At 42.4% G+C, this 144,179-nt stretch overlaps 2 protein-coding genes and 1 pseudogene across 3 annotated transcripts; 2 read left to right on the plus strand and 1 right to left on the minus strand.

Annotated features, from left to right (window-relative positions):
- Positions 1-5,233: 5,233 nt before the first annotated feature.
- LOC147609540 (uncharacterized) lies at positions 5,234-66,296 on the minus strand. 2 transcript variants are annotated; one of them, XM_086787411.1, is made up of 15 exons: positions 65,258-66,287; positions 64,825-65,137; positions 58,329-58,475; positions 58,143-58,231; positions 57,964-58,056; positions 32,173-32,299; positions 31,977-32,041; positions 31,508-31,682; positions 31,199-31,396; positions 31,033-31,080; positions 8,095-8,232; positions 6,379-6,461; positions 6,106-6,221; positions 5,824-5,921; positions 5,234-5,484 (listed from the first exon to the last, which is right to left on the minus strand). In XM_086787411.1, the coding sequence occupies exons 1-14, from the start codon at positions 65,854-65,856 to the stop codon at positions 5,830-5,832; spliced, it is 2,283 nt and encodes a 760-aa protein (XP_086643537.1). In that variant the 5' UTR covers positions 65,857-66,287; the 3' UTR covers positions 5,234-5,484; positions 5,824-5,829. The 2 variants fall into 2 exon arrangements, with proteins under 2 accessions (XP_086643537.1, XP_086643536.1); XM_086787410.1 differs by having other exon boundaries at positions 5,234-5,921; positions 65,258-66,296.
- LOC147609541 (uncharacterized) lies at positions 35,327-36,082 on the plus strand (annotated as a pseudogene).
- On the plus strand, positions 35,958-48,688 carry LOC147609542 (uncharacterized; the record flags this gene model as incomplete). Its single annotated transcript, XM_086787652.1, has 2 exons — positions 35,958-36,789; positions 48,549-48,688. Coding segments are annotated over 2 exons (972 nt in total), but the record flags the coding sequence as incomplete, so codon positions are not given.
- Positions 66,297-144,179: the final 77,883 nt, after the last annotated feature.

The raw sequence follows: 144,179 nt of genomic DNA on the forward strand, positions 1-144,179 counted from the left end.
CTACTATTCTTTTAGGTTAAGCACACACCCAAGCTATGTTAATCGAGGTTTTTTTTAAGAACCATTCTGTCAAAATTTAAAATTCTTTATTGACTTGGATGGTAGCTGTTGTTTATATCTTTAAAGTAGTTGAAACTATAAAGTTGTGGGACTATCTAAATAATCTTATAAGTTGTAAACATTTAGTCAATATGAGCAAGCTAATATTCAAGTTCCATTTTTAGAGAGGAAAAAGAAATTTGTGTCAAGATGATGACATGATTCATCAGGTTTTGAGAGGGCAAAATAATTCAAATTACAAAATTGTGTGAATCTAGAAATAGGGTTGCTTTGTTCTTGCCATGAATTTAGAATTTAAGGAAGAAGGAAACAAAAAGTTCTAGATTTTCCAACTATCTAAAAAAATTTATTGGATGTGCTTCCTTAATTATGTTCAAATTTAAAGTTATTCTAGTCAAAAGTGGGTAGCTATGAAAACTTTTGCCTTTTTGAACTAGCAATTTTGGAGGATTTTTTTGAGAAAAGAAAAACTGAAAAGGTAGAATGGAGTAGAGAACCAAAGTTGCAAAACTTCGTTAGTAGAAAAATAATGTTGAAGAGTGCTCTTTAATATTCCTTATAGATTTATAGCTCTCAAATCTTCTAGTAATTTGGCCAAAATTTCAGTGAGTTGTGCAAGCGTTCAGAAAGGAAATTTTTATAAACATGAAACTTTGTATGTAATAAGATATTTTTAAGGTAAGTGCCTATCATTCCAAATTTGAGGTATGTATAAGGTGCTACGAAGATATGACGGGTTGTCTTATCTTGCTTAAACTACACAAAAATATGAGTTCACCTTGTGTTTTATGTTAGCTTGTTAAAAAGTATGTGTGCAAACCTTGATCATATGCTACAAGACATACATAGGTTACATGTTGATGGAACCATACATGTGAAGTTTATGTTTTATGTAAGCTTATTGAAGAGTACGTTGCAAACCTTGATCATATGGTATGAGATACAAAGGTTACATGTTCATGAAACCATACATGTGAAGCAGGAAGCAATTTCAAATAGCCAATTAAGACACCTTAGAAATGGAGTCATTAGAGGGCTTACTTCACTGTGATTTACATCCTATATAAGTAAAGAGTGGGATAAACCATCTTTAAAGTATCTATTATTTTTCTCTAAGGATAGAGCTTTTGAAGTAGGAGTGTATGTGATGCCTCATTTTATCCACTACATTTTTTTTCTTCATCGTTTAATAGTGATCTTGATAGATTATAGTTAGATGGTTGTTTTTTTTCTTATATTGTTGATGTTCTTTTTAATGAAACATAGTATTAATAAAATTCCGTATGTTATAGTTATATTATTGATGTTCTGTTAATGGAGTATTGTGTAATCAAATACCTTAGATTTTCTTTTTCTTTTCTTTTGAGATCAATTTCCAACCCTTGCCATTAAATTTTGATGATAAAGTATAATCGCCCTGTCATAAAGATTGTAGAGCAGACTTGATTTTTGTGTACATAAGTTATAAGCAAGATCAAAACTCTTAGACTTAACTTTTATCTACTACTAGAAAAGAGTGCATGGCATACCAATCAGACAAAGGCTGGTGGCGTACCGATTAAAGAAAGTGTACATGCATACAAATTCAAATGGATCCACATTCTACCAATTCAAAGAGTGATATGTGAGGACTTGTCAAGGAGAAGAGAACATCATTGTGATCCAAAAGCTTGAGTATGTGTATTGATCTAAGAAAGAAAGTATGTCTCAACTGCTAAAGAAAGAGAACATGTATTAACCTATCACCTATCAAAGGAAGGGTGCATCTGGTCAATAAGGGGTACATGACCAAGATGTGTATGTAGGATTGTCTTCATGTTCGTGAACTTGAGTGAATTGATGATCATACCATGGGCGTAACTGAACTATTTTTCATAGGAAGAGGAAAATCAATAATCATGAACTGTGATCATAAAAGTGAATCGACATGTGTTCCCGTCATCTTGGCCAATTTGGAATTTTCACCAAAATCACAAACAAAGAGAAGGTTGGATATTTTAACGTAACATGCATGCAAGTCAAATTAGAACAAAGAACACTAATTTAGGCGTACCACATTGCTTGTTAAGATAGGGGCACTCTTTTGGGTGTGGAAGGTCAATTTATGAATAAAAGAAAGTCAACCAAGTCTTATGCAAAGGCATCGAGTGAGACAAGTCCTCTGTGGAGGCATCTTTAAGCTCAAGGTAGTCGGGTGATTTGAATATCTAACCTACTATGCATGCAACTCAACTTGATTCATTTGAACCACTAATTTGAGTGTACCTAATCTATCTATTCTATTAAGCATAGGTTTAACTCCCCTGTCGCATGTCACTCTTATTAAACACAAGGTATTCTCCTTTCACGTGGCCAAAGGACATGCGATAGAGAGCCAAGGGAGAAAGAGGAGAGACTCACATTGCCCCTTTCTCAAATTTGAAAGAAGAGGAGGGAGAGTGCTAAGGGAGAAAGGGAGAGATTCGCACTCCCCCTTTCTCAAATTTGAATTTTCTTATCTCATCTCATTTCAAAATTTTAAAAGAAAGGTATCCCTTCTTACCTAATGATTTCCTTGAGAGAAAACATAGAGACCTCTTTCTTAAAAGGTGAACTTCATAGAAGGTCATGATGAGAACTTAAACCTTCCTTAAACCTGTAGGTGTCTCTCTTTCTCTCTCATTGTAAAGAAAAGACAAAAGACATAATATGTAAGATGCACTTGTTTAAGAGTGAGCAGAGTGAGCACACTTCACCATGCATCACCACCACTCATTAAAATTTAATCTATGTTAAAATTTACTTAATTAAAATTGTATGTGTGTGTGTGTGTGTGTGTGTGTGTGAGTGTGTGCGTGTCACACACACACACACACACATATATATATATGGATGTATAGGTATATGTGTAAATATATAATGTGTTGTGTGTACATCCATATATATATATGTGTGTGTGTGTGTGTGTGTGTGTGTGTATGTGTGTGTGTCTATTCATGTATGATATCTATTATGCGCAAGTTTTTGGGAGGCTGGCAATTGAAAGAGCACCAAGTGTTGGGGTAGGGGAAAGAGAGAAGGGGGTGTGATGGGGGAGGGGAGGGGAGGCGTACTAGGGCAGAGGGGAGAGGGAGAGGGGGGCACGAGGAGAGAGCGGAGACCACCTATTGGAATAGGGGAGACAGCACGGAGTGTAGGGGTATGCTGAGAGAAGAAAATGTAAATAATATAATATCATACGAATTTAAAGATACATTTAAAAAAAAGTATAAAATATACAGAATACAAATATGTATAATAACAATATGTAAACATATAATACAATGTAATATGCAATAAATAAGTTATATATGTGTGTGTGTGTGTGTGTGTGTGTGTGTGTGTGTGTGAGAGAGAGAGAGAGAGAGAGAGAGAGAGAGAGAGTAAAAGTACATTTCAATAAAATATAAATTAAATTGAATTAAACAAATTAAATATAAATTAAAAATTTAATGAATGTAAATAAATTATATATATATATATATATATATATATATATATATATATATATATATAGAGAGAGAGAGAGAGAGAGAGAGAGAGAGAGATCTAAACTATCTATTATGCGTAAATTTTTGAGAGGGTAGGAGACACACGAGGGCCAAGTGTTGGGGGAGGACCCACGTGTTCGGAGAGAGTGAGGGAGAGAGAGGGGGGGAGGGGAGGCATATATATATATATATATATATATATAATAAATATGATGATTTAACATAAATATATATAAATATACATAATAATATAATATAAATTTATAATTAATAAATAAAAATAAAATTAGTAAATATATACTAATATAATGTAATAATGATATATAAATCAATATACATATACTAAATATATAACAATATTATAGTAATACGATTATATATAAACACATACACAAGGCATGTGTGTGCAGGTGGAGTGTGTGCGTGTGTGTGTGTGTGTGTGGTGGGGGGGGGGGGGGGGGGGGGCGGGAGGGGAGGTTTGGCAATTGTTTGTTAGCTTGGATATGATTGGCCCTACCATTAGAAATCAAAGGCTCAAAACGGCCCTATGGAAAGTGTCCAAAATGATCCACCTTTGATCACTATCCTAACCACATCTTACTGTGTATGCTGCTTCCTCCATGGGCTAGATGGGCATTTACATTAATTTGCACTACATCCCAAGCTGAGGGAGTGCAATTTAGAGCTTGGGAGGGTAAGTTATATGGAAGGCCAGATATTGTACCTCAAGTTAACAGAGATGGAGACGCTCATATTTTGCCTACCCTATCCAATCATCACACGGATTTCTCTAAGCCTTTTCTTAGTGTATACATGACACCCCTTCAATAAGGGACACACTTGATACTCAAGTCAAGCTTGTATTATGGTAAGTAGTGTATGATTGCAAAGCGAACGTTGCTTATGTGTGCACCTTTCCTCTACTTAGTGGGAGTAATTGTTAAGTCCCCTTTGCCAAGAGTAATATGGATAGGCATAAGTAGTAAGATTTTGTTTGATAGAATTAACTTGCATTAGCTTGAAAATATGCCTTTAGCTGAAGTATTCTTCTATGAAGGACTTGTCTCACTCGTGCTCGCACTCATGACCACAGAGAGCCTCAATGTACCTCCATGTTTGAAGTCCATAGAGGATTTAAATAATGCATTTGTAGAAAACTTGGTCAGCTTTCTTTTATTCACAAATTGGCCTCCCACATCCAAAATGGTGTGCATAGCTTAACTAGCAACAAGTAGGTGATCCGCGCATTGCTGCGGCATGAAGTTTTTGCTTGTATGCATATGTGCATACGTGTATGCAAGTGTGCGTGTGTGTATACATCTATTCATGTGTATGTGTGTGTGAGCGCACGTGAGTGTGTGTGCGTGTGTTTGTATATGCCTAAAAGTATTTTTGTGTACCTGTATGCGTGTGCGCATGTGTCTACGTGCGACTCTCTCACATAGACGCATATCTGTGTGTCTCTCACATGCATTCTCTCCATGTCTTTGTTGTGTGCACAGACACAACCCTCTCGCTCACACATACATGTGCACATGCACTCTCTCTCCTCGCACCCGTCTCGCATACGCTCTCTCTCTCACACACACACACAATCTCTCTCTCTCTCTCTCTCTCTCTCCCTCAATCTGCAAAACTAGGTACACAATGAGTACAGGGATACAGAAGCAAACTGCCAAGATCACTTCATTTGCGATCACATTCAACAGAAATCGCACCTTTTTGACTTATTACAGAACAATATCATTTCAATCATGTCCTGCTAGTCCGAGTCATCTGGATACATAAATTTTACTCAACTGCATGTCAGAGGTGTTGGCCCCCACAAGCTGTTGATGTAGATGTATTGTTGCCAACAAAGAACAAGACACAACTAGCACCACCCGACGGCCAGCCTGCATGCACCCTTCTTTGCCTACAAGATATTAATGTTACCAGCTACAGGTTTCTGAGGTTAGGCTTCTTATAGTTTGAATGGCATCAAGAGAGAAGGATGGAACATTTCCTTTGCAAGTATGGAATTCAAATAGTAATCGCAAGAAAAGCAGACAGCACAATGGCCAATTTGTGCAGCTTGTACTAGACAAAAAATTATATATAGGACTTTCAGAAATGTTGACAGCAAGCAAAGCTGTCAGTCTGCAGGCATCTTGTAAAAATGATGCATTGTTTGACTGCTCGTGAACATGATTCAAAGAACTAAACCATCTGCACAACAAAGATAGATGCAACATCAAAGAGATCGCTCACAGACTCGTTGCTATTGATGTTGACCTTGCCTGTCTTCCACCGTGTCATCTGGATCTATGGTAGTCCCTAATTTCACAATATCCTCTACAAGAATTTTTCCATCTGCAATCAACAAAAGCTTTAACTGGTTGAATAAGGAACCTACATTCTGCTGAGGAGGTACATTCCTGTCAAGAGCGAAGGAAGAACATGCCTTTCTCTAAAGGCATAGAAAAGAAAGAACATACTTGAAAAGTAGACAAGCAAACGTCATTCAAGGAGATAATAGTGACGCAAACAAGCATACCTTTGTCTTTTGCTAGGCTGCTGATGAGTTCCTCAACAGGTCTCTGACCTAAACTATCTTTGAGGAACATAGCTGCAGCAGCTACCTCCTCGGGGGTAACCTTCCCGTCAGAGTCTCTGAACACATAAGACACTCATCACAATCAAATGCACTCAATGGTGCAGGTAATGAAATGCAAACTGACAGCTGCAAATGCATGAACTTGAGAACAAGAAACACTTTTCATTACGTTTGTCCGTGGCCACAGACGACTTTCCAATAAGTTTCCAATACCTGTCAAGAAGCTTCCAACGATCTCCAATCATAGCATCAACATCATCAAGCTCCTTTTCCAGATCTTGCAGCATCCCATCAATCTATATAATAATCAACCACATGAATCAGCCCAGAGAATGCACGTACAAATTTAGCCAAGCTCTGGGATCCCCATAATGTGAAGCCCCCGCAGAATAGCCAGTTTCTTGATCACGTGAAAACTGAGCATTTATTTATATGAACTACTTCCCCAGAGTACATGTTTTAAAGAAAGAGAGCAGCTTCTTGAAATGGACTCTGATAAATAGACATCGTCCTGGATTACATTGGATATGCCACTCAAGTGAAGCACAACTTTAAGAATCTGTGGTCTCAAATAAAACATGCCAAGAAAAAAAGGGGTGTTTTGCTGTATTGAGTACTTGACACATGCCAAGAAAAAGAGAGGTGTTTTGCTGTATTGGGTACTTGACACAGCTCTATCCGAACTCTAAAATGCTCTGCAATCTTGCATCTCCCCCCCAATATTTCCAGGTTTTGAGGCATGCTTTTTATCCCTGAATTGAATAGACACCTCCTGGAACACCTCTAACCATTAAGGCGTGGGTATATATGGGTATGTGTCAGATATCATACTCATATACTTATTTACTTTCTTTCAAGGCCCAGAATACAGTGCATCAAAAAAACAAAGCAGAGACTACACGTATATCAACTGATCAACCAAAGTCGAAACTCCTCAAATACTAAAAATTTGGTCAAACCTAGATGGTTAAAAGAGTCAAGGATAGCCAATCTGGTTGAAACTGCTTAAGCTCACAAGCCCATAAAAAGTCAGTTGGTGTAAAGATAACGCTTTGATTGTCTTCATGCTTTTACCACGTTTCCCCTGCTGGGTTCTAAACTATGCACGTTGAGGACACACATGAAAACCAACCGGAAAAATTGTGTCAAAAAGTCCTATGCTTTGAATCTGATATTTCAGAGACTTTGCCAATTTCATTCAATCATACGCAGTTCACATATTGTGAGTGATATCAATCCACCATAAAAAAGCAAGCAATATGTTTCAAAAGCATGGCTCCTGACCCTGCCCAACAAGTTTGAAGAGTACAATAAGGCCACCTAGGGTTCCAAAGTGTAATTGAGACCGTTCCAATAGTTAGCAATCGAGTCAAAACCCATGAAACACCACATCTTGAGCACACCAAGTCTCTCATGAGAGGATTACATACAGCCCCACTGCCAGGCAGCCTTAGAAGCAAGATACCCCAGCCCTACACCAGCACACTGTAAGTTTCCCGTATTTCCTAACTCTAAAGTCTAAAATATAATACACATCCCATACAAAAAATAAATTAAAAAATCATAACTTTCTAATGAGAAGCTCCAGAGAGGTTGATGAGGTTTTGAACACCATACAGAGGTCAAGAGACCCTAATCAAAAAATAATTGGATAAAATGGATCACAAGAACTCATAAGGGATCTTTTGGGCAGCACGTGCTAAATGCAAATTTATAGTATTTTTTGGGAGCAACTAAACAGCTAAGGGCTAAGTTGTCAACACCAATCGACAGCACAAGAACCCACATTCCAGGTAAAAACAGCTCCTAAAACGTTCAACTATTGAAAACCATCTTCATGAGATTTAAAAGAGCTCTATGTCCGATTGGGTTGAGTTCTGTCATGTCATAAATAATTTGCCAACAATCAAATTCTAAGCATAAAATTACCTTTTCTTTCAGGGCCGTTGATATTTTCGTCTCTGGTGCAGAAACTTCTCTATCTTCATAGGCCGCTTGATAGGCTTTTCGTGCCTCTAATGCACCTTCAACTCCCTCTTTATCCACCATTTCATTGTATAGTGCAATCTATCACATTTAACAACAAATAAGGCCAAGAACTTAACAATAAAATATCAAAACACAATATACCAATAACTACCCTAACCAACCAATGATTAATTTAAAAAGCTATATATCCACAAAAGAATGTACCTGTTTGTGTGCATATACTTATTTGTCTACTTGCACCATGTAGGCTTGAACCACGGTCTCTAGGAGAGTGTAAGCCAAGCTCTAGTATGAGAGCGCCTATTTGTGTGTGGTCTCGGAACAATAGTTTCACGTTCACTCCCCTCTAGGTGTATGAGATTGGTGGCTAGGCTACTTTGACTCATTCGGCGAGTCCAACATCGACAATCTACCCCAACACACTTTTGTTTGGGTAATTTGTCTTCATATTTGCATTGCATTGGATTATCTGGCAGGCAAGCCGTTGGAATTTTGTACATATTAAAATATTCCAATAATATACTTCAGTATTGAGGGGGGTTGGCCCATTCGAGGCCCCAGTGGTGGTGTATTGTGCAGTGCTTGTCTCTTGCAGATTATCTTGTGCAATGGTGTATCTTTCAGTTGTTTTGTGCATTGTGGCTATTACATTTTAAGTGTTGATGCGCGTATTGTTCACAAGACGGTGCCCAAAGGACGTTCACACCTAGCTAGTGTAGTCTGGAGTTGGACACGGGCCTATGGGATTGCGCTCAAAGCCCTAGTCTTAGCTCGGGGGAGATTGGTGGATGTGGATCGCGGTTGGGAGGTGAGCTAGCTTGCTACCTCATGATTTGTTTTAGAACTAATGTTGGTTTTCAGCCGTGTCTAGCGCAGATTTTAGGAAGGACTTTACATAGTACCAAATGTTGGTTATTTGATACTTTGGTCTGCTCGGCAATGATGTATGAGGCGTCTTATTGGGGGCCAGACCAGGGAGAGAAGAATTGGCAGAGTGGAGAGACTGTAGGTTATGATGCTCACACATGATCAGGAGTAAGCCATCAGTGCCACATGCCATAGTATTGGCCAAGTTCGGATCAGCCCCTCTCGTTATAGATGCCTTGTTCCAGGCTGTCACATACATACAGCACATCTACACATTGCATAGAGATCGCCTCCCACAATTGGCCTTGGAGTTCTCTAGACAGCTGGCACATGAGAGTCAGCAGTTACTGGTATGCACACATCACCACTTGGTTTGAATCACGTGGCTTTGGGATGAACCGCCTCCCCCTCTTTGAGTACTGCTTCAACTCCCCCCTTCCTTGATCTCTCAAGGCAGAAGATCAACCGCATCATCCGTTTATATCTGATTAGACTTCATACACACTAGACATGGATATTATCCCTGACCAATCTTTCACCGAAGCTTCAGTCCTACAGAGCATTTCTTGAGGGACGTTGAGGATGGTTTTATTGAGAGGCCGAGTTATCTCCAAAGACACGTCCCACTACATGAGGATTGCCATTGGTCAGCTGAGGATGTCATCACACTGCCTTCAGATTGAGAGACAAGGAGAGCCGAGGGCATCGCACGACATAGTTATCTCCGTACGACAGCATATCAGACGGAATACCGTACGGACTTGTATGGATTTTTTCGAGAAAATTTTTTTTTGGGGATTTTTTATTCTTTTAAAAAAATCCCTTTTTTTTGGGAGTAATGGTCTTGTTTTTGCTTGTCTATGGCTGTTTGAGATTTCCTCTGTATTATGATGCTTTCCTCCTTTTTAAAATACTCCATATCTCGAAATTGGAAATACCTAAGTTTATAAGTAATTTTTTAAAACACACGATGAGGTCTAGCAGTTCTTCCTCCACTCTTGCAAATGAGGACGCTCCGATTGCCTTGTCACAGGAGCTTAGAGAGCCCGAGTTTGATGACGAGGGCAACATCCTTAGCGAGGGTGACTTCTGCAAGCCCTCCGATAGGCACTCTTCTGATGGAGATGATCCTAGCGAGAGCTCTGATTTTGATAGTGATCACTTCTCCATCTAGATTCTAGCGCCAACCCTCTAGCCTCCCTTTTTTGTGCACCACTTTTTGTACTTACTACTACGGCTACATGCGCCTAGAGCGCCATGAATTGTATGACTTAGGCTTTAGCCTAACATCTATGTATGTTTTCAACTTGGTTTTAATGGAATTTTGGTTTGAGTCATGTGACAACTTGTCTTCTCTTTGAAATTGAAAATACTAAAGTTTGTAAGTTTTTTTTTAAAAGACCGTACGATAAGAAATTTTTTTATATCACACCATATTTTCCCATACGGTATCGTATCGTACGAACCATACGGTATTGTACCTGACAACTATGTCGCACGAGACGGACAGGTATGCAGGCTATGGAGTACTAGTGGAGAGATTGAGTTGAGTCTGAGGAGCATTACAAACTTAGATACCCAGTTTACTGGGACATACACAGGCACTACCAGTCGGTAGACTAGCAGTCACCCTTCCACTTGTAGTCCAGATATAAAAACAAATTTAATTGGAGCTAGAGTGCCCCAAAACTGAAATGAGAACGACACCTGTTGGCCCCAAAGCTTGGCGCCCCTTTCGGTATTTCTTTATTCAAATTCAAAAAGATGTAAAGCTGAGTACAACAAAACCAGCCAGGAGAATACACCTGTATGTCCAATCTAGCAGCCCACAAGACCTCTTAGCACAGAGGATTCACACACACAGATCTGTGTCCCACAAAAGCAACACTCTGTGCTTCCCTCTGACAGCCAAGACAATTCAGCCGGGCAGCCTTGAGCACACATCTCGCATATCTCATGTACATGGTTCCACAACTTAGTTCACATATACATCCACTGTCCAATCTCTGTTTCCACCCTTTCAATCTGCCATACCCCTCCTCTCACAAGGGGCCAGATAACACTACTCTGCAGCAGACATAAGCCAATGGAAAGAAAGAAAGATGGACAAGTTCAGAGCTTACCAAATCAGCACGTGGTTCTACACCCGTGGGACAGTTCGTACCAGTCTGTACTTGACAACGACTGTCTGTACTCTTCCCCCTACAACCACCTGACTGTTGCACCAAATAAACTCTAATAAAATCTCTGAGAATTGAACAGATCTGAAATCGGCTGTACCTGTCCGTACAGGTCAGTAAAACCCTACTGTACCTGTCCGTACAGGCTCTACAGCCACCTGTACCGTACAGGACAGCACTTGCACAGCAGCCGCCTGTTGTCTATTCCTGCCAGCGCAGACCGTACCAGCGCCGCCAGACCCTGCACCTGTCCGTACACCTGTACCAGCAGTACAGCTGTCGCCAAAATCTGCAGCGCAGACTGTACTTGTTTTCAGTTTCTGTCAGTGCCGCCTGTACCTGCAACAGCCGTACCCTGTACTTGCAGCAACTGACTGTACGGGCAGCCTCCACGTGGACTGTACAGACTGTCTGTACGGGCACTTCTGTACGGAAAACAGCAATCAGCACTCTTCTATGCAGTCGACCAGCTTCTCCTCTCTTCCACGCATGAAAACTTCCACGCTTCCCCAAAAACGAGAGAGAGAGAGAGAGAGAGAGAGAGAGAGAGAGAGAGAGAGATGAGAAACGTGTAACTCCAAAAGTGGAGTTCTCTCTCTCCAAAAATATCCAAAAATGTTAATGTTCTTGGTCCCCTTCACACCTGAGGATGTCCACACATCATTTCCTTTGTCCGGGCACCCCAAATATGAATCATTTAATATTTATTTTGCTCTGCAACCACCATGCCCACACTTGTGCTGTTCCATTTTCACAGGGTCATGACATACCCCCCTCTTGAAAAATGGCAAGCGTCCTCAATTGCATTCTGGTGATACAGCAAAATATTCAAAGTGAAATATACAATATGGCAAGATCAGCGTCTCAATCTCTCTAAGCCATGCATATGTAACATCATTCACTGCAAATCAATGGTGTAGTAGTAGTCCAAGTTGTATACCACTGTGAACCATACACAACCACAACATCCAATGTGACTAGTACACATATATCATAGAAGTCCCATAAACAGATGTACTGTCAGCCATCAGTACCTTCGGGTGAGACAAAAACTGCACCAAGTGACCTCTAGATGTCATCTGAGCCTGTCTGTATCAAGGGAGTGGAGGTGCTACCCCCCTCTTGAACATCAGGCAATGCTCCAGACACATGCTCTACTGAACCTGAATGAGCCAAAACAAGAGTCGGCTCCAACTCAAAGGCATCGAGATAAAGCTGCAAAACCTGAGGTGAATCTGTTAAGTCACCTTCCTCCATCCACTTCGCATCCATCGGTGAATAGTTCTTGAACTTCACAAGATAGCGACGGGAAACTTTACCTCGTACCTTTCTTTCCTTATGTGCCAGTATCTGCTCTCGAATAAGAACCTCATCAAGTTCCTCAGCTGAGCCTCATCTGATACATCCTCAGGCACATCCCCACGGAAAGGTCTAAGGAGACTCGCGTGAAATGCATTGTGAATCCTCCAGTGATAGGTAGCTTCAAGCGATAGGCCACCTCACCAATCTTTTCCAATACCTGAAAAGGCCCATATTAACGCATGCTCAACTTAGGGAATAAGCGCTCTTTACCCTTCATCTTCTTGAGTCTAGCCTTTTCAAATCGCAAAAGAACCCAATCACCCAATGCAAACTCTAAAGCACGTCTGTGACGGAATGCGGCTTTCTTTTGCTTCTGCTGAGTTTTCTGGATTGCCAACTTAACTCTCCGATAAGCTTCATCCATATTCTCCACATACTGATCAGCCTCAAAAATCTTATCCTTTGTGTGCAAAATGGGTGGTACCTTCTTCCCCCCTTCCACAATCCCAAAAGGCGCCTTGCCCGTCGAGGTATGGACAGTGTTGTTATATGCAAACTCTACCAAAGGAAGATACTTTTCCCATTGTTGCTTGTGCTCTGACACATAACACTTGAGAAGATCTAACACTGTAGAGTTAGCCTCTTCCGATTGACCATCTATTTGTGGATGAAATGAAGATGAAAACTTGAGAGTTGTACCCATGTTGTCAAACAACCCTCTCCAGAATAAACTCGTCATCCGTGGATCACGGTCACTAATGATAGACGTAGGCAAGCCATGATACTTGAAGATGTTCGCCATGAACAACTTCACCATATGATCAACTTTGATCGTCTTACGCACGGGAATGAAATGAGCCTGCTTACTGAACCTGCATATGATAGTCCAAATGCCATCATTGCCCGTTTGTGTCCGTGGAAGATCAAATATAAAATCCATGGCAATGCTCTCCCAAGGTCTATCTGGAATAGGTAAAGGCTGTAATAACCCTGGTGTCTTTTGACGGTCAAACTTTACCTTCTGACAAACAATGCATTGCCTAACAAAGGCATCAACATCTCTTCTCAAGGTTTGCCAATAAAAGAAAGTCTCCACTGCTTTTACCGTGGCGTCAATACCTCTATGACCTGCATACGGTGGAGCATGACTTTCAATCATAACCTTGAGTCGCAATGGCCTGGTAACACACAGTCTGCCATGCATTAACAAAAACCCATCCCTCAGAGTATAGTGCTCATGCCGCTGACCCTCAGACATCTGATCATACAACCTTTCAAAATCCTCATCATGGGCATACTGCTCTTTCATTTCATCAAGCTCATGATGATAAGCAAGTGAAACTGCAGAGACCTCTGGCTTGCGTGACAAAGCATTTGCCACAACATTCTTTTTGCCTTCCACATGCACAATCTGGAAGTGAAACATAGACAAAAAGTTTGCCCATCGCATATGCTTCTCTGAAAGCTTAGTTTGCGTGAGGAAATAACGCAAGGTCTGATGATCTGTCTACATAGTGAAATCAGCCCCAAGCAAGTAGTGTTTCCATGTAGAAAGAGCGTGAATTACAGCCAACATCTCTTTCTCATAAACCTGTAAATGCTTCTCGGCATCTTGCAATATTCTACTCTCATAGGCTATCACATGTTCCTCCTGCATGAGAACTGCTCCAATGCTACTTCCACATGCATCACACTGGACAACAAAAGCCTTTCGGAGGTCCGGTAATACCAATACTGGGTCCGAAGTAAGCTTTTCTTTAAGCTTTTTGAAGGCTGTAATTTCCTGATCAGCCCATCTAAACGGAGTTGCCTTCCTTGTTAAGGCATGAAGGGGGGAAGCAATTTCAGCAAAATACCGTATGTACCGCCTGTAATAGGAACACAATCCCAAAAAGCTGCGTACATCATGCATGGTTCTTAAATCTGGCCAATTAAGAATTGCTTCCACCTTCGATGGATCCATACGGACTCCATGCTTAGACACAATATGTCCCAAGAAGTGTATCTCTTGCAAGAAAAACTCACTCTTCTTGCCATTAATAACCAGCCTATGGTTCCGGAGTTCTGCAAACACAATGGCTAAATGCCTTCTATGCTTCTCCTCAGTTTGTGAATGCACAATCATATCATCAAAGAATGTGCCCACAAACACTCTATGAGGCCGGAAAATCCTGTCCATCATTCTATTAAATGTGGCAGGTGCATTTGTCAAACCAAAGGGCATAACCAAGAACTCATACAACCCAAAAGTGGTTCGGAATGCTGTCTTATGCACATCCTCGGGTCTAATACGTATCTGATGATACCCGCTTTTCAAGTCAATCCGACTAAAAACTGTGGAGCCCTGTAAGCGGTCCAAAATGTCATCGATCCTCGGAATGGGGAATCGATTCTTGATGGTATTCTTGTTCAGCGCCCTGTAGTCAATACACATGCGCCAAGAACCATCCTTCTTTTGCACTAAGAGTACAGGTGAGCAAAAGGGTGATAAGCTAGGCTGTATCAACCCTTTATTCAAGAGTTCCTGTACCTGACTCATAATTTCTTCTTGTTGGGCTGCACTAACACGATACGGCGGTCTATTTGGTGGAGTACGACCAGGAATTAGATCAATGGCATGATCTTCTGGCCTTTCAGGAGGAAGTTCCCCTGGCAATGACTCGGAAAAACAATCTTGGAACCCACATAAGAAATCAGTCCTGTCCTTATCTAACATAGACAAATTAGACATAGACTCATCATCCTTTGCATCCTTTACATAAATCAAGTACGCGGAAAGATGCTTTTTCATTACTGATGAAATTGCCGAAGCTGATACAATAGGAACATACTCCCCTTTAAGTTTTACATCCAAAACATGTTCTTTCCCTCTATGAGTCAAAGTGATCTTCCTATTGTATGTATCCACCACCGCATGTACTCTGTGGCACCGTGGCATACCCAACAAAACATCACATCCATCAAGTGGCATGATGAAAAACTCTTCGCTGTCCACATAACCCTGCAAATGAAGCCTGAACTTCCCAATAATAGGAGTGACGGGTTCAGCATACCCTGGACAAGCCATATTAGCCTCATGTAACGGCCCCATCTCCTCTGCGCGGATCCCCAATCGGCCAGCCAAATCTGGTGAAATAAAGTTGGCTCTAGCACATGTGTCAAAGAATATCAAGGCATTTTGATCTCTCACTTTGCCCTATGCCCTGCACAACTCAGACTCTTCACCACCTGGCTGTTCCCCCACAAGATCAGGAACTAACCCTGCAGAAGATTTTGGTTTCTTTGACTTGGGCTCTCCTTTATTGTCAGAGTCCTTTTGGGACTTTCTCTTGGGACAATTAAAAGACATATGTCCCTCTTCTGTACAGTAAAAACATTTCCGAGCGTCCCTCAAAGCCTGTCTCTCCTCAGGAGTTCTCTTGGGCATTGGCAACTTCTTATACCGCGTCTCAGTAGACCCTTTTGCATCACGCGAAGCATGCCCTAACTTTTCAGCTTTCTTGCTCGAGTTCTTACTGCCTTTAAATCCAGATGAGACTCCAATGAGTAACGCATTAGCTATCATAGCATTCTCTATCATCTGTGACATGTTTGTTACTTGAGTCTTTATGCACAAGTCACGCACTTCCTTGGGCAGCCCACAACAATACTTCTCTACCTACTCTGACAAAGGCACTGCACGGTAAGAAGTAACTGGGAGTAAAGCTTCCCAAAACTTCTTGTTATAATCTTCAAGATTTTCACATTTTGATGCATCCAACTTGTGCCATGCTTGGTGCTATGCCCTGCAAAAGAAGAGTAGACCACCACTACAATGCATTGCCTTTGAGAAAAGTCGCAGCTTTTCTCACCTTTGAGGACTCTGTGTAATTTCCACCAGAAAAAGCAACATCAAACTGCTGTAAAAAGGTAAGTGCCTTTAACTTATCTTTGGCCCCACTGAATGTATCAAATTTCACAGCAGCTCCCCCTTCCTTATAATCCTTCGCCTTACCCATAGGCGTTAGATTATCGTAAGGAAGTGGCTTCACAAGATTGCTACCCCCAGCATTCATGCCCATCATAGGGTCAACATTACCAATTCCCACACCTGGCATGCCATACATTCCAGCCATGTTTCCAAACATACCATTATGCATACCGGGCTGCATGCCCCCATACATATTTGCTTGCATTCCAGGTTGCATGCCCCCAAACATGTTTCCTTGCATTCCAGACTGCATACCACCATACATATTCCCCTGCATTCCAGGCTGAAAATTTTCTCCAAAAGTCCCTGGCATACCCATGCCTCCCTGAGGATAACCCCCGGTCATGGATTGGAACACAGAGCCACCACCAAAATAACCTGGATGCATAGTCTGCTGCGGAATAGATGGCTGCCCGAAGAAAGAACTCTGTGAGTTAGCACCAAAAGCATGTTGCATGTTCGGAAAGTGTCCAAAAGATGGATCCTGTGGGAAGGCACCACTATGACCCTGAGGAAGGTTCTTAGAACGCACCTTCTTCTTCTTCTTTTCGGCTCAGTACGGGATCTCATAAATTCAGCAAACTTCTCACTTTGTGTGAGCTTCATAAACACATCCATAACACCGGCCAAACGATTTTTAAACTAAGCATCATCTTCCTCTTTACTAGGCATATCTTCTAGCTGGGTTACATTCTCATATTGCTCATCATCTGCAGCCTGTTCTCCTGCAAGAATATCTTCAGATTCATTTCTTTCAGGAGAGGTCTCTTGCTCTTCCTCTTCATGATAAAAAATATTCGTCTTCTGTATCAGACATGTTGCTGAATTTTTTAGCGATGACTTTCCTCGAGTCAACCACGAGCTCACCCCCTTAAGAAAGTTGATGATGGGTCCCGGCAAACGGAACCTTGAAACCGGCCTCTAGTAGAAACCAAAGTGCGATAGACTAGCAGGCACCCTTCCACTTGTAGTCCAGATATAAAAACAAATTTAATTGGAGCTAGAGTGCCCCAAAACTGAAATGAGAACGACACCTGTTGGCCCCAAAGCTTGGCGCCCCTTTCGGTATTTCTTTATTCAAATTCAAAAAGATGTAAAGCTGAGTACAACAAAACCAGCCAGGAGAATACACCTGTATGTCCAATCTGGCAGCCCACAAGACCTCTTAGCACAAAGGATTCACACACACAGATCTGTGTCCCACAAAAGCAACACTGTGCTTCCCTCTGATCAGCCAAGACAATTCAACCAGGCAGCCTTGAGCACACATCTCGCATATCTCATGTACATGGTTCCACAACTTAGTTCACATATACATCCACTGTCCAATCTCTGTTTCCACCCTTTCAATCTACCATACCCCTCCTCTCACAAGGGGCCAGATAACACTACTCTGCAGCAGACATAAGCCAATGGAAAGAAAGCAAGATGGACAAGTTCAGAGCTTACCAAATCAGCACGTGGTTCTGCACCCGTGGGACAGTTCGTACCAGTCTGTACTTGACAACGACTGTCTGTACTCTTCCCCCTGCAACCACCTGACTGTTGCACCAAATAAACTCTGATAAAATCTCTCCCTGCAACTGGAGATACACTGCCTGCTACTGCTCAGAATTGAACAAATCTGAAATCGGCTGTACATGTTCGTACAGGTCAGTAAAACCCTACTGTACCTGTCCGTACAGCCTCTGCAGCCACCTGTACCGTACAGGACAGCACTTGCACAACAGCCGCCTGCTGTTTATTCCTGCCAACGTAGACTGTACCAGCGCCGCCAGACCCTCCACCTGTCCGTACACCTGTACCAGCAGTACAGCTGTCGCCAAAATCTGCAGCGCAGACTGTATCTATTTTCAGTTTCTGTCAGTGCCGCCTGTACCTGCAACAGCCGTACCCTGTACTTGCAACAACTAACTGTACGGGCAGCCTCCACGTGGACTGTACAAACTATCTGTACGGGCACTTCTGTACGGAAAATAGCAGTCAGCACTCTTCTATGCAGTCGACCAGCTTCTCCTCTCTTCCATGCATGAAAACTTCCACGCTTCCCCAAAAGCAAGAGAGAGAGAGAGAGAGAGAGATGAGAAATGTGTAACTCCAAAAGTGGAGTTCTCTCTCTCCAAAAATATCCTAGGGCCCCAACTTTAATATTTATTAAAGTTCCCTAGGGACCACTAAGGCCTAGGGGCCACCCCAAGGTTAGAACATTAAAAATGTTAATGTTCTTGGTCCCCCTTCACACCTGAGGATGTCCACACATCATTTCCTTTGTCCGGGCACCCCAAACATGAATCATTTAATATTTATTTTGCTCTGCAACCACCATGCCCACACTTGTGCTGTTCCATTTTCATAGGGTCATGACAGTGTCTCTTTAGGGAGGGGTTTGGGCCCCTATCACAAGTGATGCATTACTTAGATGCCCAGTTTACTATGACATACACAGCCGCTACCACTGTCTCTTTAGGGACGGGTTCGGGCCGACGCATTACATAGATTAGAGAGTTGAGGCACCAAAGAGAAAGACTATTAAGGCACCAGCCTGAGATGCAGGATATTGCACAGACATCGGATAGACATACAGCTATTCTATCCTTTTGTATGAATGTTTTAGTTTCTTTTAGTCTTTTCCATGGCTCAGTATCACATGGGATCCTCTTACTACTTTTGGTCTCATAGACCACATGTCACATGCTGTGTGTATTGTGATTGGCCTGCAATTGGCCAGCTCGGGTGGCAGAGCCGAGGAAATCACACAGGAGGAGAGAATATGCAGAGTACGCACCACAGGAGCGGTAAGAGGATGAGGCCCATTATATGTTTAGCTATTGGCAGAGAGAGAGGGGGGGGGGGGCAAGCAGGCTCTATGATACCATGTTGGAAATTGAGTGGGGAGCCAAGTCCCAAGAGGTCACTCATCCTAGTTGTGTTCATGCCAATGCGCACTTAACTCGAAGTTTCCATAAATTGATCTAGCCATCCAGACCACAAAACCTTAAGGTGATGGATGACCTCCGATCTAGCCATTTTGTGGAAATCTCCTCCCGCCTTGCCCCCCCCCTCTCTCCACAGTTGCATAGAAACGCGTTTCATACAGGTTCGAAACATTTCGTCCTATATGAAACGCGTTTTTTTCATCATCCCATTTTTTTTTATTTTTATTTTTTTGTACAATGTAGAGACGGATTGCATTGAGAGTTCTCTTCCAGGATTGCAGTTTAGGGCCTTGTGAGAGAAACTGGAGTACATGGGCTCTTTTTCACACGAAAAAGAGAAATAGACTCTCCTCAGCACAATTGGAGAGGCTTGTCTTTTGTCATTGCAATCTCTGATTGCTAGAACAAAAGGGTCATCCCATTGAGCCTCGCCAAGTGAATCCAGATAAGATTGATATCATGAAGTGCAAGGAGATTCTCGACATTCCTCAGGAGGAGAGAGACATCTATTCTATGCTCTATGAGGAGATCATGGCTCCGGCTCGCACTACACGATCTTCTCGAGAGGCTAGTACTAGTGGTGCACCTGCACCTCTAGAGGATGAGGCATTTGAGGACTCGGCTACCGGCAGTGACCTTGAGAGTGAGGCTGCAAAGGCAGAAGATGCAGATGAGGATGAGCATGAGGATGCAGATGAGGATGCAGATAGTAGCTAGCAGCTGCTGCCAGTATCATTTTATTTGGACATGTTATTTAGTTTGAACTTTGGACATGCTATTTATTTTGATCTTGGATTTTGAGTCATGACTCATCACCCACGTGGTGATCCTTTTGATTTCTGTTTAGTCATCAGTGATCACCCACGTGATTTGTGATATCATCATATCTTACATGTATTTTGTTTTTATTGAAATGAATTCAATGTGGTCTCTTATAAGTTATGTCAACAGCTTTTTCTTTTCCATATTTCAAGTAAAAAATATACATGTTTTTTCTATTTTGTATGAAACCTTTTTGTACCCGTTTCTTACCTTTTATGAAACGTTTCAAAACGTATGAAACCCGTTTCATACCTGCCGTTTCTGAAACGCCTGGCAACTATGCCTCTCTCTCTCTCACGCTACCCCCTCCAGCGCCACTCTCTCTGCCTGCGCCCTCTCTCCTCCCTACGCTCCACCCCTACCTCCGCTCCCCCTCTTTCGCTCGCTCTAGCTCGCCGTACCCCCCCCCCCAACCTTGCCCCTCCCTCGCTTCCCTCCTCCTCTCCCCCGCGGCCTCTCCAGTCCCTCCCCCCTTTCTCCCTTGGGCTCCAACTCTCCAATCTGGTTCGCTCGTCCCCTCCGTTTTCATCCGGCAATTTCTCTAGTTCTTGGGCATTTTATCCTTCCGCAAGCTTCGGCCTATTTTGGTCTTCACCCCTCAAGAGGACTACATGGCAACCGCTCCGTCATCCCCAACCGAGGCCGCCGTCCCTTGCCTATCCTTCTCAGAAGTGGACCTCTAGCTCCTCACTTCAACAGTTGCATCCCTAGATGCCTCCACTCTGGTGTGCAAGATTGTTGGTAGCCGCTCAGCAGGCAAACAACTTAAGGATCTTCCACAGGCTAGCCTCCTTGGAGTGCCTGTAAAGGTCACCGATATTCATCCTTTGGGGCACGACTACTACCAAGTTGAGTTTGACTCACCAACGTGTCAGATAGAGTCATGCAGGTGAGCCCCATCGCACTGCGTAGTACGGCCCAAGCCTTCTTTGCAAGGTGGTAGACCCCGCATCCGACCCACTGGCTGGTGTTTCAGGCTTTCCCGTGACAGTCTGCTTCCCATGCCTTAGGAAGGAATACCTTCCTCTTCTCCCGGTGATTGGTGGAGCCATTGGAAGAGTGATAGAATCCCCCCTATTGCCCCTTTGACCCTCGTACGGGCGGCCAAGATTCCATCCCTTCGAATCTGTATTGCCTCACCGAACACGGTGCCTCACGTCATATCCCTTCCTTGCCTCCCGGTAGACCCCATCCTGCAGAGAGTAGAGTACTCAGGCCTCCCAGGCCAATGCTTCAAATGGGACATCTCGCCAGAGCTTGTCCTCATCGCCAGTCCAGGAGACCACCCCCCCCCCCAACTCAGATCATCCTCACGGGGCCAGGAGAGATGCAAGCCCTCAGGCACCAAAGCACTAGAACCCGACCGCGAACGACTATGCTATCGGAGAGTGGCAAACCGTTGGCCCGCGCCAAGACTGCAGGCCAACTTCCAAAGCTGATCGGCATCACCGTGCGTGCTAGGCTGGCAAAGTACAGGAGGATTCGGTTGTGTCAGAGAACCGTTTCAAGCATTTATCGCAACAACACCCCATCCCCCCACCCCCCGCCCCCTACCGGGGTGACTTTGAGGGTCCCACCTCCGGCCCCTCAGGTCTCAAGGCCGTAGCCCCACTAAGCCCCCAGCAAGCCCCTCCTCACACTCTCCCTCTCCGGTGGATCACTCCCAATCGCTTCCATCTCCCTCTTCCCAGACTCCCCATGCCCCTCCACCTCCTCCCACCCCCCCCCCCGTCATCCTCAACCCTCACCTCCGACTCTTTCCACAGCAGCCCCCCGTCCATTGCTTTTGAGCCCCCACTCCCCCCTCCCTCCGCCTCTCCTAAGCATTCCCGCCACCCTCCGAAAGCACCTGATCAGGAGTGGAGGCAATTGGCGAGTTCTGCCCGTCAATTGATTCATCATTTCTCGAAGCCAGTAGAGATGACCATCGCCACTACCCAATGAGGGCTCTCCCCCTAGAGTCGCCAGGTGGCCCCCCCAGGATCTTGGGGCTGCCAGTGGATTACAGTTTCTTCCGATGTTTCCCTGTCGAAGAAACTAATCCCATTCAGATTTGTGTGGTGTTCCATCATTCTAGGCCATCCACACCAGAGAGTGGCGCAATGATCTTCTCCTTTCCCTTGAGTGCAACTCCAGGGACGGAGTGGGATTCGGAGTCGGTGGCTGCTGCCATCCAGGTGTAGGCAGTAGAGCCTTCACACCATCTTCATGATCTGCGCATCACCGACGTGCTCACCCATCTCTAGCCCCTGGCTCGGATGGGAGGCTCAGGCCATAGAGATCAGGACAGGGAGGTGGTGTCCTCTAGCCTGGAGGTGCTACTCTTTGTGTTCCTTCATATCTCAGTTGTAGTACCCTTTTCCCCCTCTTATAGATAACTTCATTGTGACCGATGGAGTTCAGAGTATGCCTACTCTCGAGCTCGGAAAGAGTGGCGACACATGGAGGACAGGATCCACGCCCACCTCGCGCGCCTTTGTCCCAGGATTTGACTGTAACTACTCCCCATCAAAACCCACTCTTCGAGTTTAGGGCAGTTCCGATGTTCCACCTCCCACAGAGATTGATATGTGGATTGCATCATGGAACATCCAGGGTTTGGGGGGGACTAAGTGCTTTTAGAGGCGAGGCGTCCTTAGAGGAGAGCTCCATAGAGCAACAGTTCAAGGACCCATCAACATTCTTTTCCTCCAGGAGCACCATCTTTCCGAGGGGCGTACCCGTTGCTGCTGGAAGATTTTACCAAGCAGGAGCGCACTTTTTGGTCTCCCTCTTTTGGCCCCTCCGGGACACAAGGGAGAGTTTGTATTTCTATTAGTGAGCAGCTCTTGCCGGCAGTGGCTGGCTCATGTGTCATAGTCACTAGGCGAGCTAAGTGGGTTACCATCAGGATTGGAGAGGACTGTGTGGGCTTCCTCAATGTTTATGCCCCGAACGTTGCAGCAGCAGGTAGAGCCACGTTCTGGAGTACAGTCTGTCAATCCCTCCCCGAGGCTGACTTTTGGTGCATGGGTGGAGACTTCACCATGATCGAGTCAGCAAAGGACAGACTCAGAGGAGGCACCGCTACAGTCTCAGGTTCATAGTACTCTGCTTGGGAGGAGTTGATCCTGGCACTTAGGGGACAGGACCCTTGGCACTTGCTAGAGTTTGGGCACAACCTCGGGAGTCTGTGCTCCTCGTGGTCTGACAGGAGGAGCACCGGCCCCAATCTCTCTCGACTTGATAATTTCTATGTAGATGAGTGGGGCTTGCGGTTGTGGGGGCATGATTGGTATCATGGTGGGCACTACTTTCTATGATCATGCTCTCGTTATTCTGTCCTTGGAGGACCCCTGGAGGCAAGACAACTAGAATTCCGGACAGCCTCATATGGGACTTTGAGATCTGCAGTAGGATAGAGCAAATATGGGAGGGACTGGATTTTATCTCAAGTTCTGCCGCATGCACCTTCGATGCGGGCCTCGACGAGATCAGCAGTTCTTTTGCAGCAAGAGGTAGCACAGAGCCGATTGGCGGGATTCCGTGAGCAAGAGAGGAGTATTCCGCGGGGTCTTGCTTCTCTCCCACTGTCTCCAGGAGAGTTCCCCCGATAGCCCGTGGATTGAGAGTCATCTTGCTACCGCCTGTACAGAGATCAGATCCATAGAGGAGAGGAGGGTGGAGTACAGATACCATGCCAAAGCTTCCTTCTGGACCTAGGCTGGAGATATGGTCACTGGGGATTTCATTGAGATTGCAAGCCCTCACAAGCAGAGAGATGGTATTGGCAAGTTGCGAGGCTAGGATGGAGCTATCATTTTTGATCCCTCCTCCATCCTCCCCCCCCCCCCCCCCCCCCCCCGCCCCCCCTCCCATGTGAGGGCCATTGCCACATAATTTTTTAGATCCATCCTCACAGTTGGTGGATGCACGAGAGAGGGTCTGGCGGCACACGAGGGAGGTGGTTCCCCCCGCTCTCCGGAGCTCCTTATTGACTCCCTTCACAACAAAGGAGCTAGCGGGGGCCCTGACAGCCCTTCCTAGAGGCAAATGCTCGGGGGCAGACGAGCTTCCACTTTCCTTCTTTCTTCGCCACTGGGATCTCATGGAAAGCGACCTTTGAGCAACCTTCAATGAGATTATCACTAGAGGCGCCATGCCAGAGAGGCTCTCCGAGGGTCTGATTCACTTGACTCCTAAGGAGGGTAGTGACAAATTCGAGATTCGGCAGTGGAGACCCATCACCCTCCTTGGGACCACCTACAAGATATTGGCCAAGGCCATCAGCCAAAGACTTCAGCCTTTCCTCCCCGACCTTATCTACGACACTCAGGTAGGTTTTGTTCAGGATCGGAGCATTTTGGACAGCATCTCCACTTTCTGGGAGGCGACAACTTCGGCCAGGATCTCATTGTGCTCCTTCTGGATTTTGAGAAAGCTTATGATAGAGTTGACTGGGGGCTTTCTGGAGGGCATGATGTACCGAATGGGGTTCCCAGTGGAGTGGATACACGGTGTTTGAGGCCTCTACTCAACCTCTCATAGTCAGGTTCTCATTCAAGACGCCCAAGGTGACAGATTTCACCTTTCTCGCTCGGTCCGGCAAGGCTGTCCACTGGCACCATACCTCTTTCTATTTATCGCCAAGGCTATAAGCAATTTTCTCTCAACTTAGGAGACAGGGCTCCAGGGATTGTGTCTCCCCATCCGTACTCAGGAGGAGCTGCTTGACTCACAATTTGCAAATGACACAGCAGCATACTTATCCGGAGATGTGGGGAATCTCTAGAGATTCGCAGGGGCGATAGAGATCTTTTGTCATGCATCAGGAGCGCATATCAACTAGCACAAGTCGTGTGGTTTTTGGGTAGGCTCTACACCTACCCCGACTTGGCATCCAGTTGAGGCTTTCTAGCAGATCTCGAGGGGCACTCTAGTCCACTATCTTGGATGCCAGGTGGGCATCGATATCTCCCCGAAGCAATAGCTAGCCCCTCTTCTTCTGAGCATTCAAAAGAAGCTTGTGTCCTCAAGGCTTTCCTTAGCCGGCCGAGTGGTGGTGGCTAACAAGGTCCTTGCTAGCATGTGCCGAGCCTGCATTGGTCAGGTACAGCGGTTGATCCGCAACTTTTTGTGGGCTGACAGCGATGGGAGGCTTGCCCGGGCCAAGGTAACCTAGAGAGTGATCATTCAGCCCGCGAGACACAGAGCGGGCCTAGGCATCATTGAACCCACCATTCAAAGTCGTGCCCTGCTAGGCAAGTTGATTGTTAGAGGACTTCTCCCAGGTGGTGAGGACTTCCTGTTGGCCAAGATTTCAACCCATACTCTAAGCTTGGGGGGCCCTTGGCCACAAAGCACCACATGTATCTTCACAGAGATGCGGGCCCACGGTTTTAGCCCACCCTTTGAGGACAGATTTGCCACCAACCTACTCCAAGCTTGGGATCACCTCGGGGCGGCCCTTCAGCAGTCAGTTCGACAGCCTCGGAGGAGTGTCTTCACCAGCCCCTGATATGGAACCCCCTAATACGTTTAGCCAGTGGCCACGTGCTATCGGCCTTATCTTGGGGTGCATTGAGCACAGGACCTGCCAGATCCATTGGAGATTGGCTTGCATTCAGACAACTTTCCCCTAAGGCTCAGGAGAGAGGCTTGGCTACAATCCGAGGTAGAAATAGACTTAGTTTCGACATCGACTCTGCTATTCCTCAGGAGTGGTTGACCCCTATAACCGACCCCCCCCCCTCCCCCCCCGCGCAGCGGCTAGGCGTGTTTACTAGGCATGTTATTCTCTTAGCAGTTCATGGAATGGATGAGAGCTGTGCTTTGCTCACTTTTTTGATTGGACCCCATGGCAGATTAGAGAGATCAAAGCCCCCTTTGGATGACTTCAGTGGATGCACCTTACAGAGGGTGAGGGTGATGGGATTTCAAGCACATAAGTGGCACATTGAACCCCCCTCCGCCCAAGGTGGCCAGGGAGAGACTAGCGTTTACAAAGTTGGGAAAGCCGGCCCCTCACATACCTCCGATGGGACCCAGGGGAGTGAACTTGGCGTGATCTTACTGACAGGGAGGAGACTCTAGGTGCCCCATTCTTCGCATGCACCGCATGGCTAGGCTGCAGGATCTAGATGCCTGAGGTCGAGGGAACCCCATGCAATGGCAGTCATAGGGCCTCTCACAATGGTTTCTCTCATATTTGCTCTAGGACAATTTTCGGCCTCGAAAGATCACCCTCTTTCTTTTGCTGCTGGCACACAGGAGTTAACAGGGGGCACATGGTTGGCCATTGGTGATCAACCAGCAGCTTGTCTGAGGTGCGGCCACCTCAAGAGTCTCAGCGACATTGTCTTTGGGATTGCCTGAAGACTCAGCAGGTTTGGTAGCGGATTCTCCGCGCTTTCACGATGGTGGACAAGACCTCGACTTGTATCATTTCATGGGGCACTGTCACTCGGGCCACTGAGGCTGAGTTTGTCATGGCTTATGAGGTGGAAGGTGGAGGGCCAGCCCTTCAAGTCTCTCACCTTCGCAATTTGGCAGTAACAGTCCCAGCCCTGTCTACTGATCATTGGACTCTGGGTTTGTGCCAGAGATGGGAGATTTGTAGGAGCATTGCAGCCTAGCACGTTTGGAGAGCTAGATGCAGCAAAGCGATCGAAGGCACCCACACTCCACCTACGGCGTCCATCAAGAGCATTTGACTTGACATCATTCGTACCCTCCGCAACCAGTGGGAGAAGTTGCAAGGTGGCTCTGACCGCATGCGGAAGCGGGTGGGAAGCCTTCTTGAGGCTCTGGCGGCCTGTCCCTTTTCTCACAAATAGAGGTGGTGAGCCCACTTTGGCACTGCAGACCACCTATGTGGTTATTCCCTCCCCCTCCCCCTGTATGAGAAAGCCTTCTCCTCATAAAATGGCCAGTCGTCGGAGGACTGAATCTTTCTCCACCCCTTGATTCTTTGATCCTCTCCTCGTACATGGAGGTGAGCCCTTCGTAGTTGTATTTAGTCCTTTGTGGCTTTTTTTTGTTAACTAATAGAAGGATCTTTTTCTCGGAAACAAAAAAAAAAAAGAAAAAGAAAAAGTGGACAAGTTGGCACCAGGGGGGGGGCCGCAGGGGGTTAGCACTAGGAGATTTCCACAAAATGGATAGACCGGAGGTCCTCCATCACCTTAAGGTTTTGGGGTCTAGATGGCATACCCTGGTGATATGGACGCAAGGACCTACCCCATGTGCGGTTTTACTAGCCCTTGATGAAGCGAATGCTTTAGCCTTCAATGTGGCAGATGACCAAGACAGTGTGGTAATGTGTTGATTGGTGGGGATTATACTAGCTACAAAAGTCTTGAAGCAGTTTTGAGCAACTCTTCTCCATGACGTCCATGATGTCATCACTAGCGATCATCGGGGTGTGAACTCAACGTTGGAGAAGATAGAGAGGCAATTCTTTTGGGCCAGAATGAGGCAGGGCGTGTTCACTTATGTGCACATTGTCTGATTTGTCGAAAAATGAAAGCACCACCTGGGAGGAAAGCCGGTTTGTTACAACCATTGCCAATTCTCGGAGGACCTTTCCGGAGGACCTTTCCAAGATAGATCTATGGATTTTATGACGAATTTGCCTGCCATTCTGGGTAAGCGTAACACGCAATGTTTGACATTTGTTGATTGTTTGAGCAAATTTGTTATGCTTATTCCTTGCAAGGCTAATGTTACTACCGAAGCAAAACTGTTTATCCAGCATTGGTACCAAATTGGTTACCTAGGACCATTGTATCAAATCGCAATGCCAACATCAGATCCATATGTCAAATGCCATGCATATTGTGATTGGTCAGCTCAGGGTGTCTTCTTTTTGGCCACATGAGATTGTGCTAGTAGAGTTTGCAACTGCTCCTTTGGTCATAGATGCCCCTTTTCAGACCATTACTTATATTCATCATGTATACACACTTGAAAGTGAGCTTCTTTCGAGATTGGCCCAATCGTCAATGCAATTACATCGGGATGAACGTGACAAATTGTGGTACTCTTAAGCGGTTGATTGGTTCGATGCACACGGCCTCCGGATGGACCACCTCTCCCCTTTTCAATATAGTCTAGACTCTCCATTCTTGGACCTCTCACGACAGGAGATCAATCGAATCATCCGGTTGGATCTATTGCAGCTTTACACATATCAAACAAGAGTGTCTCCTTACTCCGAGCTTGGCACGGAAACAAAGTCTTACAAGGACCACTTCTTGAAAGTCTGAGTTTCATTGTGATCTCGAGATACATTTAGATCCATATGCCAAATGCCTTGCATGTTGTCATTGACCAGCTCAAGGTGCCTTCTTTTTGGCCACATAAGAGTGTGCTAACAGAGTTTGTGTTACATCCCGACAAGCCTGGGGTTAGGGCTAGGGACGTGTACTGACCCAAGATTAGGGTTAGGGCTTAGCTTGGGTGAGGGGACCTGGAGGGTTCACACGGGGGCTAAGGGCACTAGCAAAAAGAGGTCTAGATTGGCTAAGAGCTTATAATTAATAGCCTAGGGCTAATAATGACTAAAAGCTTATAAATAAAGTAGGAAAGCTAATAAATAAAGCAAGTGCCAATAATATAAGTAACCTTGGGGTCACTGATTAGACACAAGAGGTCAAGTAGTCACATGGTGGCCTCAAGCTACCAAGGAAGCGTGTAGAATCTCGTGGCCATGGAGCTGCAAGGTGGGTGGTTCGGCCTGGTGGTATGGGACGCTAGGTTGGGGCCATTGGTACCAAGCAGGCTCGCAACAATTAGACCTCAGGCTCCGGGGTGGTTTGAGGCACTGAACCTACGGTTGGGTGGTGAGTCGCTAGCCACGATCTATCACAGTCATGCGATGCGACGAGTCTATGAAACCTTGTTAGGGTTTCGGTTCTAGGCCAAATGATCCTTCGGCATGATCTGTGGAGATCTTACAATTTGGAGCGCTCCTTTGGTCATAGATGCCACTTTTCAAACCGTTACTTGTATTCATCATGTATACAGGCTTGACAATGAGCTTCTCTCGAGATATGCCCTTGGGTCCTCAATGCAATTACATCGGGATGGACGTGTCAAATAGTGGTTGATTGGTTTGATGGGCACGGCCTCCAGATGGCTTGCCTTCCTCCCTTCCAATACAGCCCAATTTTGGATCTCTCGTGGCAAGAGATCAACCGTCTCCTTCGGCTGGACTTGCTAGAGCTCCACACAAGCCAGTGGACATGATTGTCCCCAACAGTGCTCACCATAAAACCTCAGTTTTATAGAGAGCGATTTTTGAGACTTATAGCAGGTTCATTGAGGGCCCATAATACTTACAGATGCACATGTCACATGCGGATAGCAATTGACCAGCTGAGGGTATTTTCTCATCCTCTTAGGGTTGAGCTTGGAAGGGCATCCCACGAGATGCACGTATATGCAGAGTATGCAACATTGGTGAGATGGAGAACGAGGAGCACCATTTGTTCAGATGCCCACCCTATTATGAGATCCAATGACGATTTCATTGTCTCTTCCCGAACAGATTCAGCTTTCTAATTGTAATGTTTGGCATTTTTTGAAGTAAATTTTAATATTTACTAAATAAATAGGGCTAAATCTGGGGCAGCAGATGGAATCGCTGAACCGGGAGCGATGATTCCATGAAAGAGTGCACAGAGCGGAAGCAATAGAGCACTAGAGTGTGCTGAACAGAGAGTGCGAGAGAGAGAGAGAGAGAGAGATGGAGCAACTATGCTGAATATACCGAAGCAATACAGTCCCAAGTAAGAGACACAAGCAGTCTCATAAGTGAGGGAGCAAAAGATATACAAGACAAGATAAAAAAGTCAGAGGCCAGCCCACCTATTTATAGGTGGGGAGAGCTGGCCGACTAGAGCTACATATGCTGGCCGACTGGACATCAGTAGTTGGCCGATTGGGAAAAAACCATAGAGGCTGGGAAAAATCCCATAAAAATATGTAAAATAGGGGTGGCCAACCCACAATCAAGGGCCATGCAAAAGAAACCAAAAGGACACCAGAAATGGGCCAGTCAGAAGTTAGCCGGTCAGAGAACTATATACGCCAGAATGCTAAATCCCATCGCAGATTTTCCCACACTCAAAACCATGATTGCAATACCACGTCCGTAACAACCACAGAGACTACTCTCCCACGAAGAAGAGGTACTTCCTTTCATTAATGGCAAAAAATAGACCTAAAGATCTACATGTGAGTCTTGTGGGATGGTCCTGGCAATCAGGTGAGTCCAAGTCGTGCTGGTGCTGGTGCTGGTGCTGGTGCTGGTACTGATGGTTCAACTATTGATTAGCATCCCAATTTATCAGTTGCTTGGTATAGATGTCTTGTGGATTATCATGTGCTTGGTGTAGATGTCTTGTGGCATCAATTTTGGCATCTCAAGCGCATGCTTTCAAAAGTCAAGCGTCCAGCACCTGGACAGTCTACTGAAATCACAAAGCAATTTTGAAGCACATAAAGGGTCGCCAATGCTACCATCAGCATAAGTGTGATGAAACAAAAAACCAGCACCAAAATTAATGCAACGTTGAGACTACATTGTTCAAGAGCTCCTAACGGTTAGGGAAGGCTTGTGCATGGATGAAACTTGGACTCCAAAATACATGAGTTACTTCTTTACAACCCATGTTACACAAGCATGAAGCATCTGACTAAAACAAGGATATGTAGGAAAACAAGGAACCAAGGTTTACCATGCTTTTGACAACCCAGTTGGGAGAGATCTGACGGGCTTTCAAACATGTGAAAGACATAAAAAGCTCAATTGTCTTACCTCCTTGTTGACAAGCCTCAAAAACTCTGCACGCTCCTTGCTGACCGACTGATAACAACAGCAGGAAACCAGCACTGGTTAATATAAATAAACATGTAAATCAATTGTAAGGTCACAACAAAAGCAACATAAAATGTATGCTGGATGGCCTCTCAAAAAGACTTACTGAAGCAGATGCTAACACTGCTAATGCACTGCTAAGCTTGCAAAGCTCTTCCTGCTTTTCAAGAGATTTCTTCTGAGCTAGTTCTTGAGCGTCTCGTGCTGTGGCTATTTTCATATCTTGCAATGCCAGGTCTGTTTCACTTGCTTCTACGTCTTCCTTCAGCCTTTGATGATGCCCATCCTCCTCCTTTGCTTCTTCCTATGAAGACAACCACATACCTCAGATTACAGACAAGCATGCAAAAGCAGCTTTCATATAACAGCATGTACATTCAGAAAACTATTCCCAATCACTGCCTAATCAACAGACCTTGATCAGTTCCTCCTGCATTTGTATATACTCCAATTTGCGCAAGCGTTCTGCTAAAGCATCTTCACTAGGAAGCACAGAGAAGCCAACTGACTCTACAACCTCGTCTGGGAGAGATGAGAGAGTCGCTTGGACGGCTTCTTCGGGTTTCAGCTTTCCAGAGACCATAAACGCTCTAAATGCAGTTCCACAATACATACGTCAGAAAATATATACAAAACCTTGTACAAAAGATCATCATAAAACCCAAAAAAAACCGCTGGTAATCTCTTCTTAGGATTCAGTAACAAGTTGAGCAAAGCTGGCATTACTCAAACATGACATGCAAAGTTAAACTGCATAATGCATGATATGCAAGCCTGCTTCGTGACACCAGTGGATTCCCCCTCCCTCTCCCAGCAACCAAAAAAGGCTCATTGTTAATAATTTAGCATAAAAAGAAAATAAAGGCTCAGGCATAAAGACAAACCTTGAAAGAATGAGCAGTGAAGATGGAATAGAATGATTCAGCGAAAGATCAAGCCAGTCCTTCAACTGCAACCACCATTGATAGTTGATTTATACACTAGCAGCATCTATGGGCCACCCTTTCCTAACTAGCTGAAATTAAATATGTAATCAGAACGTAAGTCACTAAGCCTTTGTGCATGGGAAGCAATAATTACCTGCTGACGCATTTGTTCTACAGAAAGAAGACCCAGCATTCCTCGTTCCCTGCAAGCAGCCCTCAGCTCTGCTTCTGAAAGTGATTCAATGCCTTCTTCCTGAATCATTCTGTCATCAGTCTTAATCCTGCGCAAAACACACAGTCCAATTAGAGTCAGCCTTTGCCTTTAATGTGGTCATATGTCAAAAGAATATATATCACCTTGCTTGAATGCGGCATCTACGGAAGTTTGAATCGTGATCAACACTAAGCACATGAGAGATTAATGCTAATCTACCTTGCAAGACACAATACAGAAGGAGAGAAAGATCTAAACTACTGTGTATTGCTCAAAAGATGATATATACAAAGACAGTCACAGATCTTACAAAGATGTTCACAGATCTACACTTAGATCCGAGACGTACATGATGTGGAAACCTAGGTACATGCACCAAAAGGTCTCTTGCTGTCCTCCACTTGTGTATGCTATAATGAACATGAGCCCACGCCTTCTCTAGTGATCCAGATGCCTTGGCTGCCACTGCCATTGATCTTGCTCATGCGACCTCTGTCTCTAAATGCCCAAGAATGACCCTTGCCTTGCCTATATATAGGAATCTGATGGCAAGTCGTATGCTGGTTGGCCATAAGTTTTCAAACCCAAAAATATCATCAAGAAGGTCCCTAAACATGTTCATCTTGTACCCTAATCCTTAAACATGTTCATATGGTACCCAACTTGTGTCCCATCCGATCTGTTGCAGCATTGCAACTTGGCACATCTGGCGAGCTACATGCAGCGAAGCCATCCAAGGCACCCACACTCCGCTTGAGTCCATCAGGAGCATTTGGCTTGATATCACTCAGACCCTCCGCAGCCAGTTGGGGAAGTTGCACGGAGACTTTGACCGCATGCGGAAGTGGCGGGAAGCCTTCCTGAGGCTCGAGCCCTTTTCTCACAGATAGAGGTGGTGAGCCCACTTGGCACTACAGACCACCTGTGTGGTTATTCCCTCCCCCTCCCCCTGTATGAGATAGCTTTCTTCTCATAGAGCGGCCAGCCAGAGGAGAAGAACATCTTTCTGCACCCCTTGATTTCTTGATCCTCACCCCACACATGGAGGTGAGTTTGTATCTAGCCCTTCGTGGTTGTATTTAGCCCTTCGTGGATGTTCTCCGCTAACTAATAGAAGGATCTTTTTCTCGGAACCCCGCACATGGAGGTGAGTTTGTATCTAGCCCTTCGTGGTTGTATTTAGCCCTTCGTGGATGTTCTCCATTAACTAATAGAAGGATCTTTTTCTCGGAAAAAAAAAACTTGTGTCCCACCCGCAAAGTGGTGATCCTGGAGAATGTGCCACAAGCTGGAGATCCCCACCCCCCCCCCCCCCCGACCGCCATCCCCCCTCCTTCGTGCAGCCTCTCTCTCTCTCTCTTTTCTTTTCCAGACAGTGTATCAGATGTCACATGGTTGTAACTTTGGTCTCATAGGTCACTTTGGCCTTTTGAAGACGTTAATATAACATTTCATTTCTCTCTCTCTCTCTCTCTCTCTCTCTCTCTCTCTCTCTCTCTCTCTCTCTCTCTCTCTCCCCCGCTTCGCCTCCCTTTCCACACCCCCCCGGGACCGCCATCCCCCCTCCTTCGTGCAGCCTCTCTCTCTCTCTCTTTTCTTTTCTTTTCCAGACAGTGTATCAGATGTCACATGGTTGTAACTTTGGTCTCATAGGTCACTTTGGCCTTTTGAAGACGTTAATATAACATTTCATTTCATTTCATTTCTCTCTCTCTCTCTCTCTCTCTCTCTCAAACAGAGAGGAACAGAGTCATGAGACATGACATTTGGCAGGGCCACATACAGGAGACTTGGCTATCTCCCAATCAGCCACTCCCGACGAAGATGCTCTACTACAGAGACCACTTCTTGAGCACCTCCACAGACGGCTTCATCCAGCGACCACGATACTTGGAGGTCCACTTATCACATGGAGCCAGAGTAGCCATTGGGCGACTAAGGGTCTCATCAAAGCAACTAGAGATCAAGACTGGGAGAGCAGCACGCATCCCTCGAGCAGAGCGCATTTGCAGATTATGCCAGACGGGGGTAGAGACAGAGGAGCATTTTGTTTGCCAGTGTGGTGCTTTGCAGGAGATCAGGGCATGCTATCCTGAGGTTTTTAGAGGGACCACATCACTTAGACAAATCTGGGAAAGATCGGACCACCAGAGACAGCTAGGCAAACTACTACTAGCACTACAGAGACACAGGGAGATCTTACTTCAGACACCCGCACATCATAGCGGAGGAAGACAATTCCAGTTGACTGACTTCTTCCAAAGATTGGCACCAGTAGCCCAGCCACACACATTGGGAGTGACATCTCAGCAAGCGGGGGAGATTCGAGCTAGGCGACGACCCAGACTAGCCAGCTACAAGACACCACGGCTACACAGAGAGATCACGGCCATCCGGTCTCGACACCAACAGGAGGTCCAAGAGCAGCTGGCACATTTTCGCTCTGATCCAGGACGCATGTTCCAGACATTTACGGCATCCTCAGATCGGATGTATGACATATTGTACCCAGACTATGGGACTGGATGGAGTTAGGAGTAGATAACATATCATACTTGTATCACCCCTTCAGCATATAGAGATGCATTAGTAGCCCTAGTACTCCATCCACACCCTCTCGTTTGTACACCACTATTGAGTCCCCTATGGTCGTGTTGTCGTACTTGTACATTTTATTCTCACTCCACATTTTCCTCTTGATGACTAGAGGAACATCATTGTACTACTTGTTTGTCTCATAGGCCAATTTTGGCCTTTTGCAGACGTTAATCTCTCTCTCTCTCTCTCTCTCTCTCTCTCTCTCTCTCTCTCTCTCTCTCTCTCTCATAAAATCTTTCTTTCTTTCTTTCTCTGTGTCTCTCCCCGCTTCGCCGCCCTTTCCCCACCCACCCTAGACCTGATCAAGGCAGCCATCCAACAACACAAGAAAGAGACGGACAATGCAATTAATATGGTCAACCGGAGCCTTCTTGACAAAGTCAAGAAACTTGAAGCGTGGATAGCAGCCCAAGATGCAGAGATCGCAAATCTCAAGATAGAGATAGAAGAAGCATGTGCTCAACATAAGCTCGAGGAAGGTGAAATTCAGCCCGTCATGATGGAGAAGCTGAACACCATCAAGGCCCAAGTGAGAACACTTCAAGAGGGAGAAGAAAAGAAGGCCCGGGAGACCTCCTCGTGGGTGGAGGTGCTCACGAAGACGAAAAAACAAGTAGATGAAACGGAGAAATGGATAGAAGTGGTAGAAAGGTAAGAACAAGGAGGCCGAAAGCAAATCTACCTCGAAGATTATCAACCTAACCATTGAGGAGGAACAAAGAAGAAAGACAAGGGAACTTCATGTGCGGATCACGGGGCTTAAGGACGGTGACAATGTAGCGGAGGAAGCCAAAGACTTTTACACACGCATGGGCATTTCGAGGCCTACACACACGGGGGCTTGGAGAGTGGGCAAGAAAGACAAGAATGGAGGAGAGAGCTCGAAGGGGAGAGCTCTCATTTTACGCTTTCCCACCTTGGAGGCCAAGAAGGATTTCTTGGCCAAGCGCTCCGCCCTTAAGAAAACGGGCATCTTTTTAGGAGATGACCTCACCTTGGCACAACTAGCACATATGAGGGAGTGCATGCCGGAGATTAGGGCAGCCAGAGAAAAAGGGAAGCTAGCATTTTACAGAGGAGGCAGAGTGGTGATACTAGAGAGACGCACCACCTGACGGTGCGAGACCTATGGGACCAGTCTGAGTCTTGCAGTATGGAATTGCAACGGAGCATTGAGACTGGATGTGGGGGCCTTTGAGGACAGCTTCAGAGATAGGGACATCATCTTCTACTCGGAGACACATCAGGCCCCAGGCAGCACATTACCGAGAGTGGCGGGATACAGATGGGAGACGACTTGTAGACAGGAGGCCCGTTCGAAGCATGGTGGTCGCGGATCTGGAGGAGTTGCAGTTCTTTTTAGAGAGGAGCTTCAGCCACTCATCCATGTTATGCGCCGTGATGAGAGCACGAGGTACATGTGGGTCAGAGTGAGGGCAGATGAGGGTAGACCCCTATACATTGCTATATGTTACTTTCCACCCAGCACATCTCATTATGCAGCGCCCAAGGGGCAATCTCCATATATGATTCTAGATGAGGACATATGGGAGTTCTCCAGGGAGGGAGATGTTATCATACTTGGGGACTTTAATGCTCGAACGGCTCAGTACCAGACCTCCTTCTTTGACACTTCGGAGGAGATGTTGAGAGAGATAGATGTGGAGGAGATGTGTTTGACTCGGAGATCACAGGATGAGGTGGAGTATACTGAGTATGGGAGATACCTCTTGGAGATGGGGACTGCACATGGGCTGGCCATTTTAAATGGCCTAGAGAGGTATCCACTTGCCAGTGGATTTACTTGCTTTCCACACAGACATGGGGCCAGCACAATGGATTATGTTCTAGCCTCGCCAACCTTCATCCCAAGTATCTTGGATTTTGCGATTGGCCCTAGGCCCATCGGAATTACGGTGGATCATGCACTTCTCTCCTTTACGGTGGATTTCCACTACAGTACCCGCCGGGTTGGGCAGTCCTCCTATCACCCGAGATATACCTTCTGTAGAGAGACTGATGGAGTATACACCGTAGAGATCTACAAGAGGATCCACAGAGGCCATTAGCAGAGCTCACACATATCCTGACAGAGGCTTTACATACAGCTGCAGCGACGGCCTTCCCACACGCAGCCCACAGTACGACCACGTCTTGGGAGCGTGCCCCAGAATAGTTGGTATGATGATGACTATAGGGAGCTCAGAGCCCGGCTACAAAGGAGAGGTGGCCACAGGTGTTACTACATATAGACAGTCACGCATCATCTTCCGATCCCTCATTCGCCAGAAGAAGAGAGCATTCTTAGCTCGGCTGGAGAGAGACATCTATCAGTTGTTTTTGAGTCAGGATTCTGGGGAGGCCTGGAGATTGCTTAGAGAGCACCCCCCGCCTCCGGCCATTACCTCTCCAGATACATGGGGCGAGTATGCAGCCTCCCTCTACACAGTACCATGGCAGACACCACTACCGAACCCTCCAGAGCCTTGTCCACCCACTTCTACCTTCTTCACAGCAGAGATGGTGAGGAGGGCCATCAACAGATTGCATACAGGGAGGGCACAGGATCATGAGGGCATTGTAGCCGAGCATTTCATACATGCTAGAGATATGATTGTAGACTTGCTAGCTCTCATGTTTAATGGAGCCATGTGTGAGGGGTTTCCTGGGACTTGGAGTACTTCCACGATTGTGCCGGTACTCAAGTCTGGAGATCCGAGCTTGCCGACTAACTACCGCACCATTATGATTGGTCACTCGCTGGCCAAGCTATATGCCTCTATTCTTGAGCAAGAGTTGAGCAGATGGGCAGAGAGACAAGGGATCCGAGCTCAGGAACAGGCCGATTTCAGGAGGAGATTCTCTACTTTGGATCATATCTTTGCCCTCAGGGCTATCATTGAGGAGGGCAGAGCACATGGGAGGAGCATGTACTGTGGCTTTGTGGATTTCCGCAAGGCCTTTGACACAATGCCCAGAGCTAGACTGATGCGCAAGCTGCAAGACTTGGGGGTTCCATGTGAGCTCATTTGGGGTATTATGGCACTTTATGAGACAGTAGTTGGGCAGGTGCGGGCAGCGGACTTCAGAGGGTCTCTCCCAGCCAGTACACTCCACTATAGGGGTGAAACAGGGCTGCCCGCTCTCTCCGACTCTATTTGGACTATACATTGATGAGATCTCTGATTATATTGGGACACAAGGGGACAGAGGAGCCCAGTTGGCTGGCACTTGGATACCCCTGCTCTTATTATGCTGATGATATTGTGCTTATAGCAGACTCACCAGAGGGTATGCAGAGGCACTTGGATACTTTACATGCTTATGCACAGGACAATGGGCTCTCAGTTAACCTTGGTAAGACCAAGGTTATGGTGTTTAACACTACAGCTCAGTGGGTTTGGAGATCAGCGCCTATTTTCACATATGGGCAGGAGACAGTGGAGTATGTTGACTCATACACATATCTTGGAGTGGTGTTCACTGGGCCCACATTTTCCATGAGGGGGGCAGCAGAGGCCAGATTGACTAGAGGATAAGCAGCACTAGGAGGTCTAGAGAGGATGTGCTCACAGGTACAGTTTCAGGAGCCACGCACTAAGCTGTGGCCTTTTGACATGCTGGTCACATCGGCTATGCTATATGGAGTACAGATCTGGGGACCTAGCCTAGATCGTCATAGTCAATCAGGACGCACATACGATGGATGGAGATCGATGGAGAGACCACTTGTGTCCATGATCTCCAAGATGATTCGGGCTAAGGCCTCGGTACCCCATGAGATTATTAGAGCCGAGATGGGAGCACCACCGATCATAGTCGAGGCTCTTGCCAGATCACAGATCCGCACCTCTTCACATCAGTTAGAGATAGAGACAGGCAGATTTAGAGGCATACCTCCAGGGGACAGGATTTGTCAGATTTGCTGGATACAGCCAGAGACGGAGGAGCACTACATCTGTCGCTCTACAGCATATTATGAGATTTGAGGGCGCTACCATTGCCTTTTCAGAGAGGGATTTGGACCACTGGCTAGAGTCATGGACTATTGTGATCAGCGATGCTTGGGTTTTTATCTCCTAGAGATCCGCAGGCTCAGAGAGTCCATTATCAAGAGCAGACGCGCGACTGGCGGGAGTCCACACAGAGACAGATAACTGACTTCTTTAGAAGGACTACCCGGGAGGACACACTGCCGAAAGCCCAGCAGTGGGCACCCCGTGGGACTCTAGTTGAGAGAGCTATCCAGTTGGGCAGATCTAGACGCCCGAGGGTTCGCGGATCCTCACATCGGAGACGGTGCCTACACCGGAGGATTCAGAGCATCATTGCGATTCATCGGGCTCGTCCGACCAGGCATCTCACTATGGCAGATATCCAGGCCATCCAGCAGAGACCCATGCTAGAGCTCCTAGGATGATTACGACTCCAGCCATATACTGTTGTACTCATTGTCACTTTTGTACTCCCCCATATTCATGTATTCAGGTATCCATGTACTCATGTACCCCATTTTGACTAGTAGCATTAGCTTCCCCCCTACTGATGTATTGTGGGGCTATCTCTTTTCTTTTCCAGACAGTGTATCAGATGTCACATGGTTGTAACTTTGGTCTCATAGGTCACTTTGGCCTTTTGAAGACGTTAATATAACATTTCATTTCATTTCATTTCTCTCCGCCCGCTTCGCCGCATTTCATTTGGCCTTGCTACCACACAGATAGAGAGACCACAGGCCCTCATGATGGCACGCATGATACGCAGCAAACCATCAGTACCTCATGACATTATCCGAGCAGAGTTTGCTGTGCCCCCTATGATGGTAGAGGCCATATTCCAGACTATATGCCTGCTAGACAGATTCAGAGAGATGCCACAGGACAGATTGTCATACAGAGCTTTTGAGGCATCTAGACAGCTGGCTGAGGCAGGAGACAGAGGATCATGGTATGCACAAGTCACACATTGGTTCTCACAACATGGCCTAGACATGGATCATCTACCACCATTCCAGTATGACAGGGATGCACCACATATCCGTCTCTCTCATAGTGAGAGGAACAGAGTATTGAGACAGGATCTATGGCAGCTCTATACACGAGAGACATGGATATCGCCTACACAGCCTCTTCCACCGAAGATGCTCTACTACAGAGATCACTTCATGAGTATCACTGATGATGGATTTATAGAGAGACCTAGATACATGGAGGGCTTTTTACCACACGGCTCCCGAGTGGCTATTGGTCAGCTTAGAGTTTCATCACACCAATTGGAGATTGAGACTGGCAGAGCAGCAGGGATCCCCCAGAGGAGAGGGTATGCAGATTGTGCAGAGAGGAGGTGGAGAGTGAGGAGCATTATGTATGCAGATGCAGAGCATATACAGCCATCAGAGAGAGATATCCCATTTTATTCAGAGAGCCACATTCCCTACGCCAGATCTTTGAGGCAGCAGACCAGCGCATACTGGGGAGATTCATTCTAGACATACAGCGCCACAGAGAGACATCATTACAGGCTCAGACAGCTCCAGAGGGGGGACGACAAACACAGATTACCACATTTTTTCAGAGATCCATCCCATTCCCAGCCCCTACACGGCAGGGAATTACTCTCCAGAGAGCAAAGACACTCAAAGCCCGCACGAGACAGAGGACACCTGGCTTTCGGACACCACGCCTATACCAGAGAGAGATGACAAAGATCAGAGCTCAGTTTCACAAAGAGGGTGCGGAGCGACTGGCTCGCTTCAGAGCACACCCAGGCATGTTCTTCAGGGAGTTGTGGACACCCCCTTCATTGATGTATACCATTTTATACCCCCAGTATGGTAAAGGATGGAGCTAGCTAGGTTGCATATCATGATTGTATACTCCAAGCATATAGCTTTGCATTCTCCTAGTAGTAGAGCTCCATCCCCTTCACCACTCATTGTACTTATTGCACACCCAGATTCAGCTTTTTTAGTTCAATACTTTTTCATTTTGTTGGGATGACAGAGGATACCCCATACAGGTACACCGATTTGTCTCATAGGCCGAGTTCGGTCTTTTGGAAGACGTTAATAAAATCTCTCTCTCTCTCTCTCTCTCTCTCTCTCTCTCTCTCTCTCTCTCTCACTCACATCCTCACATCCTTACACCAGCTTAGAGGTATACCAGCTTGAGATTGAGATTGGCAGATTCGCACATCCTCACACCAGCTTGAGATTGAGATTGGCCGATATAGAGGTATACCAACTGAGGCCAGGATATGTCGAGTATGCCATGGGGAGCCAGAGACAGAGCTGCATTATATATGCCATTGTACTACATACTATGAGATACGTGGTCGTTTCCACTGTTTATTCAGAGAGGGTTTTGGACCACTTTCCGGAGTCATGGGGTACCAGGACCAGAGGTGTTTGGGATTGTTCTTGATTGAGCTGCGGAGATATAGAGATAGCCTGCTTAGGCGCACAGAGAGCCAGACTCAGAGGCACATTACAGACTTCTTTAGTCCAGCCATCACTGTGCCAGATGGACAGGACATGGATACCGCCCACACCAGCGGTACACTGATTGATCGTGCGACTGAGCTTGGGTGGTCCAGACGCCCACGACTACGGAGGAGGGCATCCCAACATAGACGGAGGTTGCAGCGGCGTATTCGGATTATTCTTGCGAGACATGCGGGACACCCAGTCAGGGTGCTGACCACAGAGGATATTGAGGAGATCCGCCAGCGTCCGATGCGGCACATATTATGAGATAGAGGCACCTCCATAGTGTACCCCCCCGTCCCACATGATATTGTATCCCCTCACTGTACTCCACTCACCTCCATAGCGTTACCCCCCCCCCCCCTCACTATATTCACATCCATAGCGTACCCCCCCCCCTCACTATATTCACACCCTAGAAGGGTTTCTGTTTACCTTCCAGTTCCAGTTTCATTTTCTAGGTGCCAGTAGTATCATCTTTATTTTTCATTTTTTGGTTTTTTATCCAAACATTGTATCAGATCCACCATGATGTAACTTTTTGGTCTCATAGGTCATTATGGCCTTTTGAAGACGTTAATATAACATTTCATTTCTCCCCCCCTCCCGCTTCGCCGCATTTCATTTCTCTCTTTCGCCGCATTTCATTTCTCTCTCTCTCTCTCTCTCTCTCTCTCTCTCTCTCTCTCTCTCCCCCCCCCCCTTCGCCCGTCGCTCTCTCTCTCTCTCTACAGAGAGCATTTTCTTCAGCTCACAGCAGATGGTTTTGTGATCAGACCCAGTTACATGGATGTTGTAACTCGCGGCGCCGCCCGGGGGACGAGGGCCTTTGACACACTTGTTGATACCATCAATGCATATTAAAACATTTAAACATGGCCACAGCCTTAACACATATCCATCATCACTTTGCATAAAACATAAAAGATGGACAAAACATCCACTAATGCTGAAAGTGGAGCTTGCACGTGTGACACCGCATAGAGGCCGGAATGGGCCGACCCCCCCCTTGGAGTATTTTATTACCCAAGGAGAATAATATCATGTACAAGCTTTGACGGCCTTACTCTTCCCACGGGAGATGCCGGATTATCCATATACAAATGCCATAACACAGCCCAACACGAGGCAACCAAGCCGGAACATAGGCTATAGAAATGCCAAGCCAACAATATAATCCATATACCTCCGTGTGGGTACTGATTCTTCCCCAAAAACCACGGGTCTTCATGCAATAGAAAGGGTACAGCAAGTACAACTCTCCATTCAGCCGGTACAGTAGGTACAATGGCTGGTACAACCGGTACAATGGCTGGTACAACCGATACAGTGGCTGGTACAGCAGGTACTCAAAACCGGCCTTCAGAAACCAAAGGGCGGTGAAACAAACACTCGCACATAAAACACTTCAATGCCATTGAGAACCTAGAAAAGGAAAACAAACAGGGGGAGCTAGAGTGCCCTGCAAATAGTACACGGACACCGATTGGCCCCAATCGCAGTGGCGTCCCTTGCGGTATTTCTTTAATTGATTATAAGAGCTTTGATTACAATATAAGGCTGGGAACTCAGCCGTCCCAATAGAACTCCTGAAGCCTGCAAAGAACCTGCATCATGGCTTCAAATCCACACGGCATCCACAAACGAGTCCAGCCATTGTTCATATCAAAAGACTCTCTCACATTGAGTCTGCATACAGAAGCTTTCTCCCATGATCAGGGCTGCCACAACCATCCATAGCCTCTCACACTATGAACAGCATCACACCCTGACACATCCAGTGCTTCTGCATCACAACACAGACTCCCAAACTGTCTCTCAAAAGAGTATCACAGCACAACATACCATACAGTCGACACACCTGTACAAACCCTCTCTACCTTCCAAGGGTACTATCCATCTCTGTCATGGATTCCCTGTCCCCTATCTTGTCAATAGCAAGGCTATACCAAACATGTGTCCATTCCTGTACTTTTTGCCTGCATGTGACCTATCTCCTGGAGAAACCCAAAAACATGTTTCCTCGAGAAAACCTACGACCTGTTTCTACATGAAACCCTTAGGCCTGTTTCCCTTTGAAACTTCTGTCCTGTTTCCATACATCTAGTTACCTGTTCCCTCATGAAACATCTGGCAACATAGAGATGCCCATAACTGTAGGTCCCACTGATCCTTTCTAGCAGGAAGAAAACAATCTGCTCCATGAGCACGCAGCCATGCGAGCTTGCATCACTCCCATGCCAAGAAACAGAACCAAAAGACCTGCACTTGCAGCCCAAAACCCAAGTACATTGCTGAATTTGCAGCCAAGCAAAAACAGCCCATAAACTGTCCCAAAACAGTCCTGAATCCAAAGCAAAGAGAAGCTGAAAGTTCCATCAGATGAACGCCATCAATGAGATGTCTATGTTCAGGAAAAAACCAGCCCCTCCTTTCTGTATCAGCTGTCGTACAGCAACCGCCTATATCAGCTGTACCTGTCCGTACAAATATGCCTGCAGCCGTACAATCGTACATCTGAACCTGCAGTCGTACAGCTGCCACGTGGACTGTACTTGCAGCTGTACCTGACTGCGCCGCCTGTACCCGCAGACAGCAGCCTGACCTGCCACGTTGACTGTACCTGCAGACAGCAGCCTGACCTGCCACGTGGACTGTACCTGCACAGCAGTCGTACACTGTACCTGCAGCAGTCGTACAGTTCTGCCCAGGCCCTTCTATGCGCAACCAACATGCAGTCCACCTCTCCCAAAAAACACATGCGCCTCATCAAGAGATAGGCGCCCCTTTTGCCTGCCAGCCCCCCTTTTTCCCAAAAAGCACACGTGGCCCCAAAATAGCATAAGGGCCACGTTTTTCTTTAATGAAGGGCTTTATAATAATTTTTAAAGGTTTTTAAACCTTTGTCCCCACCAAAACCCTTTGTCCCCATGGGTTATGAGAGACTTTAATCACTTGGCCCCCTTCACACTTGGGGTTGTCCACACATGGGCTTCCATTTTCACTCCCACCTGATGCCATTCACACTGTCCACCATGTCCCCGTGCACACCTGCATATTGTCCAGAGAAAAACACAGGGTCGTAACAGGTACAGTGGCTGATACAGTAGGTACAGCAAGTACAGAAGCTGGTACAGTCGGTACAATGGGTGGTACAGCAAGTACAAAAGTTGGTACAGCAAGTACAGAAGCTGGTACAGTTGGTACAATGGGTGGTACAGCAAGTACAAAAGCTGGTACAGTCAGTACAAGTGCTTGTGCAGCAGGTACAATGGCTGGTACAGCCGGTACGGTGGCAAGTACAGCAAGTACAGAAGCTGATAAAGCCGGTACAATGGGTGGTACAACAAGTACAGAAGCTGGTACAACCAGTACAACAAGTACAAATGCTGGTACAACAAGTACAATGGCTAGAAATCATAATAAATGATTAAATACCCTTGCCTTCAAAATTTCTTCACGATGGAAGCCTCCAAAACAGTCCCCAACAGCCGGTATTCTTCATGGGCAGCCTTCAAGAGAGAGAGAAAGAGAGTAGCCATCATTAGGGCAGCTTGTAACGGTGGTAGAGGCTAGTGTGCAGCAAGAGAGCCTTTATTAATGAAGAGAGAGGGCTCCAATTTATAGATTTGGGCCTCCCATGAGCTAAAATGGCAAGAGAAGGCTACAATGACAAGTGGAGAGCCACACAATAGCTAAAGTGACAAGTGTGAGGCCACTTGTCTCACTTTGGTCCACTTTCTTGCCACATGTCCCAATCTAAGAGATGGGTCCTTCCATAAACTTTATCTCTAAAAATATCCCAACTGGTAGACATTCTGTCATAGGCACTTTGCCAACTCTTGGTATCTCCTCAATTCCAGATGTAATGACGCAAACAGAATTTCCATCGGAGTCGGGCCAAAAATAGCAACTCTCCTAAATTTTAGGAGTGTGGTCCTTTGTATTCTAGGATAATCCCCCATTCCCAAAGCTTGTACTTTCCAAATATTTAGACATCCTGGAGTCCACCAGACCCCTTTCATACACTGGGAAATGTCCAGGCTGGTGACAGATGTACACTTGTCTCATGCAGTATGATGTGCTATTGGTCAGATTCGCACATCCTCACACCAGCTTGAGATTGAGATTGGCCGATATAGAGGTATACCAGTTGAGGCCAGGATATGCCGAGTATGCCATGGGGAGCCAGAGACAGAGCTACATTATATATGCCATTGTACTGCATACTATGAGATACGTGGTCGTTTCCACTGTTTATTCAGAGAGGGCTTTGGACCACTTTCCAAAGTCATGGGGTACCAGGACCAGAGGTGTTTGGGATTGTTCTTGCTTGAGCTGCGGAGATATAGAGATAGCCTACTTAGGCGCACAGAGAGCCAGACTCAGAGGCACATTACAGACTTCTTTAGTCTAGCCATCACTACGCCAGATGGACCATAGCAGCAACAGGACATGGATACCGCCCACACCAGCGGTATACTGATTGATCGTGCGATTGAGCTTGGGTGGTCCAGACGCCCACGACTACGGAGGAGGGCATCCCAGCATAGACGGAGGTTGCAGCGACGGATTCGGATTATTCTTGCGAGACATGCGGGACACCCAGTCAGGGTGCTGACCACAGAGGATATTGAGGAGATCCGCCAGCGTCCGATGCAGCACATATCATGAGATGGAGGCACCTCCATAGTGTACCCCCCCCCCGTCCCATATGATATTGTATCCCCTCACTGTACTCCACTCACCTCCATAGCGTACCCCCCCCCCCTCACTATATTCACACCCTATAAGGGTTTCTGTTTACCTTCCAGTTCCAGTATCATTTTCTAGGTGCGAGTAGTATCTTTATTTTTCATTTTCTGGTTTTTTATCCAGACATTGTATCAGATTCACCATGATGTAACTTTTTGGTCTCATAGGTCATTATGGCCTTTTGAAGACGTTAATATAACATTTCATTTCATTTCTCTCTCTCTCGCGCCCCCTTCGCCCGTCGCTTCAGTCTCCGCCTCCCCTCCCACTGGTCGCCCCCCTTCGCCCGTCACTTCACTCTCTGCGCTTCAAGCCCCCCATCGCTTCAGTCGCCCGTTGCTCCAGTCGCCCGCCCATTTCGCCCGTCGCTTCAGTCTCTGCGCTGGTCCCCCTTGTCACAGTTGTATCATATTCGGGATCTTCTATGTATATAGAGCAGAGTTACACGGCCCCCCTTCGCCCGTCGCTTCAGTCTCTGCGCTTCAAGCCCCCCGTCGCTTCAGTCGCCCGTTGCTCCAGTCGCCCCCCTTTCCCGCCTCCTGCCCATTTCGCCCGTCGTTTCAGTCTCTGTGCTGGCCCCCCTTGGGATCTTCTGTGTATATAGAGCAGAGTTACTCTCTCTCTCTCTCTCTCTCTCTCTCTCTCTCTCTCTCTCTCTCTCTCTCTCTCTCTCTCTCTCTCTCCTGAATCTCCTCTCTTTCCCTTTCCCCTGCATGACTTGACCCCCCCCCCCTCCGTGTTGCTGCTGTTTCGTGCTGCTGTCATGGATTAATTTTCAGTCCACTGGCTGCGGGAAGTTCTGCAAAAAGTCATGGCCAAGACCGGGTTTAAAGAGGAGCTCGTGAAGGTGGAGGACAAGCTCGGCACAATTATCAAAGAAAACAAGAAGATGGTCGACTCTTCCGTTACCGCAATCATAAACCGCCTCTCCAAACTCGAGAAGGGATTTGACAAAATCCAAGAGCTCGAAGAGAGGCGATCTTACGGCGCCAGGCCTTTCACACCACTTGGCGATGTGGCCCTTTCTACACCTTACACACGGGATCCCCCCGCTGGCACTACAGGCCACCTGTTTGGCTTTCCCCCCCCCCTATTGTATGATTTAGCCGCTCAGTTCCTTGTATTGATGCTTGTATTCTGCAGCACCTACGGAGAGTCTCCCACGCTGCCATGATGTATTCGCTGCTCTATCTCTCTTAGGAGCAGGAGAGATCTTTTGTAGCCCTACGGGCGTTTTTATATAACTAATGAAAGGATCTTTTCTCGGAAAAAAAAAAGAAAAAAAAAACGCATTGCCTCGAGAGAAGTTTGAAGCTTTCCGCAAAGCTTTGGGCTTACTCTCCTACAGAGAGTGACCTGCTACCGACCTTGTATAGGTTGACATTGCCACTACAAGGAGAATTTCATATATTACATGGTTGTAGTGCCACATGTGAACAGGGCATAACTAGGGGCACTTTTTTCCTTTGGTTTTTTCCCCTAGCACACATAGTGTAAAAGGACACCTTTCATTATTGTTGTACTTTGATATTATATGTGGGTTGACACACATTCCAATGCAATCCACATCTTTGCATCTCCATCCATCACCATCTTGGTGATCTGTGTACTGTGTGTAGCTATAGCTCTCCTCCTGGGCCAACAGTGATAACAATCCCACTTCGCATTACAGACCACTTGTGTGGTTATTTCCCCCTCCCCCCATTGTATGAGATAGCCTTCTCCTCCTAGAGTGGCCTGCCGGAGGAGAAGTGCATCCTCCCTTTTATTCATCTTGACTAGCGTTTCCCCTTTGGGGACAGATTTGTACTTAGCCATTTTGGCCGTTTTTCTCGGTAACTAATAGAAGAATCTTTTTCCCAAGAAAAAAAAAGATAGATGCCATTCCGAGAACTAAATTCAGTGCATCAAATCCGTAGCTTCCTTGGATTATATACATACTATTGTAGAGTCATGCGGCATTTTGCATAAATTGCCTCTCCTTTCCATGAGTTAACAAAGAAGAAGGCAACCTTCAAATGGACATATAAGGAAAGAGATGCATTTCTCAAGCTTAAGGATGCAATTACAAAGGGACCAGTGTTGATCATTCCAGATTTGCAAAAACCTTTCAGCGTTGAATGTGATGCATCTGGAAATTGCATAGGGATTGTCCTCAATCAAGAGGGACATGCTATGGCTTATGAAAGCCGAAGATTGCGTGATGCCAAGCCCACACTTGATATTTATGAAAAGGAGCTTTTGGTTGTAATTCATGCTCTTACCATATGGAAACATAACCTTTGTGGGACTGATTTCATAGTGAAGACGAATCACCAGACTTCGCGGTATTTTCTTACCCAAAATAAGATCTCTGAGAAGCATATGAGGATGGCCGACTTCCTCTTGATGTTTCATTTTAAAATCATGGCTAGTACAGATTCGTCAATAAGGGCAGTTACCTTGCAAGGGCAACTCTAAGGTTTGTTATTTCTTGCAGGCAGTTCCATGCAATCTTTCCTCATGAAGGCCAAGGTTATCCATGAACAGTTACTGATGATGGGTACTACTTTGTCCTCTTCTCAGCTGGCTGCACTTACCCTCACCAAGCTTCCCCCGAGCTATGATGTGATTTCTTGATCTTTGCACTGCCAAGTCACATCCACTCAGTTGGATTTTGATGATCTTAGCTCCCTACTTTTGAAGGAAGAGTCCGTCCTCGTTTCACGGGACAAGTTGAAGATGTCTGTCAACAGTTCTCACCAGGCACTTTCCTCACTTCAAAAGAAAGGTCAGAGTCGCTGCTTCTCTTGCGGGAAGAGAGGACATCTGATTGTTTGTCCAAGAAGAAGGACAAGACCAAGGGCAAGGCTTCATCTCAGAGAAAGGGCAAAGACGACACGACACACGACACTAATACAAAATTCTTCTAGTACCACTTCTATGGCTCCCAGCGCGCTTCCGACTCGGAAGGACCCAAGTGGTGTACTTCTCGAGTACACATGCAGTTTCCCCCTTGTGCTTCCAGTCAGAGGAGGCTTGTGGGCCGGAGAGGGGGCTGATTACAGCTCCACTTACTCGTGCATGGGGACCGTGATTCAGAGTTCCAAGCATTAGACATCTGGCAGGACATGGTTATCTTTTGGGTAGCAGAGACTATGAACTGGATCTATTCCAAGTTCATAGTTCGAGGATTTCGGGACGTGATGTGTTTTCCGTCCACTGTTGGGGATTATGGGTGTGGTGTGTCCAACAACTCATCATCTTTCTTGGAGTTCACTGCACACGTGTGTGGGAATTTGTAGCCAAGCAAAGTTCCTTGCTGTTCATGGTGTCATTTTGTTTCGAGGAAACAAGTTGGCGGGTGCTCTCTCCGAGGTGATTCCAGTATTCACGGTGCTGGAGGGTCCATGGTTGCATCTTCATCAGCTTATCTTCTTCAGACTCTTGCACTCTATGAGCTACAAAGGGGGTGTTAAAATTAGTGCATCTCAGTGTATTTGGCCAGTACCTATTTTATGGGATTTTACCTATTTTTCTCATGATTATTGGTCTTGGGCCAGTCGGCCAGCTTCATCATGCAATCGGCCAGCTTCTCGCCTCCCATTGTACACTTTATTCATCCATTCCCAAGCACATTGTTCAACACTCCTTGCTGGCTTATTGCCATTGTAAAGCCTTCATGCTAATATAAAAGGTGATCTTGTCCACGAGCTCTCTCTACTCTCTCTCTTGTTCAATTTATGCTTCCGCCTGTGCATTCTCCAATAGTGAGGAACCACAGTGCTCTATATAAAATTTTCTTGTGTCATCTCTGTGCAGCATATTGCTATAGGAATTGGTTCATGCCTATTGGTGCATGACCATAGATAAGTAGAGGGAGAGAGAGTGTGAGCACTAATGGAGTGGACAAGTGGGACAACTCCCTTGCGTTAGGGTTAATGTCCAAGAGAGAGAGACAAAGAGAGTTGAGTAGCTACGTAGAGGGATTAACAGCAGATTAATACTTAATCAAGAGTAATCAAGGATTAATGAAGGGATTAGAGGTTAAACAGAGGGATTAATGGAAATTAATCAGAGTCGTGGACAAAGGATACTTTATTCATAATGTTTTTGTCCCTTTTACAACCTTAGGCCCCATACATCATTTACAATGCATCCTCTTAGGTGGCTACTTATGACAAGTGTTCGTCTAGGTGTCTACTTACCCTATAGGTGCTAGACTAAGGTTCTAACCTTTTATTTATGTGTGCGCCTAAGTGCACCACCACTACCACTTTATTCCTGACTACCAAACACATTTCCACTAACAAAGTGTGAACATTTCCAACAATCCCCCTGTAGTGGTAATGTGGTATGTACAAAGATTTATGCAGCCTTAAAGCTGCTGAATATGCCTCTCCACCAAAGCTGGTCGATGAATCTTCGTGAGAAGATCTCTGATTTCAACCAACCTTGGTTTTGCCTCTATCTTTAACAGCAAATGCTTGATAACTACCATGAGTGTTAAGTCATATTAACTCCAGTCTACTCCTCTTGCAACAATAATCCCACCAGCTCATCAAAGGTAATAGGATTAGCACCTCCTCTCATAGAGAGATTCAGAGAGAGGTGACAACCAAGATATGAGGGAGGCATTAAGTTCAGAGTGGTGGTGACGACATGCCTATTCGGAATTACCACATCAATGTTTAGCACTTGCTCCCTTAAGTCTTTTACCTTAAGATGCTCAGTCATAGAGTTGCCCTCATCCATTGAGAGAGTATCTAATTGTCGCTTTAAATAGGCAACTCGAGCTTCATTCCAAGTCTGATACATAGACTCCAAGGTGTCCCAAGCCTTCTTGGCTATCCTACAAGATTGAATGTGGGAAATAATACTACTCCTCATTAAGCGTTATAAGTGACATAGCTTGTGCACCTCTAGAATCCCATCTTCGTTGTTCTGGAGTAGGAGCAGGAGGAGGAACAAGTGCTATAGGATCTCTTCCAGCTACCACTTGAGCTGCCATAGCTTGACCTCGAGGAGTGGTTGATTGGAGAATGGGTGGCCTAGTGTCATCACCTCACACAGTGCAATGATGATGTGGTGGCAATGATACATGGCAGGTCGTGGACAGCAGGCCGACGACCTATATTGGCCGACCAGTAGCATTGGTGCATATATGTGTGTGTGTGTGTGTGTGTGTGTGTGTGTGTGTGTGTGTGTGTGTGTGAGGTTGCGCTCCTCGGCCGCCGAAGACCTGCTCGCCTGCTCCGTCGACCTGCTCGCCTGCTCCCTCGACCTGCTCGCCCCTTTTGGGTGAGCACGTGTGGTGAGGTGCTTGTCCCTGGACTGTATCGGGCTTCACTCCTGGACTGTGTCGGCCTTGCAGTAATCTACGCGACCTTCTGAGGGTTCCCGGATGCACTTTTTTCTCATCGCCAATCTGCTCTTCTTCCTCTCTTCCGCGACCTGTGCGCGTGTATAGGAGTGTGTGTGTGTGTGTGTGTGTGTGTGTGTGTGCGCGTGTGTGTCTGTGCCTCGCTACAGGTCAATTTTTTCCCTTCTGTGTAAGTCGCTTCAAGTCTCTGTTTTTCCCCTCCTTGTAAGATTGTATTCCAATAGCGCTGTCCCCCTTTTTTTCTGATCTGTGTCTTCCTGCTGAATCGAATAGTCTCGATGGCAGAAACAAGCAAGTATTATGTCAAGAGAGCTCTTTCTCCTGAACCTAAAAGACAATCAAGGGAATCTCTGCCCCTCATAGCTCCTTCATCTGAAGATGCTTCCTATGTGTTTGACATGTTGAATGAGGATTTTCAACAAAGTAGAAGAGAATGGATACTTCCTGCTCCGAAACTCACTTACAAGATGAAGTTGCCTTCTCTTGTGCATCCTCTGAAGAAGCTCTCTCAAACTGCAGTCATCATCTTTTTTCCAGGTAAAATACCCTCGGCTAATGATGTGGGACAATGGGTGAATTCTCTCCTAGGTGGATGCTATGTAAAAGGAGTCTATTTTGCCTCCAGAGGATTTTATGAAGTTCATCTCTTGGATGCATTGACAAAACAAAAGATGCTGGAAATGTCCCCTTTATTTTTTGGTCGTCAAATGGTGCACATCATGCCTTGGTCTCCTAATAAGGATTATTAGAATCTCATCAAACATCACTGCCCTGTATGGGTTGAAGTCGTTGATTTCCCAGATTACATGAGAACAGAGCTTCCAGGCTTAGCGATGACATTGGGACAAGTGATCTGTCCCCCTCGTCCCACAGGTAACAAAAATCATTTTTGCATCTTATGGGATACTGATAGACCAACCCCCTCTTCTATTGCAGTTGAGATTGAGGGTGTTAATTTGGGAAAGAAATATTTCACTTTGAAATGGGGCATTTTTGCTGGAGCTTGTTTCTCTTGTCACAAGTTCGGGCATCTAGCTTCTGAGTGTCCCTCAATCCTTCATCCGCCTCCTCCAGCTGCTATTCCTCCGCCATCTAATAAAGGAGGTCAAAAGACTTATGTGGAAAAGACTGAAGCTAAAGGAGCAAAGCCTTCAGTTCATACAGGGAACCAAGCCAATTTAGCCCAAAACAAGGATAAAGGAAAAAGCAAGCTAGTGGAAAATAATTCATCTTCTCACGAGGGTTGGCAGAATGCAAAGAAGACGGTGCCTCTCAAACAAAGACCTCTCCAATCTCGCAATTGGGATGCTTCTGCTCCATCTCCTGGCCAACCTTCTACCTCTTCGGACAGCCCCATCTCAAAGGCATGGGTCAATGCAGTTAAGAAGGGTATTCCACTTTGTGAAGAAGATGATTTAGTCAGGGAATTGGATTCTGAGGGTCAGCAAGACCCTGTGGCAATGGCAGAGGCTTGATGCCTCCCTTTCTCTTTGAGGACTGCTCATCTTTTGTACATATTTTCATGCGTACTTCTCTTAAATGTTTTTCTTATAATATACAGGGCCTCTGCAATCAACATAAATGGAGGCTCCTATGGCATTATATAAATAATACTCATCCAGATGTTGTGTGTCTGCAAGAGCATAATCAGCATTCTTTTGCTGGCCAGCATGGGTTCTTTTCAGGCTATGATATATTTTATGCAGGATCTGGACAATTCTCTGGGCTGTGCATTTTAGCCAGACATGATCTGCAGCCCTGTGTAGCATATAATGATCCTTGTGGCCGATGGATGATTATCCAATGCATGATCAATGGAGAGATTTTTGAAATAGGCTCCTTGTATGCCTCTCAAATTTCAGCCTCCAGAGCTCAAATGTGGGACTCCATAAACCAATATCCTTGGTCTTCAAATGCTCTACTTTGTGGTGATTTTAATAATTCTCCTCACTGGAAGGACAATACCACACATAAATCCCATATGCTTCCCTCTGAAATCCAGCGATGGGAACATATGACTTCTTCTCTTCATACTGCAGATTTATGGACAGCAACTCACCCTTCGGTTTTGGGATTCACATATCATCATAATGCTTTTACAGAATATTGGGCCAGGCTTGATAAATGGTATCTTATTCATGCTCAGCAATATGATGATTATACATGTCAAATGTGGACTGATTATTCTCAACAACTATCTGATCATACTCCACTCTGGCTCAACCTTTCTTTTGGTATGCCTCTGGATGATATTCAGCTCTCTTTAGGTCAGACATCTGCAGGTTAATCAATTATATCTTTCTCATGAAAAATTCCAGCAAATGATCAGACTGGCTTGTAAGCCACTGTTATCTCATGCTGAGGAGGATCTGGATTTTGCTTGGAACTCTTTTGTACATCGTATTCAAAATGTCATTAAGGAATATGGAAGATGGTACATGGCAGAAACCAGACAACATATCCAGTGGGCAAAATCATACAAGCAGTCCTTGGTACAGATTAGCCATCAAAGGTCTCTTTCTGCTTCTGAACAGAATTCATTGTCTTGTGCTTCTTCCATAATTGATGCTAATGATAAACGCAAGCTTTCCAAATGGCAGACAAGGGCTAGAGTTAAACCTATGCTAGATAAGGGCTGCTCCTCGAAATCTTTCTTTCGAAACTTACACACGTACAGACAAAGTCAATCCATGAGAGTCAGGAAACCGGATGGTCTTTGGACCTAGACTTTATCGCAGCTAGAAAAACAATGTCTGGATCATTTTCGGCTTCTTTTTTCTCTACCATCTTCTTCTACATCTCAGGCTGCATTGGCTCGGAGCAGATTTATTGAGCTTGTTTCTCCTATTGTTTCTTTGCAAAAAGCTTCAATGCTGGAAATGTCCTTTTCAGATACAGAATTGGATGAAGCCCTCAAGCATTTGGGTAAACATAAATCCCCAGGTTGGGATGGTTTGACGGTTGAATTTTTTGTAGCCTTCTGGGCTGAATTGAAGGGTCCAATCTTGAAGCTCGTTAATGTAGCCTGGCAGCATCAACATCTTCCCTCAGCCTGGAAGCATGGTCTGGTTAAGCTTCTGCCCAAAAAACCTCTGGGTGAGACAATGGATGACTGGAGGCCTATCACTTTGATGCCTGTTATATATAAACTTATTGCTAAAATGTTGGTACACCGGATAAAGGATATCCTTCATGATGGACTTCATCCCAGGCAATATGGTTTTGTTCCAAGAAGGCATATACATGATAATATCTCCAATACTCTCATTGCAATGGAATATGCAAAATACTCTGCTCAAGATGTCTTGGTCATGCAGGTGGATGTGGCAAAGGCATTTGATACGGTGCAGTGGGATTATGTTTCTCAAATCATGTCTAAACTTGGTTTTGGGCCAAAGTTAGTTAATGTCATATATTGGCTTTACTCAGATTCCACTGCTCAATGCTTTATAGGGAAACATTTGTCTGAGTCTTGGACTCTAGAACGATCAGTTCGACAGGGATGCCCTCTCAGTGCTCTGTTCTATGCTATTGCTTCGCATCCTTTGCTTCTTTACATGGATCATCTGGTTGATACTAGACAGTTAGAGGGGCTTCAGAGTTCTGGTTCACGGCCTTTCATTGCACAGGCTTATGCAGATGATTCATTCTTCATGCCAAAGAACAGTCCTTTGGAGCTTCGTCTATTGAAGGATACTCTTTCAGATTTTGGGTTGGCAGCTGGTTTAAAAATTAATTTTCAAAAATCAAAACTCTTACCTCTCAAGCATTGTGACTGGCATGCTATCCTGTGGCCCGGCCAGATAATTTATCCGGAAAGCATAGTAAGACACTTGGGCTATCCCATTGGCTGGAAAATCAGAAATAAGCAACAAATATCTTGGGTGCTAAACAAAATTAAGGACAAATTAGAATATTGAAAGATCTCCACTTGGCCATTACATGTACGGCTTCGAATTGTTCAGTCCATTGTTCTGGCTTATGTCCAATTCTACCTTCCTCTCTTACATTGGTCATCTCGAGATCTTTCTTCTTTTATGTCTCAAGCCATGGAGATTTTTTGGAAAACTAAGCTTCATAAAAAGGCTTTAAGGTTGCTCAAAATGGACCTGCTTTGCTCGCCAAAAATGCATGGTGGTTTGAATATTATAAACATCAAATTTCATGTGCTGGCAAGAAAGATCACTATGCTCAAAACCTTTTTTCAACAAGAGCAGCCTTGGTCTATCATGTTGGCAATTTTGTGTGGTCGGATGCGCACAAATGCTTATGGTCGTTGGTTGGTTGATCCATCGGAAGTAGTACTTGGCAAATTTCAAGGTAAAATCCCTGGTTGTCCATTTTCTACTTCCTTGATTCAGGATTGGAAGAAAGTGCTCTCTCGCATCAAATGGTCTCCCCATCCTGCTTCTATAGCTTCCTCGCTTCGAATGGAAAGCATACATTGGAGTGCTGTTTTTTACTCTCCCCTTGCTGTACAACAACCAATCAGAGCTTACAATCTTATGAAATTGGACATCCGGTTCATTGACGACGTAGTGGATACTAGAGGGCAAATTCTTTCTTTTCCGGCAGCACAAGCTTGGGATGCATCATAGATCTATATGGAAAGCTATTGCAGATCTCTTACACACTTTCATTCCGATTCCAACATTGGATGTAAGAGACAGGCTTCAAGATTGGCATCTTCAGTCTTCAAGTTCAAGATTATCCTCTCAATCTTTGCATCTATTGACTTCTATACAGGCTTATCGATTGATATTACCTCCTCCATGGATTGCTCAGCATGCTAATTCTCTTTGGCATCTGGATAAGTCTTTAGCTTGGTGGAAAGCAAAACTGACATTGATATGGAAGTTGAAAATGCCATTGAAACAGAGACTCTTTCTCTGGAGATGCATTGTCGGTATTTTTCCAGTGGGAGTGAAATTGGCTCAAGAAGATTTGGATGTTTCTTGTGTTCAGCTTTTCTTTTACTGTTTCTGATGGATAGGGCATAGGCTCTTTTCTTGAGCACTGCCCTGATCTTGCATAGAACTTTTTTACAGCTGTTTTTAAGTTTCTAGGGTTCAGACATCCTCTTGATGTCAAACCCTTTTGTACATTTATGATATAATACAATTTCAACTGGTTTTACAAAAAAAGTGTGTGTGTGTGTGTGTGTGGGGATATTCAAATCAGCATAATCATCTGCTTTTCTTAGCGTTGGACTTCACAGAACGTTTCTTGTACGCAAAGTGCTCGCGATGAGTGTACCGGTCACAGGGCTGCAGTTGACGTTTTCACTCAGCCATATCCATTGTACTAGAGATTCAGCAGTATTACTTCTTTCTTGTACATAATACAGACAGTAGTTTGAGACTCTTGTGTTTGTTGTGTGTGATTCCATTGCACTCTTCTTTCTATCTCTGAAAACTCTAGCGTATATGCACAAGTGTTCTACATAACAGCATCTCCAATACAAAAACCTTAACCAGCAGCCAACTTGTGATGCACACTTCAAATGCTACTTGGGGTTGTCTGTTGTTAAGCAAATTCTTGTATTTCTTCAATTCATTGTGATTGGCTATAACTGTGTGGACTTGATGCTAGAGCAATGTCCCTACCTAGTGTCTTGTGGCAAAAAAAAAAAACACTCCCACTGGAGGGCAGCCAATCCAGTGTAATTTCTACTTTTGCACCAACTTTTTCTGCACTGTTGCATATTAACTTCTAATATCCACTTGATTGGTTTAAAGTGAATCATTTGATCTCAAGAGACAATGACTTTTACAGTTACAATGGTAAACAAGAATTTCGGATAAGACACCAATAACTATATGGCATGAAAAGGAAAGACACACATAGACAAATAATGTTTTTATAAAAAGTCCCAAATAATTGAGCTGGTCAGCCAGCCATCACAAATAATCATACATGACAGATTTTGAATATGAAGAATACTCGACATGTAATTATCTGGTGAAATGCAAGGATATGGAAAAAAAAGTTTCACTTGGTAAGGGATGAGCAGTATTACAAGCAAACCATGACAAGATTTCCTATATTTTTCCCAAAGTGTAAGCATCTCTTCAAGAGAGATTCTTACCAATTCTGTCATGACAGCATACATGTGAAGTGAACACTTCCAGGGCTAGAATGGTGAGGTAATGTTGGCATGAAAGATTGTACTCAGGCAACGTGAAGACTAAAGGCATCAAAGAATTACCCCATCATAAATGAGCAATGGGTTTAATGTTACCACCAGACTAGGGGGAAACTTTAGTCAAGTACAGACAACTGCACATTCAGCGCATTATGCAAGCTTCAAGAGTCACCACTATTTGTCAAATATTTAAGCTGAAGCTACGGCATTGTTGAGCAGCCAAGTGTGAAAACCCTCACAAGTATCACACACACAAGTGCACGACTGCACAACAGGCATACAGCAGGCAAAGATATCAGCATGCCTCACAGCCATGGTCATGATTGATGAACATGAAACTTACAGGAGGAGTGACGAGGCTGAAGGGGTTCAAATTTGTCAACATACCGTGATAATTTCGAGCGAAGCATGTAGCGAAGGTATACATCAGTTCCATAAGACTGAATTCCCATATACTTGCACATGCTAACAAGCCTTGGCCTATCATTTGTACACAACAAACAGGTTAGGATCCATTTGTGTGCAATCAAACAATTGGAACTGTCATAAATAAAACTTTAAATAACCTGCTTATGTTGTCCAGGGTGAGCTCGTCATTAAACAATCTAGCAAAACCTATGATGTCATCATTCAAGACTCTCTCTCCATGGCGTACCTGTTATGATGTTCATTACATAAACCCCAGAAATCATCATAAAGTAGTGTCAAAGCTCAATCAAACACATTCAAGAAATCAGATGCTAGAAACATACTTTGTTCATGAACTCATCAAGATCCTCAGCAGTCCTCTGAATAGCTCCACTTCGTGTTGTCTTGATCTCCTTGGCCATTTCCTTGACTGTGTCTTGTAAGAACTTAGCATACTGTATTCTTGCATTTAATCTACGTTTTAGTGCCTCCTGTATAAAGCAAAAAAAATAAACAAATGTAACAAATGCTTGCACCATTTGGTAAATCCTGGTTTGGGAAGTTTTCAACGGCACAAAAATTGAAAACAAGAGCAAGCCAGCTTCAATTGCCCAGTCTCAAAGAATTGCTCAGCCTAAAAGACTCAGTATCATTGTAGCTTGTTTTAACTGTCATGTTAATGCTAATAATACTCTCTAGATTGTTATGACTGGCAAGAAAAACTTGCATTCAACAATGCCGTACCCACCCGCAGGAAATTTAACAATGTTGTACCCGCTAGCTGGTAAACTGAACTCGAGATATTTACAAGCTGTCATTAAAATCTCAAAACTATTTTAGTATCAAACAACCAAAAGAGCATAAATGCACAACACGCACACAAGAAAAGGCTACCATGCTTGCAAAAACAGCATGGCAGCTAGCAATCTTTTTTTTTTTAAGGATAAAACACACTATAGGACCACCACTGAGTGATTGGCCAGCTCAGAGTGTCATCACACCAACTTGAGATTGAGGCAGGTAGGGCAGCACGGATCCCCAGAGCAGAGAGGATATGCAGACTATGCCAGGAGGAGGTTGAGAGTGAGGAACATTATGTATGCAGATGCAGAGCATATAGTGTCATAAGAGAGAGATACACCACCATCTTCGGTGGACATCCCTCACTCCACCAGATCATGGAGTCCGCAGACCAGCGCAGATTTGGCCAGTTCTTGCTAGACACAGCGCCACAGAGAGACACTGCTACGGACTGATACCACAGAGAGAGGTGGGCGACAGCTCCAGCTCACTGATTTCTTCCAGAGATCTATCCCAGTGCCTATTCTGACACAGGAGGGGGTTACACTTCAGCGCGCTACGGACCTCCGAGCCAGACGGAGGAGCGGCTAGCTCACTTACACTCACACCCGAAGATCATGCTCCGAGGTATTTTTGCCTCGCCATCGCCTATGTATCACATATTACACCCCCATTATGGCACTGGTTGGAGCTAGACAGATCTGCATTGCATTCTTGTATACCCTAGGCATATAGGTTGCATACTGAGCCTCTATCACACCCCCCCACTAGCTGAATACTTTCATACTTTATTTCATGTTCATTTTGTCCTTTTTTTTTTGGACATCCAGAAGACATTGATTTGTCGCATAGGTCGAGTTCGGCCTCTAGTAGACGTTAATACAGCTTTCTTTATTTCTCTCCGCTACATTGTGCTATCGTCACGAACCAAGGTGCTGAATATTCATCATCAAAGTATAATCATGTCTACAAGCTTCCGCATGTGTTACACGGACACTCCGCCTACCCACAGTGGCAAGTGATCACCATTATGCGGTCAATCTTGCTAGAGTATAAATGTGGAACTATGCGATCGAACGGTGCCTAGGCTGGAGGTCCAAATTCAAGACTACCCGAAGGCTTTGGACATCCACATCATGAACCTTGACAAAGTGGACGTGATCTTCGGAATGTCCTGGTTTTTTTATAAGAGCGAGACAATAATGTTACATTATCAATTTCATAGGCTCTCAGTTGTTCATGATAATAAACTATAGGTAATGTCTCCCGTGGATTTTGGAATGTAAACTCAACTCAGGCTTGTGCCAAGGATATATACGAACTCTTTTTGATCCAAATTCTGAGTCACTTTATTGTTTTCGTAATCTTTTCATTTTGAAATTTTTGTTAAGATCATTAGCTTGTGAATGTAATTCTATCTCAAATACTGAACTTTCTAAAGAACAACAAATTTGGATGATATTTTAAAAGAGTTTTCGTGATGTATTTTTGAGCGAGTTACCTGATGGTCCACCACCCAAGAGGGGCATTGATCATGCGATTGAGCTATTGCCCGGTATAATCCCATCTCCCAGCAACCTTATCGGTTTAGCCCCAGAAGAAGGAAGACGAGATGGCACATGCTAAAGCTCTAGGAGTCTTCTTTCAGCCCTAAACACTATCCTGGAACAACCTAATGCAAAACACAAGCAAGAAAGATGGAGGGAAGAGAAAGATGTGTGAGGGCAAAAGGACAAAAGGACCAGATGTACGAGAGATCAGAGCAAATCAACACAGCATGAAATGGGTGACTGAGTGTATATATATATATGATGGTGAGTGAAAATATGTACAAGAGGCCCTCTAATGTGAGGAGACTCTGAGTAGAAGACCAATACGGTCGGTGATGACGGCTCACGTTGATGTGAGACAAAGGCACTCCATGAGGTGGTTGCTCGCGTCGGTGGATGCAAAGGCACTCCGAGGTGGTAGTGGGCAACGGAAGGTGAAGTCATGATGATGTTGATGATGATGCTAAAGTGATGAGATTAATCTATATATAGTAAGGGGAGCTTCTCGTCGGCCCAACAAAAGGACAGTCGGTCGGCAGAGCAAGACCTAAAAAACATGAATAAAACCTAAAAAATCCAAAATAATCCCCTTTTTAGGGCTAGATAAAATGCCAATAAAGGGACCATGAGAGAAGATGAAGGATACCAAGGTCCCATACTAAGAAAAGGACGAAAGGACCAGATGTACGAGAGATCAGAGCAAATCTACACAGCATGAAATGGGTGAGTGAGTGTATATATAATGGTGAGTGAAAACATGTATAAGAGGCCCTCTGATGTGAGATGACTCTGTGAAAAAGACCAGTGCAAAAGCAAAGACGATGTCGGAGCTAGAGCACAGTCGATGACGAAGGCTCGCGTTGATGTGAGGCAAAGGCACTCCGAGAGGTGGTCGGTGTCGAAGGCTCGCGTCGGTGGATGCAGAGACACTCCAAGGTGGTAGTGGGAAGCGGAAGGTGAAGTGTTGCAGGCTCTGGTGACAAGGGTGCTGCGATACCTGAAGGGTGATGAAGAGCAGAGAGGGCCGCAATCCCAAGTGGTGCAGGCTCTGGTGACGAGGGTGCTACAATACCTAAGTGGTGGTGAGGAGCAGAGAGGGCTGCCGTCCCGAGTGGTGAAAGTGGTGCAAGCTCTGGTGACGAGGGTGCTACAATACCTAAGTGGTGGTGAGGAGCAGAGAGGGCTGCCGTCCCGAGTGGTGAAAGTGGTGCAAGCTCTAGTGACAAGGGTGCTTCAATACCTGAGTGAGAAGTGAGGAGCAGAGAGGGCTACCGTCCCAAGTGGTGTCGATGGTGAAGATAAGTAGAGAGGGCTGCCATCCCAATGATGTGAGATGGTGAGCAGAGAGGGCTGTTGTCCCAAGGTAAACTATAGAAGAAAAACGATGATGTACTATAGCAGAGAATGGACTACTATCCCAAGGTAAACTGTAGAAGAAAAACGATGATGTACTGTGCTGCTGTCCCAAGGTAAACTATAAAAGAAAAATGATGATGTACTCTATGTGGCAGACAGGGCAGCTGTACCCATGAACTGAAGATAGAACGCTGGTGTGCACTGTGTAGCAGAGAGGGTTGTTGTCCCCATGAACTGAAGATAAAACATTGGTGTACTCCATGGGCACAAGCTCCTCCCACGTGATGGTGCTAAGCCTGCCACTGGTAATCAAAGAGGAGTAAAATGCTGAGGACTGAGAGGGCAAATGCGACAACAACGTTATGGCCATGTCCTTTGACGATATCTCCTTCCCAGCTTGGAGAACTTCTTGTTAAAGAGCCTGCAACTTGTTTCCGCATCGTCGACGACTTTGCAGGGCTCATAACCCGCATCTGTACTTCCAAGGAAATCCTCTTCATGGGCAATACCCTGTTGTAAAGAGAAGCCAAATGCTGCCATATACCTCTGGCCAGCGTTATATGCTTGATATGATTGATTACCTGCGGTGTGCAGTTGAGGAAGATAAATGAACGGACCCTAGCGTTGACACGATCCCACAACTGTGCCTGTGCCTCCCGGTCCTTTTACGGATCGACGGTAACTCCCCTTCCTCTACTTCCGGCCGTGGAACCCCAACAATGATGAAATCAGCAAGGTCGTAAGACTCCAAAATAGATTCCATCATAACCTTCCATATGCCGCAGTTGTTCCCGTCCAACTGACGGTCCACCGGGAACGTGGGGAGTGTAGGGATCTTCACATGCCTCTCGGCCATCTCTAACAAATCTGCCATTGCGGGGATGTACTTTGAAAAAGGGTAGGTGGGTGGGAACAAAGAAGAACTTACACCTGTGCTGCAAGTGGCTGTCCAGCAAATCAGCCCGCCGTCCTCTTGCTTCTCCTCTTCCCGAACAATCCACCAATCGGCAACACAACAGTCCCTCCCTTGCTCACACAAATCCCAAGAACTATCAAGAGCCTAGGGCTCTGATACCATGTCAGAATACGCAGCGGAGATGATGACAAAATCTGGAAACACTACAGCAAGTGCAGAAAATAGACAGCAATGGAGAGAGAGGCGTATAACTCTACTATATATACACAAGATCTCGGAATAACGATACAAAAGTGGCAAGGGCTGTGGGGCCATTTTATATGGCCCCCAAGTGGCAGTCGGCCTGCTCCAAAGGCAGCCGACAGGACCATATACCCCACGACCAGCAGAAAGCACCAGTCGGCCAGCTATCCCAAGTCGGCCAGCAACTGAAAAAGGTCCACGATCTGTCCAAGACAGTCGGCCACCTCCAGCATAAACAGATGCAATCAGCCAGCATCAAAGGTCCACCTGCCACCACAGGACTGCCCCCCAAGCCACATAAAAATGGGAAAAATATGGGAAAAAATACGGGGAGTAAGGAAAAATGAGAACAACACCTACAAGGGCGGGCACACCCACAACAAAGGCCCTAGTGTCTACATGAAGACAGGAGATGACTCCTAATAGTCGGCCCAATAAAGGGGCAGTCGGCCAGCAACACAAGACATAAAAATCAAAAATAACGAAGTAAAATCTAGAAAAATCCCCTTGTTAGGGCTGGATAAAATACCATTTTCACACCCCCCTCTCAAGCTAAAAAGGGGACCATGAGAGAAGAAGAGAAAATTTGAAGGATGCCACGGTCCCACACTAACACTGTGGCAGAGGGAATGTATCCCCCTCTAGAATAAAAGTCTGATAAAGTCAGAGAGGAAGATTGTGATGGCAAAGGTGGTGAAGATGGGGTGATGCAGATGGGATGATCGTCTCCCAAAGTAAGATCTTGAACAAGGCTCTCCTCAGAGTAAGAAGTCCCATTCCCTACGTGGTCCAGATTAAAGTTTGGAGAATCAACTTCTGGTGAGAAAAATTGGTCCTCCAGGAACGCAGGTAGACGATCCATGATGTGTGCTCTCGAGGTCTTCAATCCCTTTGCTCACGATAGCTCTAATACCATGTGAGGGGAAAAAGACGAGGGGAAAAAGACGAAAGGACCAGATGTACGACAGATCACAGCAAAACAACACAACATGAAATGGGCGAGTGAGTGTATATATGATGGTGAGTGAAAAAATGTACAAGAGGCCCTCTGATGTGAGGAGACTCTGAGTAGAAGACCAGTGCAGAAGCAAAGACATTGTCAGAGCTGAAGCACGGTCGGTGGCGAAGGCTCTCGTTGATGTGAGGCAAAGGCACTCCATGAGGTGGTCGGTGTCGAAGGCTCACGTCAGTGGATGCAGAGGCACTCCAAGGTGGTAATGGGCAACGGAAGGTGAAGCGATGATGATGCTAAAGTGATGAGACTAATCTATAAACTATATATAGTAAGGGGGGCTGCTGGTCGGTCCAACAAAAGGGCAGTCAGCCAGCAGCACGACCTAAAAAACATGAATAAAACCTTAAAAATCCAAAATAATCCCCTTTTTAGGGCTGGATAAAATGTTATTTTCACACAAGAGATAGCTGAGTTTCAATATATTCATATAGTACAAAAAGGTGTACATCATGGCAAGCCATAGGCTGCCCCACCTAGTCTAAATCTAGTCTAATGACCCTACTCCCTAAAGGAGTGAGTGACAACCAATGAGCAAGTGTGCCTTATATAGGCCCTGGCAATCCCTTATGAGAATTGCCTAGCATCTCTAATTAGCATTAAAATACCGTGTAAACAAGCACACTTTCGCATCCGCATGTACCAACAAAAGCCTTGTGGCAAACAAAAGCAGGAAAAAATAGCAAACTGTGGAAGTTGCAGTCAAGTATCTAAAGTGATTGACTGTGACAAAGAAGAGACAAAAGAGCTATTTTTGAACAAGCACTGCTTGTACAGAAAAGGTCCAATTCAAGTTCTGCTCACGCATGTAAAACAATTAGGTTGGATGAGGAGGTCTCTATAAGTAGGGTGCTACAGCTCTAGCCCCATGAATTTTCATTTCTTCAAACAAATTGAAAGTGTTTATTTCAATTACTTCATTGTACAGAAATATACAAACAAGGAATGCTTTCAAGAATTACCTGTTCTTTCATTTTGTCTTGAAATGTGGAAGGAAGCATGTTGGGAAACATCTTCAAAAACACTGGTAGTAAAAACTCCATGAAGGGAACAATGACAAAGACTGCAAAAGGAACTAGGCGAAAGATATCAGCTGTTGTCCTGGTAAGCTGTTCCCGTTCCCTCCGTGTGAGACGCTTCCCGCTTGCAAGCTTAAGCAGCAGCCTGGACGAGATTCTAGAATCTTTCCAGAGAAGCTTTGTCCCCAGCCAATAATGCTTAAGAGTATCCCTTATCTCTTCTTTCCAGTGCCCCAACTTCTTAGCCCAGTCCTCCCTAAAAGACAAGACAGGTAAAGAAGACTTAGAGCTTTCAAAATGCAAAATGAATGCAGCAAACTTCAAAGATAATGAGGTATATATAGAAACAGACCAAAGCCTGGTTAACCTTGCATACCTGCTCATTGAGGCAACATTTCTCAAAAATGGACCAATTTCAAGCATTCCACTCCATATTGTCTTCAAAAAGCTCACCCCTTTCTTCTGCATTTCCTGAACTTTCTTTGCCCTGGCTTTGGCCGAGCTTAATCCTACCACTGCCTGATCACATTCTTCAGGCGAAGTTTCCCGCTTCTTTGGCTTCTTGTCTTCTTCTTGATTGGTATCATCATCATGGTATTGCATAGCACTAGATGCAGCTGATGCTGCTGTGGATGCATGACGAACAATCATGTTCATCTGCAAGCTTCTAAATGGCGAGGTGAAGACTACTCCAACAAGAGGGGTTCTCTCTGCCTTTGCCTCATTGCAATCAACTGAAACTAATCCTTGCCAAACCCTAATCCCACAGTCTGTGAAAGCCCCGCGGCTAGAAAAGCTTCTGGCATCTATATCCTTCTCACAGTTTCCGTCAGATACATGCTGAAACTCTGGTAAGACGGTAGAACCGGATGTGTTTGCACATGGTGGGAGGATTCTGTGACCGCTTTCTGCGAAGTTCTGGCCTAGCCGCCAGGAAATCCTTCTGCGTGCGACCGAAAGCTGCCTGTAAGCCATGACTATACGTTCTGCTGGACTTCAGTCATCACAAAATTTCATTCTGCCATAGCGTTTCCGATCGTCTGAAGAATTGCAAGATGATGAAACAAACTGTTGCTGGAAAAAAAACTCTGCTGCAAGGGCAAAGAAGGGGCTTCACAGAAGAGGCAACAGAAGCATATCAACAAGCGGTGCGACGTTTCAACAGGATTTTCTGGGATCAAAGCACAAGGAAACAGCTCCGTTGAAACGTGATTGGAGTCAAAGAAAGGAAGATTTGCCTGCGAAATCCAGAATACGAAGGGTTTGAGCAGAAGAAGCTATGGTGGCGAAACGTGATGAAACAGAGAGTAGGTAGTAGAAAACAGGCGAGGGTTTAAGGAGGCTCTCTTTTTTGACTCGGGAGGTTTTAGGCAAAACTTAAAACCTTTACGTGTGATTAATTTAATTCGCATTACACGGTGGGGTGGGTAGGGTATTAGATAACCTTAAGACAAAGCACAGAGACGCTATATAGAGGATAGAGATAGATTAGAAAGAGGTCAGTCAAGGGTTTTTGAACCATTATGAAGTGATTTATGGGGCTTTTGGAACCATCCTTACATGAGTATTTTTGGAGCCATTGTGAGGTGATTCATGGGATTGAATGGAAACTAGTCTTGGGTACTTTAGGAAATTGTGAGATGGTCCTTAGGGAAATTTAACACGGAGAAATAAATGACAATATTAGAGGGCACTATGAAAATAATGTGGCTAATTAATACTATCGTCATTAGGGACATGGCATGAGGTGAGAAGGAAACAGGACAAAGGATAGTCACTCGTACAAATGATTAGTATGAGTTGGATTTATAGTATGAGATGAACAAGGTTTCAAAATGACATAAAGACATCACTGAATTGTGGCAAGAGTACTATCAAAGATGCAAAACATCATTCACAATTTTAACTTTGAGGTTTTAAGCAAAACTTAGTGATCGAAAAAAAAAAAACTTAAGGTGTCATTCCTTCATTGTCCATTATCAATGTAATTCACGAGTATTGTATGGTCAAGTAGGCAGGTGGGCAGTATTATGGTGATTTGTTATGATTTGAGAGGTCACACCATATAATGGGTTGGGATATACGTTTGGGACAAATCATTTGAATCAATAGAGTATTCATTTTAGGAGATCAATATGAGGTTTTTTGGAATCATTTTGCCTAGAGTATCTCCTGGGAATTCATAACTATAGAAGATTCAATATGATATTAAATAAGGTTACTTATTTAATATGATATTAAATTTGGGATGCTTATTGGAGCAATTCATAACTATAGAAGATTCAATATGATATTAAATAAGGTTACTTATTTAATATGATATTAAATTTGGGATGCTTATTGGAGCAATTCATAACTATAGAAGATTCAATATGATATTAAATAAGGTTACTTATTTAATTTGGGATGCTTATTGGAGCAATTCATAACTATAGAAGATTCAATATGATATTAAATAAGGTTACTTATAAAGTTATTTGTACAATAAATTAATATTTTACCATATATTATGCAATGAGTGGACTTAATTGGGGAAGAAGATCAGCATTCCAAGGGATGAGTGGACTTAATTGGGAAAGAATCTCTATATTCCAAGGGGGTGGTAGTGTATTGGTTTGAGCTCTCACTTTCAGTGAAAGACTATAGTGAATGTGTAAGATCCGTGAATCAATAAAGAGACGTAAAGTAATTGTTTGCCATGATGAAAGTCTCAAAAGGGCGGCAATGCTCATTGTTATGTAGAAGCATGGTGAATTCATCATGGTAAAAAATATAATAGTCCAAATAGATGCACGTAGTTCGTTCGTGTGGGTTTATTAGTCCCTTCCATGTTCCACTAATTGGAAGTGCATTGGCATGTAATTACCTAGTTCGTTCATGTGGGTGATTACTTTTATTCCCTTCCATGTTCCATTAATTGGAAGTGCATTGGCATGTAATTATAAAGGGGATATCCTTTAATAACTCGCGAATCCTAGATAAAGATGGTTATTGGACAATTGACCAATAATGGTTAAGTTTAAGAGCCAATAAGCATCTTTATCTAGGATTCGTGAATTGCTAATGGATATCCCCCTTGCTTAATGCAAAAGCTTTTTTATTTCTTAGCATGAGTAGCCAAGCATAAGTAAAAGCACCAATGCTTCGTAGCTTTCATTATATAGCCAAAAAAGTGTGAGTGACAAAGTATCCTTTCTTTCCACCACAAATTTAGACCTAAGCATCTCTTGAATTTCATTGACCATGCACGTTCTTAGTGGAAAGATTATCATTGGTAAATATTAATTATACATTCTCTACAAAGAAAAGCATCCTTCTATAAACTTTATCAAATACTACAAATGTTTTTATGTCTTTATAATAAATGTATGGTACATGCACACGCGCGTGCACACACACACACACACAGAATGTGCTTTTTTCTTGGCCTTGCTTAGCTTCATCCAAGCTTATGGCACAACAGGTCTCTACACTTTAGGCTCTCAAAATATTCAAGTGATTCTTTTATGCATTTGCATAATTCTCCCAGATCATATTCAAGGTGATTGAGAGGTTTAAGTATTTATAGAATAATAAATAAAATTGTACATCTTGAAAAAAAAAAGACAATTTGAAAGGCAGGGTATCACAAGAAATGCCACACACAACACTCAATCTGACATTAAAAATAAACTCAATCTAACATTGAAAATGCACACGTGATTTAAATACCTCTTATTCAAAGTGGAAGACTTAGTAAAAGCATACCATGAAAATGATCATGAAATGGTTTTTTACTAGATGCATTGTTGTGTTGAGATTAGGCACAATGTTGATAAAGAAGTGGTCGATGTAATTTGGCATAGTGTTTATAAAGAGAAGTGGTTGGTGTTTTAAGTTGCACACATTTTTCTAGTACTCAAGAATCAACTAAAAGTGCTATATAGAAAGTGCATATGCTTCTTTATGCAAAGATGAGATTCAACAAGGAGTCAACAAAATGGAAAATAAATTGGGGTTGTTGTTTGATGTATATTCATGGAACTGCACCCTCATCCACAATCCAAAGGGCCAAAACAAATCCTACAAATAGGTGTGGTTGTTTAATGTATATTCATGGAATTTCACCCTCATCCACAATGCAAATGGCTGAAATAAATCGTACAAATGATGCAAGAGAGAGGACGATAAAACACCACTACTTTGAGATACTTTGAAGTGCATTTAGGAGGTCCAAGTATGCTCTACATACATGCTAAGAAACATTGTATTTACTTTGAGGATTTGGACTTGACAAGCATAGAAGTTTTAAACATGAAATATAAGTGATTCATTGCTTTTAATTGTAAAATAACTGATTATGAACTAGTAGCAATAATGACACAAGAAGAATTTAAAAAAAAGGCATGTCATGTATACATTGGTACAATTTTTAAAATAGAGTAAGTTTGGCACACTATTCATAGCTTCTACAAATCTAAAAAAGAACACGTAGAAAACACTTTAATCTATTACATTTGTCAAAATGTTTAGAACTTTCATAATAACATTTTATTATCTTTTAAATGTTGTTTCATAAGAATCCTTTAAAGCATTTATAGAGGAAATGATTCATTTACAAGAATAACACATATAATGTATAAGCACAAGATACATATTAAAGAACTAGTTACAAATCAAAGTCAAATGTAAATCAATCCATGATGCTTAATATGTGTTATTCATTTACAAGAATAACACATATAATGTATAAGCACAAGATACATATTAAAGAACTAGTTACAAATCAAAGTCAAAAGTAAATCAATCACATCCTCTTACTCTATCCCAATAATCAGACTCCCTTTCTTTAATGGCTTAAGACTATGATAAGTCACAAAACGCATAGGAATGGGCTACATTAAAACATCCTACAACATGCAAATTAACTTCACCCACATTAGGGGAAGGTCAACGTTCCCTTCACCCATAGGAAAGCACCATCCACACCAATTTTAGATTTCACAAAATCCAATGTAGCAATGGTGTCCAAGCTTAAGGCCTTCACAGTGACCTACATGTAGTTGGAAGTGGCATATTTATCTTATGTGAATTGATATGGGTGGTCCTATGCTCCCCTAATTTCCACCTACAAGTGTGTAATAGTTTATTGCGGTTTTCTGTATTTTAAAAGAAATTTGCTGTTTCTCATTGTGGTCATATGACATTTTGACTATTTCTCTTATTTCTAACCACCTAAGCTCTTCAAATTTTCACTCTTCCTATGTCATTACAAAATCCACTAAAAGCTTGGGTTGCTAGAACTAGTTACTCTGAATGACTATTAGAAATATTCACTAGTGGTGGGGTGACCAATAATAGCACTTGTTTTAATCATAAAAAATAACTACTATGAATTATTATTAGAAATAGTCTAGTGGTAGTGACCAACAATAGTGGTAGTGGTAGTGGTAGTGGTTAATAATAGTCACTTGTTTCAATCACAAAAACAACTACTAGCCAAAAAACACTAAATAATAAATAGTCACCAATCTTACTCATTGGAAATGAATAGTAACCAACAATCACCAATTTTGATAGCTTCAAGTTGCAATTGCTAATTCTATTTACCAATTTCAATTGTCAACAATGCAGTCCATAACTTTAATAAAAAACAACTATAAGGAAAATTTTAATGAATCATTCTTCACACCTAAGGTAAATGGCTTCTACCATGTCCACTCTCTCTTCTCCTACCTTTGCCTAGGTCTATTTCTTCTCTAGAACAACTTCACCACTCAATTGTTCACGATATGTTATGTTTGTGTAGTCGAAACCAACCTAGATGTCTTTCCTCGTCCTTCATAACCATAAACTTTTCATCTTTTTAAAGTCCCTAAATCCATATGTTATAACTTTTTTTCAAGAATTTTGAGCATAAATGAGTAAAACTAAGTTCACAAATTTCATTCTTTGTGCATAGAGGTGTTATAGAATCTCTCACAAAGAGAGAATGCTCAAAATGAGACCATAGACATGGAAACCTTGTGCATGATTCCAACCAATGAGGTTAGACACCTATAAAAAGAGGATTAATGAAGTAGCATGGGATAGATTGAATAATAAAAGAGCCTTAAAATATGTAATATGGATCTCAAGAAAGCATAGAGAAGTTAATAGCTTAAAGTAATTTCAACCAAATGTCCATTATAATATAAAAGAAATGCTCATTTATAAGAGAGAGGATAAGTGCCTTGAAATATGTAATATGGATCTCAAGAAAGTGTAGAGAAGATAATAGCTTAAAGTAAGTTCAACCAAATGTCCATTATAATATAAAAGAAATGCTCATTTATAAGAGAGAGGATAAGTGCATGACACTTCACACCTAGTCCTTGATTATAATCTTTGGGCCTTAGTCTACATTATATTCATGCCTAAGAGGGACGATAAGTGTATGACACTTCACACCTAGATCTTGAGTTTATAATCTTTGGTTAAGCAACTAATACCTCAATTTTAATAGCCTAGGAACATTGTGCAGGGCAAACCTTATTGCTATCATTGGCATGGTTATCTCATACACGACAACCCACTTTTTGAAATAACCCCATGTGCACCTAATTCAAAAGGCTCCCATTTACTATGCTAGCACTAGGTTGGGCCTTATTTGCATACACTACCTTTTTGGTGACCCAAAAAGGTGCCTATGTTTACAAATGTTTGTAGGCTCGTCTAGTAGATAGCCCATCTCTTAAAATTACCATAGGTGCACATAAAGCAAAAGGCCCCCATTTATTGTGCTAGCACTAGGTTGACCCTTGCTTGCATACACTCATTTGATTGGTAGGTGCGTATGTTTGTAAAAAAATTTAAATAAAAATCACTGTTTATTTTCTTTGTAGTGTCCGAACCCATTCAATTTATAGCTCTTAGATGCTAATTTTACATCTTATCCATATAGTATATATCTTTATTTCCTCTTCTACTTACTCATAATCATACACTCTTATATACTTAACATACCCACCTCTTTCTCTCTCTCTCTCTCTCTCTCTCTCTCTCTCTCTCTCTCTCTCTCTCTCTTGCATGGAACACAAACACCATTGACCTTTTGGATCTAAATAATTAAAGGACTATTATGATTAGCCATACAATGGCCAAGATTTATGGGGTACTGCTAGAGTACAAGATCAATTTCCTTGCAGAGAGGCTTGGACACAAAGCATCAGGGGGAAGGCTTGCTTTTTAGGAGAAACTAGTCCACATTTGATCACATATTTACGTTACAGACCATCATAGAGGAGGTTAGGGCACACAAGCAACATGTATATTGCTAGTTTGTGCATTTTTGCAAAGCCTTTGATTATGCCTCAATCTCACTTGTTGGGATGATAGTAGAAGCTCCAGCTTCCACCAAACATAATATTGGGCATGGTGGCTTTATATGAGGTAGTGACACCTAGAGTGGGGATCTTTGGGGATATCTATAGTACTATTGGAGTCAAATGGGGATTCCCACTCTCTCCCATACTATTTAGTTTGTATATTGATGAAAACATTCTCATAGACATCTTACATCACCTCTTCTTTCGGAGTTCTTGTTGGTTGTGGCTTTGGCATGAATGAGGGCCTCTTTGATCTCTTTTTTTACTCCAACTCTTTCCCTGGCTTATTCACTATTTCCTTTAAGGGCGGCTAACTCATGTATGGCCTCTTTCTTGGCTTATGAATTCCATGCTCTTAGGGGCTCCTCCTTTATCAAAGGTTCTGTTAGCAACGGAATTTCTCCAACATGGTTGATGAGCTTGGTGAGGAGATAGGGGTTGACTACCTCACTCTATGATGGGCTTGAAGGTAGGTGTTCATCAGCTCTTTATAGGTATTGTAGGCCCAATCATCTTGGTTGCTAAGATGTGCCTTTTACAACTTATGCAGGTCCACTCTACCACCATGGGGAACATCAAGGAGGGAGCTTCATCAAGGGAGATTTGGAGGGAGCTTTTTGTATCATGATTATCATCACCACCTCCTCCACCACCACCATGTCCTCCCTCCCTGCCCCTCTCTCTCTCTCTACCTCTCCCAAGCTTTGGATGGAGTTGTTCCTATCATGATTATCATCACCACCTCCTCCAACACCACCGTGTGCCCCATATGTCCCCCGCCCCCCCTTCTATCTCTCCCAGGATTTGGAGGGAGCTGTTTGTGTCATGATTTTTATCACCACCACCATGCCCCCCCCCCTCTCTCTCTATCTCTCTCCATATTTCCTTCTCCATCGACATCAATTCTCTCTATAATTTACAAACGATCTTTTTTGGGGTTTTATTTTTAAAAATTATAAACGTTTTTTGTTTTAAAAACACTCTTTTTGTTTTATTTTTTATTTTACTAAATGACTACTCTGTCAATATATTGTTATACATAAATGTGAAAGATGCGATATGTTGTGAGGGAGCTTTCGTGAGACGTCACCTATTGTGAGAGTAAAAGTAACAATAAAAATAAATGATGATTTCTTTCAAAATGGTGAAGGAATTACAAAAGTTGAAATAAATACACATAAATATAATTACCAAAACTAAATAAATACACATAAATAGAATAACAACCATGAGAGTAACCATGAGCACTACTACAAGGTTCTTCTTATTCTAAACATTCCAGAGTAACCACCATGAGTAGCTACAAGGTTCTCCTTATGCTAAACATTGTAATCATGTATTCCTTCTTAAGTGTTGGGTTAGTGGATGAATATATTATGAATAACTTCTAAGCCAAATATGCATAAATATACAAAGTATGGGTGCTTTCATACAAATATGATTGACTAGACCCAATTCTAATTTGAAAATCTGGGCATGTACATGATGGATTCTTTGCATGAGTCACCCTGTACTTCTCACCCAACAATATAGAATCCTTTATCTCTATGACAAAACACCTCCATTTATGTAGCCTTAATTATAGGATGCTCAAAGATAATGGCATCATTGAGAGTGTTGAGGCAATCTTCTTTGAGGCCATATTTGATAGCTTGTAGATCAGTGCATCATCAATTCTTCCATGGTTTCTTGCCTTCTACAATACAAATCCACCTACTTTTAAGTGCATGTATTTCTTCACATGTTACCACCGCAGGACATGCTAGAGACCGGGAAATAGTGGAACAAACTCTCCAAGTTGTTTGTATACACTTAATGCTTGCCTCTTAGCATGCATCTCACATTGATGTTTAGTGCATATTTGTAAGGTCCCCATTATGAGGAGAAGCCATTGGTGCACATCGTGTCTTTGGCGGGAACCCCATTTCAGATGCCGATGGGTTCATCACCTTTACTCCCATAGCTCGCAGGACAACTATTAGGGTGGTCCTTGCCTTGGTTGCTCATGAATAGTGGCTAGTTTTTCACATGGATGTCAAATTAGCATTTCTGAATGAACGTCTCTCAAGGAGGAGGTATATGTAGCTTAGTCACGAGGTTTTGAGATGCTTGGATTAAAAAACAAAGTTTATAGACTGAAGAAAGCATTGTACAGGCTCAAATAGGCCTATATAATGCTAAAATAGGCCCCAGGGGCATGGTATCATAGGATAGAAAACAAAGTTTATAGATTGAAGAAAGCATTGTACAGGCTGGAACAGGCCCCAAGGGAATGGTATCATAGGATAGAACAATTTTTCAAAAAGATTGGGTTTACTATAATTTCTTCTGATGCTAACTTACATATTTTAAAAAGGTGTAACAAGATTGTTTTGGTTATCCTATATGCAGATGACTTAAACATCACCGGTGATAATGAAAGAACAACTAGTAGATTGAGCACTCAGAGCAGAGTGGGTATTAGTAGGTCCAGTTAAAAGCAAGAAGAAATCCAAAAATACAAAGAAGCCCAAGCAGTCCTCATCCGGATCTTTGGACGAGGATAATGATTCCTATGATTCCATAGCTAGTGAGACGAATCGGAGGAAGAGGAGGAGGAGCACAAGACCAGGTCCAAGAGCAAGAAGGCAAGGAAAACAACCAAAGAATTGGCTACAAGCCAAAGCTCAATTGGCCACCACTAAAGGTGCGAAGCCTACCCCTACCGTCCAGTCAGATATCTAGTGTGCGAAGTGTCGCAATCCAAGACATGGAGCTGAAGACTGCGGCTTAAACGACCTTTGGTGTGCTATTTGCAGAACCTCCACACATGCAACTAAAGCATGCTGCTCCAATAGCAGGAGAGCCCCCCGCAACCAGTGATGCAACCTCAGGTAGTAGCTACAGTTCAACCAGCCTAGCCAATGGCTGCACAAGACTAGTTCTGTAGATCTCAATTCTGCCAACGTGGAAATTTTTCACCCAGGGATGCGACTGGTGCCCCAAGACCCATCCTTATATGCTTTTATTGCCATGGCCAAGGCCACCGGAAGTCAGAATGTGAATTATGGAAAAAGCATAAAGCAAAATTAGAGGGAGCTCAAGCTTCCACATTTGGTCCCCCACCTAGTCAATGCGGTGGAAATCGAAGCTCTCGATGAGCAAGCAGAAAACCAACCAACCATAGAAATAGCCGAATCATCAGCCATGGCGGTGACCAGATCCATGCAATCCAAGACTCCGAAGGTGGCACAAAAACCGACCTCGAGAAAGAAGGGGAAGCCAAAAGGAGTCACTTGGCAGGAACAACACAAAGTCTGGATGGAAGTCTCCACTTGGGTGGAGGAGCAACATACCAAAGAGGCACTGAAGAGAAAAGACTTGGAAAATTAGGCCAGTCTATCGGCCAGAATCCCAATACAATGATCTAGAAATAAACCCAGAAGAAAAAGGCAAAATTCCCTTGCGAGTGAAGATGCATCGGCCAATGTCGCGTACAAAGACACCATGGCCAAAAGAAGGTGCGGAAGCACAAAAGCAGGAAGACTGTGCCCCCACGTAGGCTCACAAAATCCACCCACCATAAGCCGTATGATCTGTGAGAAGATCTGAAGCGGCAGCCAATACATATGTCTGTGAAACAGTTACTCACACTTGTTCCAAGTTTTAGGGAGCAGCTAATTGATAGCCCGAAACCTTAGAAAGAGGAGATGCTAGCCCTACAGCCACCAAAAGCTTTGAATCTGGAGAGAGAAGAAACTACATCAAAACCCATTATATATGATGAAGCCATTCCAATGATTTAGGTCAAGTTGGACGGAGTGGATATAGCAGAAGTTCTGCTAGATGGCGGTTCCAGAGTCGATATCCTATCAGATACAACATGCCATATGCTCAGGTTGAGCACATGGAAACCCGCACCATTGTCAAAATGGCGGATCAGCGGGTGAGTGCAACCACTCAGATTAATCTATGAGCTCACACTAGAGGTATCCAAATATAGTTTCTAGATAGTAGTAGGGTGAAAGCGTGGATAGGTGGTACAGAAAGTAGTGTCTTTGTGACACTGCTTTAAATACTACTGTTTATTCTTTTTAGAGAGTTTGAAGTAAATTTAGAAAATACTAATATTACTTTTTAAGATTCTTATCCATAAAAGTACTTTGAAGAATATTATTTAGAATTTGAAACCACAATAGGAACCCTAAAATCAGTCATCTTTTTTTACTTGAAAGCAGAAAAATGGTACCACCTAACAATGCTTTAACCCAGTAGTAGTGCTCCGAGTGGAAGATATCAAAGGTGCTTATCCAATGTTGCTCGGTCAAGCATGGATTAAGCAGGACTGGGACGCGTATATAATCACTATCCTTTGTGGGAAGAAGAAGATCAAGATCTCTGTCGTCGCCACCAATAGGCGGAAAGTGGATAAACCGGACCGACCAGAAATAGCCGAAGGGATCGACATGTTGGAAGGTCTAGACTTTGATGATGAGGAAGAGGAATATCTCTAGCAAAATGCTAATTTGATCAGTTTGTTTGAAGTAGATGTAGTCTGGATCATGGACAAATATCCACCTAGCACTCTGCACATAAATGAGTACTTCAAACAAAAGTCCACTCCAAGGATGGAAGGAGATAGTTCAGAGAAACTAGAAGATTTCTATGAGGCTCGAACGGAGGGGGAAGGCAGTACTCCGAGCCTACAGCAGCTGATTGGCGTAGAAAAAGATTTTGACACCACAGATCTCAAGCACTCCAAGAGAGTCAAAGAAGATGAATTGACAGAGATGACCTTGGGCACATTGATGATGACCCCAAGATAGTCAGGGTCAGTGCAAAGTTGGACAATGAGTTCTGCGAAAAAGTCCGAGAACTGCTCACTTCCTTCAAAGATGTCTTTGCATGGAGCTACACTGACATGAAAGGGATTGATCCCAGCTTCTACCAACACCGGATCAACCTTAAAGAAGATGCCATCCCCATCCGGCAAACAAAGATACTAGATGAACCCAAACTATGCCAAAAGGGTGAAGGAAGAAATAGATAAGCTCCTCCAAGTTGGGTTCATATACCCAATCGATCGACCCACATGGCTATCATCGATCGTGATGGCCCCCATGAAAAACTAGAAGTTAAGGGTTTGTGTAGGTTACCGGAAGCTAAATGCTACTACCAATTCACATCCTTTTCCCTTGCTATTCATAGATTCTTTGCTTGATGCAGTAGCAAGCCACAAGATATACTCATTCCTAGATGGGTTCAGTGGATACAACTAGGTTCAATGGATACAACTAGGTTCAAGTGACTCTGGAAGATCGACAGAAGACCACCTTCATCACAGAATGGGGAGCCTTTGCATCAAATGTCATGACCTTTGGTCTGAAGAATGCTCCTGCTACATTTCAGCGCTTGGTTCATGAAATCTTTGCTAATTGTCTCACCTCCTTTATGAGGGTATTCATTGATGAGTTTAGTGTTTTGAGAAAAATATCACAACATCTGATGCACCTTGATCTGTCTGGCCAAATGTAGACTTTCCAGATTAAGCCTGAATCTAGCAAAATGTGCTTTTGCTGACCAAAGTGGAATGCTATTAGGCCACATCATTTCTAAAGAAGGAATAGTAGTCAACCCAGATAAGGTCGAGGTGATCTGTAAAACCCCAACTCCAACAAATGACAAAGAGCTGAGAAGATTTCTGGGACAAGTAAGATGGCATAGCAGAATGCTCAAATACCTCACTCATGTAGCAGTCCCTTTGAATCAATGGATGGTCCATTTCAAAAAACCTCTCACAAAGCAGTCAAGGCAAGTTTCTTTCAATTTGACACCAGAATGCGACATTGCATTCTGGAACCTCAAGCTTATGCTATCTAGTGCACTTATTGTCCAAGCCCCAAACTAGGAACTGCGGTTTCATGTCTTTGTTGATGCCTCTGATGTAGCAATTGGTAGTATACTCATGAAAGAAGCAAAGAAGAAATGGTTCCGGCCTATCCACTATGCCAGTCAAAGGCTCTCTAATGCTAAGCGAAACTATTCCACCACACATAAGGAAGCCCTGGGTATGACCTAATCAGTTACAAAGTTCATGCACTACTTGTTGGGTAATAAATTTACCTTCCATGTCAATCACTCTGCCTTGTTGTACTTGGTGGATAAGCAGAGTATAGCAGGAAAATTAGCTAGATGGATACTAATACTCTAAGAATTTCACTTCACAATAGTCCACACACCAGGTGTCAATCATACAGTAGCGGACTATCTTTCCCACCTGAAGTCCGGAGAAGTAGTAGATGATCTACCAAATGGTGGTTCCAAAGGCTTCACATCTTTGTTCAAATATTTGAATGAATTGAATAGGGTCTGTTGTTCCGTCATATTTGCCCATGATTTTGGAAATTTGTATAGCCATATTTATGTATGAATCATTGAGGCCGTATGTGAGTACTCTTGCTGGAAGAGACTCAGTGAGTCCTTGGGCCACCCCCCGTCTTGGACTAGTCAGTATGTCCAAGGTGTGGGCATCCAGAAAAGGGTTGGTACTTATAGGATTTGGGGATGTTAGGCAAGAGGCCAAAGCCCGGTGGGATCAAAGTCATAGGGGGTGTAAAACCCAATGACACGCTTGTTATAGGCATGGCCAATGAAATTGGGAGGTGAATTTGCAACATAGATCTCAAGATGAAAAGCTATATTCAGCTTTATGGGTTTTCCAAACAGCATGCAAAATCTCTACCAGAATGACTCCATTCAAATTAGTATATGGCACAGAAGCAGTCGTCCCAATGGAATTCCTAGTACCAAGTCTCTGCATTACTATTTCAGAAAAGTTAAGCCCAAGAATCCCTACAGCATTGCCTGGATCAACTCCTTGCCTTGGATGAAGCACTCTTCCAAAAAAATTTCGTTCACCAAGGTCATCCAAAAAAGAAGGAAGAAATGGGTTGACCGTCACTCCAAGTTCTAGATATTTAAAAAGAAGAAGATCCAGTTCTCTTATTTCAGTCTCAACTGGGCCCCCATCCCGAAAAATTAAAGCTCTGGTGGACAGGACTATTTTGGATTGTCGAAAAATTCTATGATGGCACTTTTCTTCTCGGCACACTCAACAATGAGCGATTTTAGAAGCCAATCACACGGCTACGCCTACAGCCCTACCATGTACCTACAGCCCTACCATGTGCCAATCACACGGCTACGCCTACAGCCCTACCATGTGCCAATGCCACCAAATCCATTCATCAATGTGACAACCCCACTAATCCACTACCTGGGCATCCATCACCTCGATAACGTCACTCCTCTCCAAAAAATTATGGAAGTTCACCTCAAGTGCTCACCGACATAATGCAATCCCACATCAAGAATCGACATTTACTCCACGCCAATGCTATATGGTAAATCTTTGTAAACCTCCACAGGGTACAACTAATAAAACTTTCTTTGTTTCTTTGCATACATCAACCCTTTCCTCTACAAGGTATAAGCCCTCGCCTCCAACCATCCTCTACATTCTCTCTTCCCTTCCATGTGCTCTACACACAGTCATGAAGAATACCATCTATGTCCCCAAGAGCCACCTTCCCACTCTAGAAAATCTCACCCCCATACCTACAACTAAAGTACCACCTGAATGTACACCCACCCCTCCTAAAGAACCCCACACTTCCCACATCCTAGAGCCCATAGCTCCTTCTTTTGTTCTTCCCCCAAGCCACACTTACCATCATGCTAAAATGAATCCCACCACATATGGAGGCCATCCACAATCTCAAAGCAGTTTCTTCGACGAAGGACAACCATCAAGGGACGCCCAGCAATATCAAAGGGACAAGCCACCGACAACCAAAAAGAAAACCATTTTTCTCACCACATTGAAGATCAAGGCATGAAGTACAAAAACTCACTTCTGGATACCCTAATAGTCAAAGCTAGAATGACAAAGTAGTTACCATGAAAGGAAATGACAAAGAAACCAGTAACCTGCACGAGGAAGATACATTACCAATGACACCAGAATAGTACAAAGAAGACAATATGGGTCTGAAGGTACCAACAACCCTACAATCTCCGAAGGACAACAACACACGAAGGCTCATATTCAAGGATCATGGGCAACTCCTCTTCCGCCCATCTTTGTACTCCTACCAGATGTAGCGGGTATATCACTAGAAGAGGTAGAGCCATCCTCACCTCATCCTGAAGAAAGCATCCCCTCACCTACCAACATAAGGAGGCTACAGCTGTTGGAAGCACTGGAAGATTATTCCATGGCTCTCCAAAAGCACTATGACCAACTCCAAGATCAGCTATTCACCATCATGATGTCCTCCAATGAACAACAGAGAAACAACCAACAAGAAAGGGACGACATCCACCACCCACCAAGCAACATGGGAAGAAGTAAGTACTACCCCAAGATCTTTCTTCTGGATTTTCGCTTTCGAGAATCAATCCCCAAAGTTCATCTCATGGAAGGTATCCTTCAATTTTCACCTTTTGGATCTCAAAGTCCAAGATATACCTGCCATGACCATGACCAAAACTCAACTAGAGGATAAGAAGCAATCAACATTCTTAAAACTATCAACAATTTTGGGTTTGAGTCATCAGATTGGGAATCCGACCCACCGGGCATGCCAAGTGTTAGCCGTAGGCTAAGGACTACCATGGACCAATAACTGCAGTGCAGAGCAGAGCCGGTTAGCCGCCCTACCACAACTGGAAGTCAGCACCATTAGTGCCAGCAGTCGGATGGTAGCTAAAGGTCATTATTACTCAGTGGGTTGGTGCCTCCTGCATGCCTCGCCGACGCATCTTACCATACAAAGAAAATCTTAGTACTGACAGATGGAGCAAGCAAGTAGTATAAAAGGTTGAGTCCTGAGCCTTGCAGAGGCTAGCTCTGCTGCCAATTTTGTATCATTGCTCCTCTTAATATATATATATTTGCAAGACTGTTGTTCTCTTTTTTTGTTTTAAGCTTCATTGTACATGAGTCATCATGTTATATTTCTGAGTCTTTGATGTCTGTGTCCGATTATTAGTTCTGGAAAAATTTCCTCTGTAGTAGTGTGTCTTTTTCGGCTGTTGAGTGAGTTTTTTCGGCAATCCAGTAGTTTTTCTAGTGACCCATAAGTTGTTTTTGTTTTAGGATTCAACACTGCGTTAGTCTGGTGTATGATGCGCACATAACTAGTGAAATTCAGTTGGTTGCCACGGAAATAAGCGGTCAATTTCCTTGCTAACAAATATGTATTAGAAAATGTAGCAAAGTGTAGTCTCATATAAATAATGGGCCCAAGGAAAATGGACCATGCCCATGGATAACATTAAGGATTTTCTCGATATTTCTTGAGTTTCTTAAATTTTCCAAGACTTTCTTGAAAATTTGGTGCAAACATGGAGAAGTCACTCAAGTTGATGATAAAAATCAGAGAAATGGTGATCTTGAATGTTGGTCATGGCATTAGGACTTGCTTTGTTCCAAAATTTGAGCCATTTGGACCAATTTTTGAGAGGCGAACATGTTTTGGCCAAGTTGAGTGTGCAATGGACAAGTTTTGTGTTGTGGACTTGTACATCTTCCTCCCCTTCTTCCCTCTCACGTATTTGAAGCTATGGATGATTTGGAACAACATTAACTACTATTGAAGCTTTGGATGGTATTGGGGAGTCTTTGGGCTGTGATTTGATGATTCAATGGAGAAGATTCGATGCCGTTCACGATTTTCACCTCCACGAGTACTGCGCGAATTCGTCGCCTACACTTGCCTTCTTTTGCAAACCCTGGCCACCATAGTCCATTTAGCTTGTGTTTTATGGCTTAAATCTCATGTGAAAGACACTGTATGATTCATAAGCTAGCATTAGACACTCTTCTTCAAAAAGGGAAAAAAGGGCTACATAGTTACTTCCTAGGGTTTGTTGAAAGGGGATTAAGCTTTCTTGGTCACATGCTTTCTTGTTTGATTTCTCTCATACCATTGATCCCTTCTTGCAAGCTAATTGCATTACCTTGTTGCTAATGAGTACTGTAATGATGCCATTATGCATTGACAAAATTGCATATGAGCCATTGAGCAAAGCCTATAGCAATTTAGAGTTCTTGCTTCCTTTTGCCATTTGCATGCAATACATGATATTCATGGCTATTCCCATGCCATTTTAATAGCATATGATGGGATTACATGCTCCAATCATACTCATAAATTCCATAATCACATGCTTGAATGTGTTTACTTGATTGATGGGAGCTATTCTACATGATGAAGACATGAATCAATGCTTTTGAATGGCATGTGACATGCTTATGTGAATGCTCAATATGCATATACATGGAGGTGTTGAATGCCCATACTTTTGACATGCCTATGTAAGGGGCATACATGTGTTTTAATTGATGCCTTTGGAGCTATATGGTGTTATGGAAGAACATGAACATTATGAGATTGACATTATGATATTGGCATGAGTTCATGTTATTCTTGTAAGTGAACTCTCTCATATATTTGGATTACAAGCTTTCATTATACTCAATTTCAATTTCAAAATTCTTGTAGATTCTAGTATAGTGAGAGGGTACCTTTGGCACTAGGTGGAGTGGCCAAAGGGGAGTGCGTCTTGAACATTTCATACCGTGAGAGCCTTGGTAAAGTGGTACAAAAGGGGATTGGGTACGTGGTGTGAAGACATGGCCTTAACCCTTGCCATTGGATCTAAACTTTGGTAAAGAGGTGAGGAAGAGCTTGGTCGAGAGATCGCAAGCTTCAACGTGCTAACCTCCAAGTGTTGACAATTGGTGTATTTTGATGTGGCAAAGAGTGCGCATAGCATTGCAATCAAAATTCAATCGAGGCTACATTGAGATTTCATTGCAAATACAAAGGAGACGCAACCAATTTTTTTGCAAAAAACATATATGCATGGCACTTGGGGTTAGTTTTGGATGCTCAAGGATACAAATTGATGTGGTGCATGCTTTTGAATGGTTCAGAGGCATTGCCAATGCAAGGGGAAGGAATGGATAGCAAGTGGAGACAATTTTGATAATTTTTGCTACATCATAAAGCCCTAATTCAGTCCAGAAGGGTTGGGGCTATTTTCAAGTGGTTTACATAGTCTTATTCTACTCTCCAAGGGCTACCTTTGGAGCTCTTAAGTGCATTGTTTGACACCATTTGCATCTCAAACCAGCAAGTCTCACCGCAAGGCAAAAGTGGGCCCAATAAAAAATAGCAAGTTAATTTAAAGATTTAAACATGTTGGTGCATAGTACATGACATTAGCTTCCCGAAAAACCAAAGAGCTCTTAATCCCAGCACCGTTGACTTGATCAAATGACAATAGTTGATAGGTCAAAAGGGTCAAAATAGAGGAATGTTACCGAACAAACTTGGTTAAATTATTCACATGGATGCATAGTGCTTACTTTAAGTATTCCATCAAGCCAAAGATTTTCAAAATCTGATTTTGTTTGATCAAGATTTGGTCACTTTTGGATTGTGATTGACTTTTCCAAAAATTGATCAAAACAAAGAATAGTACATGGTTAACAAAGTCAAAGACAACTACATAGTTGATTAGAGCGTTGGATTACCTCTCTACAGATCCTAAGAAAATTTAAATTAGAGTTCAAGAGCCTTTCCAAAGGTTGTTTGACATTTAAGATGATGCCAAGGGCCAAGCCCACCAAAGAAAACTACAAGGAAGCTCTTGAGAATGAAGCGGGCACATCAGATGTAAGGCAAGAAGTAAGACAAGATGCCCAAGGAGCTATGCAAGAAGAAATAAATGGTAATGTCAATGAGGGGATACATCAAGAGGCAAATGTTTCACAAATGCCTAAGGATGGTGGGGACATGAACATAAACAACATGATGTACTTCATGCAAAACATACTTAATAGGATGGACCAAAGATTTCAGTGCATGGGAGACAAGTTTGATTCTATGAGCAAGGAGTTGCATGATGGACTCACAAGTTCAAGGCAAGATGCGAATAATGGCAAAGAATCTTACGGTGGACCTATGTTGCATCCATATGCACCAAACACCTTTCAACCAATGGGACCACAAGCTTATGGACCTTTTGTGGGAGCTTCACATGCAAATGCATCACATACTCCTCAAGGTAGTATGCACCATGGGTCTATTCTTGGAAAGGAGAACTTGCCTCTATCATTGATGTATCAAGGTGGAACAAGTATGCCAAGAATTCCTATGCATGGTGGTTCTATGAATGGAATCTCTTCAATGCAAGGGAGAAGTTTGGAAAAAAGCAAAGGCATAGTTTTGGCAGAACCAAGGATGAATGGAAATTAGAATCCTTCACATATAAGTGGTTCTCACTTTAATGAGATGGGAGATCCTCAATTCAATGAGATGGGAGGTCATCACTTCAATGAGATGGGTCATCATTCTAATGGTATGGAATCTAGTCATGGTAGACCACATCACTTCAATGAGTTTGGGGGAAACCATGTTAGAACATTTGAGCATAAACCACATGATCATCATCGAGGTGGTGATGAAGATGAGTTTTAAGGGAGTGAAGGACAAGATAACATTTACTAAGTTCAAAGGTGAAGGCTCAACAAATGAGGAGTTAAAAGAATCGATTAATAAAATGGAGCTTTACTTGAGCTTATCCCTCATAGTGTGTAGGGCCAAGGTATTGTTTGCTACTTTGCATCTAGAAGGTTATGCCTATGCATGGTTGTGGCACTTGAATTCTCATGGCTATTTGATCACTACTTGGGGGGATTTCGAGAATGAGATAAGGATAACCTTTGTTTCACTCCTTAATAGATCAAGGATGGTGGAGAAAGAGATGATCTCACTCAAATATGCAATGTTAAGGATTATGTGCACGTGTTTATGAAGTTCTCACTTCATGTGGAAGGCTTGAGTGAGGAGTAAAAATTGAGGAAGTTCATCAAAGGGCTATAGAATAACATCAAGGTTAATGTAGATGCTCAAAGACCCGGAACCATCAAGGAGGCCATGCTTCTTATTACGGAGATCTATGAGGCAAAGTATACACATGGAAGCAGAGCAATGCATGGTTTTAGGACTAATTTTGGCACTTCAATTGTGGGCAAGACTTCAAGCGGTGTTGCTTCTCACACAGGTCTTCCTAGATTCCCAACCGTTCCCAACCGTTTACGAAAGAGGTGAGAGAGAAAATTTCAGATTTGGCAACTCTCTTCCTAGACCTTCAAATGGTGATAAGAAGCAAGTTGATGTCAAAGCATCTAACAAGAGCAAGGTTATTGGAAGAGCGCATTAATGACTTGAAGGACAAAGGCTTGTGTTTCAAGTGTAGTGACAAATGGAACAAGGATCATTGGAAGGTTTGAAAAGATAAAAAGATGTTCTTAAGCATGATTCTCACCAAACCTTGCCACATGAAGACACAAAAGAGGAAGATTATGAGGATTTCTTTGAAGATACCAACAACGAAGTTGAAGATGTAATGAATGGGAGTGGATTTTCTTTTGACCAGGGTGGATCAAAGAGGAGTGAAGTGGAAGGTGTAGATAATGGAAGTGAAATTCCTTTTTATCTAGGTGGATCAAAGAAGAGTGAAGTTGCTTATATGTGTTCATCATGACAAGGATAATATGGCTACCTTATGCAATATCTTAAGTAATTCCTATTAAGGATTGAGGGCATGCATAAATGGAATGGGTGGCACATGTTTTGGTTGATAGTGGGAGCACACATAACAAAGATGGATTGCAAATTGGTATGCAAAGATATGAGTTTGATACTCACAAGTGAGATTCTTATAAATAAGGAAGGGCATGATTGAGTATGTGCCAAAAGCAATTTTGGGTACAAGAGAAAGAGTTCTTCGCAGCCGTACATTAGTGGAATATTTGAAATTACCCTCTTTCTTGAGAGAGAAGTCGTCGTCCTCTGCATCTTCTTCACTATCAATCATGTTGACATGTGCGGTTATTGACTTCTTCTTCATCTTTCGGTAGTTGGGTGCAATATGTCTTTTTTGTTGAAAATTGTAACATGTCACCACTCGAGGTACAAAATCTTGTTTCTTTTTTGTGTCATCGTTCTTCTTATTGTTGTTGTTTGAAGCAACACCCTTGGTATCATTAGTGTACCTGTCAAATTTGTTAGCATGAGAATCCTATGGTGGTTTGTTGTCCTTTGGTACTCCATTCTTTTGCTCACAATTGTAAGCCAAAGAGATCGTCGTGGAGAGAGAATGAGGTTGAAACATGTTGATCTCTGCTCAAAGAGTAGGCTTTAATCCAGCAATGAATTTGCATTTTTTCTCCTTTGTTCTCACTTGTTCAATGGATTTGAGCTGGATGAGAACTTACCAAAAAATTTCCATATAAAGTTGTACACTCTCTTTGTCAAGTTGACAAAGCATATACCATTGTTAACATGCTCTTACTTTATATTGAGGTGGCTATAAATTCTTTTTGATAAGCTTTTAAAATTCTTTCCAAGTCCTAGGTCTTTCATGTCGTTGCTTGATTGCATTCCACCATAATGATGTAGTTTCAAGTGATTTATAGCACACTTGACTTTATCTTTCTCGAAAAAAATTTCCCCATAAAAATAATCATCAAGCTGACTAATCCATGACAACACCATTTTTGCATCCTTTTTACAATCAAAATTTTGAACTGTGAAAGCTTTATAACTAATTTTGAACTGTGAAAGCTTTATAACTAATTTTGAACTGTGAAAGCTTTATAACTAATTTTCTTTCCTTTTCAATTTCTCTTGGTCACGAAAAGTTTCTTTGATGGTGCATCCAATGTCAAAGTTAGATTCAACACTTCTTGATCTTTTCCTATTAGAGAGTATTTCTTCCGATTTTATCATCGTAGCTCGTTCTTCAGTTGACTGAGCTCGAAGAGATAGAAGGAGGTTGTGGGTTTGACATGATGAGAGATAGAGTAGAAGGAGGTTGTGGGTTTGACATGATGAGGGGATAGAGAGGAAAATAAATTTGTACAAATTTGATAGTAAATATATAGTCCTTGCTTTGAATTTGTTAGAGTCGTATGTTGTCCCAATTTTGTGGAGCAAGAATTCCCAACTTCAAGTGTCACAAAGTGCGTAAGTGGTAATTGAAGCCTTTGAGATTAACTTGCTAAAGTAGCCCAATTCTACATTTGAGATGTTTGCCTTTGTCCCAAAAATCAATTTTTGGAGGAACCTACTTTTGTTGTAATCCAAAACTTCAAGCCTTTGATCTTTGGAAGTCTTTGAACTTAGTTTTTTTGAGATATATATTTATTTTAAAGCAAAGTGTGAGGAGGGTTAAAACTTGCAACTTTTTTTAAAAAAAGTATTTGAATTATATGCTTCTACTTTTTTGTGAGGGCTTGGGCCTTTTTAGTAAGTTTAATAGTATAGGCTTAAATGCCTAAGCCTTTGAAACAAAAGCTTTAATATGAAAGCTTTGTTAACCAAAGATTAAAGCTTTTGATTAAGAAAAGCAAGACACGGTAATGCTCAATGTTAACCCTCATTGGACACCTCTCCAGCGTCTTTGCCATCCATTGGCAACACTGTCACTTCATTTAGCCATTGGCATTAAAAATGCTAATATTTTATGTTTTACATGTGCGATTGTCGCTTGTCTATGAAAGGTGCACCACAAGATTAATAAAGGTGAGCCACATGATTAATTATTGAGATTGCATGCTTGGATTAAGTGTTTGCACAAGCCTAGGTGGCCTTGGATAGCTAGGTACCTATATTTTAAGTATGGCCGACCAAGGTCTGAATACTTAGGGCCAAGATAAGGGTCAATTTGTAATTCTCACCATTCATTCTCCTATGCAGCTAATAGAGTGCTCTTTTCCTCCATTCTCTTGCTTCTTGCCTATTAGAACTATTATGTGCTCATTGTGTATGTATCAGTGTGTGTGTGTGTGTGAGAGATTGAGTGAGAGGAGAGTCAAGCTTCCATTGGAGTGCAATGGTGGAAGCGGTGGAGTAGAGCTCTCAGGTGCTCCTACAACAATGCAGCTACGAGAATCCCAGCAAACCAGCACTCAATGAGGTAACTGACACACCCCCGTTTGCATTTTGTACATTAGGCCATGGTAGATTGGCTTCTCGATTGAGCTGTTTATGCTCGTGAGTTCAATTGGATGAAGCTCCATGACATTTGGTTGTTCCCTGTGCCTTTCTCGTGGTGTAAAGGCCCTCCATACATGGTGTCGCCTCATTGCATAGCAATTGTGTAATTTGAATGGGTGTGTGTGTATGTATGGTTAATTTGTGTTATGTTTCTGTTTTCTATTTTTTTTCAAGAATGGAAAAAATGAAAGAAGGAAAATCTGTGAAAGGTATTTGTTTACTTGATTTGTTATGTTTTCCATTACAAATTTGTGTTACATTTTCTGGTGTTTCTACGATATCTATTGTTTCTATAAATTTTAGTTTTCTACATTTTTATATTTTTGAAATGCCAAATGAGCATATAATGTAAAGAATATGATTAAATTGAGCTTATAATTTGTTTGTAGCATAGTTTTTACTCTAATTTTGACTCCTCACATGATGAAATTGGGATAAAAATCGAAATTAGAGGAGGATTTACAACACACATAAATTTTTATATTTTTGTAGGTTTTCTATGTTTTTGCATTAGTGAAATTACATAGGTTAATTAGCCTTAATCCTCTTTCTAATTTGGGACATCATGACTGGCTGCATTTAATGCGTACAGCCTTTTAGGCGACTAGTCACAAAATTCTGAATCCTAACATTAACCAATTTTGGATAATTCGGGATGGGTTGGCCACATTCAATGCGTGCAGGCTTTTAGGCAGGACTACGAGTCAAAGATTCAAAAAATACCCCTTTGGTAAAACCTTAAATGAAAATCATGAAAGTAAATAAAATAAACAATAAAAAGAAAAAAAGAGAAGTTTTTTTTAAGAGAAAAGGTAAAAGAAGGGAGAAAAGATCCGGGTGAAAAAAATAGAAAATTTTGGAAAAGTGCATACACAAGTTGACCCAAAATGTGTTTTAGGACGTTGGGATCGTTTTGATGCAACTTGTGTAACACCCCAAAAATTGCATTTTTCCATAGTTAAGCTTAACTATGGGAGCCAACGCTTATAGCAGTTGACTGTCCCAAAAAAGTACATTATTTTTTGTGCCATATGGATTAAGAAACACCAAAAACACATTTTGGGAAAACTTTGGATAATCCTTTTTTTTGGAAAATTTAAAAAAAAATTCTCAAACTTGTTCGGGGCATCCGTAAGATCTTCAAACATCCCATACTCATGCATCTATAATCTGGGCAGGTTTTAGAGGCCAATTTAGAAGAAAGTGAGTCCATAAAGCTAAGGAGTTACCAGCCCACACTCGACTTTGTACCTTCGGCTCGAACCCAATTTAGCGTAGTGCAAGGACCCAGGTTTGCTACAAGTGACTCCTCATTGTGCAATGGAGGGATCTCAAGACTTAGGGAGAGAAATTACCACCCGAGCTAAGTCTACCAGGCCTACCCCTAGCCTCTTCAACTGTATGGCTAGTTACCTCAAGGGCTCAGCTTCGATTGCTACCTCTAAGGGCCTATTCACAACTTGGCCAATGAATATAGAAGTTGAGGTGAACTCTTGAGCAATCCCTAATGAGATTGTATTATCAGAAGGGAGCATCTATGTGGATATTCCTAGTCAGACAGACCCCACTCCACCAATAGCTCTGTTGATCCCCCACATATGCAACAACTTCTGGCTGATGAAAGAATCCTAGAAGAAATACAGCAAAATTAAAGACCAATATACAGGTTGCTAGAGCTATAGAGCAAGAGAACTTACGTAGAGATCAACAAAGATTAGCAGCCCAAGGTACTTAAATGGTTCCAAGAGAGACTATCTAAGTGAAACCAAATATTCTAGACACTAGTGGTAATGTTGCATCAACTTCCAAGAAGTCAATCAGCATTCAAATCTTGGATCAACATCTTCTAACAAAAGACTCGGAGTATTATGCCGTAGAGGAAACTCTTACGGATTTAGGTACTGACCTAATGTACGGGGTAAGCTGGGAGGACATCATTCACTCATTTCCTCATGCCACTAGTGAAGAAGACCATTTGCAAGTCGTTTGTGATTGCATTTAGAGGATAGTGGAGCATGATAGATTTTAATAAGGGTTCATGGTACCCCCTAAGACACCTATGTTGCAGGTCAAGACATCAAAGGCAAGAGGGCCTATTATGAGCAACGTTGTTACACTGCCAGTAGTAAGCCTAATTGATCCTACTTTCGTAGTGTCACCCAGCTACACTATAGACCCGACTACATCTACCATTCCACAAGACCTTGCTAGCATGAGCTTTGCATTCCTTGCGCCAAGAGCTATCAATGCCCGAGACCCAGCTGGCTCATTCCCTCCTCCAATGATTAGTAGCATGGCAACCACCACAACACCTTTGATCAACACACCATTGCCACAAAGCTATATTTCCATGGTCACTATACGGTAACAACTACGGCTCACTTGGTGCCACACCCCATGCCTACTACCACTGCATATACCTTTCTTTCTCTAGGCACAACTGGCACAATTGTTCCAACAACTATGAGTACTACGGGAGGAGTATCCTCTTCACATCCCCCTCCTTTTGTCACATCTCACTCTAGTGCACATTTTCCTCATCTAATGTTGAGAGCAAGAGGGATACCACCATTAGCTATTGGACCCATTACTCCAACTCATGTTATGAGGCCGACAACACTTATTGGGACACTATCTGGATATGCACCACATGCTCCAGTCCCATTCCCCCCAGGATTTAGAGTGTTACATCCACATGTAGCACCATACATGCCACGTGTTGTACCTGGACCTATTTTGCTGCTGTGCCATTACCAATAATTCCATAACCAGCTCTACCAACAAACCCAATTACCTTTGCTCAAGCTTTAGGAAGAGTGGTAGAGCAGCTGACAGTATCACCCCAATTGTTAGAGATAGTGGTCAAAGCAATTTAGAAAAGGGTGCCTAGATAGCAAAGCTAACCTAAAAGTTTAATAGAGAAGGAGATCCTAGGCGACACCTGGAAGTGTTTGATCAAGTTTGTGAGGCTCTTAGGGAATGCAGTGAGACTTCTAGAACCAATGCTTTCAGCCTAAACCTAGAACAAAAGGCAAGGAATTAGTTTAGAACTCTCACAGACGGCAACTAAGGAACGCATAAACTTTTAACCGCTTTAGGAGATTTTTCTTGAAGCAATTTGTGCATGAGGGAGCATTGTGGAGTGTATCCTCACAACTACATAAGGAAGAAAGAGAAGAGAGAGAGTAGTCAGTTAAGGAGTTCATTAGCTGACTCAAGCATTTGAACTCTCGTTGTGCTTTGCATGAACGTTTTATCAATAACCAGTTGTGCTTGAATAGATTCATCCATGGGCTTAAACACGAGGAGATCTATAATGACTTAGTCATTAGAGGTATCACCACATGCCATCCAGCTAGAGGATAATCTAATGATTAAGGGAGCCAGAGCATCGGATGCAAGATCGGTTGCTTCAACATGGCTAAACTCTTAGGCTAAAGGTAACACTTTGGTAGAAATGAATTTCACACACTTCATGAAAGTGTTGCAAGAAGAGATGACCGCTAACATAGCTCTTGCGAATGTATATATGTACCCAAGGAGAGAGCTACATTGGTGTTCTATATGTCGACAAGCTCATACAACAAGTGAGCATCCAATCTTGAGAGCATGATACCATGGAAATTGCAATTTCTATAGTCATTATGGTTATGACATCTCATAGTGTCGAATGCACTTGCAAGCCATTCCTATTGCTCCCAAAGCATAGCTAGCTTTACCAGTACCACCACAACAAGAAGCAACCATGCCAGCCATAGCAACACAACACATTGTCGACTAGTTGACACAACAACCAATCTTAAAGGGCATTTACAATGCTGCAAATGTACCCCAACCATACTAGGACCCCCTCCCAAGATCACACCACTTAATCAGATAGGTTTGAAGGAACCTATGGATTACCTACGATATGAAGTGGACTTGGATGCTACCTCACATTTTGCAGAAGGCTCCATGGAACTCTCTCATGTGTACAACGTAGTTGATGCCCAAGGGGGAGTCAAACCTGTGTATCAACTTGCAGGAAGAGGTGATATTAACACCACTCCTAGAAGAATGCCTCTTTAATGTTATCACTGCCAAGGACCACACAGAATCTCTAAATGTCCTCTTAAGTATCCATAGCCACAAACCATTCAAGGTGTATCTTTTACACAACCACCTACCACTTGTAGTCATTTGCAGCATAGATTATATGATCAAAGAGTGCTCCATGAAACCCATGGTAGCTAATCTGTAGAGTGGTCCAACCATCACACCACTCAATATGGTAAGTGTAAGTGAGAAGTCAAAGGAAAACTCAGTAATTCTTCCTGTCAATGCCATAACCAAACTTATAGCTAAAAACTAGCCAATTTTGGAAAGAAAAATAGAGACTCCAACTACTTCAATAGGAGAGTCTAAGAAGAAGAAAGGCCATAGAAGGAAGAAATCTATGAAGGGGGATAAGTCTTGTAAGTCAAAAAGAGACAACTTGGGAACAACTAAAGAACTAATTTACATGAATGAAACAAATGAAGACTCTTTGATTCAATTGGCATGCAACCTGATTCCAAATAGCATCAAGAAATTCCTCTAAAGTCTAATGAGACCCAAAAAGAGATTCCAAAAAAGGTATCATTAGAGGAACTACTCACTAAGGACAAGCCTAGCTCTTACCCTAACCGATCGGTAAAAGAAGTTGAGTAGGTGCATGAACTCGGAGATTTGGTTGTTAAGACCCAATAGGAGCTCGAGCCAAAACCGAGACATGTAAGAATATAGGGCACGGTACACCTAGATAATCTCTAGCCTGTGGAGGCACACAAACCGTTAGATATTCCTCGTGTCATCTTGGAGGAAAAAGAAAACTCATTGGCTCCAAGCATGGACCCCAAACTATTAAGGAGAATGTTTGAGTTTGAAAACCCTAATCCTATAGAAGAAGTGGAGATTCCAGGCTCCCCAGTGCCTTCATATGGTAGAGAGGTTTTAGGAACTCCACTCAACATCCCTAAATTGTTGGAGTTCATGGCTTCTGAAACAAAGACCACGATGACTATGTGTGGAGATCATGAACTCTTCAAAGAATTGAAATCTCTTTTAAATGGAGAACTTAACATAGGACTACCACCATTTTCAAAAACCCACAAGACTCAACCCTACTATGGAATTTCACTGACTCAAGTCATAGAAGATCCAAGAACCCAAGTAGAGGATAAGTATGCAAAATCAATGGTCAAAGTTCCATTTAATAAATTGGGTTAATACTTTGAAAGTGATGAATCCAATGCATTACTACCAGTCACACCAAGGGCATCATAGTAATGGGAGTCCTAGATGTTGGTGCAGGAGTTAGTATAATCACCAAACAATGCTGGAAAAAATGGCAAAGCCCAGGCTTTAAGTCTCAGACATTGTGGTTAAAATGTTGATGGTATTGTTACCAAACCAATGGGAATTTTGTGCAACCTTAAGATCAAGGTGTTGAAACATCAGGTGAGGCACATTTTCATTGTGATAGACTTTTCCAAGCAAGCTGAGTCTTATGAAATGATCTTAGGAAGACCATTTATGCGTGAAGCTAAAACGGTTGGTCCAAAAACCATGTCTATCTACAATTTGGTGACTTAATCCTTAAAGTAGACCTTGTGTATGTTCATGTACATCCAATGGGTAATGGTGGACTATTTAACTAGAGATCTCATACTACCATCCATTCAAACCCCTTTGCAATACTGCTACACTTGTAGGGAAGAGATTGAATAGGGGAAGACTCACCCTACAAGTCAAAGGTCATGAGTGAGGAGGATGATCTAAACTGGATAGAAATAATGGCTACAATTGACAGCTGGGGAGCCAAAGGATCTACATGGATTACACCTAATGGGGTAAGGAGCTCCCTAAGGTTTTGCCACTACGAATGATTCGTGCTCTACCTTCTGATGCCGAGGGGTGCAATATGTTAGTGCACTTGATGCACATCGAAAGTTTATAGACAGTTGGGGAGAGGAGTTACAAAAGGTCAAGTATTGCAGGCCACCCCCAATTGATATAACTAAGGTGAAAAATCGACTAGCTTATCTAGTCCTTTAAAGCCTTGTAAAAGCACCCACCTTAAAGGTTAAAGATATATCAAAAGCTAAACCATATTTCCAATACTCCCTCTTGGTTTAGCTTCACCTAGCAAGGTAAGCTCTCACCAAGTTCAGGTTCTTGAAAAACACACACATACACAAAAAAATGCCCACTAGCTAAAAATATTTACAATGTTGCTCAACCCTTTGCTAGAATGCATAGTCTGAGTTAGCAGTGTCCATTAATGTAGAGACAATATGATTCTATAAGGGTACTTCCACACTTGAGGATTCAATGCCATCTGATGAAACTCCAAGTCGAGCTTCCTCCATTACCAAATGTGATGCTGCACTAACAAGGGTTAAATTGGGTTGATTGTTGGCAATAACACCAACCACATTATCAAACTTTGGGTGCATTGAGGAGAGTGACACAAAGACAGCTTCTTCTGTAATAATTACCCCAAACCCTGAAAATTGATTCATGAGACTTCTGATATTACTTAAATGGGTTGCAACTGTTTCTTTATCCCCCATGACAAGCCTATAAAGTATCTTTCGTAACCAAAGTCTTGAAGTAGCATTGGTTTGACCAAAGATGCCTTTAAGCCTAGTCCAAGCCTCATTAGTTGAGGTGGCAGTTGCTACCTTTGGTATCTATGTATCATCTACCCCTTAATAAGGAAGGCTAAAGCCTTCATGTCAAGTTCTTCCCAAACTTTTAGTGTCTTTGCATCCCTAGTGGGTGTTTTGTAATCACCTTTAGTTATAGCTTAATAATCCTTCTCCACCATGGCCATTTGCATTTTTATGGACCATGTGTGGTATTTAGTACCATCAAATTTGTCGCCTTTCTCAAAATAGTCCTTACCCATCTCTGGAGTAAATAAAGAGCAAGATTGAAGTAGAATAAATCAAGCAACCTCAACTATAGAGAAATAGTTGTTGGAAGAGCAATACAAGGCAAATGTTAAAAGAGATTAAAAAGTTGAAATAGAGACACTCAGAACCTCTCACCACACCCATAAAACTCCATATTAGAAGCCAAAAAGTCTCCAAAGCCTTGAATTAAGTACCACAACTTATCTTCTACTTTTGTCTCCTTGTCTAATTCTGGCTTCGGTTCTCCCTCAATTAGCTGCTCCGATTTTGAATTTTGATTCTTTGTTAATTCCTTAGGTTGTCTTACCCAAAGTTTATCACAATGTCTGGTCCTTCTTCTGACAGTTTGTTTCACTTTAGGAGTCTGCTTCCTTCTTTTAGATGTAACCTCACATGTCTAGAGCTTCAAAGTACTCCTTCTGCAATCGTGCTTGAGTATTTGAAAACTCAAAAGATGAGGCTTAAGATACTTCCACAATCCCTTATACTCTTGACTCTTTGGTGTCTAATGAAATCTCAATGGTGCCCATTTCATCATACTCCAATAACAAGTTTTTACAAGTGATTTGATCCTTTTACACAATATTGAGTGATAAAAAAACACAAAACAAACTTGCCCAGATTTGACCGTCACGTGAATACTCTATTTTTTGACTTCTACCAAAATATGTTTATGGGAGGTGCATCTACCACCATATTAACTGGTTCTTTCTAGTTATGGACTATGCATTGGAATGAGACCAAGTGATCCAGTTGTGCTAAACATACCAGATGTGATGCTATTCTCATGGGCAGCCTTCCACGATTGCCACCATCCAGGTGCAATATGATCCTACCCGACTACTTTGCTAGTTGACTCATTGTAGACGGCTAGTACTATGTTTTTGTTTTTCGAGCCGGGGTCAAAGACAAGCATGCTCATCTCTGAGACTCGAGCAAAGAAACGCTTTCTAGACAAACGCTTTGTAGACGGCCAGTACTATAACGGCCAGTACTATGCATCTCCCCATTTGAGCCATTCGCTTGATTAAGATCAACCTCCGCGCCAAGCAAAGCACACCATCAGTATCGTGGGCATACCATCAACATCGAAGGAGCTGCGTACGCCAACAGTATTGTGGGAGGAGCAGCGTACGCCTTCAATACAGCTGGCATGCCATCAACATCGAAGGAGCTGCATACGCCAATAATATCAGCAGCGTATGCCCCCTTCAGTACAACTGCTACTAGGCACGTCACCAGCAGCACCTTTTAGCAACATTTTTTTTATCTGAGTTGTAGAGAATCCAACAGAGCGATGCAACCTCTCTTATATGACAGAGCAGTAGAGAATCTCGATTTGCAGTAGAGAATCCAGTAGGAAGCGCTATGAAATCTCTCTATGACAGAGTAGTAGAGAATCTCTCTCTCTCTCTCTCTCTCCTCTCTCAAGAAGAGAATGTCTCTCTTTATCGTCTCAGAGCAGTAGTAGATTTGAATCTCTCTCTTTCTCTGTCCCACTTGAAAGTAGAGAATGTCCCAGAGTTGCATTTGGGAATGTGCATAAGAATGAATGCTATATGCATTATGTATTGGGCACATTACATCAGTGTAAAAATGGGATCAGACACTGCCCTTGTCTAGAATAAGGCAAGAGGTAAGACCTCCCACATAGATTTGGGTTTGCATTGCATAATGACACAAGATAAACATCAAAAGCCCAAAAGAACTATCAACAAAACATTTAAAAATGTTGCTCACATGGAGCAAGAACTGACAGACAAGCTCATGGCTCCAGCCATGAAAGAAGAAGAACATCTCTTTCCAAGAGGAGGATCCACACCAAGAAGAAGAGCTAGAGGAAGCATTGAAGGAAGACATGGACACAAGAAAAGAAGCTGCCACAACAAGAAGACTGAAAGAAGAGGAAGACATGGACACGTGAAGAGAAGCTGCCACATGACAAGAAGACTAAAGACAAGAGAAGATGTGAGGTTCCAAAGAGTGAGGAGCCATGTGAAAATCTCTGGAGAGAGAGAGAGAGAGAGAGAGAGAGAGAGAGAGAGAGAGAGAGAGAGAGAGAGAGAGAGACTCCACAACCCAATGTAACCTGCCCCCAACAGAGTAAAACCACCTTTGAGCCACCGATGATGTAGGCCATGTGGTAGATGTATGTGTGAGCACTTTAGTCAAGGTCATGGGCACTTGTAGTAGCCTTGGACACATAGAGAGAGAGAGTGTCAAGGACTATGAGTTTAGGAAATTGAGGCACTGGTCGCGTAAGAAGGAAACTTGGTATAGGGTCCAGGTGTGCTAGGATTGTTCACTTGAGGGGAGGTGTGCTAGGCACTGGTGGTGGACTATCAAGTAAGAGGGAAACTCGGTATAGGGTCTAGGTGTGCTAGACGTATTCACTTGAGGGGAGGTGTTGAAATATACAAGTGAATAGGGTGTGTGCGGGAACAAGTCCTTGGTTAGAGGTTGTAAAAGAGAATCTGTAAATGTGAGAGAACCTATGAAAAGGTGAGAAGAATCTACTGGGAGAGAATAAAGGGTAGCATGAGAAGATTTAGGATGTGTGGAGATATTCTGGGAAGAGGTGGAGAGAATCAAGCAAAAGAGGTGGAGTGAATCAAGGAGAAATCAATGGGATTAGATGCTTGGATGTAAACTCTATAAATTGAGGCATTGGCCTAATGAGAACTTGCTGGTTTTTGATTATCCATGCCTACATTAAGCTATCACTTAATTACTCATCACTAATCACATGTTACTTATCGTCTAATCTCTTTGTTAATGATGTTGATTCTAGCATTTGATCCACCATAGCTCATCACATTGCTGTAATTTTAACAAAGGCCACCTCCTAACTCCCCTCAAATAGGATGCCAACTTGACCCATGCCACCCATGCCATGTGACTCCCTTGCCACCTAGACTCCTAAATTTGACTAGCTTATCTAGTTGTTTTACACCTTGTAAAAGCACCCACCACAAAGGTTAAAGACATATAAAAAATAAACCATATCTCCAATAAATCTTGCACCCTCCAAGGAGTCTGAAAGGATCACTTCACATTGGGCCAATGCCCAATTATTGATCTTACACCCTTGTTATGGCTCACCCCAACCCTCTTTGAAACACATCCAAAAAGAGATTACCTGGTGAACCGCAACTGTCATCATGAAGGATCTTTCCAATGGCCGAGCTCATAACCCTTGAGGTCTCCAAGCTCTACAACTCGTCACATCGTCGCGTTGCACTACGGGTCCTCGTTCCTCCTCTCACCTCACTTCACTCACACACACTCACTAGCATGCATTAGGGATAGAGATTAGCAAGAGGATTAGCAAGAGCAAGACTCAATTGCACAATGGGAGAGTATATTGTATTATGAGAGAAATTCACTTATATACATGGCCATAAGTGTTCACACTCACTTAAACTATGGCATGCCGGGCACTTTAGGCTCATAAGAGGCCTAATGCTATTAAAATGACTCATCTCATAATATATCCATGAAGTACATCACTTAGGACTTCATCCTAACTTGCTAGCACACGCTATTGAGCGGGAATCGCCATAAATACTCTGTCATACCATTACGGGCGCCCGCCCATGTTGTAGCTTTAGACACTATTACTTTATATCTTGAATGTTTGACCCTTTGGTGTATCTACCATGACTCCCTGATGTAAGATAATGGCAGTAGCTCTTGTTAATCCTAGAATTGGATTAACATTTTTCCCTTCCTAATGGCGATCACATCCACGTTGAAGACCTTTGTGTGGGGAGAATGAACAAGCTTGTTGATGGCTTTGATGTTGAATGACGTTTAATGGTCTTTGTTCCTCCGGAGGAAATAAGAAAAGCTAGTTAATGAATGAAGATGTTAGTTGTGTATTGGGAATTCCTAACGGGGTGGGGGGTTTTTTGCGAATGATTGCATTTTTATATTTGTGTGAGCCCTTTTTTTTGCCCACTTTGTTTTTGGCAATCATCGACAAAGTTACATGTGATTTTTGTTAGTGGGGACACTAAGAGATGTTAATAATGGGAGAGAAGAGAGAGAAGGATCCAGAGGAAGGTAGACTTAATCATCAGAACGAGATGGTGATTCTCAGTTCCTCATTTGATTCATTGTAGCGACATTCATCATTTGAAGTAATTGTCTTGTGATGATGTCCCTTTATGTGGTAGGATACTTGTCAAATGCTGTTAAGTAGGACCTCATCCCGTCTTCTTCTGACCATGTTATTTTTATGTTTCTATGCATAATTAAGTGCTCTTAGAAGCAGATTTTCATGAAGTACAAGAATTGAGTCATATAGACTCTTATTGAACTGCTCTGTGTGTTGAAGTAGCCACTTGTTGGTGAGGATTGAAAGGATTACATCGACTTGTGAGACTAATATAGATATCTTAACTAAGGATTGAAGATCATTGATTTGTGAAGATGGTGGCGTCGTTTGGAGAGGTTTGTAATTTAAAGGAAAATTCCAGGTGATGGGTTGTACCATTAACCAGGCTTTCGTCCACCATGGCCTCCCCATCTAGAAATGTACTTGGAAGTTATTGATGGTGAGGCTTTGGTGCAAATGTTCTCCAGTGCATGAGTATGGGTATTTACTCATGGAGCAGCTGCTACATTAATTTAGCCAAAAGAATAGTAAGCAATAAGCTAACAGATATATAATGGCTATTGAAGAATAGTAAGCAATAAGCTAACAGATATATAATGGCTATTGAAGATTATCGGAAAAGGTTAATGCATGAGATGTCTTAATCCGTGATGAGGCTTAAATTGTGAAAGTGCAGGTTCTTAAGCCGTGAGATGGAACTCCGTGAATTGTAATTCCGTGAGATGGAATTTTGTGAATTTGCAGATTTTGACCCCCTTTTTATTTTATTTTATAGGTCATCTATGTCATGATTTGCAAGCAACAGCTTCTTATGCACTCATTTCTTACTTCTAGAGGGGTGACAAGAGCATTGTTATTCTGTTCTTGATGCGCTCCTAAGTCTCCATATTGCTTCTTGAATTTGTTGCTGAAATGATATCAAGGCAATAGGGAAGACTGCTAATTGTTTGCTTGAACATACAAGCTTTTGTGTTAGTGCTAAATGCACGAGAGTGGTTGAGTGATTTGCTTGCTGTTTCTTGGGCCTCCATTCTTGTCGAACTTTAAGTGAAGTTGCTGGGTTGAAGTTGGTGGTGAGGTTTTCTTCACAATGTTTGATTTTGGCAACCATATGATGGAATTACCATCATAGTATCCTTGTTGTTGTTAATATACATGCACAGGCACCCATCTTTGATGAACACTGTAATTCGGTGGCCGATATGGTTGGTGTTGAGGCTTTCTTCTTTGTGCAAGCTTAGGGGACTTTGTTATGCGCTTGGGGACCCAAGCTTTGGTATTTCTTTGGTAGTATCCTTGTGCTTGCAGAGTAGTGTTTTTGGTACCCACACTTGTTGCATTGGTGGAGTTCTTTGAGGAACTTGCATAGGCTTTTGTGGGCAGTGTTGTTGAGTACTCTTCTTCTTCCTTGGCTTTCGAGTGCTACATTGAGAAAGAGATTTTGATGACTGTCAAGGCACCCAAATTTGATTGGCACCTTCATACTAGCCTTGAGCTACAAGTAGCTGCTTCTCCACCCACATTTTGATACTATTAAGATATCGTGATTGTAGGAGTCTTGGTGGAGTTTTCTTTAGGGTTGATGTGGAAGGTTTGGGGCCTTCCTTGACTTTGGCTGGTGCTGAGGCTTTGGGTTTGAGACTCATGGGCATTGTTGATGATGATGGGGTTAGAGTCTCTTGTGGAGTGGTTGTTGAGATGAGAGCATGTGGTTGTCTCCTTTGTTGAGGTTTGTCGATGAAAATGCATAGGCTCCGAGGTCTTTCCTTTGAGTTCCCTGTGAGAGATAGATGGTTGGGCTCTCGAAACTTCTTCAGGAATAGCTACTGATTGCAAGGTTTTGGTATCAAACTTCGTAGGTGAGGATGGGGTTGAAGGAGTTAATGCTTTATCGGAGTCGGTCGTTGACGCAGATGGTAGGTCCTTGTGTGTAGAGGGGCTTTTGTGGAAGAGGCTTGTATCCATTTGCGTTCAGCATCATAGAAATCCATTAAATTTGGATCCTCTTCCTCGCAGTATGGTATTGTCGACTTTTTGTCGCGTTGACCATCATGATGACTCTATTGCTAGCAAAGCACAGTGGTGCTTGGGCAGCAATAGTCCATTTATGCTCCAAGATTAAATCTACTTCCAACACATACTCAACCACAAAAAACTTGCAAGTGAGGGGGTTAGTTTAAATATACATTGTATGTTCAAAGTACCCCAAACATGGCATGTTAAAGTCTTGTGTATAGTGTATTCTTTCAGGATGTGCCATGAGTGTTGGTTGACCTAACAAATCCCATAGCTCAAGGGTCATGAGATTGTGTTCTCGTGGATAAAGTTGTGCTTGAGCTATGGTGATTTTATTTGCAATTTCCAATCCCTCCAAAATCCTAGGGATCTTTTCAGTAAGATATGTTGGAAGTTTCAGCTCCTGCAAGGTTTCTTCCTCCCGTAATAGCAATTGTATATTGCCTGAAGGAGTGATCAAGGTGACTGTTTGCATGGATTCATCTAGTGATTATAAGGATTCACTTATCCAAGGTCCACCAAAGATGACATCATACTCAAGGGAATCTAGGGTAACATGAAATGTATATTCTATATCGCCCCATCGATTGTTTGAGTAGTGTATCTAAAGTAACCTGGAACTTCAATGTTTTGTTCATTGGCTCCTTTTGGAAGACTATTGCTTGCAAGAATGAGTTTAGGTTGTCCCAATGACACCCGTGTCTATTGTCACGATGTTATGATTAGCTCGAGGGCTAATCAATGTGCGTTTGACCATGATAGAATCTTCCCAAGGAACCATGGGTGTTTCAGTTATTGTTTCAGCTTCAGATCCTATGTCTGTTTCATATTCCCATTCACTTTCATTCTCTGTTTGGGTTTTAGCTTTTTCAAGAGTACCCAATGCGTACATTGGCACACTTGGCCCTTTGACAATTCTTAATGAGGGCTGTTTGGAAGCTTGCGAATCCTCACAGTCCTGTTTTATGTAGTTTGTTTTGTCCTTGTATAGCTCAGGTTGAGTCATTAAAGGTGCAAGTGTTGATGTGATGCTGACTTTATCATGAGAGAAGAGCATTCCTCCGAATGAGTTTTTGAAAGATTGTTTTAATCTTGTAATAGAATTATTGAATTCCTCACGTGCTTTCTCAAGCCTATAGTTCGTATAATCTGTCTCAAATGAGAGTATGCCTTCCTCTTGAAAGGGGAAGCGGTACTCCCCTAGGCTTTGAATCTTGGTTGCTTTTTTAGGATTGGCATTATGAGGCTCAATCATAACTGGTGACCCTATAAGACATTTAACAAAGCTAAGCATGCTCTCTTGAGCTTGCTTTTTGTGTTCCGCATACATCATGTGATCATTATTATCCATTTGGGGTGGTTGGGTGGGTTCTAGTTTCTTGATTGGTTTATGTGGTGCACTGAGCAAAGATTAAGAACTTGTTTCATCCTCACTTAGTGATGTACTATAACTTGTTTCATTTTCTTTCTTTGGTTTGTCAATTTTTCATTATGTTTATCCATGCGATGAGATCGAATTTTCTTTTGGGTTTTTGTATCCTGTGTCGTACATATGGGTGTTGAGGTTTGTGTGGTGGTCTTTGATGTGGATGCTTCTGCATCCTGTATAGCTTCTGGCTCTTTTGTGTTTATATCCCCTTTTGGATTTATGTTGACTACAGGCTCCTTTTCCTTGTCTTTTAATTCAACCTTAGTTTCAACAATTTATTGTCCTTTGTTTTTCTTGGGTTTAGAAGGTTTTGTTTTCTCCTTTGGGTTCTGTTTTAAAGCATGTTCTTCTACCCATGTTGAGGTATTGTCTTTTGCGTTCTTTTTTTTTTACTGTTTCTTGTGCCTTGGCTTGTAAGCGGGTAAGCACATTCAATGGCACTGTGGACAATTGCCCATTTTGTACACTTAAGATGTTAAGAGTTGCATTTTGTACACTTAAGATGTTAAGAGTTGTATTTTGTGAGACAAGTTGCATTGAAGCAACTCGTCTTGGGCAATCTTGGAACATGTGATCAATGCCACATCGTTCACACATTGGTCGCAAGGTGTCAGTGACTATGGGCATGGAAGTATTCTAAAGTGTACAGTCTGCCACCTTGTGAGGTCCACGACAATAAAAACACTAAAGTGTCCGATTAACTACTTCTTGAGCAGTTTCTACCCTTTGGACTCTTAATGTTTGGTGCACGAGAGATGGAGGTTTTGAGTCCATTGTGGATGAAGAGGGACACTTTTTAGTATCATGGTCAAAGGTTTTACAATATATGCAGTATAGAAGAATAGGTGCCTTGTATGCACAATGAGGATTGGGATGGTTGTAGTGATTGCATTCAACACAAGGCATTTCGCTCCTCACTTTTAGAGGCATTAAGGATGTCTGGTTTTGAAGGTTTTCATCATGTCTTATAGATGTATGCCGTAAGGTTTTAAGCAAGGCTGCATAAAATTTGGGGAATGTCAATTTCGAGATCGATCTTTCTTTTGCCATTGCTTCACATGGTTTAGATGAGGAATACCTCGTAGCATGCTCATCTTCTAGCATGTTGTCATCTAAACGTATTGCTTCTTTACAACATTGATCAAATGTTTCCGGATTGGATACAATGATCAAGTTGTGTAAGCTGTTATTCTTCAAGCCTATCATGAAACATCTCCTCAATTGAACATCGTTTAATTTTTCCCATGACTCACAACACGAGTCCAAGAGTTTCATCCTAAGGATAAAATCTCTAATGGATTCATTTGGTTGACGCTCAATTGAATAGAGTTCTGTTACTGCACTCCACCGATCACATTGTCTAGAAAAGCCATGTATAAAGGCTGATTTCAAGGTTTTGAAGTTGGTCTTGATTGCCGGCATGAATGCAATGAACCATCGACTAGCTTTTCCCTCTAAGCATAAGTTCAACGCATGTACCTTAGTAGGACAGTTGGGATTTCCAAAGGCTTCACATCTTTGTTCAATTATTTGAATGAATTGAACAGGGTTTGTTGTTCCATCATATTTGCCCATGATTTTGAAAATTTATACGGCTGTATTTATGTATGAATCATTGAGGCCGTATGTGAGTACTCTTACTGGAAGAGACTTAGTGAGTCCTTGAGCCACCCCCCTTCTTGGACTAGTGAGTATGTCCAAGGTGTGGGCATCCAGGAAAGGGTTGGTACTTATAGGATTTGGGGATGTTAGGCAAGAGGCCAAAGCTCGGTGGGATCGAAGTCATAGGGGGTGTAAAACCTGATGACACGCTTGTTATAGGCATGGCCAATGGAATTGGGAGGTGACCTCTATCGTGGCCATGTCAGTGCCGAAATGCTCCTTAATGAGCAATCACATTTTTTATTTATTTTTTTCTTTTTATACTTTCCCAGAGGTTAACAGCCTTAAGAGGTTTGGCGTGATCTTCGGTGGATCAAACGGGTGTCCGTTTGCCCTTAATAGCTTAGGCACTATACGCACGTGAATTTTTTCGAAAAAAAGCGTATACTAGGAACTTCCCATATGGAAGAGGAGGTCCTAAAACCTATTTTCCATCATTGTCTCAAGACGAAAAATTTTCCCGAGAATTTTTTCCTTGTTTCGCAGCACGTTTTTTAGGGTGTTCCAAAAGGAATTTTAAAAAACTCTGTATGAGAGAGTTGTAGTATTTTTGGAGTACTACAACTTTGTTTCCTTGAGTCGTCCATGATTTTATCGTTTAGACCCTTAAAAAGTAGCTCGATTATGGCTCGTCGTCGTTTTCTCGTCGCTAATTTTTATGATTTTTCATAGTTTTTGGGCTATTTTTTTGCCTCGATTTCCGGGTCGAATTTTGAGGCTGCTGGTCAGAGACCAAAATGGTAAATTTTGACTTCGGACGACAAAGTCTGAAGTCGAAGAGCTCAATGTCAGCTTTCCGATGAGCCCTAGAGCGCCTTCATCGGATATACGGTTTAGGAGATACGGGCCTCCAAACAGGGGTGTTTTCTAGAGTTTTTTTTTACGGAATATTAAATTCTTTTTTTTTTACTGTAGACCTTTTCACATCCCAAGTCGTTCATGTGCCAAGCCGTTCACGTCCCAACCTGTTCACGTCCCAGCCGTTCACGTCCAAGCCGTTCATGTGCCAAGCCGTTCACGTCCCAAGCCGTTCACGTCCCAGTCGTTCACGGCCTACACTTTCACACCCTTTTTTTGGAGTCTAGTGAAAAATACGAATTTCCCTTTTTGGGGGGGGGAATATTTTTGAATTTAAAATGAAGAGTATGGGTATTTTCCCAAAAAGGTAAGTGGGAATCAAAAAAGTCAACCTTTTAATGACACACCTTACACCCTTCGTAAATGACCCCCAAAATAGATAATTTTGACAACTCATGAGCATCTACTCATTGAATTCTCATTAGCCTTAATGAGTTATGTAAAAAAAATGATTAAGAATTAATTCAAGATTAATTCTTTCACTAATCTTTCTCTCTTTTACACTAATCAAAGACTCTAATTAACAATTAATCCCTAATTAATTCACATAATTGAGCACATCATTGGATAGAGCGAGGGAATGCTAATCTTTGTGCATCAACAATGATGTAAATTAATCTAAATTAGGAGATTAATTAGACTCTTAATTATAGTCTCCTCTTTTAAGGTAAAATTAAGCAAAGAGAGTCAAATTTCTCCAATTGATCAAAAATTTGATATGATTAGGTGTTTTGATACATCTATATGCTCTCAAAACACTCAAAAACCTCAATTTTGACTACTCATATGATCAATTTAGACCCCAATTAACATATTTTCTAAATTTTTTGGTCTCTTGAACAAGATTAATCACCTTTAAATGACAAAAACCAGTCCATTAAGAGAAATTAGTCAAATTCAAGGGTTTTTTTATGGTTTTAAGATTTTTTCTGAAAGATTAAGCTACTCCTAATGCTTGCTAACACTCTAATCCAAACAATTTCAACAAAAAACCCACAATTAAACTAGAATTAATGATCTTAGATCTATGTTTAAACTAAAGAGAGCTAACATTCGCTCTAAGAAATACACTCTCTTGCATTGTTTAATGCAATGGATGCAAACTAAGCCTAATACAAACTATGTGCAAGCCCTAAGAATATGAAAAACCACAAAAACAACAAATTAATCTAAAAAGTAAGCAAAAAAATATTTTTTTCAAAAACAAAAAAAAGAGAGCTATTCTACACCAAATCTCACACAAATCACCATCAAATCGACATCTTTTTTATGGGAAACCACTAATCAAGATAATTGGCAATGGGTTATGTGTACATTAGAGACAAAACGATAGAAAAACCCAAGGGATGGCTCCCCGGTAGGGCGGCGCCAAAAAAGTTATGGCTCACCCCAATCCTCTTTGAAACATATCCAAAAAGAGATTACCTGGTGAACCGCAACTGTCGCTCGTGAGGATCTTTCCAATGGCCGAGCTCGTAATCCTTGAGGTCTCCAAGCTCTACAACTCCTTGAGAAGCAATTTTACCGCGTCTCCCATGAGCGTCATCACACTGTCGCGTTGCACTACGGGTCCTCGTCCCTCCTCTCACCTCACTTCACTCACACACACTCACTAGCATGCATTAGGGAGAGAGATTAGCAAGAGCAAGACTCAACTGCACAATGGGAGAGTATGTTGTATTATGAGAGAAATTCACTTATATACATGGCCACAAGTGTTCACACTCACTTAAATTGTGGTCGACCGGGCACTTTAGGCTCATAAGAGGTCTAATGCTATTACAATGACTACTCTCATAATATATCCATGAAGTAAATCACTTAGGACTTCATCCTAACTTGCTAGCACACGCTTTTGAAGCGGGAATCGCCATAAATACTCCGTCACACCATTACGAGCGCCCGTCCATGTTGTAGCTTTGGACACTATTGCTTTATATCTTGAATGTATGACCCTTTGGTGTATCTACCATGACTCCTTAATGTAAGATAACGGTGGTAGCTCTTGTTAATCCTAGAATTAGATTAACAACCCTCTATTAAAATCCCACAAATAAGTGATAGGGTCCTTCCCTCATTTGCCATAAGATATGTAGTAATAATGGCCTTTGTAAACAATTGGTTCCCAACAAACCAATAGGGCAACAAACCACCATATAAGGTTTTCTTGCATGAGAATTTTAAAAACAGAATTTTTTTACAACGAATAACGGGAAAGACACTCTAATAATCACCTGTTGACCAATGTGTCTTGTTAATTACATTGATTAACATTATGAAGTTGCACCTTTTTGCCACATCTTTTTGTATCCACCGTGGAATGCACTTCATGTAAATAATTTGGGATATCATCAAGCTTACAACTTGTATAATCAATATTTATTGCGGTTATAACAACTTGCGTAATGAAATTAGTTAATACATAGCCTAGGATATTACCTTTGGGCCCCTGGACATTCCTTGAGCTTCCTTGAGAGTGGTTTGCATATGTGGCTACGTATATGAGTCATTTTGCCTAACAAGAAAACACATAATCCCATCCTCACAATTGAGTCTAAGTCTTCTTGTGCTCTTGTGGTGATAACTTATGTGTGCTTGCTTGCTTTTCTTCTCTCTCCATTATGAACACACGACCTTTCATGACCATTGGAGACACTTGAGAAGTCATTGTGTCATGTGTATGGCTCATGCGTGATTTCATTATTTTTGGACGCATGGCATATGTAAGAGGGGGGCCAGACTAAGTGTTGTGGGTGATACTATGTGAAAAAACACAATTGTCAGGTGTATGTTTATCGAGCATTGTCTTTGTGTGTAATTTGGTTTATTCACATTGTGCGATACTGACGTAATTATCTTTTTAAGTAGGTGGAAGAGAGGCATAGGTAATGGTAAGTGCGTGTGCACTGTGATGATGGTTAACAGTATATGTGGGATGCTTATTAGATGCCCAATGGTATTTTTCATGGTGGTGTGACCACCATGGTTATTTTGTTGGGCATGTGCCATTATTTATACACATTATTTTATTTGCCTTGCACTTAGGCCATGCTATTTGTATTAGCATGTGTGAACTAGGTTTATTAGTTTTACACACTTTATGTGTGAACGACTCTATTTTTGAAAGTGTAAGCCCAATTTTATATGAGATAAACATTTTTTGGCTCCAAGAGCTAATTTTGAAGATATATAAAAAATACTCATTTCATAAAGGGAACTACATGCATGAGGGGGAGATTCAACCTAATCTTTTGTAAATGGTGATGTAATTTTTTTGACTATTGTTTATGCTATGGTTTTTGTGGTTTAATTTGCTCAAGGCCTATGTCTATGCTTATGTTTGTTAATACGTGCATGATGTAATTTTCTCAAGTGATACAAAGGTCCTCACACTCTCCTTCTCCATCTCTATATCCCCTTGTTCCTTGCATACATGAAGGAATTAAGGTTGAGATTGAGCTTTCCATAGCTCTTTCCCTCATTTATATGCTTGTGTTGTGTGTGTGCCTGGAGATTGATAGCTTCTCTTGTCTTATCTCTCTTCTTCTCCACCCCCCTGTTCCTTGTATAAATGAAGGTTTTAAGGTTAAAATTGGGCTTTCCATAGCTCTTTCCCTCATTTCTCCTTACCCATTTACATAACTCCGTTAGGGTGATTCCATATGGAGGCAAGGTAGAGGATCCTAGCTTCTCCACTAGAGATGGTTGTCTACAACTAAGGGTGTAAAAACCAGCAAGACCACTGCATTCCTTCCCTCCTTTCCTTCTTGTTTGTAGTGTTCCAAGCTTGGTGAACATCTTTGGTTAGGGAGAAGACACCCTAGCTTACTATTGTGAATAGTGTTTCGTTGGAATGTAAATCCACCAATTTGTTTAACTTGTACGTTTTTTTATAGTTTTTAGTCATCTTTGGATGATTAGAGGCACCAAATTCCAATAAGCATCCTCTAGGGTCAACTAGAGATACATATGAAAGTCACACCACTTTGGTGGTTGATTGTGGATGCTAGCATGGGAGGAGCCTTTGAGACTGGGAACTTTAGAGAGCCAATCCTTGCATGGATAACAAGCTTGTAGATACCTATGAAAGTCACACCACCTTGGTGGTTGATGACACAAGTGATAGCGAATGCTAGCACATGTGAGGAGCCTAGGACTTGGAACCTTAGAGACTCATGCAACACAGGACTCCTGTTGAAAATCATGGATTGATATCTCCTAATGACAAAATCACTTCCTAAACTGACACTAATCTAAACTAATTAAGCATGATTAATATGATTAATCTGCCTAAGAGTGCTCATGATGAGTGACTAGTGCTAATGAACTCAAGTACAATTAGGTTACAAGATTGAAACTTGTACACATAGAGAGACTTGAGATTTGTGCAAGTGCTTATCTTCCATTGCTTGAAATGGCCCCCTTTTATATGAGGTAGTACACCCTTGGGCTTGTACATAAATGTGGAATAATTCCTTTGCTCATGTGGCTTCATGCTAGACTTTGCTCTTGTTTGGCTTACTTAACTCACTTCCTAGTTCTTCATTGTGCTCTTTGGCACCACATTTCTCAACACTGCCCCTTGGTGCCATATCTCTTGGCTAGTCAAGGGTTAGATGATGCAAGTTTTACAACATATTTTCACCCCCCCCTCATTTCTAACTTGGCTAGGTAACTCAGACGTTGTTTTGGCTTGATTACTCTCTAGCTCAGCGGTTACTTTTAGAGATGATCGGGTTGATTTTCACTCCCCCAGGGTGCTACTTTGGCTACTCTCTGGTGGTCGAATGTTTTACATTTGCATATCAATTTGCCTAGTCATTTGGTGGCTTTTACAACATATGATTTTGGTTCAGGTAGTGGTTGGTAGCTCCTTCTTTGCTTTGTTGAACGCTTCCTAACTCTTGGTCTTTGACAAGTCCTTTGATGTGGACTAGATGCACTTTTCCATTTATGGTTTGTACACATACGCTCGCGTACTCATGTGGTTGCAACGTTTTTACACGGGTTACATGCTTCTTTGTCACATGCACATGCATTAGCGAGCTCATTTGGCCGCTTTTACAAAGGTTTTTTTAAGTTAAAAAACTCACGCATTTTTGGAGTAGTACTCCCCCTTGGTTACAATATTTGGTGAAGATGAGCCCTTTGATAATGATCCGGTTAAAGAATTATGTGTCAATGCACACTTGGATGAAGATGTATTTGATGCAACCATGCTATAAGTTTTACAATATAAAGATTTTGACACATTTGATGATGCCCAAATTGCACATGTTGGTGGTGACAAGACACAAGATGATGTATATGGCATTTTTGAGCCCCACATTTTTGCGTGTAAACCACCTCTTATAGAGGATAAGGTATATATATATATTTGTGGGGTTGTCGATTGCTATGCTGGCTATCGATTTGCATAGGAGATGGCCTTCCCTTCCGACTTCCACTGCGTAATGGTGCTTCGTGCATCTACTTTGCTACATTGAGATGTGCCTTCGGATAGTAACAGCACGACGTGAACCTCACCATATGGATGATGGTGGCAAGGACCCAAAAATGGTAGCTTATAGACAATGCCAGCCTGATCTTGAGCTTTGTTCTCTTAGTTGAGTGAATACCAGTCCATGCCCTTTTAATGGCAAATAAAGGAGGTCTATGCACATCCTCTTGTAAGACAGTTTGACGTGGAATGGCTTGCAGGTTACACGCTGGAACTTCCTGAGAGGCACAGATCTCGGTGCAATGTTATGCCACATGGATAAAATCACCCAAATCCTTCAACGTGGAGGGAGGTCTTGAAGTGCTTAAGGTCCTCCTAAGAGGGCTCGAGCAATGGTTCACTAAGCAGAGAGAAATGAACTCTCCACCAGTGGAGGTGGTTAAGTGTTAATGATAATAATTACTTAGATAATGAGCAATTAGGGAAGTAGTTAAGGGCAATTAAACTAATGCATTTGGAGAGCTAGTCCTAGGCTTTGATACCATGTTGAAAATCATGGATCGAGCTCTCCTAATGACAAATCACTTTCTAAATAGACATTCCTAAATAGACACTAATCTAAACTAATTAAACATGATTAATTTAATTAATCTAAGGTGGATGGAGTCTAAGAGTGCTCATGATGTAGTGCTAATAATGAACTCAAGTACAATTAGGTTACAAGATTGAAACTTGTACTCATGGAGAGACTTGAGATTTTGTGCAAGTGCTTATCTTCCATTGCTTGAAATGGCTCCCTTTTATATGAGGAGGTACACCCTTGGGCTTGTCCATCAATGTGGGATAATTCCCTTTGCTCATGTGGCTTTATGCTAGACTTTTCTCTTGTTTGGCTTACTCAACTCTCCCCCTATTTCTTCCTTGTGCTCTTTGAAAAGATGGAGGAAGGAAGAGAGCTTGAGCTCTTACAAGTACACAAACCCTAGAAGAGAACACACAAGATGAGAGGCTGAAAATTTGTTATTCTTCTTCTTCTCAACAAAGGATTTCTATCAAAGAGACAAGGAAAACATAACATAAGTACTATGTACAAGCAGTCCATAATGTGAACACACTAAGTGAGTGAGATGGCAAGATAATTATGCCATAACTTAGTGGTGAACTAGTACCTAGCATAGTCCAGCTATAGAATCATTGGCAAAGATCTATCATGTTAGCATCCTACCAAACATGCCAATGATGTAAGTGGCAAAAACGGTCACCCAAGCATATCATAAGTGTCAGCTCGTGTTGAGCTTGACATCTCAACACTCTCTCCCTCAAGCTCGTGTTGAGCTTGACATCTCAACACTCTCCCTCAAGCTCAACTCCATCTCTAGGACTCCAAGCATAGTGTGGAATCTACGAAGCTTCTATGCTCCCAAGGCTTTCATGAAGATGTCAGCTACTTGCTTCTCTGTGTGCTAACATACATGAGATCAATGTCTCCTGCTAAGACCCTCTCCCTAATGAATTGATAGTGGACCTCTATGTGTTTGGTCCGTGCATGAAAAATTGGGTTCTTCGTCGCCACCCACAACTGAATACTGTTAAGGTTGTCACAATAGATGACAACTTGTCTATCAACCTGTAGCTCCAAATCGCTTAGTAGCTTGTGCAACCAAGCTACCTCACATGCTCACATTGCAACACTCCTATACTCTACCTCCGTACTCGATAAGGAAACTGTGGCTGCTTCTTGTTGTTCCATGTCACAGCACCACTTCCAAAGCAGAACATAAATCCACTGGGTAGATCTTCTATCTACGATACTACCAGCCCAATCTGCATCAGTGTATCCAAACACTTGCAACTTTGTACTAGCCTCATAAAAGAGACCATAGTCTAATGTAGACTTCACATAGCGCAATGTGCACCTCACACCTTCCAAATGTGGCTTCTGATGAGGAACCTGCATAAACTGACTCTCCAATCCAATTGTATAGTTCAAATCTAGCCTGGTGATCGTCATGTAGATCAAGCTACCCACTATCTTTATATGCATAGTGGGGTTCTCCAAGATCTCACCCACAACTGCGTTGAACTTGCCATTTGAATCTAATGGCATAGAAATTAGCTTACAACTAGCCATACCATATTTGGACAACATGTCCAATGCATACTATCTCTATGACAACCATATGACATTGGCCATCCTAATAACCTCAATGCAAAGAAAGTATCTTAGCTCATCCAAATCCTTCATGTCAATTTTTTGCTTAAAGAGACATTTCACACTCTTAACTTCCTCTCCATTGTCACCCCCAACAATCAAGTCGTCCATATAGATTGTGATGACCACGAGGCCCTTTCAATCCTTGTTTCTCACAAAACAGCATCACTCTGGACTCTCCGTTAAGACCAGCAGGTCAGCAACGAGATCCAGTATTAACAGATTATAATAAGTTTCTCGTCATCATACATATATATCTTCCACGACATACGCATGGGTGTCCTCTCGAGACCGCGAGCCGCCGGTGCATCTCTTGGTCAGAACCCTCCAGGATCCTCCTTAGGTGTCCTGGCACTTCACTCAGGGACCGCTTCGTCGGCCCTCGCCCATCGTATTGGAAGCACATCATTTTATACCATACCCAGGCTGGTCAAGATGTGGGCAGGTTTTTACCGTGTGAGCCGTACTTTGAACACTCCCTACCAGCTGTTGCAACTAAACTTCCCTTAGAAAAACACATATACCAAATGCTCCCTCCAGCATTCTGGTGTAAGACAGTCCTTTAAGAAAACAGGATTTCTATGCAAGTTTTCAGTTTTGATTTTCTTTTGAATACAATGAGTATATCTTAATTCTATATCCCAAGACTTCTAGATCACAGGTCTGGATTCCCAAGTAGAATTCCTCGAATTCTGAATTCTTGATCCTCAGATCAAAATCAAAGGTCTCAACTTAGTTTCAGATTTGGTGGGTGATTTGAGTACAGACTACTGAACTGGTCACATCGTCTATTCTTGAAACTGATGAAGGAGTTATGTCTTGGTCATAGTCTGATTCAGGGTTTGAGTCTGGAAAGGTTCTCCCTAATCTATCTTTCTCGAAGGTAATAATTCAATTACTACTTTACTGAATTCAAAACTAAACATAAATTCCTATGAGGAATAAATTAGTCATTTATCTAAAATTCCAACTTCGATAGTTTTTCTGAATTTTCTCATTACCATCCCAGAGAATATGAAATGGTAAAATTTTCTTTCACAGAGTATTTACTTAATTCATTTATCCATATTCATGGGATTTAAACAAGGATTAAAGAGAACTCTTATTTTGATATAAAAATTTTGTATGCATCTATTTATGCATAAAAATCCATTTTGATGAAAGTAACACTTTTATAATTAAAAAAATTCTTTTATGCATCATTTTATGCATAAAAATCAATAATAATGAAAGTAACACTTTTATAATAAAAAAATTCTTTTATGAATCATTTATGCATAAAAATCAATAATGAAGAAAGTAACCCTTTTATAATAATTTTTTTAATGCATCATTTTATGCATAAAAATCCATTTTGATGAAAGTAACACTTTTATAATAAAAAATATATTCTTTTATGCATCTATTTATGCATAAAAATCAATATTGATGAAAGTAACACTTTTATAACAAAATTATCATTTTATGCATAAAAATCAATAATGATGAAAGTAACACGTTTATAATAAAAAATATTCTTTTATGCATCTATTTATGCATAAAAATCCATTTTGATGAAAGTAATACTTTTATAATAAAAAATATTCTTTTATGCATGTATTTATGCATAAAAATACATTTTGATGAAAGTAATACTTTTATAATAAAAAATATTCTTTTTTGCATCTATTTATGCATAAAAATCAATCTTGATCAAAGTAACACTTTTGTAATAAAAAAATTCAACCAATATGCATCTTTCTATGCATAGAATTTATATCTAATGAAAATCACTCTTTTATTATTAAAAAATAACCAATATGCATCTTTCTATGCATAGAATTTATATCTAATGAAAATCACTCTTTTATATAATAAAAAAAACCAATATGCATCTTTCCATGCATAGAATTTAAATCTAATGGAAATAACACTTTTAGAATAAATATATTTCTACTATGCATTTTTCTATGCATAGAATGAAAATGACACTTTTAGAATACACAAACGATAGGGATTATTCTTTTAGAATAATAAAAGATTAAACTTATTTCACAAAATTTTAGAAAATTTTGCCATAACCTCCTTTGTATGGTTGACCATTTTTAAATTTTCCTATCTTAAAATTACTTAAAAATTATCCCCAAATTATTTTAAGCACTCTAAACTAATCAATTTTCACTTTTAAAAAAGAAACAATATGAAAAGTTTAATTATAATAATTAGATTACTTAACGAGGATAAAGAAGGGCTGATTTTAAGAATGAGAGAGGGGGAAAGCCTTTCCAACAAGGCATAGCATCCATTTATCATTTCAAACAAAATAAAAATTAGAAAACCATTAAAAGAATAAAGAAAAATATAAGATTTCTAACTTACATGAATTCTGGGAGCTTTCCTTTGACTTGATGGTTTGAGGGATCTACTCTTGTTTGCAACAAGAGTGGCCACCAAATCTTTAGAAGAGGGAATGGTCAAAAACTAGTGAATTATTAAGAAATTCACAGTTCTTGGCTCTTGGGAGGAGTAGAGTAATAGTGCATAAAACACTATTTAGCTTCAACAAAGGGGGAGGCTTCTATTTATAGGAAAAAGTGAGCTCCTAACCAAGCAAACTGATTCTATAATTTTCCAGATCAGTTTGGTCAATTTTTGACCATTTTTAGGTCAGTTTAGCTTAGTACTTTTTGGAACTAGACTTGAATTAGGAGAGAGGAGAGATGAAATATCTCAATTTTTTATAATTTAAAACTCTACCACACATGTGAAATAGGCACCTCCTTCATGAGGGGGAATTCCCATTGTGAGGTCCTTTTATTTATCTTCTCCACACATTTGGATGAATCTGATTGGCCCCTCAAAACCATAATTTAAAATTTTCAGAAAATCTGGACCCCTAGGCTAAGGCCTCTTGAACAGATTATACTTGATTTCTAATGCACCTTCTGAAAATCTTTTTGAACTTGTCTTTCGGGGGAACTTATTTTAATAAGAAAAGATATTTTTCCATCCAAAAATATTCAAAATCTGAATAACCTCTCTCTAGAACATTTTCTCTCTCTATGCCAAAACAGGTAGAAACAAGATCTTTTATATTTCTGAAGAGGGATTTGATTACAGGGGAAGATGCTAGACATCTTGAGAGACTAGGGAGGAATCTTACATACACTGCAGTGGATGTTGCCAGAGTTTTCCTTAAAGAGATCTTTAGATTGCATGGCTTACCCAGGAGGATAGTAAGTGACAGAGATCCCAAATTCACATCGAAATTCTAGACTGCATTCTTCAAAGCAGTAGGAATTTTCTTGGATCTCAGTACAGCCTATCACCCCAAAACATATGGCCAAATTGAAAGAGTGAATTAAGTAATAGAAGATATCCTTCGGCCATGCTACGGGCAGGGAACCCAAGAAGTGATTAAGCCATTTGCATCTAGTTGAATTTGCTTACAATGCTTCTTATCACCAAAGCATTGGGATGAGCCCTTTCAAAGCTTTGTATGGACAAGATTGCCTTACACCATTGACTTGGTCCGACCCATTGATCACAGTCGAAATGTCCAGACAAATTCTTGATGACATGGACCAGCAAATGCAATCAATCCGTAAAGATATTAAAGTAGCCTAAGATAGGAAAAATCAGTATGTAGATAAAAAGAGATCAGAGAGAGAGTTTGAAGAATCAGATATGATCTTCATTCGAGTACGACCAAAAAGAAGTTCCTCATATTTAGGGAAGTACAAGAGGCTCTCTCCCAGATACTGTGGACCGTATGCTGTTATAAAGAAAGTGGGCGATTTAGCTTATAAACTTCTTCTGCCTCCCCATCTCAAGGTACATAATGTATTTCCATGTCAGTTTGCTTAAGAAATATGTACCCAGCCCGAGTCACGTACTTGATGGTGGTGAACAATTGATTTCTCTGACTTAAGGCCAGATGGTACTCTAACCTGAAGAAATCCTTGACGTTCGGGAAAAGGTTCTCAGGAGCAGAGTCCTCAGATAGTTTTTAGTCAAGTGGAAGTTCTTCCCTCTAGAAGACGCCCCTTGGGAGAAAGAAGAAGAGTTGGCAAAAGATTACCCCACTTTGCGAGATGAGGACATCTCACGTTTTTCAAGTGGGAGAAGATGTAAGATTCCTCCCTAGCCTGAATAATGAATAAGCTTTTACCTCAATCCCCTGTAATCATTCTCTATTTTAGAATACAATAAAATATTATTTTTCCTTGTTTTTGTCTAGAGAGAAGAAAAATTCTACAGAGACGTAATTCAATATTGAGATATTTTTGATATAAAAATTCTCCTAATATCAAAAATATATTTTCCTAAAACAAAAGTTTAAAATAAATTCTCCAAGGTGCATTAGGAATGAATTTAAAATGATATAAGTGACCTTAGCCTAAGGGTCAAGATTTTCAAAAAACAATAGATTATGGTCCAATTAAGGTTCCTATGGGCCAATAGGATTAATCCAAGTGTTGGGATGAGATAAATCCAGAGAACAAAAGAAAATATTCAAAAATGAGTAAGTGCTCACATAAGATGAAGAGTTGACTGAGTACAAGGTTTATTAGTTAAAAATTAAGAGATATTACTAAAAAAATGAGATATTTTGGAGAAATGATGAATTTTTTACAGCTTGGTAAGGAAGGGGACACCTTTGAGGTAGGCGCCTCCTTCACATGTGTGGGAGGGTTTTTAGTTCAAGAAAATTGAGATATTTTTATCTCTCCTCTCTCCTAGATTAAACTAGATCAAAATGGGAGCTAAACTGGTCCAAATCTTGTCCAAATTCAACCAAGATGAAGCTAGAAAATTCTAGAACTTAGTTGGACTCAGTTAGTGGCCTCCCTCACCTATAAATAGACCCTCATTCTTTTGTATTCTCATATGTGAGCTATACCATGCCAGTATTACATTCAAATAATCATATTTTCTATTATCCCTTAAAAATCCTCTCCTTTTGGAGAGATTGGAGCTTCTCTCTCTCTTCATCAACAACTCTTGGAGATTTCTTCTCAATTCACTAAACCAGTTGATTGGTTGGGGGCTTTACTTCTAGATAAAGAAGCAAGCCAAACCTAGAGGTAAGAAGGAATTTCATGGTTTTTGTTAATATTCTCAAATGATTTCACTTCTCAACCCCTCTCAAGCTTGAGAAGTTTCTAATTAGTTGTTTCTAATGCAAATCAAGATTTCTCTAAGAACTTTAATGATTAATCACAAAAAAGTTAATCTTTATGCTTATTTAGAATGCTTTTTATGTATATCTCTCTCCCCCAAAAGAATAGTCATTCCTATGGCTAATTCTTTAGAAAATGAATGCTTCTGATTGATAAATTCTTAATTCAAAAATCAAACTCTAAGTTTATTAAGGTAGAGGTTAAGAAAACGACATTTTTATGCTTTTATGATAACAAAGTAATGTAAATTCTTTTAAATTATTTATAAGTAGTTTAAAAAAACTACTTTAAGTGATTCTGAATGTAAATTATTTATAAGTAGTTTTAAAAAACTACTTTAAGTGATTCTGAATGTAAAAGAGATATTCTTATCATTTTGGGAAAAGAAGAATAGTAGAAATAGCCTAGTCTAGTAGATTAATCATAATTAGGATTATCATTATATGGCTAAATTTATGATTTAATTTCATAAATTATATTTTAGTTTAAGAATAGATCTTCTATCATAATTGTATTGCAATGTCTTATTCTTTTCTAGAAAAATTTAAAATTATATGTAATACTAGCGAAGTTATGGTAAATTTTTTAGAAAATAATACATATCTTATTTTTATGCATAATGCTAAAAGAGGACTTCCTACCATATTTTAGGATGGGACATCCTATGCTAAAAGAATGATTTTCATCATATTCATGATAAAATTTTAAATGATAAAAAGAGGAATTTCCATGACATTTGAAATTTTGTAAGATTCCTCCCTCCAACTTTTGAGGTGTGCAAGTATAAGAACCTCCCCTTCTGATCTTATAATTATTCCCCTCTCTAAAATAAAAGAAAGATTCTATTTTACCCTGTTTTGGCTTGGAGAGAGAAAATGTCTAGAGGGAGGTAATTCAGAATTGAGATATTTTTGGATATAAAAATCCTTCTTGTGTCTAAAATGGGTTCCCCTGAAACAAAAATTCAAAAAGAACTTTCTAATGTGCAATTGGAATTAATTGAAAATAGGTATAAAGGACCTTAGCCTAAGGGTCCAGATTTTCAGAAATTTTTAGATTATGGTCCAATTAAGGTTCCTATGGGACCAATAAGATTAATCCAAATGTAGGGAGGAGATAAATTGAAGAATAAAAGAAAACCCCCAAAAATGAGTAAATGCTCACATAAGATGAAGAGTTGACTGAGTACAAGGTTTATTAGTTAAAAATAAAGAGATATTTAGAGGAAATGATGCATTTTTGACACCTCAGTGTGGGGATCTCCCCTTATGAAGGAGGCACCTATTTCACATGTGTGGAGGAGTTTTAAACTAAAAAATAATGAGATATTTTCATCTCTCCTCTCTCCTGTTTCAACTAGATCCAAAAAGAAAGCTAAACTGACCCAAAAATGGTCAAAAATTGATCAAACTGATCTGGAAAATTCTAGAATCAGTTTGCTTGGTTAGAGGCTCACTTTTTTCCTATAAATAGAAGCCTTCCCCTTTGTAAAATCTTAATGGTGTTTATGCATTGTTACTCTGCTCTTGTTCTGAGAGCCATTTACATTGAATTTTTTAATAATTCAATTATTTTTGGCCTAATCCTCTCCAAAGTGAATTGGTGGCCACTCTTGCTTCAAACAAGAGTAGAACCCTCAATCCCTTAAGCCAAAGGAGAGCTTACAAGCTCTATGTAAGTTAATTTTCTTACTTGTTTAATTTCAAATCTATGGTTTTCTTGATTTTTATGTTTTGCAATAAATTGAACCAAATTCAAATGCTATGCCTTGATGAAAAGGCCACCCCCTTCTCTTCTTTACATTCCAGCCTTTCTTAATCATAGAAAGATTAACTAAAGTATTAATTAAACTCTTCTTATTGTTTACTCTTTTGAATTTAGAAAATTGTGTAGATTAGAGTTCTATGAATCTAATTTGGGTTAATTTAAGTCAATTAAAGAATGATAAAAATGAGAAATGGTCAGCCATACAAAGGAGGTTATGGCAAAAATTTTCCAAAATTTTGTGGAAAAGAAAGTTTGTTTTAATGTTATTCCAAAAGAGTAATTCCCACCATTTTTTGCATTTGATGTGAATAGAGATGATGAGATGTGAGGTGAATAGATGTGATGAGATGTGATGTGAATCAGATGGATGTGAATGAATGGATGGATGGATGTGATGTGAATAGAGGTGATGAGATGTGAGGTGAATAGATGTGAGGTGAATAGATGTGATGTGAATCAGATAGATGTGAATGAATGGATGGATGGATGTGATGTGAATTGAGGTGATGAGATGTGAGGTGAATAGATGTGATGAGATGTGATGTGAACCAGATGGATGTGAATGAATGGATGGATGGATGTGATGTGAATAGAGGTGATGAGATGTGAGGTGAATAGATGTGATGAGATGTGATGTGAATCAAATAGATGTGAATGAATGGATGAGATGTGATGTCATGTGAATCAGGATGTAAATGAATGATATGGGATATGAGTAGATGTATGTGAAAGAATGGATGTGAATCAGGATGTAAATGAATGATATGGGATGTGAGTGGATGTATGTGAAAGAATGGATGTGAATGTGTATGTGAAGAATAGATGTGGATGTGTATGTGAAGAATAGATGTGAATGTGTATGTGAAGAATGGATGTGAATGTATGTGAAAGAATGGATGTGGATGTATGTGAAAGAATGGATATAGATGTGTATGTGAAAGAATGTGATGTGATGTGACATGAATATATATGGATGTGAAGTGATAGATATGAATGTATGGATAGATGTGCGAAGTCATACATGTGAACGATTGGATGGATGTGAGAAGTCATACATGTGAACGATTGGATGGATGTGGATGAATGAGATGAGATGTGTATGTGTGGATAGAAGTGATGTGATATAATGTGGATAGAATGTATGTGATGGGATGGTTATGAGAATGTATGTGGTGGATATGAACAAATGAATGTGATGGATATGAATGAATGTGATGTGATGTAAATGGAGATAGATGTTATGTGAACAAATACGATGTGATGAGATGTGGATATGGATGCGAGTGGATGAGATCTGATGCAGATAAATGAGAAAAGATGTGATGAGATGGAAAATAATGTGATGAGAATGAGAATACATATGAAATAAATGAGAATTGATGTGGAACAATATGGAAAGACGAGAGTTCGTTATAGAAACTGTATTTATGACATGTTTTTAAATGATTGTTTTATGTCACGAATGCTGGGGAAGCATTTTGACCGTCTTGTGAATGAGGTCGTGAAGACCTAGTCTGATAAAGTTGCAACAGCTGACGGATAGTCAATGGAGGACGTCTCGCGTAGCAAGGTCGCCAAGGTCTTGACTAGCCTCGGTTCGATTTAAATGGTGAGCTTCCGTTACGGTGGATGAGGGACCAAGGAAGCGGCCTATGAGTGAAGCGCTAGGTGACCTGCGAAGGATCTTAGAGGGTGCTGACCATACGGTGCTCGGGCTCTAGGTTGGTCGCTGAAGATACCCACACGTGCGTCGGGGGGGAAGATATTGGAATAAGGAGTAAGAGTTGTTTTCTGAATTCAGGCATGGGAAGATATTGGAACAAGGAGTAAGAGTTGTTTTCTGAATTCGGGCATGGATCAGGTTGATTGACCTTGCTGGTCCTCAACGGATGAGTCCATGGCTCTTTTATATGGATCTGTTGATTGATCTTGCTGATCTTCAACAGAGATTCCATTTTGATTTTTATAAGTGAAAATATTACCGATTACTATGAGCTAGGAACTATCGAAAAGGCCCCTGAGTGGACAGGTGGTGAGCGTTCTGGTTGCCAATGATACCATAGGTACACTGATGAAGGAAAAATTGGAAATTAGGATTCAACCGAATATTTTGGAGGATTATGATCAGTGATACTATAGTTTCATTAAATGATTGTTTTAAAGACAGCTGAATCTGTGAAAAAGGCAATTTCATATTGGGTGTGTAAGTGGTGTGTCTAGTTTTAAGTTTGCATGAATATCCGGCTAGGGGGCTTGGAAACTCTTTTCCCTGGTATCCGGGACAAAACCTAACAGAATTCTTATATGGATCCCATCACTACAGTGGTTGGGCGGTTGGCTAACCCACGAGATTGGATGGGGTTAGGCTGGACTGATGGATACCTAAAATGAGACTCAATTTTGTTATGGTACGATAGATGTTAGATATCCGTAACGCCACTATGGGCGTTACCACAGGAGGGGACGGCCTCTGGCTCACCTCCCAGCCATAGAGGAAGAATGAGGATTGCCCCTCATCCCCCAGGCTATATAGTGTGTGGCCTGCCGTCCACACTAGCCTGGCTGCCCATGACTCCGCATGGGCGTCCTCTCCCACTGAACCCCGGACATGGCCATCCGGTCCGCCGTCGGTCACACAGGCGTTACAGCCTATGTGACATTACCCCCCTTAAGAAGAGTTTTCGTCCTCGAAAACAAACTGGGGAAACTTTTTGGAAATTGCACTACGGCGTTCTCAGGTAGCTACCTCCTCATCCCTATCTGTCCATTTAACAGGTACCTCTTGGTACACTTTATGTCAGGTTTGTCTGTCTCGATACCCAAGAATCCTTTTCGGTTCATGTGGTATCTTTGGTGGAGTGATCAATTCCACCCAAAATATCTAGAGAAACTGCGTTCTCTAACCCGTGAACTGATTTCTTCAGTTTACTAACATGGAAGACAGGATGAACTTGAGAACTCTCCGGTAACTCAAGTTTGTAGGCTACATCCCCAATCTTCTTAAGGACCTTGAAAGGACCGCAATATCTAGGAGAAAGTTTATCACACTTTTCCGTTTTCATGGTTGCTGACTGCGCAGGAACCTTTAAAAATACAAAGTCACCTTCTACAAAGGTCACTTGTCTGCGTCCTTTATCGGCAAATGTTTTAGCGCGATCCTGTGTGCTACGAATGCTCTCGCGTGCAGCTTTGAGCATATCATTCATATCTTCAAGGAACTCCTTGACAGATTGAATCTTCTTCTTATCTAGGCCTACAGCCAACGGAGACCTCGGCTGAAAACCATACATCAACATGAATGGTGTAAAGCCAGTTGTTGGATCCTTTCTGTTTAACCATCAGACTCCGGATGGTCCGCCATACTCATACTCAGAGTAGTATCCAGCTTTTTGAAGACTTCCCTCCAAAAGTGGTTGTTGAACTTTCTATCTCTATATGACACTATATCTGCGGGCAAGCCATATAGCTTGTAGAGATGTTCAATAAAGAGTTTTGCCAACTCTGGCATTTTTGCCATTTTCTTGGTGGCAATAAACTTTGCCATTTTAGTTAACCTGTTCACTACCACCCACACCGAGTCATTCCCTCGACTCGTCTTGGGTAAACCGGTAATGAAATCCATGGAAATTTTTTCCCATTTCCCTTGAGGAATGCTTAAAGGATGGAGCAAGCCCCCAACCTTTAGCCTTTTATGCTTATTGACCTGACACTTATTGCATTACAGCACATAAGTCTGGACGTCCTTGAACAAACTAGGCCAATAAAATTGTCGTTTGACTAGTGCATAGGTCTTTTGTATCCCGGGATGACCAGCACTTGGACTATCATGACTTTCTCTAAGAATGCATGCTCAAAAGTCACCAATAGTTGGTACACACACCCTACCCTTGTAGAGTAAGTACCCGTCGTCAATGGAGTAGTTAGCAATCGTGACTTGATTAAGAGCCCGATAATCCATGCACATGCGCATAGAACCGTCTTTCTTCTTTACCAGAAGAATCAGTGATGCCCAAGGACTCGAACTAAGGCGAATAAACCCTTTCTCTAAGTATTTGGTCAACTGCTTTTCCACCTCCTGTGCCTCGGGGTGGCTCAACCTATAAGCAGGCTTGCTTATTGGTTTAGACCGAGGCATAACTTCGATGCCATGGTCTACTTCCCTTGATGGTGGTAAACCATTTGGAAGCTCTGTAGGAAAGACATCTTGAAATTCCTGCAATAAACTTTTCAAAGCATCTATGTACTTTGTTTTTAGAGTCTCTTTTGCCTTGGACTTTGTTGTTTCATCATCACATGCATGCCAAACAGGGTTTTCAGAAAACAGTGGGTCTCTTCCAAGGCTTTGTTTTCCATGTTTGTCTACGCAAACATTACTTTCAGTTTCAACTACGGAAACAAAATTTACAAGAGGGTAACAAGCGTATACTTGTGCTACCTGGCCGCTGCGGACCGCATGGCATAACTCGAGCGATGATATAAGTGGTGAAAAGGGGACACTACGGTCTCCCTGTAGGGTGATGATATTACCCCCAGACTCAAATAGCTTGTGTTGTGTAAATAACTCCGAACTAGGCTAGGACCGAGGCTATACAGCCACTCCGTGCCTAAGTAAACATCTGCTTTAGCCAAATTCATGACTTGGAAGTCAAGCACGGCCTCATAGTCCTGCATGATCAAAGGGACTCCCAAGACCACGGTATTCCATACCTTTTTATCATAACCATTGGCCAAACCAACGGTATACTCATGATCACTTGCGGTTTCTTTTAATTTCAACTTCTTGACCAATGAATAGTTCAAAAAGTTATGGCTAGCCCCATCGTCTATAAAGACAGTGACTCTACGGCCACCTATGGTGCCATACATGCACACCATGTCATGCGGACCAACACTAGGCTGCCACATAACTGGTGTCACTGAACAAGTGTGACGCTCGTCACAATGACTCACCGTAACCTCTCTGAACTCTCCGGCACTGAGAGGTAGCATCTGCACCGTGTGCAACTGCCTAGAGGATTTACCATCGCTCTTAGGCGCCTTGCCACTAGTGCTTGCTTTTAACTTTGGGCAATCAGCCTTGTTGTGCCCCACTTCATTGCAGTTAAAGCAACGATTTTCCTTTTGTGCTTGCAAATACTGCTCCTTTTTGTGGGTTTCAGAACTTCGTTTTTTCTTGAAGGGTCTTGGTTTTTTAGACCAACGACCTCCTGACTCCCCTCCGTCCTGTCCCCTGATTTTTCACTACGGAAACCCTTTCTTTTAAACCCCCGACTCCTTTTTTTCTTTATCCACTGATCTCCCTGCCCCATCTCGCGCACCACGGCGCTTGTCATCATAGATTTGCGCATACTTGATGGCCTGAGAGAGGTCCTTAGGCCGTAAGGGCTCTACAAACTCAAGATAATCATTTGTTAGGTCTTGTTTGAAGCCCCTCAATGTTTGGAATGCATCGATTCCCTTCAACTTGAGTATGAGCTCTTTGTATAGTCAGAGATGTACTGGGTGAGGGTCTTGTGTTCTATCGAACACTTGTCCTACGCATCCCAACTTCTCTCTTCTTCATTGCCTAGAAAAAACTCCTTTCGAAACATTGTTTCAAAATTTCGAAAGCTTCCCAAGCACATGGCTAGGCTGCTTACACAGCTCATGAATGTCTAACCATTTCACTAAGAACATATTAACAGAATCCTTGTTACGCTCTCGTTCCTCGCCGCCAAAACTAGGCAACTTAAAATCTTTAAGTAACCCCGAGGCTTCCTCTACGGGCGACCTCGCAAGCACTGCGGCCTGTCCTCCCGGGACCACGGGTGAGGCTGCGCTGACGCGTGTCGCGCAGGCGGGCGTCTATCACGAGGAAGAGGAGAAGATGTGGAAATAGCGGACAACACGTCTAGGCATGTGGAGATGCCCTGCAGCATCATGACAACGTCATCCTGGACCCTCTGTAAGGTCGTCAATTGCGTGTTAACATATCTAAACATCCCATTAGAGCGCTTTGCTCCGTGAGGATGTCGGCAGGGTCAGTAAGGTACTAGTCAAAATCGTGGTCTGCCAAGAGGTCATCGTCCCCCTCGGCGACGTCAGTGTCCATATAATCCAGCTCATCGGCCGGAGCGGGGTCAGCCAGGTCGGTGGCCTCTATGGGCATGCCAAGGTCAAGGGCAGGGTCACGAGACATGGAAGGCACCTGCGGGTCACGAGACGTGCCCAGAGAGCGCCCTTCCGAACGGGAGACGGCCTAGCGTCTACGGCCAGCCAACTCGGTCGGGGTTAGGCCCGCGACCAAAGAGAGAAGTCCTGAAAAACCTACCGGACTAGTGGGTGGGGACACACTGGGACGGGCAGACATTTTTATTTACTTGCAATGTAAACAATGCAATAAACTAGAACCACGAAGGTCGACGGCACGAGCAAGTAGTAAACTGAAAAACAAACACACTTGAAAAAACAAGGTAAGAACGTGTTTGTACAAGTTTAGTTACTCGACGCTACGGTCGAGGAAACGGCTTTTGTTTTGCAAACAATTTAGAAGGCACAATGGCCTTCGATTACTTGCTCTAGGCATTACGGCCTAGGAATTTCCAGGCGCTACGGTCGTATGTTTTCTCCTCTAGGTGCACACGTGCAGTGCACATGTGCTGGATGAAATTTCCTCTAGGCGCTACGGCCATAGAAGTGTTCACTAGGCACAACGGCCATAGAACGGCTCTCTCTCGAAGGACTCGGCACTACGGCCGTGGGATTTGTCTTTCTCTTAGCACGCAGCGCTACGGCCGTGTGCGGTGGGTCTCTTTCGTGGAAAACGGGCACTACGGCCACACGGCGCGATGGCCGTGTTGGGTTTGTTTCGTGGGGTGTACCGTTGTTTTGTGTTTCTTTTTTTTAAAAAAAAAAATCCGTAACGCCGCTATGGGCGTTACCACAGGAGGGGACGGCCTCTGGCTCACCACCCAGCCATAGAGGAAGAATGAGGATTGCCCCTCATCCCCCAGGCTATATCGTGTGTGGCCTGCCGTCCACACTAGCCTGGCTGCCCATGACTCCGCATGGGCGTCCTCTCCTGGCCATCCATTAGTCTCTTGTTCGGACATCTGTGGGCGAGGCCCCAAGTGTGGATCCCTGCCCTGTGCAAGAGGGTGACGCTGCTTCCGCTGCCAGTGCCCTCGGAGGGGGCGGGGGTCTCACAAGGAAGGTGTTCGAGCGATGTCGATTATATTGTATATCACTGAACCCCTTGAAGTGTCAGTTTTGGGTCAAGCATGGCATGATATTGGGACACATTGTCTCAAAGAATGGTATATCACGGATGATAGCAAGGTCAAACTGATATTGAAGCTGCCACCACCTAGACCAACTACAAGGGAGTGCAAAGGTTTATGGGTCATGTGGGGTATTATAGTCGCTTCATGATTTTTTATGCTGAAATAGCCAGACCCTTGTACAAGCCCCTCATTTTCTTTGAGTGGACCAAGGAGTGTCAGGAAGCATATGATCGACTAAAGCAAGCGTTGGAAAAGCGCGCCGATTGTTCGACCCCCCAATTGGGATCTCATATTTCACATTCATATTGATGCATCAAATTTTTCTATTGGTTGCGTACCTATTGAGTTCAAATTGGACTATCCAGTTTTCTTCTCTAGTTTTCAGCTGAATGATGCAGAGGTGAATAACACCACCGCAGAGAGAGAAGGATTGGCCATGGTTTGCGCAGTCAAAGAAATATCGACATTACCTCTTGGCCAACAAATTCGTATTTTTCGTGGATCATCAAGCTTTATTATACCTAGTAAATAAACCTTGCACCATGGGGAGAATCACACGATGGTTACTATTATTGTTGGAATTCGACTTTACAGTCACGGTAAGGAAGGGAACATAGCATGTGTTGGTGGCCAACCACATGTCGAGAATTCCAAATGGGGAACCAACTACTGATTGATGACCTTCCTGAAGCTTTTTTATTTAAGTTGGATATGGTACCCGAATGGAGTGAAGAAATCTCAGAGTATCTAGCTTATGGTTTTCCGCACGAAATACCTTTGAACAAAGATAAAATGCGGCGGCGGCTTATCAAGCTGGCTACACCTTTTATTATCATATGATTATGGGAGAACTATAAGCTAGGAAAAGATAATGTGCTGAGACAATGTGCTAGAGAGGATGACTTCATCACCATATTGGAAGAAGCTATTCAGGGATAGCAAGCACTTGCGGGATTCTCAGTGATCCTTAAAAAATCATTACCTTATTATCCCACAAGCCAATGGTCAAGTAGAGAGTATAAACAAGATTTTGTGTACTATCTTGATGAAAACCTTGGAAGCGAGTCGAACAGACTGCGAACATAAGCTGACAGTAGCCCTATGGGCCTATCGAACATCATATAAGGTAGCAACAAGTTACACTCCTTTCTGTCTAGCATATGGTGTGGAAGAAGTTATGCCTATATGGAATACCTAGTCCCAAGCTTAAGCATTGCTGTGTACAAGAGCGTCTAACAGAGAATGCATTAGCTGAAAGGCTAATTAACTTAGAAAAACTTGATGAGACCAGATTGATAGCATCACATGGACTCATGGTTGAAAAACTACGAAGGAAACACTGGTTCGACAGAAACATTAAGCAAAAAGAACTTGAAACGGGAGACCTTGTCTCCTCATGTATGGTGTCGCGGTAGCTCCAGGAAAAAGAAACTTAAATATCGAGGCTTGGGACCATTCCGAGTATCAAAAATCACATCTCAGGGATCTGTTTGAATTGAGATAATTTATAGCATCCAAATGGAGGGTTATGCCAATGGAAGTAAATTAAAAAAATACTTTGGACCACTAACCCAAGAGATGCTCTTTCAAGAACATTTCTTGAAACAACAAAAACAACTTGCAAAAGAAAAGATATAGCAAGCACAAGAAGAGGCTAAGTTTAGAGAGATCAAAGCCAAACAACTACAGCACAAAAGACTGATACATGTCAATATGACTTCTGTGACCCTTTTGGACAAAGAGAAACTAAACATTGAGCCAGCACAACTCAAGGTGGGACTTACTACAGCTAAAGGCCATGCAACAATCATTGCATTAATAGATACGGGTTCAAGTCATAACTTGATCTCATATGAAACCTGGGTAGCATTAGGTAAACCACACCTTGCCCAGTGATGCGCAAGTTCGTAGCATTCACTTGATAGCCACAAAAGTTGAGGGATTTTTAAATGTTGACATTTCCATCAAAAATAATTCCTTGGTCGAGAAGGTGTTTGTCATGCCTACAGGTTCCATGGAAGAAGAGATGATTCTAGGATGATCCTGGATCTGTGCCAGTAAATTTGATATCCAATGGGAAGAATGAATAGCATTGATAAGCACAGGCGAGAAGGTCATGTCCATACCCTTATGGAGCTCGACACAAACAGAGGGAAGCACAACATAAGTGATGAGCAAACAACGAGTGCAATGGCAACAATCTCAGAGGACAGAACCAACAATTGTTCTATGATGCTTACCCACACAATACCCTACATGTAAGGGTACACAGAAGTGGGTGCCCAAGAATCAACTAATAGATCAACCAAACAAGATGGACACCATCAATGATAAAAAGAACGCAAGAAGATCTTGCAAACAATCCAAAAGTCAGACCTTATTGATCAAATCAATTGGTAGGACTCCAAGCATCTAAGGAGACCTCAAGGAGCCCATGAGCACTGGGTCCAAAAGGACTTACTGCGAGCACAAGGATACTATCAAGGCAATGCAGCAATATGGGTACCCAAACCCCACTCAGTAGCCAATACCACAAACAGGTCGAGTCATCAAAAAGAGGGTGGTAAGAGTAGGCAAAATCAACTTGGGCGACTCAAGCCAGCACCACACCAACCCTTGTGTGGAGGAAAAAGCAACCCTAGCCAAATGAATTGGGAATTCCCAAGGCAACGAAAGTACCCACTTTGGCTACAAAACTCAATAGGGAACTTAAGGGTAAAAACAAAGAAATTCATCAAAGAGATGCAGAGAGAAACCCTCCACAACTAGACACAAATGATTAAAAATATTATTTGCACTTTCACGCCTGAGCCTTTCACGGCTAGAGCCGTTCACAAAAACTATTCCTTCACTTTCATGCATGAGCCTTTCACGCATGAGCCTTTCACGGCCAGAGCCGTTCACAGACTGAGCCTTTCACGACCAGAGCAATTCACAGAAACTATTCCTGCACTTTCACGCCTGAGCCTTTCACAGCCAGAGCCGTTCACGGACTGAGCCTTTCATGGCGGCTTAAGCCTTTCATGTACTAACACTTTCACAGAAATTGTGCCTATACTTTCACGGCCTCGCCTTTTCACTCCTACTGTGCCATGAACTGACTATTAACACACCAATGGATTGCTCATACATTAACACACTCTTCAACAATACTGACCTATTTTCCAAAAAGAAAAAAGAAAAAAAAAGGAAGAGATCAACCCCACCAGTCATTCGACTGTTCATATGTGCCTGATACAAATGTTGGCCTCGAAGTCCGAAGCCCACAAGAACCCATCCACAACTCAAGCAAGCAGTGCCATGAGATCCCCAGCTAGCCAGAAATGACGGGGGACACAGAAACCAAAGCTGAACTTCTTGGGTACTTATGCCCAACCTTTCCATGGGACCATCATCCTCAGGAAGGAAGCCATCATTAACAGCCCATGGAAAGGCAGCCCTCCAGTACCACAGCCCGGAGTGTCTATAGATACTAGAAGAGGCTGAAGTAAAGGCAAAATTAGACAAAATCAGTCTAGGAAGAATGGCACAGATACTCCTCCGGACTATCGACACAGAACTCTGCGCGGAGTACCTGGAAACCTATGACAAGGGGAACAAAAGAGGGAGAATCACCAAGGCAGACGGCACTACAGAAGAACTCATCATCACAGAGGACCTCATAAGAGAAGCTTTGCAATTTCCAGTTGGTAATCAGCGCCCACATACACAACATTGACAAGATGCCTTGGAAGGACATGCTAAAGAACAATTCGAATGGTGCAGAGTACAAGAACATCCAAGATGAGGTTACAGAGAAGGCTTGCAAGGCAATGTCTTTAATGATGCAGATAAAGCCTGTTGACAAATACAACAAAGTGGGTCTCAACAGAATAGCAAAAGTACATGAGGAGAAAGAAGAAGATTGGGCATTCTGTCTACATAAGAAGATGGAGAACTATTTGAAGGCCCACCAATCTAAAATATCTAACCCATACCTACTCACACAGGTGCTCAAACATGTAGCCAAAAGAGCTCTCAAGGAGCCTGAACCGGAAGAACATATGCAATTGGCACTGCTACCAGAGCAGCCCACATTACCAACTGAAGATGTACATGAAGGGCAAGAAATTTTGATGGAGACTAAGGATATCATAAGTAGATGAAGAAAGATCACAAGAAGAGAACAGATATAAGGATGAGGGGAGTGCTCACCAATGTTGCTTCTACTGAGTCACAAAGACTTAAGGAAGAAGTGGCCACAGAAATCCTTACTTACACAGAGGCACTGAAAGAAAATATTCTCAGCAGTACCACACAGGAACCCCAACAACAAGTCACTCCTCCAACAAGCCCTGCCCAACTTATATTTAAAGACTTATCTCCTCTCAAAGACTTAAGTCTCACAGACACACCAATAGAGATGGCTCCATAACCAGCAACGCTCATACAAGCTGAAGAAAGACAAGATGTAGAGGTAGCCACAAACCAATTACAGGAACTAGAGGAACCCCTGGAATAAATTAAAAGACAAAGAACTCTAGAGCCGTCAAGTCCAAGCAAGAGGAGGATATTAGAAGACTAAGAAAGACTACCACAGCTTGCCTCCCTGCAGAACATCGATTACCAAAAATTCTTGTAGGAGACCATAGAAGGACTTGATGAGCTGCTCAACCAACCACCGATTGGGCTGGAGATAGAATCAAGCACCAATGCAATGTGGGAGTAGGAACAAAAAGTTTGGCAATGCCATCTCCTAACCACACATATGCTCCACGATTGAAACACTGCACTCTAGAAGTAGGTCAAAGATACATCAGAACAAGTTCAAAAGTTAAAGGCAAACCTGGAAGCAGCTGAGACAACCCACAAGGAGGTCATTATGAAGAGTTTGAAAGCTATAGAAGAGCAGGAGAAAAGGTACAACTTACTAGAGAATACTTGTACTAAGCCAAACAATAGTACAAAAGATCAAAGAGAATGCTAATCTCAATGCCAAACTCGAACAAGTAAAAGAACAACTCTAGAAAGAAAATTACACAAAAGAATTCATGACACTCCATGTGCAGCAAGTACAGGACTTCCAAGCCAATGCTAGGGCCAAAGAATCACCATTGCAAGACCAAAGAGGAGGAGAAGACAATCTATCTACAACAGGAAAGGGAATAGACCAACAAGGCTCATGTCGAGAAGATCAGAGGTCTCAATGAAACAATAAATGCAAGCCAGGTCGAAGCACACAGAATTGAATTGGCACACAAGGAAATAGTGACAAAGCTTACGAAACAACTTCAAGACACTGAGAGGTTAGAAGCACAAAGTTTACAATAGATCACCGACACTCAGGCAAGGGAAGCAACCACTCGGCGAGCCCAAGAAGATGCCACCCAAAGATTTGAATAACTGGATGCTGCGAGGATAGTCAAAGAAACATCAATATCAAATCTCATTAGCAACATATAGTCCCGCGTGCAAGAATTGAAGCATCAGCTCGCAATCCAAGAATGAAGTCAGCGGCCAGAACCCAATGATGACCTTCGTCTACTCCTTGAGCGCGCCTTCGAGTTGGGACAGTTGCCAGTAACTCCTCGGACCCCTCCTCAAACTCTGTCTTTGTTTTTGTCTACACTAACCCTCTCTTTAATTCAATATGACTTAAATCTGTCTGAGGATATAGGCCTGGGAGAACTAACCTTAATCAAACAAAATACAAAAAGAGACGTTGATCCCACCATAATCATTGAAATTTTGCGAGGTGACTTAGTATTAACTAATCCTCAGGATATCTTTTTCTATCCCCTACATCCTATCATGCTAAACCCTCGTAGTTGGTGTTGCGTGCTCCAAAACTTAGAAATTTTGGACAACAGTGTCAAAAAATTAGATCTGTTTGTCCTAGATAACATTCCAGAGACGCCTGCCAACTACGAAGTCATAGCACATAGTTACCAATGGGTCATAAGTCACGGCTGGTTAGAGGTATATAACACTCACCAACATCTAAACCTCTATGAGTCCACTCTCTATCACCCTTTTGGCATTCTAAAACTCTACACTAATATCTACAAACATTTAGAAGCCATGCTGGAAACTGTACAATACAATTTTGATGCTACCCATATAGAGTATCCCACTATAACGAAGAAGAAAGTCCAGACTTACGGGAATTTATTAAGTCTCATAAGCCTAGTCACCCGCCCCCTAGCATAGGACATGGACAAGAAGAATCTTCTTCATTTTCAAAATCCACTTACCCTATCTACTCTAATGTTGCTAGTAAGTTACTTAACCCATATCCTAACTCGCAACCTACTAACAGGCTGAATGCATTTTCTCATCTTTTTATCAATGTGAAATAGATTTTCCCACTAACACTCTCGGCCCTCGAGGAGGTACTGGCACCTACCCCATTTCCAACAAGGCACTCTCAAGAGGTAAGACAAACCTTCCTACAAGAAAATCTTGAACCGTTTATATTACTGATGATACAATCTTGGATTCTTTGATAGCTGCAGAGTACGAGGGACTCATACGAGCAGGCAATCCTGTTTTGAAGCCCAAATTAATGTTCAAGGTACTCATGTAGATTATTCCCTTTGAGCCCACACGTCGGATCATGCCAAAAGCATACTCAAAAGTCACTCTCCAACAAAACAGCATAATGTACCATACCCTCTCCACGCACCATGACCTAACTTAAACGAACTTCTTCCATTAGTGGGAGAGGCCACCTTATGGGAAAATGCAGCCAAGCGCATAAAGCTGGCAAATCCACAGCTAGCTGATTTGCTGGCAATAAGAATAGTAACATCTATGATCAGCTTACTATTTCCACAAGTGGAGGAAAGCAAACCCCGTGCACACAAGAGGTGGCTACACCACAATAGTCACTACTGAAGAGCACCCCCAACTGGAAGATTTTGGAATTCAACCCAACTGGAGAAAAGAGTACCTACTAGTGATTCCCGAATACAGCCAAGTGTACATGAGCGCGCAATCAACATTGCGGGTCGATCCATTGTACATGCCAATTAAAAGAAGATGGACACCGTTGGAGTTTCAAGAAGCCAAAAGGTGTGACTCGCATGTGTGCTACAACTTCCCAATCTTTATCCCAGCAACATTTGCCCACGTTCAGGAACAAAGACAGCAAATATTGACATGGATCAGGGCATGGCGCAACATTCCCGACCCCGCTATTATAGCCAGTGTGAGATTTTTGAAGTTAGTGGTAGTGCTCATAGACCAACCAAAGGAGCCTTATGATGGCTATAAGGCAGAACACTACTTGAGGGTTGACATGAACCAAGGCCCATCAGATAGGGGGATCATGATTTATTACCACCGGCTTTGATGTCTTCCAGGATACATGCACATAACTTTCGAAGACATGGTGGATATTGGATTCTAGTAATCCCATTCAGCTTTCAGACATACACTTAAGAAACTCCAATCCAGGAGAAACTTTTACTGACATGAGTTCGGTGACTAGGTCTTCAGACCTCGAAAAGAACCTACATCAGGAAGGGGGGGGATGTTAATCCCATTTTGGATTAACAAACATGATCCTCAATTGAGGACATTAAGAAGTGTCATGAAACGACACTATAAAATTTTTACATTATGAGATATTGGCCACCCAAGGCCTAGTAAGTGAGTTTTGGGCGCCCAAGTGTGAATAAGGGCCAAATATATATAAGGCATTTTCTCATAATGAAAAGACACAAACCCCTTTGTGCTATAGAGAGCTCTCCCTTGTGTCTTGAGAGAGATTGAAGGAGTGAGAGCATTCTAGCATTGTGCCTCTTTCATGCTTGTGTGAGAGAGTGAGAGAGAGTGAGAGTGATTGCCTTATGTGACGGTGCAAGCGACTCTACGGTGACAACGTGGAGGTGGATCTTGGAGTTTGGAGCTTAACAAGTGAGCTTGGAGGCCTTGAGGGACTCAAGTTTGAAGCATTGGTAAGTACCCTACCACGGTTGTGATCTATTGCTCATCATTTAGGTGAATGTGTAGAGTTCCCTCTTGGAGGTGTGGTAGCCCATAACACCTAGATAGAGAAGATAGTATAGAGAGAGAGAATAGCACATCCAACTATGTAGAAAGAAAGGTAACAGTCCAACTAGCTTTGTAGAGAGAGATATAACAACCCCATAATCTTGAATCTTAGTGTTTCCTGCGATTTCTTGGTGTTTTCTTGTGGGCTCTGGGTTATAGGCTGTCTAACAGGTAGGTCTAAGGGTTGCGTGGACTGATGTTTTGGAGCCAAGAGGGGAGCTTGAGGTGAGAGATCGTAGAGAACAAGGTTTGCAGAGTGGAATCCTTGCAGTACAAGTTTTGTAGTCGGTGGGAATGTGGAAGGCAGGAGATAGGGACTAGCAGTGTTGCCTTGTTCCAAAACTCCAAACTAGTCAAAGTGTCCTATTCCTGCCCCGTTTCTCAATGCTAGAAGAGAAATAGGGTATAATGCTTTGTGTGGATTATTTCCATATGCTATACTTGAAGCATAACAAATCTCATGAGATTTTGACACGAGGAGGCATCTGTTTAAAGGTGTGAAAAGTACATATCTGATATAGCTGCATGCAGTCAAGACTACATAAGGACCCAAGGGAGTTAAAGGCTGTCGGGGGCCTTCTCCTTTGAATTTGGGCATGAAACTTGATATGTGGGTCTTATACAAGTCAAGGAACAAATTTACAGAGTTTCATCCTTTTTGGATCTATTGAGGAGGTGTAGTAGAAGGGTAAGTGTCTGGTCCAAAACATCTCAGTTGCCAGCTTATAGCCATCTCGGAGGCCTTGTTGAAGGAGATTTAAGTTGGAGCTTTATGTGTAGGTAGAGTAGAGATAAAGGATTTCTCCCATCAAGTTTGGTAGTGTTTGGTCAAGTGGAAGTGGTTCTGGGCGGACATGCTCCACATAGTGGGGTCGACATGATGCTAGATGCCAACCTGAAGGCCAGTGCAAGACACAATTGAACCACCCGACAAGCCTCGGCTATTCCTCCACGACCTAGGACATCTTTGTAGACCTCTATTCAATATCGTTAAGAGAGAAGCACCTGTTGTACAACCTATAGAGTGAGAATAACAAGCTATTAAGCCCTAGAGAGAGAAAGTGACCACTATCCAGCTCTCTTGTACCCATTGTCCAACCCTCTCAATCTACTGTCCAATCCTCTGTACCTACCGTCCAGCCCTAGACAAAGAATAGAGTGGCTATAGAGAGAGAAAATAGCCTATCCAACTTTTTAGAGAGAGATATAACAACTCGATAAGCTTGAATCTGTGTTTCTTTCTATCTCTTTCTTGGTGTTTTCTTGTGGGTTGTGAGTTATAGGCTGTCTATAGTAGCAGGCATTTCTTAGGGTTACGTGGTCTCGTGTTTTGGAGCCAAGAGGGAAGCTTGAGGTGAGAGATAGTAGAGAACAAGGTTTGCAAAGTGGAATCCTTCTAGTAAATTTTTTGTATTGCTGGAAGTGTGGAAGGCAAGAGATTGGGGCTAGCAGTGTTCCAAAAATCCAAACTAGTTAGAGTGTCATGTTCCAACCCTATTTTCTCAATGCTGGAAGAGAACTAGGGTATAAGGTTTTGTGTGGAGTATTTCCATATGTTTTAGTTGAAACACACCAAATATCATGAGATTTTGATACTAGGAGGAAGGTGTTTGCAAGTGTGAAAAGTACCTATCGTAGCTGCTCCAGTCAAGATTGCATAAGGACCCGAGGGACTTACAGGCTGTTGGGGGACTTCTCCTTTGAATTTAGGCATGAAACTCAGTATGTGGGTCATCTCATACAAGTCAAGGAACAAATTTTCAAAGTTTCATCCTTTTTGGGTCTACTAAAGAGGTGCAGCAGAAGGGTTAGTGTCTGGTCCAAAGCATCTGCAGCAGCTGCTAGCTCAGCCATCTCAGAGAGCTGATGGAGGGCTTGCTGAAGGAGATTTGAGTCGGAGAGCTTGGTGTGCAAGTGGACTAGAAGTAGAGGACATCCCCCATAAAGTTTAGTAGTTTTTGGACAACTGGAAGTGGTTCTGGGCCATGGGGTCAACCCCTTGGGGCTGACCAAGGCCCACACATGTACAAGAATTTATGCAACCTTTTTGTACCATATGAATAAAAGAAAACCTTGACACCCAATCTCTCTCTTCTTCTCTCTCCTCTATCTTAATCATCTTAGTTCAACATCAATGTTCTTAATTCAGCTTAGGGTTGTGGATCAGTACAGAAAAGGATTCCATGCATGCAACAACTCAAGATGTTTCTATGAGGCTATCAGAGCTACCTGCGTAAGGGACAGCCTGAGGTGCTCCCAAGCTCGGAGTAAGCAAGCTGTAAATTTGTCCTCAAAAGCTATCTGTAAATCTGTCCTCAAAAGCTAGGCTAAATCCATGGAATTATGCAAAATATGGACTCTCATTTTTGCCCCTTAAGGATTTCCACACCTCCTCTCTCTAGAAAAATGGGCTCATGGTGAAATTTTTGGTAACATGCCACATCATCACTAATTTGGGGACCTCTTGAATAATCAAAATTTTCCATCATGCTATATATCATTGGAAAGGTCTTGGTGAGTAGATTCCAAATGTGCTGTCATGAGAATATATTTTAAGTCCTCTAGAAAAAATATTATTTATCCCCTCTTGAGTAATTTGGGGACGCCTAGATTACTCTTGCGTCATGTTGGCTAGGTTAATATCATGGGTGACACCACTATAAATATTAATACGTGTGGTATATGACGTATGTTTGAGGCCACCTATGATTATTTCAGTTAGGTTTGTATGGCAGGGTGATTCCTGGGGTACTTACGCCTGGTAGTCATCATGAGTTGGTGATGATTTGTGCCTGTTTAATATTTGTGGGATTAATTTAATAATTAATTGGGCTTATATTTTCAGGTGATGAAGACTATGGGAATTGAAGAGTTTACTTTGGAAGAAATGTCTTGGATCATCACATTTCATTTTTGGCAAGCATAGTAGCTTGTAATCTTATTAAATGATTTTTTTCATTTTGAACTTTAGGAAAGATACATTTATTTATGTGGAATTTATTAAAGCCTATGGCTTTACCCTAGTCCCAATTTGACACTCTATTTTTGTTAAAGAAGAGTGCCGTGCTCTCTAAAAAGCACATCTTGTATTTTGGGGGCTATGGCCTAATTTTGGTGAAAAAGAAAGCTAATAAAGAAATACTCTTGTGTGGGGAGAGGCCACACACAAGAGGGGGGAAGATTGCACCCAATATGGTCTTTTTGGAGCTAAGTATTTTTGTTTAAGTGTTTTAATTTTTCAATTGATTTGATTTAGTTGAAGCTTACAAGCAATGGTTTTTATGATTGAATTAATTCTCTACTTTCCACAATCAATTCCTAGAATAAGATTCCGGTTGCAGTGGTATCAGCTTTAGGATTGCTTATGCCTCTATCTATTCCTGATAGACCATGGGAACAAGTGTCTATGGACTTCATTACTGGCTTCCCTACTACTTCCAGTCACCATGACATGATTTGGACAATAGTGGACAGATTTAGTAAGCAAGCCTATTTCATTCCATGTAAAAAGACACTAACTTCTCAGCAAGCCGCGAACATATTTGTTAAGCAAATTTTTGTTCATCATGGTCTACCCAAAGTGATAGTTTCTGATAGAGATTCTAAATTTTGTAGTCACTTTTGGGTTGCTCTTTTCTCAAACTTAGGCACTAAGTTAGATTTTTCCACGGCTTTCCATCCGGAATCGAATGGACAAACCGAAGTTACAAATAGCACTATCTTAGATATGCTTAGAGCCTATGTTTCCCAGCAACCTAGTACATGGGATAAGTACATATACCTACTCCAATTTGCTTATAATAATACTCCTCATACTGCTACTGGTCGAGCACCATTTGAGATTATCTATGGAAGAGCATTGCCTATTCCGGCTACTAGACTCTCTCATAAGATTGAAGCAGCCCACCAATATGTTAGAGACTTTGATCGCATTCTATCTGAAGTGTGTGATTGTATTCAAAGAGCTCAAGAGAAGTATACATCTCAAGCAAATAGGAAGCGCAAAGATTTTTCATTTCAAGAAGGTGATTATGTACTTTTGAGAATTAAAAAGCGTCGATTAAAGAGTGTGGAAAAATTCCCTGCAGTGAAGCTAGCGCCTAGATATTATGGGCCATTTAAAATCCTTAAAAAGATTAATGATGTGGCCTATAGACTAGAGCTTCCATCTAATTGGAATATCCACAATTCTTTTCATATCCATCTCTTGAAACCTTTTCGAGGAACACTTCCTACTCACCCAACATATGAGGAACCACCTCTTATTGAAGGAGAGGAAGAAGTCTTAGTTCCTGATGCTATCATTGACCAAGAGATAACAACAACAAGGACAGGTAATCAATACTTCAAGTATCTTTTGACTTTTAAGAATCATCCACAAGAAGATGCTAAATGGATGCCTGAGAAATTTTTCCGAGTTTACCCTGAAATTCTTCATTCTTTTCAAACCCAGCAAATCCGCAATTGAGGACAATTGTAAACTCAAGCAAGAGGGATGTCATGAGAATATATTTTAAGTCCTCTAGAAAAATATTATTTATCCCCTCTTGAGTAATTTGGGGACGCCTAGATTACTCTTGCGTCATGCCGGCTAGGTTAATATCGTGGGTGACACCACTATAAATATTAATACGTGCGGTATATGACGTATGTTTGAGGCCACCTATGATTATTTCAGTTAGGTTTGTATGGCAGGGTGATTCCTGGGGTACTTACGCCTGGTAGTCATGAGTTGGTGATGATTTGTGCCTGTTTAATATTTGTGGGATTAATTTAATAATTAATTGGGCTTATATTTTCAGGTGATGAAGACTATGGGAATTGAAGAGTTTACTTTGGAAGAAATGTCTTGGATCATCACATTTCATTTTTGGCAAGCATAGTAGCTTGTAATCTTATTAAATGATTTTTTCCATTTTGAACTTTAGGAAAGATACATTTATTTATGTGGAATTTATTAAAGCCTATGGCTTTACCCTAGTCCCAATTTGACACTCTATTTTTGTTAAAGAAGAGTGCCGTGCTCTCTAAAAAGCACATCTTGTATTTTGGGGGCTATGGCCTAATTTTGGTGAAAAAGAAAGCTAATAAAGAAATACTCTTGTGTGGGGAGAGGCCACGCACAAGAGGGGGGAAGATTGCACCCAATATGGTCTTTTTGGAGCTAAGTATTTTTGTTTAAGTGTTTTAATTTTTCAATTGATTTGATTTAGTTGAAGCTTACAAGCAATGGTTTTTATGATTGAATTAATTCTCTACTTTCCACAATCAATTCCTAGAATAAGATTCCGGTTGCATGTGCAATCTCCGTTAACTTTTGATTTGATTTGCAAAAATTTCACCTTGAGCCCATTTTTCTAGAGAGGAGGTGTGGAAATCCGTAAGGGGCAAAAATGAGAGTCCATATTTCGCCTAATGGCCCATATCTCTGTGAAGATCCATCTAGTACTTTGTGGGGCCCTAGGCTCGGGGTATGGGCTGAAATCCGGGCCAAGAGGAAGTCCTTCCAAGGCTAACCACTAGGAAGGAGTCCTTTAACACAATTAACTTGCCCAGTAGAGCACGGCTCTGAATAGTGAGGTTAATGATGCCCCCTCTACACCATGGCTGAATGATCACTCTCCATGCCACCTTGGCCCGAGCAGGACTCCCATGATTGCTAGCCCATTAGCAGTAGCATCAGAGTCATCGTCAGCATCTACATTAGCATCATCAACTTCATCATCATAAGGAGTATAAAAGGGCTATTGGTAGGCAACATGCCTATGTACAGCTAATCAGTTAGGTGTTTAGTTCATGGTGGGCAGCACGTGTGGTAAGGTAGCAGACAAAAGCACATGATTTATAGTATTTATTCAGTTTATTATCCAGATCATGCCGACTTGTGTTAGCAGTTGTGGCCGACTACATCCTCTAGCATATATATATCATAATTCAGATTTGAGCATTCAGCAAGTCATTTCCAACATTCATTCATTCCATAACATCAGTAGAAGGTAGTAGTTTACATCATGAACAGGACTCCAACTGCAGCCATACATGATGTAACTCCAGAGGAGAGGTTTACTGGCAAAAAACCTGATTTGTCTCATCTGAAAGTCTTTGGATGCATTGCATATGTGCATGTGCCAGATGAGCTAAGAACTAAGTTGGATCCAAAAGCTGAAAAAGTGTGTTTATTGGGTATTCCCTTGAGCAAAAGGGATACAGGTGTTATAACCCTGCTATAGTGAGTTGAGGGTAAGCAGGGATGTTGTTTTTGATGAGATGAGCAGCTAGTATGCTGCTCTGAAAAAGAAGCTGTTGGGGCTAATGTGAGTGGAAATGTGGTTGCACAGAATGCAAGTCAGCAATCACAGTCTTTGAGTGGACCAGGAGAGTCCTCATCTAGTGGTTCAATTGATAGACCATGGAGTGGCAGGCTACGTCATAATACCAGTCCTGCAAATGTGATTAGTACATCACATAAAGGCAAAGAGAAAGTGATTGAGCCTCTTAGTATGCCTGACATTTCTGCAGGGCATTCGCATGTTGATGGAGAGTCTAGTGGCTCAGAGATGAACCTTGATGAGGATCTTGGGATACCAGCTATGAGAACACCTGGTGTAAAGAAGGCTATGGAAGCCATGAATGCAAAGCTACGAAGATCTGGGAGAGTAAAGAATCCTGTGCAGAGGTTTACCTATGATGGTTATGTGGCACATCACTATGCATACATGGCAAACGTTATGCAGGTTGTAGAGCCCACATGCATTGATGAGGCTGTTGGAAATGTGTGTTGGGAGAAAGCTATGAATGAGGAGATGGATGCACTATATGGAAATGAGACTTGGGATTCAGTGCAATTACGTGAAGGCAAGAAAGCCATTGGATGCAAGTGGGTGTACAAAGTAAAACATAACAGTGATGGAAGCATAAGCAGGTACAAAGCTAGATTGGTAGCCAAAGGATATGCGCAGACATATGGCATTGATTATGAGAAAACTTTCAGCCCAGTTGCCAAGATGGCAACGGTGAGAGTTGTGATAGCAGTGGCTGTGTCAAAGCAATGGTCTTTACATCAGATAGGGATGTAAAGAATGCATTCTTGCATGGGGATTTGCAGGAAGAGGTGTATATGTTGCAGCCACCTGGTTATGATGAGGATGTGAGTCACCCCGAGCATGTTTGCAGGTTGAAGAAAGCCTTGTATGGCTTAAAACAAGCACCAAGAGTATGGTCTGACAAGATTTCTGAATATCTTGTCACTATTGGCTTTCATGTAGTCAATGCAGATTTCTCACTGTATGTGAGACACAGTGATAGAGGGGTTGTGCTTGTTGTCATCTATGTAGATGACCTGATCATTTACGGGGGACCATGATGCAGAGATCTTTGATGTAAAGATCTTGCTTAGACAGAAGTTTGAGATGAAGGATCTAGGGAAGCTTAGATATTTCTTGGGCATTGAGGTGATTAGGTCACCACATGATGGTGTTGGATTACTGGAGAGACAGTATGGTATGACAGGCTGTAAGCCTATCTCAGTGCCATTGGATCAAAATGGCAAGTTGAGTGCAGATTCAGGAGAGATTTTGGAGGATCCTACTATGTATCGGTGCATAGTAGGAAGCTTGATCTATATGACGAACACCAGGCTAGATTTGAGCTATGCTGTTGGGTTGGTGAGTCAGTTTACGTAGGTTCCTTGGAAGCCACATTTGGATGCATTGAGATGCATACTAAGGTATGTGAGGTCTACTTTGCATTGTGGACTTTTTTATGAAACTGGGACAGAGATATGTGTACATGATGGGTACACAGATGTTGATTGGGCTGATAGAAGATCTACTAGTGGCTTCATGTTTTCTTTGGGGAGTGCTGCTGTAACTTGGAGCACCAAGAAGCAGCCTACGGTTGCTCTATCTAGTACAGAGGCTGAGTACAAGGTAGCTTGGTTGAGAAAGCTAGCAGATTTGGGTCTATCAGTGGATAGACAAGTTGTCATTTTCTGTGTCAACATTAGCAGTATACAGTTGGCCAGGAACCCAGTTTTTCATGCTCGCACAAAGCATATAGAGGTCCACTACCATTTTGTCAGAGAGAAGGTTTTGGCAGGAGACGTTGACCTTGTTTATGTCAGCACACATAGGATCAGGTCGCTGACATCTTCACCAAAGCATTGGGTACAAAGAAGCTCCGCAGATTCAGGGCTTCACTTGGTGTACATGAGATGGAGTTGAGCTCGAGGGGGAGTGTTGAGATATCGAGCTCATCTAGTGAGGCGGTGGACACTGATGACCCGCCTGGGGGATAGGCCCCACACTTACACCATTGGCATGGTTGGTGAGATCATGGGTGATATGCGGCAAGTGGGATGACAGGCTATGTGACAGCCATTCTAGAGACTGGCATAGTTATAGCGCAAGCTCATTTAGTTGGGTTCACACTATAGAGAACCCTAGTATGTATTTGGTTGAGTACCTTTTCATATTTTGTGTACTCTTATCTTTGTATATAGTGTGTTGAGTGTTGTGTGAAGAAGAAGAAGATTTTCAGCCTCTCACCTTGTGTGTTCTCTTTTAGAGTTTTGTGAGTGTGTGTGTGCTTGCAAGAGCTCAAGCTCTCTTCTCCCCTGTATCTTTTCAAGAAATAGTAGTGAAATTTTGGACGGAACATACAAGGTATCTCCAAACAAGAAAGATGTTTTTTGGCTTTGAACTGGCTACAAGCAATCAATCGATAGCATCACTATGTGGTTGGCTCCGTGTACCATCGTCCAATAGTGCAGATCCATCTTCGTTTTCCTCATAGCCTCTGGTAGCTACTTAGTTTTTTATTACCTGCAACATATTATTCATTTATGCACATGCATGTCAAATATTGCAAGAATAGGAACAACCATCACAAGAAGTTATTCATTTCCATTGATGATGGCTACAAAAGGAAAATCCA

This window comes from Cibotium barometz, chromosome 51 (assembly GCF_041138505.1).
Source record: "Cibotium barometz isolate CiBa-2024 chromosome 51, ASM4113850v1, whole genome shotgun sequence".
Taxonomy (NCBI): Eukaryota; Viridiplantae; Streptophyta; class Polypodiopsida; order Cyatheales; family Cibotiaceae; genus Cibotium; species Cibotium barometz.

Excerpts from the sequence above, each read along its gene's own strand:
- LOC147609540 (XM_086787410.1), bottom strand. The coding sequence starts at position 65,856 with ATGGCTTACAGGCAGCTTTCGGTCGCACGCAGAAGGATTTCCTGGCGG. Across the intron at positions 32,042-32,172 it reads TAGAACAAATGCGTCAGCAG|TTGAAGGACTGGCTTGATCT; the intron begins GTAATTATTGCT and ends TGGTGGTTGCAG. Across the intron at positions 5,922-6,105 it reads CAGCCTAGCAAAAGACAAAG|ATGGAAAAATTCTTGTAGAG; the intron begins GTATGCTTGTTT and ends TGTTGATTGCAG.